The following is a 144,179-nucleotide window of genomic DNA, read 5'->3' on the forward strand; positions in this document are numbered from 1 at the left end:
GAACACGACACATATTTCAAAGCTAAAGTATTCTGCTTTTAATAAGTGATAATGATATGTTTAATTATGATTCTCAAAACCTGTATTTTGTAAATACAAGAAAACAAATTTTTAATAAGTATTCATTGTGCTATTACATGTATCCTCTACTACAAAATTTGATTTTAAAAATAAAAACCAATCTAATTTCATCAGGTTGAATACATTGAATAAGTGGCTTTATTAATGAATATTTTATTTTGCAACTTCACTTTTTCCCAATTTCTGTGTATTTACTTCTCAATTATTCCTTTAGGAAGTAATAAAATGTCACAGAAGTAATAGATGTTTAATTTTAATACTTACTAGATATCGTGTTTATCTGCTGCGAACTATACTCGCGTTAAAGCGCAGCGCTTCATAAATAAATTAGCAGTCACTAATTTTTGCTGGAATGCTCTTAAGGTGCATACTTTTGTGATATTGTGCAGCGAAAAGACATTTTTCTTAGCTAGTATCACTCTCAGGTGGGGGTACAATTTGCGAAGGTACAGCTTAAAAAGTGAGCCTGAATAGGAGGGGTGGGGAGAGTCTAAACATACCTAGGCTAATTGATGTTTCATGAAATTAAGGATAGCTTTTTATATAAGTCATGTATTTTAATTGTCATCTCAAAATTTTTATTCAATGTACAGAAATTTCTTATATTTTTTGGACATTTTCTAAACACCGCAAAATTTTACGTATGCGATAATTTAGTTTTAATCGGAAATATATTTTTTCAAACTAATGTGTTTACAAAATGTTTGTTTGTTTTAAAAATCAATTGTTGCTTTTTGGCACAAAATTAATGTTATTTTGATTAAAATTTTAACTTCTGATTTTTTAAAAATACTCGATATCGCTCATTTGGGAGAAGAGTGCCAAATACGAAGAAATGAAATTTTACAGGAGAGGCGTTTGAAGTTTAACTCTTCAGGAAATTTGCTGTATGACCAGTAAATTTCCTGTGCTCTCCAGTGGTTAATATTCGAACAAAATATCTGTTATTATATTCCAAAGAAGATAATGTCATTTGAAGGCATTTAAGTGGGGAAAAAAAAGAAAATTAAAAAAATTTCGTATTGTGGCACTGTTCTTCCAAACAAGCGATATGTAAAAACTATTTTCAAAATCATTTTTACCTTCGTTATAGTTCTCTCATTTCTGATCCCCTTATTACATTCATAACCCCAAGCATGCTTCTGACAAGATGTATTTTTATAACAATAAATGATAAGTGTTCTCTGGGTGATAGCAAAAGCATCATTTTAAGGCATCACAATTTGGGGTTAAATCTGTGTCATAAATGCAGTGGAAAGGGAATTTTCTTAAAAGAGCGAAGATTGATATTAAAGAGGAGATCTCCTTTTAGAGTTGCTGATATTTTGAGCATGAAAAGCTGAGTAGGAGAAGTTAGAACATATTTTTTAACTAAACTGCAGTTTCTTCAGTTATACTGTTGATTACTATTAATTTTAAATATAAGTAAAGTTCTCTAGCACAGACATTTATTTTTCTGTAATTTATTTTTCTATACAATATAAATGATTTTCCATTTTCTCACAAGGATTTCGCATTTTGAAAAAGTTTTTGCGTAGTGTCTATAAAAGATAAATTTTATGCAAGCATACGATATTATTTCGCTGATAATGGCAAGTGTCAAAACCTTCATTTTTTAGTGCAATAAACATTAATGCGAGGATTTTTTTTTTTCAGTTTAGAATTGCCAATATAATAAAGTATGAGAAAATTTTGTGACTTGACAATTGGTATAAAAAATACAGTTTTATCACATAACGAAAAATGTTCTTTTGTAACATAGTAGGTCAATTGCAATTCAAAGTTATTGAATTGAAATTGTTTATTTGAATTACATAAAAAAAAAACTCTATCACCAATCTTTTTATTGCAACTTTTAACGTAATGAGTTCTGATTTTAATTCCAATGATGTTGAATATTTGTTGCCTGTATCATCTGAGTGTTGATCCAAATATTTTTTTATCTAATGTAGTTTTAAATTTATTTTAATTAGTACAGTTTGTAAGGCTTGTGTAACGATGCTTGCATCCAAGCTTTATAATCGAAAACTTCCAAGTGAATTTTCGGTTGGAATCATTATATAATTGAACTATATTCAAAATGTTTTGCATGGATTTGTAAATACTCTCACTCGCATGGAAGTTAGTGTTATCGTTTGCTAAAGGAAAACTTAAACTATTTTTTAAATTTATGTGAGCAAAATAAGAATTTGAGAGAATAAGTTATTAAATTAATTCGATTCTTATTTAGTTTTGACATTTTTTATTTGATCTCATTATTTATTGTTGCATATGATTAAAGTCATGATTCTTTTATTGAAAAATGTTCAAATGTTTTATCGTTTTGTTTTATAGATATATATTTTGAAAGTTTAATTCGATTTTTTTCTGCAAAATTTTTAAATTGCAGTGTTTCAATTGTGTCGTGCGTTCATTAAATAGTCTTTCTTTGTTCTAATTTATCAAACAATGCAAAACAAAACTTTTTAAAAATTACTTTCTAAAAAATTGTTGATTTTTTTTTCTGAAATTCAGGGAAATTGACGTGTTTTAAATGACTTGTTTATTAGATGAAAAGGTTGTTAATATATAAAAGTCAAATTGTGTGATGTGCATTCTTTTTTATCCGACATTAAAGATGAGCCTGAAAGCTGTATAAAGTCATTTTTGAGATAGTAAAGAATTTCATTTGAAAATGTGTTGTCTACTTCTTTCATTACCAACTCTTTTAATAAGACCCAACGCTGACATAACGCGCGCTAAAATTTTGTATTTAAAAATATGTATTCTATTTCTTTTGTTCTCATTTCTCTTTATGAGATTCAACTAGGGGTGCCCATCCCCCTTCCCGAATTCAATCGCGCAAATGCTCCCCCCTAAAAAATTCTAACCCCTCTTTCCCTTATTCATCTTTTAGCTCCCTTTTTTAATTTTATTAATTTTTAAAAATATTTTTTATTAAATTTATTTTTTAATATCTTTTTTTTAATATTTTTATTTGTTTATTTTTATTATTTTATTTGAAAAGTTCTATGCTACGCCAATGATACACACGCACAAACTAAATAAGTAAATGAAATAAAATATAAACATAAAATAAATTAATTAAAAATAAATCCACAAATAAATTTTGATAAATAAATTAGAAAAATTTAAAAAAAAAACCAAAAATTTTAATGGCGCATCTTGCGTCAAATCTTCCCCTCAGGGCAGCCCTGGATCCAACGCTGACGCAACGAACGCTAAAGAATTTCGTTTAAAAAATGTGTTGCTACTTTTATTTTCAACTCTTTTTAAGAGATTCACCGCTGACACAACGGGCGCCAAAGAATTTCGTTTGATATTGTGTTGTCTACTTTTATTCCCAATTCTCTTAATGAGATCCAACGATATGACGCAACGAACGCAAATGAATTTCATTTAAAAATATGTTGTCTTTGTTTTATTCCCATCTCTGCTTATGAGATCCAACGCTGACGAAAAGAATTCAGTTAGAAAATATGCTATCGACTTCTTTTATTACCTACTCTCTCGATAAGATCCAACGCTGGCGAAACGAACATCAAAAAATCTTATTTAAAAAAATGTTGCCTTTCTTTTATTCCCATCGTTTCTTATGAAATCCAACGCTGGCGGAAGGAAGATCTTTGATTAAATCAAAGAAGTATTAGCGTTTTATTTAATGTATTATAACATTTGCTCTCATTATTCCCGTTTTGAGCTTTATCATAAAATTATGCCAACTGAAAATGCATTGACATAACTTTTTTAAAGGAAAAAAAGGAAAATGCACAAGAATATTTTGCTTTTTCCCAAATGCCCCCCCCCCCAAAAAAAAAACCTGGATTGACCCCTTAAACGGTGCCCAGTGCTGACACAACAGACGTCCTTCACACAATTAGTTTGGGTCAACTGGAATAAATAGAAAGATAATTTCAATGTTAATAGTTTACATCCTTCCCTCTCTTTAGAATGAATTATGTAGAAAAAATTTCTGCATTGCGTCTTGGACTACACGTTTAGAGATTAACTGGGTGTGAAAATTTTGACTTAGTGGTTGCTTGCTGGCGAAAAAATCATTTTTACATTTACCCCTGAGATTAGGTAATAAATGGGAAATGTGATTTCTATCAGATTAGATTCTGATTACAGATGATGAAGGTAGATAATCGTAACTTTTTTTTTCCCAATAAGTTGAGAAACATAAGAATATCTCCAACAACAATAGTCTACCTGCTACACTTCGATCGTATGGGACCCTCTGAATCCTCCAAACGTAATCGAAAATTATTTAAAAAGAAAGATCATGAAAAAGAAATAATGCCCTAAATTAGTAAAGTAATATAGATAGATAGTAGATATAGATAGTAATACTCTATATACAATAATATAGATAGTAATGCCCTAAATTTCTGTGAAGTACAAACTAAAGTAATTATTTTCGACATCTTAATCCTTCAAAAAAATAAATAAATAAAAATAAAAAAAAGGACTGTTTTGATAAACTTGGCTGCTTCCCTTATGGATCCCCTTCTTTAGCCACTCAGTGTCTTAACTGTTCCCCCACAGCTTCATTATTAATTGGTTTTTTCATTTAATTATTCGCTTATTGCTTCATTATATTTTCATTTCAACATTCAACCTTTCATTTACTTATTCTTTTGATCAAAAATGTGTTCTATAATCGAATAAAAAATATTTCATTAGAAAAATATTTTATTTTTCACTTTGCCCTATTTGCCATATAAAAAAAAGGAGTGAATTTTTTTTTTTTATTCATTTTTTTTTTTTTTAATTGAAGACTCAAACTGACTGCCAAAAATAAAACGTACCGTTTTAAACCAAGTTTTATTAGAAAATACAATGTTCTTTCTTTATGTACTGTAATTCACAAAACCAATTTCCGGTTTGTTCATTTTGAAAAAACTCATGCATCTTAACCATTTCACTTTGCCTCACATTCCCCTACTGCTTCTATTTTTGTCCAAGTTTACTTTATATCTAAAGATTTTTTATTTAAATATAATAAATTGATGGAATTTCGGAAAATAACTGTAGTATTGCATCTTTTATGTGCCATATAAGCTGCATTCGGAAACAGTTCACCGGTTACACCGCGTGGCTGGTCAGATTGCAGTTAAGACATCACTTTTCTCCGCGCACACTCCACCACTTGGCTGTAAGACTTAGGTTCGACCGTCCGGGGGGTCCGCGTAGCGGGCCCCCCGCACGGCTGGGTGCGACGGTCGATAGTCGTCTGGGCCAAGGACGGTCTTGGTGCTTATTGCGCCGGGGAAGGTCCCCGTGCTGGGCGTTAACCCAGCTGAGAGTTTACCCCTTAATGTGTGAACCTTGCTCACCGTTAAGACATCACTGGTATTTTTCTAGTAAAACGAGATCACACAGTATTTTTTGGCCAATCCGGTAGTGTTTTAAGTTTTACACTCGTTTTGTTGGAGCACCGTCTGCTGCAGAATTGAAACTAACCGCGTTGTAATCACGAGTGTTTGGAAACACAGTTGCTCTACCGGGCTCAACAGAAAACTATCAGTGACGTCATAACTGCAATCTAACCAACCACGTGGTGCAATCGGTTAACTTTTTCCGAACGCAACCAAGCTTTCCATGAGATCTACGTAATATGCTCCTTGCCTCGTTCAATTTATTATTTCGACATTCTTTGTTCCATTTTTTTATTTTGAAGACAACACAACAAAAAGTTGCAGTACAAAAAGAAAAAATCACATCCAAAGTAAAGGTGATAATAGACCCACGATCTTCTATACCCCACACAGACACACACAACCACCAGGTCACGGAGGCCCTTAGAGGTGAACCTTTTTTTGCCGCAGTTGGTTGACTAACAGATTATAATTGGTTCTGTTGTACGCCTCCCTTGCCGAGCGGTCAGAAGCGCCAACTACGGCAGATACCTGCGTGCCGTTTAGCTGGTAGTGGGTTTGATTGCCGCCTTTCCCCACAATGTAATTTCCATCTCTCTATGGTGTTAATCTTAACATAATAAAAAATAGGAAATGTTAAATTCGATTAGTAGATGTACAAACATCTCATATAGGGAGAGCCTAAACTTCAATCCGTGTTCATGAATACTAAAATACTGTAAGAAAGGTGAAACACGGAAATGCGTTATCAAATAAACCTAAGCGATAAGCTCTTAAAGAAGAATTCCATCTTAGCAGCATGCGAACATCTTATTTTGATTTTGGCCGTGGTAGCCTGATCGGTAAGGCATTGGACTCGGGGCCGGAGGGACTCGGGTTCGATCCTTGCTGGTCGAAGACCCACCGTCGTCATTAAAGGGGACTGGGCGACGTTGAATATGCTCGTGGTCTCAATGTCCTCCAAGTGAAACGATACCTCTGGGGGTGCTAGTACCAGGTAGCTATTAGCTCTTGGACTAGTTCTAAATTCTCATTAACTGTTCGATCCGGTGATGGTGCTGCCATCTATCGGTATATAAAATAATGGAGGCAAGGCACTTAGTATGCAGTGCTCGACATAAATACTGTTGAAGTCAGTTGTGACTCTTGAATAGAAATAGAAATTTTGATTTTGTAGATTGGCAGAAATATATCTCGCGTAGCATGTCAAGTAATATTGAAATCTTTAAATGTATAGTATAATTGTTTAAAATTGAAGGAAAAACAGTGTTGAAAAATGGTTTATTGAAGTAACTATCATCTTTCAAGGTAAGTCATTTCTCAGCTGCTTTGTAAGTAGGCTAAAATTTAAAAATTGTAGTGACATGTAGTAGGACATGTCGCATGTGAGGTAAAAATAAGTATACAAATGATACTTGCGCATCGTTATTTTTGAAGATTTTGTTACTGGTATACAAGAACTTTTTCTTTCCATGACACCTTAAACTCTTAAAGCGCTAATTTGCAGTATACGATTTGTTTAAAAAGCAAAATAAGTTCATTTAAGCTATCACTTTGAAAATCAAAATTTTGTAGTTTCATTTCGGTGTATTTCAGTCAGCTCTTAATATCCAATATCTAACCAGTATGTATTTCCGTACCTGATCAGTTCGATTTTATTAAAACATGCATCGTATTTACAGAATTTTTTTTTAAATTTTCATTTGTGAACTAACTTTGGTCTCTTTGTAGAAAATGTATCTTAGCTGTAGATAATGTTTCAGACTAACATACAAATTGTTACGTAATTTATCATGTGAGCAAATCGCATAACTAGCTAACGTGTAGTATGTTTCAGTATTTGAACAAATCATATTCATAGTAAGAACAGTGTATGAATAATCATGTTACAAAAAAGCAGATAACTTGGTTTGAGCATGGAAATACAATCTCTATCGATAAATAGCAAAACGCTTGTAATTTAAAAGAAAGCACAATTGTGAAGTGCAACCAACTAGAAATTTTGACGATTGTTACATTAGAATTTAAAATAAATTTAAGTTGTTCAAGGGTGTGTTGAGATCTTCACATACTATTTTTGCGATGCTTCATTGTTTGTTAGAATCTTCTTTAAAGGGTTTGTAAAGCTGTACCCATTTCATAGATTTCTAAGCCGAAAAATACAGTGAAAATCTGATAAAACACCAAATAACAAAAAGGAGCCATTTTTCTGTGGTATCAAGTTTGATTTTTGATAGTATATTGAATAATAAAGTATAAGATCACAAACTTATGTAGAATATAGTAACGTTGAGCAACAGATCGAATAAAAGCACATGCTAACCTCTATGAATTCAAAACGTATTTAAAAAACGGCAGTTACAGACATTTACAATTTGAAATGTAACTTGAATTTTAGAGTTCAAACATTTTTTTATTTTATCTGAACTATTTGTGCTAAAGTAGTAATATTTAAAACATTAGTTTGATTTTTTTCTTTTTTTTGACGCTAATGGTGGTCCCAATTTAATTTTCTACTCTGTAAAAGAAACTGCCCTTTTACTAGGAAACTGGGCTTTCATCAAGATTTCTAGTAACTATACATTGAAAAGTGCGAAATATACCCTACCACTCTTAACAAAACAATTTTTCAAATGTTAAATCGCTGATCGTGTTTTCCCCGGTGGACCACTTGTTTGTTGCTAACAAACAAGTGCCTGGAAATATTTTGGAATAATTTACAGCTTAATATCCGGTAATGATCATTACACAGTAGCTACTGAATATAAAAAGCAATATTAATTTTTAAAATAATAGATAACTTCGAAATTTACGTGTCCCTTTTCTTTTTGAAACTGAAAAATATTTTCTTATCATCGGTGGCACTATATCGAGTTGGCGTCTTAACAAATTAATTACATTAAACTTCTTTGGTAGAAGATTTGTTTAGACACAGTTGTGGCAGTGTTAATATTTCCGAGTGCTGAAATTTTAAATAGAATAATCTTATTTCTGAACGCCCACCAGTGATGTCACTCTTTGAGGTGGGAGAGGGGTTCATGAAATAGTGAGTTAGTGACAAGGGGGAAGGAGAGGGAGGGGGTAGCAAGCAGTGGCGTATCTAGCACCCTCGAAACCACTTGGTGTGTGGGGAGGGGGGAGCAAAAGGTATGAAGGCGCAAGCTCTGAAAAATAACACTGTTAAATTTTTTTAAAAAAATCTTATAGGGGGAGGGGCGCAGTTGGAATCTTGCGGGCGGGGGGGGGGACACTCAAGTCTATGTGCGCTATTGGCAACAAGAAGTGTGACATCAGACGCTTATATAAAAATATTCCTATTCCTATTCAGAGTCACAACTGACTAAAACTATATTTATGTCGAGGACTGCATACTAAGTGCCTTGCCTCCATTATTTTATATACCGATAGATGGCAGCACCATCGCCGGATCGAACAGTTAATGAGAATTTAGAACTAGTCCAGGAGCTAATAATAGCTACCTGGTGCTAGCACCCCCAGAGGTATCGTTTCACTTGGAGGACATTGAGACCACGAGCATATTTAGCGTCGCCCAGTCCCCTTTAATGACGACGGTGGGTCTTCGACCATCGAGGTTCGAACCCAGGACCCTCCAGCCCCGAGTCCGACACTCTACCGATCGGGCTACCACGGCCCCATATAAAAATATGTTCATGAAAAATTTCATGACACGTGACGAAAGGAGAGGAGAAACTAATTTTCTCTTAACTTATTATTTTTTTTCTTTCGGTGGTATTTTTTCGATATTTTTTTTGGTGAGACCCTTGTATTACATAAACTTATTTCGTATCATGTATGTTGATAGATTAATGTTTTCGACTTTTGAAAAGAAACCTAACGGTGAGACCACCAATGTCTGAATACTGCGCGCTTTTTAAAGCCGAATAACACATCTTTCTTCAAGCAAAAAGTTGAGGTGGGAAGTATTATCCCTATTAAGAAAATTTCAAAGTTTTTGTAAATTTCAAACTTATCAAATTTTGATGAGGGCTTTTTTTTTGTAAAAAAATTAAATTTTTTGTATACTTAAAGAAAATTTAGGAATAAAATAAGAGGGGAAAGGGAGAGATGTGCAAAGATTTTAAAAGGTCTAGCACTGTTTCTGTGGCACTCAATAACAGCATTTGAAAGATTTTTTGGGGGGGGGCAGATTTGGAAATTGAAACATTTTTCTCCTTGGTTCTTCTCACCTCTGTTGCTGTAAATGGCTAGTATTTATGAAAATGTTTCAGATGGGTTAGAAATAGTTTGTTATGCAAAAATAATTTTCAAATAATCTGAAATTTTTAGTTAAAATGTTTGAATGTTTTATTTTTTTTTTTCCTCGCGTTTTGTACTTCCGAAGTGATCTGAAATTTTCCCCGAAATTGATGCATTATCAAGTAAATAAATACATAATACCTGTTCATCTAGTATTTTTAAAGACTCTTCACATAGGAATTTTTTTCTGTTGAAACGAGAGTTGTGGGTGGGAGGGAATACGTATCATATTAGTAGCACACAATCTTACATAATAACTTCTAGACATCATAGCGTTCAAGAAGAAAACAATTGTTTGCGATCAGTATTTAATGTATTTAGGGATTTTTTATATTTTTTTCAGTCACAATGCTTTTGGGTTGTATTTGAAAGCCTTATTGTATTTATCCCCAGTCAGAAGTTATGTACGTAATTTTGATGAACCCGAGCTGTAGTATTTAAGTATTTTAATTTGAATCCCCGCTGGTGTACCAAAAATTACTCTAAAAATAATATTTTTGTGAGTTTGTAAAGCAATAAAGTGACTACAAAATGAATTTATGCATTATTTCTCGTTCTTGAGAGGCAAGAATTTACAGAATTTTTCTTCGTGATTATAGTTTTACTGCTTCAACGTCATATCAAAAAAAAAAAAAAAAAAAAAGTTTGGCAGCGATCAAAAAAATTTTTCTGAATTTTTTACTTGTTTGTTTTGTACTTTTTTTGATTATTAAAGGGGGATAAGCCGCAACTACTCGGCATTATCTTCTATCTGGGAACCATCTACACGCCCGCTTTTGTTTGAATCCTTGCATTTCTTTTCCAAAAAGAATTTTAACGCTCGCAATCACACACCCCTCTTTGAAGATAGGGATCCCCCCTCCCCCCCCCCCCGCTCCTTTTTCCGTTTTCGAGTTTCATAGCCAAAATTTTTATTTGGAGAAGAAGGGAGTATAATGTTAACCGTTAACACCCTTCTCTGAGGAGATGGAGATGTGAGGAGTTCAAAAGCGTGAATTTATAGCAAGACAGGAGACCTATTGGGTTATTCTCCCCTAAAATATTTTTGAATTAGCCCATAACAGAATAGTAACAGTTAATATAATACTTCTTTACCGTCCAAATAAAAATTATGGCTGTGAAACGATCAAAAATTCTAACATTTGGAAAGATTTTTTTTTTTTTTTTTTTTTTGTCCTGCAGTGTAGCTACAACAAGTAGAATTTATGTACATGTCTTTTACACACGTAGAGAGCTAAATTTTCCTCTCAAACTTCAATGTACATACAAGTACAAACTTCAACCCTTACTACTTTCTGAAAAGCAAGACGGTGATACGCTCCCCTGTGCAAATATTTCTCCCTCTGATTATAATCTTTTAGATGAAAATAATCAGAAATCCTTCGAATATTTAATATGGCTAGGTTGCATACAAGGACTTTGAATCATCAAGGCACGGAATGGAGAGGTGCTGTGAAAATTTTCGGAATTGTCTTTTGGTTTTGACTATGCTCTTATCAATTTTTCAAAATTTTCGTAAATAACTCTTATTATTTTCATTAGTTTATATTTAGTCCCATTTCTCTCTCTCTCTCTCTACTGTCAAAGCTACAACCGTTCGTTGGACACAATTCTTTGCTGTAAGTATGAGCGAAACAGGAGTTTTAATCCCTTTGTTTTAATTTTGTTCAGAGATCAATATTTTAATAGCACCCTCTCACCTTCTAGATTTGAAAAATGGCTCTTTTAAAGCTATGATGGAGTTGAAAGTTCAGGGGCTTCGTTTAAATCGGAATTCACGGAATTTCATGCACATTTTTAAAACTTTCTGTGAATATATTCGGACCTCCACACATCGAAGTAGCAACTTGTGGGCAGAAAATTCGATACCTAAAAATGTCGACGAAACAAGCTTAATTTTATCCTTATTCTACTAACACATTTAAGTCTAACTTTTATAGGAAATTCAGTTTCAAATTTATTTGAGAAGGACAGTATCTGAAAATTAATCATTGAAAAAAGAAAAAGAAAAAACAATTGTTTATTGCTTTTAAATAAACAGTAATCCGAGCATGGGTAACAATGATCATAGTTGCAGTCTTTAAAAAGAAAAGAAAAAAAAAAAACTATGAAAGTCTTGTTGAATAGCCAGTTTTATGAAAGGTTCACCAAAGAAATGTTTCCTCTAAAAACTTCATAAGAAACATTTTTTGAAAATAAAAGTCCAAGACGTAATGTTTAAAACACCTATAGCATTTAATTTTTCGATGGGTTGGAAATTTTTAGATTTTCACTGAAGATTACAGATTTAGGAATGAGGAACGACTAATCCATAAGAAAAAACGAGCTGATGTGTGCATCACATGACTTCCTTTTACTCCAATTTAATGTCATTTCCCCATTATTGGCAATTTTAATGTAATTCAATTGTTTACTCTATAAATATCACCAACAGTAGCCAAACTGAAACCAAATTTAAAGAAAAAAAAATCTCCATATTTGTCGCCAAGTTGACGACAAAACTTGGTGACCAAAAGCCTGGTGATATATCACCAAGTGTCCGACAAATTTTGAGACAACTTGAGTTTACATCGAAATTAACAATGATTTCCCCCAAAAAGGGGCAAAAGATCCCCTTAGGAACATCCGAATGCAACCAAAATTGAAGGTGCACAACTAGACCCCACTAGGAGTCCACGTACCAAATTTCAACTTTCTAGGACATCCCGTTTTTGAGTTATACATACACACATACATACGTACATACGGACGTCACGAGAAAATTCGTTGTAATTAACTCGGGGGTCCCAAAATGGATATTTCTGGTGTCTGTACGTTCCTAGGCATATATCCACGTGTGGTCGGGTCGAAAAAATAAACTTAACATTCATTCGGTGGTGAGAAAAATGGAAATTAAGGCCGATTTTTGACTGAAAATTTTTTCGCGAATACAATACTTCCTTTTTTGTAAAAGGAAGTAAAAATGGATAGCTAGAAATTGGTTTTACAGGACAAGTCGCAACATTAAATCGTAAACGACTTGGTACTTTGTTCCAAATTTCAAAAGTTTCTCTAATTGTAAGAATGAAGGCTTTCACCGACGGTGTCAGTATGTTGTGAGATTCCGGGCTGTTGTGCGGTGATCTGAGTTGTTACCCCAAACGTTTCGACCGCATCTGCGTAGGTCATCTTCAGTGTTTACGTGGTCGAAGCTTCCAGGGAAGCGACTTCGCAACTGATGCAGAATTCGAAGTGTTGTCAATATTTATGTGAGAAAAGCTAGCTCTCCCTTCGTTCTCGGCCAGAGGATTGGCTGATGAACGTTCACCTTGTTTCTGGTTGGCTGAAACTTGAGCTTTCTTCATCCTGTTGGGAATTGGCTGCTGGACGTCCGTCGCTGTTTCTGGTTGACTAAAAGTATGCTTGCCAGACGTCCCAGTTTGACCGGACAATTCCGGTTTTCGGACAAAATCCCGATGTCCTGGCCGGTTTACTTCACGTCCCAGAAAAAGATAAATTTGATTACAGATGACCAAAAAAGTCTAAAAATAATTAACTGGGAAGAATTATTTAAAATAATAACTTTTTCATTTCTGTACATCAGAGCCAAACTGACTTAAGTCCAAAAATTACAATTTTCTGTTTATTACTGCATTGTATGTAGACTCCTAGTCCACATCGAGCCATGTAATTCTGGAGGGAAAAATCCCCTGAAATTATTTACCAGTGTTAATACAGCACGCGTCCTATTCTTTGCATGCGTCAGACAAATGCTTTTTCTATCTCCTGTAAAGTAGCGTTTACATTAGTCTATGTGACTTATACGTTAGTCTGGCTCTGAAGTACAGATTTGTAACACAGACCTGTAAAATTACTATCGGATTAGGCCTGTGAGGATCAGGGTTGGCAAAATCCGGGTTTTTTTTTAAAAGCCCATGGACCCAGGGTTTTTTGGTTTTTTTTAAATAAAACCCAAAAAAAACCAACTAAAGCTGGGTTTTTTAAAAGAAATGTGGGTTTTTTGTCTTTTTTTAGGGAAAATGTGGGGTACTTGTAGAATATTGTAACGTAAGTATATGGACAAAGCATAAAAATTGTATTGGGGTAAAAAAAGCTGAAAAATTCAGCGTTTTCTGAAGAAAAGTATAAAAGACGACGAAACCCAAGAATGGTGAAGTTTATATTTTTATATTTTTTAGTTTCCATGATTACCAACAGTTACGTCAAAGTTACTTCTCCAGTGATAAAATCTTTGTTCGTACGCTCGTTTTTAATTACTACATTTTTTTTTTTTTTTTTTTTGCATTTTACTTTATTGTATTTCATTTTGTTATGCGAAACTACTGTAGAACCTCAAATAGTTTAAATCCCTTTTTACTGAATTCCAGCTTAATCAAGACATTTCTTTGAATTTTATGTTGCCTGTTTTTCTATTTCTGTGTACAGAGTAAGGAATATTAAACTTTTTGGTAAGAAAAGGAAAATACTCTGCATCCTATTCTGTTTTCCGTCCGACCATTTGTAAAACCTGTTAATTTCTAAAAAATATACCTTGTGTGTGTTTGAGATTTGTGACTTGTTGGTTTGCAGAAAATAATTCACACGAAAGACTTTTGGCTAGAATAGTTTCCTCTGTACAATCTACAAATATTGAGAAAATCAGACGTGACAGGACTTAGTCAAGAGAATTTGAGTTATTTATTGTCCAGTTAAAGAAAAAGTTAAATATATTTATTTAAAATCTTTGAAGAACTTTTTTAATGCCGTTAACAGTTACGAAATACTATTAAAGCTCAAAATTCATTTTTTATAACCATTGTCTGTGGTGAAGAACAAATAAAAAAGAAGTTTAAATTGTGAAAGTATTTGAATTAATTAAAGAGAATTCTCAGAAAATTTAAAAAAACCCAAAAGTGGGTTAAATAATGGGGTTTTTTAGATGGGTTTTTCAAAAAAACGCACCGGGTCCAACCCAATTGGGTCCAATCCGGCCAACCCTGGTGAGGATTGTTACAACAAGATCAAAAACAAGAAAGACTATATAAAAAAAAGTCCATGCCAATGTAAAGAACATGTATATATTGTTCCTTTTTTTATTTTTCATTTAAAGTTTTTCTTCTAACTAAAGTAACATAAAAAATATTAACATGTAGGAACTATGTACAATGCTTAAATGTATCTGCTTGCGTCATGTATTTTTACCCCTGTGTGTTTATTACCCCTGATTTAGACTTATAATTAGTAACCCATTCAAACTCTGAAACACTCTAAAAATTAACCAGGGTTGTGTACCCTTTTGAACACTCGCTACGCTGGCCCGGGGGGGGGGGGAGGGGGGGGGGAGGGGGAGGGATGTCCCGATATCTATTTTTGTATTTCACTATAACATTTTTTCCCAGTGGATATGACAACTTGTATTTCAATATTTTCAACAAAAACAAGACATTTCTAATAAAATTTTCTTTCAAGGAAACATTTCTTTTCCCCCTTTTAATGTCTCTGTTTCTTTGTTTGATTCTTATTTTGATTTCATTACGTTCTTATTAATTAATTAAATTATTTTTAAGCAATTAATGTGTATATTTAAAAGCAAAATTGTTCTAATAAGCATAGAAAATTTTCACACGCTATTTCCTCACGCATCGAATAAATTTTGATCGATCGTTAAAGTTTGCAGTAATAACAATAGATGGCGCCACGGATTTGCCATATCTAATGATCTGGTGTTGCCAAAGTTTCTGAGCTAGTCATTATAAAAATAATAATAAACGATACGCTTTCTGTGTTGGGGGATATTTCCGTTCGTCAACCTGAGTTCCGAATTTTCTTCCGAGTCACGAGCAGTATCGAAAGTAGATTCTTCTAAGCATGCGCCGTTATGCTATCGATTTTGGAATCGAATTTCTGCTTCTCCTCAGTGGTTGATTCATTTCTTTGCTCATTCTATTCTGACTTATTTCATGGTTTCAGAGCACACTCCAATCCATCTTTTTATTTCACCAATCGTAGTTTTGAAAGTGAATTGGTAATACGGTTTGAAAGATCCAATTTTGAGCTTATGGTCTTTCATAAGTTATTTTTCTTTTCCCATTTCTGCATACTTTTGGAGAAGATTTAGAAAATTGATACAGAACAAATAAAGCGAAGGCGATGTCAGTGGGATGCGGGTAAAAATAGAACTTTTTTCCTGGAAATACTTTAAAAACTAAAATTATTTAACAGCTGTCATGAGCCTGATTGAAATGTTATTTTAAAATGTCACTGGGTTTGATATATTCCGCTCTCAATTCTTTTTAATGGCTACGCTACAGACCCTGCCCAGGGCCGTCTCTAGTTTGCCGCCCTAGGCAATATTGACAAGTGCCACCCCCTCCCCCCCATTGAATAATAATGATAATATATTAATAAAATAAAAATAATTGTAAAGTGCTAAAAAATTAAAGTGAGTTTCTAGATAAATTCCAAATTGGGTTTTGCATATCCAAGCACTGGTTCACACTTTAAATTATCATTTTTAGCATTAAAGTAGTGAATGTTATTGCACTGAAACAGATATTAATATTTTCAAAAAAATTTTAAATCACGCAATTTGCCACCTATAAAATTAAATTGAATTTCCAGTTAAATACCGAACTATGTCTTGCATATCCAAACACTGCTTTAGTTTATTTTATTTTTTTATCATTGAAGTTATGAATCTTTAGCGCTGGAACAGAGATTCATACTTACCAATAAAAAATAATTTAAAAAAAAAACCGCTCCGAAATTTGCCGTCCCTAAAATTTGCCAACCAAGACAGCTGCCTAGGTTGCCTACTCCAAGAGCCGGGCCTGACCCTGGCCATACAGTAGCACCACTTCCGACAATGTCTAAGACACAGATGAATGAGATATAATAAACTGAAATAAATATGCAAGTTTTTACGTTTTTATTTTAAAATTAAAAAAAAATATATATGTGTGGCTCAGTTGGTGGGATATCTTGTTTAACACTTTTTTAAACATTTATTTCATTTCATTTTTTGAATAGTTTCTCAGAAAGAAAGGGAAGGGAAGGAAAATTCAGGGTAGGCGAAACGAGGAGTTAAACTGCATGAAGTTAAGACATAACGTAAGTCTACAGCAATGGTCCCAACCTTTCCCCCCTTGCAAACCCCTTCCAAACTCCGAGGGAAGTTGGCGAACCCCTTGGGTACAAAGTATTAAGAGCCAAGTTAAAAAAAAAAAAAATCTAAAATGTTGAATTCAAATTATGTTTTTCGCAATCACGAGTTGCGACAGGGCATACTCATTGGAGTTATTGTTTCTAGAAACGGCTCCTGTCCCACCGAGCCTGCCCCTCCCCTTGGGCGGTTACGTGTGTATAGTTGTATATGTGTAGGCTTGTGTGTGTGCGTAGACATGTGTGTATGCACGTTGGCGTGTGTGTATGTGCGTAAAGGCGTGTGTATGTTTGGGCGTGTGTCTAGGATATGGACGCCACCTACCAGGAGCAGCGGCTATCGGGAGGAATCGTGTCTGCAGAGGACGGTGGATGTTGAAAAAGGCACGGATATCAAAGAAGGTCAAATGAAAACAAATTAGTAATCGTGATTGCTCAAAAAAAAAAAAAAAAAATGTGCAAACAAGTAACACACAGACAATAAAATTTAGGAGATTTTTTTTTTTTTAATTTGATGCTGCACTCCATACTTTATAACAAGAACGAAAATATAATTGCAAAATATAGTTGCCTCAGAGCAACAGTGGGATATCTTAGTTTTATTCCTGGGATTAGATGTCTTAGTGTTGCTCTCAGGCGACGATATATAATTACAAATACTGCTGCGCACTAAAATGATCGCAAAAACATGAATACAAAACAAATTTACCAAAAAATAAACTGATTATTCAGTGTTGGACTTCAATCTACTTTGAAAAAAAATAAAAAAATAAATGGAATATTTGTGGAAGAGCTCTAAGTTTAGCTGTTTTTTTTCTGACACAAGAGTATATTTATCTCTATCACTAAATCAAATGTCAATTAAATAATGATGTTTAAAATATCTTTCAAGGAGCTGTCTCAGATCAACTAAATGAACTTTTTTCTTCCAATAAATGGAGAAAGATCTCTAGGTTTAAGTCTTCTTGAAAATGACTACGAGCCTAGTTATTTGATAAGGATATACTGCGCACATTAATCGTTCGATTGCTGAAGAATTTTCTTGTAATTACGCTATAAGTGCGGAGTAAAATGCGTATATTGAGAAATAATAGAAGCGTCTATTTTTCAAATACGCATTTACTCTAATTTTTACACAAAAGGCGATTTTTCACAAAACAAATATTTTCAGCTTACTTACTACAAGTGAAATTTTCCACACAAATCTCATAAATTCCTTGTTTAAATACAGCGCAAATTAAGTTGTATGGTTAAATTCCGTTGATTTTATTTTTACTGCGAAACCTCACACTACCAAACTTTCACTCACGAAAATTTTCTAAAGTAATTAATTTTCCATACATCCTGTGGTGTTTTTGTGTTGCTAGCCTTTGTTTTTCGAAAATAAAGCTCGGAAAAATTGTAAAGTATGTAGTGTTAAAATTATAGCAACAAACAGCGCGATCTCACTTCTATGCATTTTGATTCAACACACGGGAAGAGCTATAACTCTTCGTCGGACTCATATGGTAAAGAAGCTAAACTTCAAAATATATGAGACGCTCGCATATGCTCTATGTAATGTTTTCATCAAGTTTAATCAACTTTTCCGATCAAAAGCTTCTGAGGAAACGAGCGCTTTCAAATTCTTTCATCTGAGGACATAGTAGTACTCACAAGTAGAGCTTTTTCAGTTGGCCTCTGGGATATCACTCTCATTGAAAGCGCTAAAGCCGGCGCTTTGCAATGACAGGCTAAATTCTTTAAATGTAAAATATGTCAGCAGGTATGCAAATATTTTCATGCTAAGAGTATCGATTGTGTGAAACCAAAATGAATAAAAAAGGAGCAAAATTTGCTTGAAACCGCTTAAACATGAGACTTCATCAGAAACAGGCATGCTAAAACTCCGCCATTACAATATTTTTTTCGTGAACCCCCTGAAAATTTTTCGTGAACCCCTAGGGGTTCGCGAACCACCGGTTGGGAACCGCTGGCTCTACAGCATTACAAGTACAATCATTTATTTAACTTTTATTGTAAAACAGAGCCACAATTTTGTGCTTCTAGAGAGTTTACGTAACCAACATACAAAACTGGTTGCTTTATTATTACAAAAATCAATAGGAACCTGATTTTCTTTTATTTCCTATTAGTTAATTATTTTGAAAGGCACTTCTTGACATATACAATTGGTTTTGGGCAGCAATTGAATTCATAGTGTGTGGGGGGGGGAGGGTAAAAAGAAAAGACAACTGAAAGCCAATGGATTTTTAGCGGTAGCAAAAAAAAAAAGGATGAAAAAAAAGGGGGGGGGGTACGAAAGTTTGCTAAGGTTGGTTTCGAGAGCATAAGAGTGGTAATTGGTGTATATTAATCAGCTTAACTCATTTGCTGAACTATGTACACAATGACTTTCCCCGAAGAAACACTTTGACATGAATCAGACTTACATTATTTACCCCAAAGTATTTTGAGATGTCACAAACACTTGGTAATAATTTCGTTAAGCAAGTATCGCTTGTTTAAGTAAACCAATTGATTTACTAATTTCTAAACAGTGAATACATAATCTAAAAGTTACTGCTAGTGCTAAATAATGTTTCGTAAACAGATATACAGAACAAAAGAAATAATTATGATCTGAAAGCTTTGACATTTCTGCTTTTTTATATAATTTCAAGTTTTGGTTTCTAAATTAGAAAGTAAAATAAATAAATTTCCTATAACAAGGGGAGGGGGGAGTTGCTCCCCCTGCTGCCCCTCCCTCCCCCATCTACTTCTAAGACGGATTTCTGCGTCCCCCCCCCCGAATCGCTGCCACTGGTACATAGTAAAATGCCCAACCGCAGAAATCCGTCTTAGAAATGATAACTCTGTTTCCACATCACCACTGGGGTAAGAGTTCCGATGCGTTTTTGTTAAGGGGGTATCGCCAGGAGCCCTAGTCCCCCATGAAGCTTGTTCATCTTTACCGTGGAACTATTGCTTTATTGAAGACTCATTAGGTTTTGTGTCCCCGGATATTAAACTCCGACCGATATTTACGTATTGTTTTATTCTTGAAGATCACTTTTGCTGGGAGTAGGTAGTTAAATGCTCGTGGTGTGTAGAGGAGTTCATTTGAAATAAAAATGAAAAAAAACATAAATATTTATAAAAATAGTTTCGAATATATTTTTCTAATTACAATAAAACCTTGTCTATAACGCTTCAGACCTAAATATAATATTGTTCTGGCTGGTTAACGTTATAAGCAGTTTGATTATCAATACAAACATCCTCTTTCCTACTCCTAACATGGCCAATGTATAGTATAATACATATATTGAGTTTTATTGTGGAAACGGAACTCGATAACTTGATCCAAGTAATTTAAAATTCGAGTAATATATAACTGTATAATTATAAATTAATAATAACTAAATTTATCATTTAACAAATTTTAAGTTGTTATAATTAATGAAAAACAGATTAGATTGCTTATACCCTATTTCTGCTTATGTGGACTTATTGTGATAATTATTCACAGGATAAGCTCTAAATTGAAGTTGTATTTATTGAATAGAAAATTCATTTGCTCCGAGATTTAAACAGATTCGGAGGACGAAAAGGAGCTCTAGACCAATCTAAAAGTGAAACTTTGTCAAAATATTTCGCCTTATGTTTGGCATTTTTATTATTTACTCATACACTCAAGGCTTTGAATCTTATTAATTTAGTCTCCGATGTTACTTCTCTTAATAGTATTCCAAAAGGAAAAACTCCGCAAGACTGTGTCCAGAACTGATCCGATAATTGCACTGGGACTCAAAACTGACTCCAGCCCCCCAGCAACAGTTTAATATAGTCTCATTTTTAAATTATGCCCGATCAAACCTATTTTAGTTTTAGTTTTTTACTTGTGTAACCAGAACGCGTTTCTGCATCAAATGAGTCCAAACATTCGACCCTTACTCGTCTTTACTAGTACGCTTACCTACGTCAAAAAACTGGCTCATTGCAGTCACTTTAACAACGTGATAAAAAAATTTCCCGAAAAATAGAACAGCCGCGTCATAGCAGATAGAATTTTGGACATAGTTCTTACCAGGTACAAGGAGGGAAAGTTTAAAAAACGTACTACTGGTCAACTGCAAGTTTTGATATAAAAAGCAACCATCGAAAATCCCTACTCGAAGGTAATAAGATAGCAATGGCATTTTCTTTGTAAACGAGCACTATAACAATTTACGTACGAATCTAATACTTTGCTTTCGGCACTTTTTGTAAAAGGTGTGCCACTTGACTTGGTGACTTGATTACGTTTTAACTTGGCGAAAATGGAAAAATTGCCCATAAGGATTGCGCCATTACATGTGACGTGCCTTTAACGAAAAAGTACTCTTTTTTCCTTTTTATGTTAAGGGTTATATTCTTTCCACTACACATCATTTCTTACATCTATAACAGAACATATTGAGTATCAATATAAATACCGGAATTATGCCATTTTTTTGCATCTTTTTTTGTTGTTGTTGTTGATAACTCGCCAAGTGCGTTTGTTGTCGTGTTTTGATTGTCCTTTACAACTTCTAATGCCGTTCTGCGTGTCAGTTTTTTCCGCCTAAAATTATCATCAACCAGCCCGGGATTATAGTATACAGCTGTTCCGATTGCGCTATAAGTAATGATATCACGAAAAGGCAACACTATGTGCATAAAATGAAACACAAAGTACTAAAAAGATCAAGCAAAACCATAAGTCGTCGCGGTCCTCTCCTGGAAGTCGCAACTTAAATGGAGTTTATCGTTGCCAACTAACTTTTTAAAAAAATCAAACCATTCAAACAAAAACCAAGCTGTTCAATGGCTAAACAGCTCTAAAAGTATAAGGTGGTTCAAAATCAATCGAGAAGGTTCGAAGAAACTCTGAATGATTTTACTTATTTTGGCTACAAATTCAGTATTGTCTGTTTTTCACGAGAAGGCACAGGACTCGGCCTTCGTCCCGTAGTATCTGATGATTCTATTTCGCTGTTTTTGGCTGAAGGCATATTCGAATTTTAGCACTTTGTCGTAAAAGCAGAAGTTTTTAAAGTGTAAGAATAACGAAAGTAGCAACACACAAGCAAGCGCGGATCCCATGGGGTCATGCCCCCCCCCCCTTAGCCAGATCAAACATTACACAACAGGGCCTTTTTAATCTTCCTATTACTGAATTTTTCGAAGGAGAAATTGAGGACCACCCAGTTTGTGAACAAATTTAAATTATATCCAAGCACAAAATTATGGGGGGGGGGGGGGGCAAGTGTGGGTCAAGGGGGAGGTCATGGGGTCAGGACCCCCCCCCCCCCAGCTAGACCAAACATAACCCAACAGAGCCTTTATAATCTTCTAGTTACAGATTTTTTCGAAAGAGAAATTGAGGATCACCCACTTTATGAACAAATTTAAATTATATCCAAGTGCAAAATTAAGGGGGGAGGGGCAAGTGTGGATCCAAGGGGGGAGGGTCATGGGGATCATGAGCCTACTCCCCTTAACCAGACCAAACATTACCCATCAGATCCTTTTTATTCTTCCAGTTACAGATTTTTTCGAAGGAGATATTGAGGATCACCCAGTTTGTATAAAAAATTAAAATTATATCCAAGTGCAAAAATATGGGGTGGGGGAAGCGTTTTTGTATTTAAATTAGAAAGATTTTCGTGCTGAGAGCTCTGGCTTTAAGCAGTTTGAAGCAGCATATTGCAGTTATATATAGACTGCAATGCATATCTCAACACAAAATACATGGTACCTCTAAGAAACGAGACAATGTAGAGGCTTTGCTTTAAAAAAATAAATAAATAAAGAGGGGGTGGGGCAGGGGTTAAAGTAATTTTTGTTGGATATTTGTAAACAAATTCTGGCAAATAGGTTTTTCTTTAAAAACCTGGAATTCTTTAATTTTTTTCTAAATTTTTTTTTTTAAAGAGGAATATATTGTTTGAACAGATCATTGCTAAACCTCTATTGCAGTTACATCTATATTTGCACATAAACAATTAATATTCGCAAAAGAGTTGTTTTTCGGAAAATAAATTTCTTTAAGTGTGCGTAAAAGAGTAAAACCTCGCTTAACGTACACCCCTCATTTCGAACAGTTTTTTTCCCCTCCATTTTCTAGGATTAAAACATTAAATTTCCCTTTATTAAAGTGGAGACTCTCAAACTCGGTCACGGATACAACTTTTCTTGAAAAAAGGATTTTTACTGTCATTAAAACGGACACTCTTCGACAATTTTGGGCGAAATGTGGTTAGTTTTCAATCTTAAAGCATTTTTGCCGCAAACTCTGCTAGCAAATACTAATAACGAAGTTTTGCACAAAGTGGGGGATTTTTATAAAGGACTTTTGCCAGTTAATACATCATCGCTGCAAGTTGAATATCAACTGTGGGTCGCGAAGTGGACACGGGAAAAGAATCAAAATCCAGTTAAAGATTTCCCTCCATGTATCATAAAACTTATCGAAGAATGTGACAAGGACATGTATCCTGGAATAAATTGCCTTCTTCGACTCATAGCTACATTGCCAGTTAGTGTTGCCACAAGTGAGCGAAACTTCTCGACATTGAGGCGTTTAAAAACCTGGTTAAGACCTCAATGTGTGAGGAACGCCTTGTGGGACTTTCTCTCTTAAATATCCACAGAGACATTGATCTAAACATTGACCACATAATCACTAGATTCGCAAAGAAGTCAAAAAGGAAGTTAAACTTTGTCTTGTGAGAAAATGTGTGGAAGAAAACCGTTCAGAAATACTAAAATAATGTTTGGAGGGGACCCCGGAAATTGAAAAGCGCTCACCTTCACCAATGTTATTTTTCGTAACAAAGTTTTCATGAATTTATTTTCAAATGTTTTTTAGGATCCCTTAAGGTTAATTTAACTACTTTTTAATGCATAAAAATAACTATGTAGTAAGATGTGTCATGTGTAGTCTATTCCAGTCAAGAAAAAATTACCTCCGAAAATTGAATCGTACGATAATACAAGCAATTTTTAAAAAATGATACTCAAATTGTAATATTTTGTTGTAACTCAAAAATTATTTTGATATTATCGAATGATGAATTGGGTTAGTTAATATTTAGTTTATTTGTGTTTTTAATATTTCTCACAATTAGTCAAAGTCACTCATTCAATCATCTAATAAATCACCCACGTTTTATTTACTTAGTAATTTGATCAAAAATATTTTTCACAATCGAATAGAACATATTTCATTCGAAAAATATTTCAATTTTCTCTTTGCCTCATGAAAAAAAAAAGTGAACATTTTCCACTTTTTTATTTGAAGAAACAATTTTACTGCCAAAAATCAAAAATAAGGTTTCAATGCAAGTTTTGTTATAAAATATACAATGTTTTTTCTTTATGTACTGTAATTTTCAAAACAAATTTCCAATTTGTTCATTTTGAAAAAGCTCAGTCATGTTAACTATTTCACTTTGCCCCACATTCCCCTATTAAAAACCCTGTATAATTTCACCGAGATGCTATAAAATAAGCGGTTTTAATTAGAAACATTGTCATAATGATTATAACATGAGGGTAAGGTTTTTAATTATACCCATACTTCATTTGAGTTTTTATAAATTAATTTATGTGTTAACTATAAAATATTATGTAACTAAGAAAATCATAACTTCATAACGTGTAAGTTTTATTGTATTTAGTTTATAGTATAATTTACATTAGTAGTATTGTATTATATTTTATTTTATGTAGAAATTATTTCTTTCAAAGTAGTTGTCGATTTGTTCTTAATGCCCTGATGCAAATGACATCCCATTTTGATACTAAATGCCGTTTCTATTAATATTATATGGCTTAGCCAAGAAACTACCATGCGATGTTTTTCATTCTGCGTTTTTTATAAGCTAAAAAATAAATCTATTGTTTCCAAAATAGCTTCTTGGATAAAAATGACTCTTCTAAGCTACACATTATTTTAAAATGTTAATAGTTGATTCCCTCAAAGAGGAATTAACAAACGAAACGCGGTATTAGGTTCTTCGATGAATTAAATGTATTCTGCCGCTCTGGCCTCTGACTCCTGAAGTACAGTTGACTCTTTTACCTGAACACCCAGATATTCTGAACACATTTTGATGGTCCCGGGAATCACGTATGCATCACTTTCGTCTCTCCCTATACTGAACACCCTCTTAAACTGAAGACTTTCGTTCGGTCCAACGAGTGTTTAGAATAGAGAGAGTCTATTGTACTTCCTTAGCAAACAAAATACTTTTAATCAAATATGCTTTGTGTGTTTTGCGTTCTTTTTCATGATTGAAAGTTTTTTATTTATGTAAAAGAGAAGTCAATTAAAAAATTAAATAAAATAGTTGCATTCATTTATTCCTTTGGGAGGGGCCTGAACCCCCTGGACTTCCCCTAAAATCTGCTACTGACTATTCAGTAGGGTACTTGTACAATTTGAAATTCTTGTTCGATTTATAATTTTTTCATTTTCATTTTAGTATAATCTAGTGCGTTGACCAACATAAATGACTGCTACTGCTCCTAGTTCAAATTAGAAAAATCAGGCCTCCACAAAGTTTAAAAATTGTAACGTTTAGAATATACATAGTTTTCTTAGAAGCATACTGTATTTTTTGTTTTATATATGCTAATAATGCAACAACGATTTGTTGGTAAGTAAGAAACAAGCACAAGATTTCAATACCAACCTTTTCAAATTCTTCATACAAAACGAAATATGGTAAAACTACGATTTAGACCGAAGAAACCCCCTTTTTTTGACAAGCATGTTGTTACCCCCCCCCCCCCCCCCCCACCACCACCAAGATACCGTTGTTTGTGGGTACACGTTTGGTGACCCCTCCCTTAACCGGAGCCTGGATCCGCCCTTCCACACAAGTGAAACAAGTGATGTAAAGGACACTGACTTTTTTTGCAGAATTAAAATGCACGCCAAAGTTACGATTGTCTGGTTGTCTCATTTACAAGCAGGGGACATGTTTACCGATCACCCTCACGTAAAATTGAACTCTGCGTAAGAGAAGGCTGGGCAAAGTGCCTTGTCGTGGAAAACGGACAATATAGGAAGAACATAATGAAGAGTTTAAAGAACTAAGTTTGGAAGTGATCGTGGTTTTTACTTACTTTTTCTGAAGTTGCTCCGGCTCAAGTATATATGAAGATGTGCATCAGATCAAGTAGAGCTAACCAACTCAATGTCGACACAGTTAAAATAAATAAAACGGTAAAACTTTTGAAGAAAAAAAATACTATTTCTCTGCAAGAAGGTTATTAGCGGCTGTTCACAAATGATGTTACGGTTTGAAAGGGGGAGGAATGTTCATGAAATATGGCAGTTTGTGACATGGAGGAAGAAGGTAACAAGAAGTTTTTTAAAGTAGGTTTTTGAAAAATAGCACGATAATGTGACAAAGGGGAATGCATCTAAAAGGCTTTGCATGACCGGAAAACATTGACTTAACTTGACATTTGTTGAGCAATCACGATTGCTTATTGTTTTCATTTGACCGTTTTTGGTGTCCGTGCCTTTTTCAACTTGGACCAGAAGCCTATGCAGCACCACCGCCCACCGTCCTCTGCTGGCGGCGCGGCGCGGCTGCTCCGGTTTTGAGCTACCCGCTTCTCCTGGTTGGAGGCGTCCATGTCCTACACACACGCACGTTCACACACACACACATACACACACACGACTTCACACACATGACTTCACGCACATACCCTCACACACGCCTACGTGCATACACACAGGTCTACGCACACACACAACTATGCACACGTAACCGCCCAGGAGGAGAGGCAGGCTGGGGGGGGGGGAGGAGGGCAAGAGCCGTTTCTAGAAACATTAACTCCAATGAGTAGGGTCCTGTCTCAGTTTGTGATTGCGAAAAACATAATTTGAATTCAAAATTTCAGAATTCAAATTAATTTTTTTTTATCTCGTCAGTTTGACTAAAAAAAAAACTTCGGCTATTACATTCAAACACCGATTATTAATCAAATACCAAAAAAAAAAAAAAAAACATAAAAATGTAACTTTTTCGTTACTTTGGGAAATTTTGGGGCTTATGAGCGACCGGAAGATATTAACTGATCGAACCCAAATTTTAACACGATGTTTTGAGGCTCTATTACAAACTATTACATTAAAAACTATTACATTAAAAAAACATCTAATTAAAAAAAAATTAAAAATCACAAATGATTTTTTTTTTCATATTTTGTTAAATTTTAGAGCCATGACCGGAAGATGTCTATAGATTTCCACAATTATTTTTTCCCTTTTTTTGTCGTTATAATGCGTAACTTTTCCGAGTTATTGCAACTTCAAAATAAATAATAAAAAAAAAAAAAAAAATCGGCCCACTCTAATGCATAATAATGTTCTTTTCGTTAAATATAAGTATTATACCTTTTAAAAGAGTGATCTTTACAAGCTTAGTTTTTTTTTTTTTTTCCATTTGATTTTTTGTTTTCTATGTATTTTCCGCATTTTAAGTTTTCCCGCATTTTACGTTTAAAAAAAACCCCTCAGCCCCTTGAGATTCATAAAATCGGGGTTGCACCGTATATCAATTCATTCTTCTTTCTGTCATGTGCCAAATGCTATAGTCTACGATGATATGAATTTTTGAAAGCAGAATCTGAGCAACTGAGATGCGGTACTTGCGATCTCTAAAAGGCGGCACACTTATAGACAAAATAAAGAATGAAGATATATTAGGAGATATATTTAAGGTTTTAGCCTGTGTGGGGGGGGGGGGGGAATTTACGAGTATTGCATTTATTGAACATATATCCACTGTATGAAACGAGGGAGACTTCCTAGAACTGCTTCCTACTACAGGCCTAACAAAGCGAGACCGTAACAGGTTGAGAAAACGGTGTTTAGCAGTAAGTTACGCTCCAAAGCCAAGGCTAAGGCCCCTGGAATACATGCAATGTATCAGACAGTCCAGTTATCACATCCTGAGACTGCAGTTTCGTTCTTATTAGAACTCATCAATCAGGAACAGTGAATAACCGAGCTGGAGGCAGATGTCATCTCATTGAAGCTGAGGGTGCTAACAAACTGTGAGCACCCTCAGCTTCAAGATAAAGTGAATTTATCTGTTTGACGAAGAAACCAGAACAGGCTTTAAGCATACAGAAGAGATAAAATGGAGTGAATGCTTTCTTCAGTGAAGCAAAAACCCGTAATCACGTGATAGATTTTAAAGCAAAGCATTGGAAGAAATCAGGTATCTTTCGCTAGTTTCACGCAAAACGCATCAATCATTCGTCGTAGTTGAGTCACGTGACTTGGAGACTTTGCCTCAGCTTTTGTTAAGCTAATGATTGGACTTGCTCTCTCTCTCCATTTACTAATTCCTGCTCTAAGACTTTTAGCCTAGTCCTTGATGATAATTTTTTTAAATGAAATTGTGCTTTGGTGTTCATTCGCTGGTAGATCTTCCCCGTTGAATTTCAATCTGCTCTGGCACCTATTTCTGGGAGCATTATTTTTTTAAATCAATGAGTGAGATAAGTGTAACCATCGGTGAGAGATTTGCTTCAACTTTATTCATTTGTAAACATAATTTTGAAAATCATTAGCTTGCTTCATTCGCCCTGAATAAAAATTATATTATTAACTTTTAAAAACTTTTTCACCATTTACCATAATAAAACTTAATCCTTTAATTTTAAGGGTTTTTTTTGGTTTGGAATTGTTTACTTTTTTTATTAATCGACAACATTTCCTATATTTTCAACTGGGACCGATCTATCATAGTTTATATCTCAAGATCAATATAAACTTTTCCATAAATTTGAGCCTTATCCGAAACTGAATCGCATAGTCATTATCTATCATTTCTAACAATCAAAAAATTTGGTCTTTCCGAAAAGCTGCCGTCCAGACGATTTTACTCGCAATCGATATAAATGATGCGATTACAATTTGCCACCAAGGAAATAAAACAAACTCTCGTGTCAGTTTTATTGCTTCTCACAAATCACGGGAATTCCCCGGCAGTAGTTAGTTAGGATAATTAGTTTTTATTGTAAGTGCTGCGACAAATGATCTGACAATCTTTGTAAAATGTCTCCCGGGATTAATGGAAAAACATCGGGGAAGCGTAATGTACGATCCTTGTTACGATTCAGAATTTATTTCCTAAAGTTTTTTTTTTGTTGTTTTTGTTTAGCTCACGTCGGGGAGAGCGGGATTTTAAATTTAGTCGCTTTGAAAGTTTGCTTTCGATTGTATGAGAGTAGTCAGAGTCGGACTTATTTTAGAATAAAAAAGAGTTTGGAGTCGCGGAGTTGAAGGTGTGAAATTCCAAGAGTATCAGTCGGTCATTTTCCCTCAGAGCCCGCAACTCTGCCAGTGCTGTTGGAGTCAGATTCATTTTGGGGTGAAGGAGTCGGAGTCGAAGGTTCTGAAATTCCCGGAGTCGGAGTCAGTCATTTTCTCTCCAACTTCGTAGCCCTGGCGAGAGGTCCCGGGTTCGATCCTGGCCGGTCGAAGATCCACCGCCTGTGACTGGAGGGGACGTTAAATATGCTCGTGATCACAAAGTCCTCCATGTGAAACGATACCTCTGGGGGGTGCTCGACCAGGGATTGCTCGGTTTCTGGTCTGGATCAAAAAATCAGAGTTGTCTTCAGGGTCCCAATCAACTGGTTAGATCAAATAACGGAAGGTACGGGGGACCCTAAAGTGAAAAAATCCTGGCGAAAGTTACAGCACAGCACTGAATGTTACCGATTAACGTTAGGCTGGCTAAATTTATTTTTCAATAAGTTATTTAACGGAGTACTTTGAATCATGTCGGTTTACTCTACGCCAATTCAATAACTTTTTAGAATGTGTGATTTTTTAAAAAAATTAGAAAGCCTAGTGCTACATTCTGCTGGTGAAAATTATGAAATAGGATTTTTTATTCTTTATTTTAAGCAGCGAAGGTAGCGACATTGTGCATAGCTCATTGCATCAGTCAATTAATTTGAAGCTTCTGTTTGGAAGCTTTTTCTAAAAATGCTGAAATTGCTCTTCTTACATTGTAATATTCTATGCCAGTGGTGTTTAACCTTTTTCAGCCCCAGGGCCGCACCTCATATTAAAAATCATTCTCGTGGGCCGGAACACATATCAAATTTTCAAAATATTTCTTCCTTTCTAAATAACGTAGGAAAATATACAAAATACCCCGTTTAAAATACAAATGGTATTAGCCCTTTTAGCCTCGAATCTTATTTTAGCACTCTCAAAATATACGCTAAGAACATTCAAACTGGAGGCAACAATTTCATCGCAGGCAAGTGATATAAATGACAACTTAAAAAGAAATAATTTGTAACAAATGTATTTTAATTCTGAAATTTGAAAGCAAATAATTTTTATCCTTGTGTAAAATGTATGTGTGTGTGTGTTTTTTTTTTTTAAGCTGAGTTTCACTTTCAAATATCAGTGTGATACTTTCATGAAAACTCTGGAAAATGCTTCTAAATGGCTGACGTAAAATTGGGGTTGTTTTCCATTTTTCAAAAATATTTTCTTCTGAAAGAGCATGGTCAAAAACATGGGGTAAGTTACTTTTTTTTTTCTTAATTTTGACTTATTTTCACTCTTAAAAATAATTTTAAACGACATTCAGCCGTTGTTTTCATTTTCACTGCCGACGCCACAAGTTGAGACAATCGCTAGGGTTACCAGAATAAAATTTTAGGTCGCTGCCAAATTTCGGTAAATGAATATTTTATTTAACTAACAATTCTCGTTCCACTAATAAATTGCTCGCGGTAAAAAAATTAAGAGGCGATATCTTACCCGCGCGCGCGTAAAAACAACCACGTACTCCGATTCAAGATGGCTTTCATCACTTGTGACGTCACACGATGAAACATTTTGGTTTAAAAGTCAGACATTATAAAAAAATTGATTAAAAATTAAATATCGGGAAAATAAAAGTATTTTCTGGGTCCATGTTGTTTCTTTGCTTGTTCTACCAATTTCAGTGACTAAAAGTAGTACTTTTGACTGAAGGACTTATCCCCATTATAGAATCTAAACTCAATCAGTTGAGCGAAGTTAAGAGGAGAAACTCAATATTTTTGTGTTTTTAAAACTAATTCTTCTCTTATTCTGAATTTTCAGATTTTTCATATTGAGTATGGAAAATAATACCGTGAACTTCAAGGGAAATATTTGGAACAAATCTATTTTAATTGTAAAATTACGAAATTAAAAAAATTTTGAGCTTTTTGTAATAAATATGTTTTTTGCCGTATTCAAGTCTTGTACTTACATTAACCAGACACAATCTCGATGCTCTTGAAAGTGTCTAAGAAAAGCAGTAAAGAAAGTCCGTAATTTTCTTCATATCCAGTAGAAACCATTATCCACTCTTGAACATTCGTGATAAAAAGTTGTATGATTAATGATTGTAATAATTAATCGTTCAATAATTGTCTATCTCACACCGGCAAAATTCGTTGCAATGATTTTCAATCAATCTTTTTAAACAGTTAAGAAAAGATAAAAAAAAAGTAAGAGCATTAAAGAAAACTTAGTATTCCGTAAAAATATAACAAAATGATTAAGTGTAAAATAAACGAATTAACTCCATTTATATTAAAAAGTTGAAAGTAGGATTATGAGATGGGACGAATAAGTGTCCGCTGTTTTATCTGTTTTTCAGAACGTCATCCAAACCCCTAACCGGAAAAAAAAAATGATTAAAAAAAATACAATTTGTTGTGATGAAAAGATTAAAATTTTCGCTGTCAAAAATGGCACACAAATTTGAAATTATTTATTTACCTTATTTTTTTATTTTTTTTAAAAAATTCTTATAGCTTCATGACTTTTTTCTAAAAGCTATAACTTCATAATTATAAGCTTCAGTCTGTCTTTTCAGATTTATTTTTCATATGAAACGAACACACATAAATCGTAATTTTTTGCAAGTTAAAACATTATGCGGGAAGCAAACCTCAAAAATTAAGTTATCTATGCAGTAATATATGTACAATTGCAATGTTAATAAACAAAAGATAGTGTTGAGGAATTGCAATGTTCGACCGAAAACTTTATTTCAAAGCAGATTAAAAGAAAACGAATAACTTTTTCTAACTAAATTCTTTTAACTATCTGTTGTATAAGAAATATTAGGTAGATATGATTTCAAAAAAAATATGTCAAAATTACAGTTTTTTAAAGCATCAAGCCATGGCAAAATGGAATCAATAAACAATCTTTATAAAAAAAAGGGGGGGGGGGGGAATGCTCCTCTAAATAATTATTGCATGAACATAATCGAAACTGATGGATGGTTTAAATAGGGAAAGTCCCTAAGAATCGCGAACATTAAACGTTTTGTGTGTTAAGTAAAAGAAAACTAGATTACGAATGGGGTCAGTCTATGATAAAAATATGAGAACTGAGACATAAAATGTCTTTTATTATTTTATTTTCAATATATTATTATTATTTATTTTTGTTATTATTATCAGTGTTATTGTTATTTTTACTATCAATATTATATTATTATTTTTACTATTGGCTATTATTGTTATTGAGCAATCACGATTGCTTATTGTTATCACTTGACTGTTTTGATGTCCTTTGATTTTATTTTCCCACCGCCACCCCTCTGCAGCATCACCGTCGATCGGGGGTTCTCACGATGCTGCTCCTATAGTGAAAGCCGTCTCCGGGTTGCATTCATGTCCTACACACACACGCGCATACATACACAACTACACGCACACACACACACAAACACATACACACAAATACCCACACATTCATGCCTGCACACAGATACAAACACATACCCCCCCCCCCCCGACACACATACACATACCCCCCCCCCACACACATTCATATACACAACTACCCAAACTTATGCCAGCACACAGACACAAACACACATGTCTACACACATACACATACGCCCTACACACAAACACACACATACCCCCACACACAAAACACACACGCCTGCATACACACACTCGTGATTGCGAAAAACATAATTTGAATTCAAAATGTCAAAATTCAGATTATTTTCTCTTTTTTTTAAATTTATTCTCTTATTATTATTTAAATTTTTACTATTATTTTTAGTATTATTTTATTATTATTATTAACTTCAAATGGCAGAACCATTTCCTGCTGAAAAAAATAAGTTTTAGGTATCAAAAATAGTCAATACGTTTTCAAAAGAGAAGGACAGGATTTTTTTTTCTCTCCTTTTTAAAAATATATCAATTTATTTTTGCTAATTTTTAAGGCGGAAGAGAATGCTTTCTAAAATTTTTTCAAAAAGCATTCAGATTATAAAATTCAGTCTTATACAAGAAAAATTCAGCTTGTTTCCATGATCACTGAATTTAGTTGCTCTGTAGTACTAATAATTTTTTAATATATAATGACTTATTATTATGCATTTTTTTACTATGTGAAAGTATTTCCTACTGAATTTTGCTTGAAACCTAGTAGATTTAGGTGCATCAATACTTTTTTCCTTTCCCAAAGCACTGCTTTAGGAAAGGCCTTTCAAATTGGCCTTTCAAATGCAAAATGGTTTAAACTACGGAAAAATGGTGTTATAAAATTAAAACATAATTTTTGAAAAAGTGCAATCTTTTCAAATTACAAGGGAATGTTAAATGGCACGGGAAAAAGGGCGAGAAGACATAAAATAGATTTACACTAAAGTATAAATCTAATTTGAGATTAATCGATGCTTTTGTTTTATTTAATTTTTGAAACTTACTTTTTAGTTTCAAGAAATCTATCGTTCTCTAATGTTAATTTTATTTCTACCAAGGGAAAAATAACTTTGATTATTTCGACACAGTCAATATGCAATATATCAATCCCATTTATGAAACAAGTTTGGTCATATTTCATTTTAATTCATTCCATAAAAAAAGCAACAGCATTTTTTTTAAAGGATTTTTTTTAATGATCTTTTCGAAGGATAAATATTTAAAAAAGAGAAACAAACGTACAAGAAACGGCGCAGTCGTCTAAAAAAGCAAAAGGAATTCTTTTTTTTTTCCATGTCAAATTTATGGTGTCACTAGTTTAACTTCTTTTATCGTCATTATTTAAACTTCTTCCTATCCAAATTAATCCAGTACATATAGATCACTTGCAAATCGAGGGAAAAAACGTATTAAATGAAAAATAAATGTCACATTCCCTCTAGGTAATAAAGACGAAAAATTTGTTGAATTAAAAAAAAAGAAATGCATTTACGCTAGATCAGTTTAAAAAGTTCGCAAAAAAATATATGAAAGCTTTCTCTTATAATTTCCGTTATCGCTGTTCTTTCTCTAAGTTACTAGGCTGCAGAAAAAGTTCCTAAAAGTAACTTTTATTTTTGACGTTAGTTTTCTAAAGATTTTTTTTTTCTTTTTCTTCATCTTTTTTTAAAGTAGTAATTCCTTTTGATAATAGCGTTTTAAATTGATGAATGAACTTTCCGTTATTTCTAACTATTCTTATGATGATAATTGTACAAAACTTGCTTTAAAATAATATAATAATTTTATGACATTTTTGATCTTGAGTACCACCCCATTTTTTATATCAGTTATTGTTATTCTTTATTTTAAAAACATCTTACTCCGTTAAAAATGCATTTAATGGTTGGGAGGAGACATTTTACACTATAATTTCAATAAAATGATAGAAAATGGTCGAAATATGATGAAACTTTGACACGAATCTTTAGAAGGTTGATATTGCCAACACACAAAATATTTTTCTCTCTTAAAATTATTGATGACGTCCTTTGAAGGCTCGTCTCGTGACTTTTTGATTGATATACAGTAAAACCTGTAAAGATGACTACCTTTGCAAGTTGACCACATGTCTAAGTGGACCGCTATCTTCAGGCACAGAATTAGATCTATATCATATAATTCAACCACTAAAATAGTGCACCAAAAGTGGTCATCTTATACAGGTTTCACTGTATGTTTTTTTAAAAATAAGTATTCATTTTTTCTTTTGTTTTTTTAATGATGTGAGGTTGAAATAACATTTTTCATTCTCTCATTTTTACTATCTACATCCTTTGAATAAATTTATATATATATAAAAAAACACACACACACACACGTTAGAATCGTGAAAAAGTTTTTCCCAGTGCAACTTTTCTCTCGCTCGTTCACTCTTTTGTTTTTGTTTCACTGCTTGGTGCTTTTGGTCACCCAGCTGGTGGTTTCGACGCAGGACGTTATTGTTAAAGATAAAACCGATAAGCTATGCGCCCCATGCACTAGGTGAAACTATTGTCGATTTTCTCTTTCTTATGCACGGACGGAAAATGTAGTTTTTGTCCATCTTTGAGCTCTTCTGATATATTTTGTTAACATCAACTATTGTTTCAATAACTGAAAAGGTAATCTTGGGGGGGGGGGATTCACGACAAAATGTTGCTGTTATTATGAACAATAGCTTTTTAAACACTTTAAAAATTGGAGCTCGTAAAAGCTTCTCACAAATGTAAGTACTGTAAAATCGATTATTATTTGTTAATTTGAAGATGTTGTTCTTTTTTTTTTCTCTTGGCTTCATTTAAGCTTAAGTCCGTTGAATCAGTGCGAGGTTATGTACGAAAACAACACAATCAATCCGATTTTGAAAATAGCTTTTATTCATACACAGGCCTGATTAAGATGTCGGGAGGCAATAATAGCAAACATATTTACTAACGGTGACTGTGAACGCTCATACTATATTCACAGAAGGCAGAACTATTACTTGCGAATGAAAAACTATTTACTTGCGAATAAAAGCATTTGTTCAGAAATTAAAGAGCTTAAAATTACCTTTAAAAAAGTATTTTTAATTGTAGCTGTAGGAGGTGAAAAAAATATTTACTTTATAAGTTTGCGAATTTCGAAGTTCGAGCTAAAAATAAAAGTGATTCGTAGGCTTTTCGTATAGTTCCAAATATAAAACAAGGGGGGGGGGGGGTAGGATAAAATAGATTAGCTTAAATCACTTATTGCTATCATTTCTTACTGTAGAGTAGCTTAAATCATTTCATATGATTGTTTCGTGGTACGTATATTCAGAAATTGAGATTAGTAGTTACAAATGATTGTTGCTAAATAATACGTTTCTCAAAACTGCTTTTTTTTTTTTATAAATCGGCAACTGATTTACGTCGGTGAGCAGAAATTTGTTCAGAAATTACATACATTAACTCTTTAAAGACAAACTAGAACATTGAAGTTTGCCGTGTTACCTTGCTTAGGGTGATTACGAGTATTTTATTTGTTTAAAAGATAGCGACAGTTAAAAATTTAAATTGTTGCGATTTCTCTGGTTTCAATAGCGAAAAACTGCTAATTGAGTTTTTAATTACTAACTTCTTTTAATTTGTAAAAAAAAAAAATAGATTTTCAAACTTTTTTTTTTTGCTAATTTTAGATTTGGATGTCTGAATAACATTGGAAAAAATTTATAAACTGTGTTCAATTATTTAAAAAATAAACTTAACTCGAGAACATATGTTTCATAATGGTCCACAAACAATTAGTGAAATTTGCATATCATGCAAAATAATAAATTAAAGACACAATGAGTGAACTGTTATCTTTAAAACCATTTATTAGATAAAAAGATCGAATCATCATCATCATCATATACAGAAAAAATTCTCACATGCTTTTGCAACAATTAACTTGATAAACGAGAACACTTGAAAAACGCTGTAGCACACAATGCATACATATGAGCGAAATAATGAACAAGCGTTTCGCATATGGGAATAAATTGGTTATGTTTGGTGGATATAGGGGGCGCTGCAGACGTCTCTGAGCGACACCTAGCGATTTTGGAAAACGTTAGGAGTATGAACAGGAGTTAATCTACGGAGTTAGAGCATGACCACGTCACCTCTTTTGTTACATTATCCTCTACACAGTTACTGAACAGTATTTTCTACTTACACAAATTTACTTTTGTACAATTATTATAAATATACAATGCTGAGAAAATGCCCGTTGTTTTGCAATCCCGACTTGTTGCAATAAACCGAAGCGTGGACAATTTCGTTTTCATTGAAAACTCATATTTGAAAAATCCAGGTTCAGATTAAGATTTACGATGTCCAAAACGTGTCAAAAGTAATGCTAGTCGATTTGAAGGAATATCTTATACAGGTAGCCTTAAATTTATAGCATAATAAAAGGATTTTTTTTTCTTGAGAAAAAAAAAGTAATTATCTACTGCTAATGATAGTGGTAAAAGAATTATTAAGTGTGAGATAAAAAATTTCATCCCAAATGGAATAAAAGTTTTATGAAGTAATTTGTAGAAATTTTCTATTTTTATGGAACTAAATGTTCATATAATAAAACGGTTTTTTTTTTTTTTTTGAAGTAATTTAAGAGTTAATTGTGTATATTAACAAAATATGATTGTTTTGCTAAATACTTGTTCATTTCGAAATTACAATGAACAATGTGTGGAATTTACTAGTAGTATGTAATTGATGCGAATTAACGTTGTTCGCATTGAAAATTAAAAAAAGAAATAACAAAAATCTTTTAAAACCAACTGAATAAATAGAAGCTTTTGCTCTTCAAATGTGAATTGTTAAAAGAGAACTAACTCAATACATTGTTCAAAAAGAATTAGTTGTCATGACTAAAACCTGCTTTGATCACTTGTATGTATAAAATTGAATGCCTTCAGAATATATTTAAGAATATATTTTGAAATATAACATTCTAAAAATCAATGGGTGGAATGAAATACGTTAATTATATTTGCTTTATGTATTTTATCAAGGAATTAATTTTTTTTTAAACAATGCACTTAATACCAATCAATGTGCGTACACAAAACTGCTATTGTAAATTATGTCATTTTAAATGTAGCACCTTTTTTTTTCTTTATCAAAGTTAGAGCACATTTAAGCATAAATACAAACTAAGCACCAATATTATACGTATGTACACTATAATTAAGATAAAAAATGACACACCAAATTCTATACAAAAGGATAAACAAATAATACAAATTTATAGGATTGCTCAAGCAGGTATTTTTTCGAAAGAAACAGATGGTTTTGCTCCCTACGCACGAACGAGCATAAAAATTGAAAATCTATAAGGAGTCTAATTTTTAGCAATACGAGAATACATTCAAAGACTGGTGGATGCTGCTTTTTTGTATACTTATTGTCTGCTGTGTTTTAAATTTAATTTTACAGTTTATTATTGTCTGCAATGTATATATTTTTTTGTATTATGTTATTTATTTATCTTCAGCGCTATCTATTGTATTTTGGTAATGGCAACGGCGGAAGAAAGAGATAAAACAATTAAATGATGATGATGGAATGTGGATGTTGTTTTTCTCGCCCTATGGATAATATATTTATAATTTTTGCGTAATTATCTAATTAAAAGTCTTTGTTTATAAAAAAAAATGACAAATTTGATTTATTTATTGAAGTGCAGAGACACATTATTTGTTAAATTACCTAAGAATAGAAAAGGGAGAATCGGTTGAGAAATTTTCCCTTATTTACTCATTTATATAGAAAACTGTTTAAAGCGATGAATACGTTGGTAATTAAACTACAATAATTAAAATTAAATGTTATTGCTGTGAATAGAGAAACATTTTTGGCTGTGTAATTGGTATTCTGTTATCCGCCATTTTTTACTATAAATAAGCCGAAATGGCAAATATTTATTATTGCCAAAAAAAAAAAAAAAAAAAAAAAAAGAGAAAATGATTTAAAAATCGTCTGCTGCATGGTTTTAATGCATTATCTATATTTTCAATATTTTATTGTTCTGAAAACAAATTATGCTGAAAAAAAAAGATTAGTTTACATAATTCAATTTTCCGTCTGTTTTGTTTTCCGTACAGCTAAAATTTAGACTTTGTTCTTATTTGAGCAACGCCTTTTCGGAATTATATTACCCATATGGGTAATAGAACAGTTTTGAGCTTTGTGCGTATAAACATTCCAGATTTATGAAAGCAAAGTTTTCAATTAAAGCTTTAACTATTTCTAAGAAGGAGTTCACTTGAGCAAAACTATTCACACAATAAACACATACATTTGCTTACATACATATTTATATTCATATTTATATTTATATACTTGTCAATCTGGGCTTATCATAGCTTACGCAAACGAAATTTGAAAGACTAAACACTACTCCTAAAACTCCTATTCATATTTGTAAAAGAATTAATTAGCAGTAGTCTACGTATTTGAAAAAAGCACCATTATTAATGTTCAAAATAAATGAAGAGTTAGAACACAAATACTATAGCGTAAATGCTTATTCTGAAATGGATAGGATTAAGTCAGTTTTTGATTTTAGTTTCTTATGAAAGCTTTTATAAAATACTTGGTTTCAGACAGTTAAAAACTTGTATGAAATGCTTTCAAAATCGCAATAAATTAATGGCGAATATTGTTTTCATCAACTAAAACTATTTTATCAAATAATTTGACATAGTATAGGCAATTTAAAATCTTTCAACTCCGTATACTTATCGGTAATATTGTTTAAACTACCCCCCCCCCCCCAAATGTTACCTAAAATACAATGCTATGCAATTAAAATTGATACAAATGATAATAAATAGGCATTTAAAATAACAAGACGTTTGTTCGTGATTAAGTACTTCTAAAAATGAGAAGTACTAAGGTATTTTTAGTATGTTAGCCATCTTGAGCAAAATGTATGTAAACTGAGCAAATTTTTATGTATAAATTATACAAAAGTATTTATTAAAAGGAAAATTGATTTTTTTTTTTAATTTTTACACTTTCAAATGACTTGTGCCGTTTTTTAAATGTGTGCAGTGATGATAATGAATTTTACGTCACTGAATGTTTTACCCATTGCTATTAATACTAAAATACAAATGCAATAACCATACAAGTAAGTAATATTATGAAATTTCATTCGATCTCACATCTTTGTTTCTTCAAAGAAGTCAGACGATATTTCAAAAATCCTATAAGAAAAATGGCAACGATGCATTTCGAACATGGATAAAATCAGTTTTAAATTGGTCAGCTTTTATTAGTACAATAAAATCTCAAATAAAAGTTTTAAATAATATATTTACAAAAAAGCTAGTGCACAAAAGTGCTTACGGTTTTTCAGAAATCCCAAGCATTAAAAATTAAAAAAAAAATTGAGCCTTAATTTGCCTTAAAAACGCTTTTAAAATTGATGAAAGTGTACAACGTGTAAATGCTTAATAAATACAGGCATATAATGAATAATTTGCGTTCTAAAATTTCTTGTGAAATTTTAAAATTACATGAAATTATACAACACAAATAGGAATGCTTAATATGTTAAAGTTTGGATTTCCAAAAAGTGATTTTGCATATTAAAAGTTAATATGTGTATATTTATTAAAGTTTGTATTTGGTATTACAATATGATACGGACGAATCAATAATGTATTTTTCTTACAATTAGTGCCGCACAGTGGTCTTCATGTGTAGGGAATCTAAAAGGAATGATTCATATTAACACAATTATGCAAAACAGTTTGAGCATATCCGATTCTGACTTGAAAATTTGCTTATACTTATTAATTTTTACTACATTAAAAACATATTTGGACGCTTTTTAATTGTTATTTTGTTTAAGAGGCAGTTTTAAATTATTTGAAACCATAAAAGCATGGTTGCAGTTTGCCATTGAAATAAGCTATATTATGCCCTCGAACTACCTGCTAAATCGATTCCGCAAAAATGCTTCATTATTCGGTGTTGTAAATTTGGAATATGCACCGCATTTGAAGAGATAATTTAATATAAGCTTTAAAATATTCTTAAATCAACAACTCGTATTCAATAAGAAAATTTACGATAAAAATCATGTTAGTACAATTACAATAAAAGTAATTTTCAATAAAAAATAGGAAAACTGAGAAAAATTTAGAAAAAGTTTAGTATCATACTTATTAAACAATTTTACACATTATTTTTCTTTTCCAAATTTTTTATTTAAGTTGATAAGTTTGCTTTCTGTTTAAACTGCTCGGTTGGGCAAGCGTTACACTTCATATTAAAACTTAACTATATTAAATTTGAAGTCTTTTCACTTTAAAAAATCATCGCAGAACTCGAAGAAAGTAGATCAAGGCCTGAGATGTAGAATAAAATAACTCGTCGAGCAAAATAACTTGTCGAATAAAATACTCAAATATATAATAGCAGCATTAAACTGTGCTAAACTAACCCGCCCGAATTCATACGCATTAATATGAGGTACATATGAATTTAACATAAATAGAACATTTTCCCGCCTAGCTGTTTGTTGTTAGTCAATTTAACGCTGGATTTATTTTTCTGTTACATAGAAGACCACTGCTAAAAAGCAGTTACATTACATCACTCAAATGCCAGTTGGTTTATTTGTTTTCCTTTCAGCATCTAGATAGACGTCATTTTGTTCCAAAACATTCTTTTGAATAGTTTTTCATAGTACAAGATATGCATAGTTAAAAATTGGACGTGGGCAATAAAGCAGTCAATAGTTATCACTGGCAAAAAATCATCTTTCGAAAACAATTCAGAAATAATCCTTATTATGCCCCTGTATTTCATTATTTCCATTGCTTGTGAATGCTGCTAGTTAAAAAAAAATTTGTTCTCCTCAATCGTACAAAATAAAAAAAGAAAAGGAAAAAAAACTAAGAAAATCATTATAGTTGCTAAAAAAACATTATTTTGCTGTCATATATTATTTAAAAAAGAAGTATTACCGAAAAATACTATGTATTAAATTTATGCATTTTTTAACTTTTTCCTTCGTTGTTACAAATTAATCGTAACACATTAATACTATTATTAAGTTTTTTAACATATTTTATTTATTTAAAAAAAATATTCGTCGTTTAAAAAAAAAACTCAATCCTCTGTCTTTTAAATGAACATTTAAATTTCATACTTTAATAAAAAGTAACATTACAAATATGGTATTAATTAAAAAAATCATTAATTTACAAATATACATTCCTATTGACGTTACATGGTAGTACAAAATTACAACATTATTCAAAATTGAGCAAAACGTAATATTTTTAATTATTTGGCCCTTTTTTAAGCTTTTCTAAAATGCATAAAATATTAATTTATAAATAAATGACTCGGAAATAAAGTTATTTTATCACGAAACAATACAGCTTCAAGTTAAGACCATTTAAAAGCGCGATGGTAATTTGACAGTGGTAACTATTATTAATTTTCGATTTTCTTTGCAATGAAATGGCCATGTGTCGTTCAACCCCTGAACTGGAAAATAGGAGAAAAAAACAGCAATGTTTATATTCCGTTGCACTACCAGCTTCGAAGATGAACTCCACTAATAGTTTTTCATATTTCCTTACGGTATTACACTAGCTTGGCACATTCACACTTAAGACGCACAAAACCTACTTTCAGAGTTCAGAATCCAGTCGATGCAATCATAAGTTCCAGCATCACAACTTTTTTTTTTTTTTTTTTGGATATTATTTTATTTATATAAAAATTGTCCAATTAGCCTTTTTAGAATTTAGTTCTATATCCACCAGCGTAAATGAATTTTTCATTGATGAGTAGAATTTCAGCTTTTTCTGGAAATTTTTTCTGTGAGTTTTGATTCTATTTTATTTTTATCGGCTGAGAACGCCTAAATGGTAAATAATCTTCGAAAAACTATTGAGTCAAAAAACAATAAAATATACTTTCATCTAACTGTAAACTTTCAAACATAAAATAGTTTTTTAGAGTCTTTTTAAATTTAATTCATGTTTACACGTCATCGAAATTTCGAACAAGTATTTGATACGTGGAAATAGGCTAATTGTATTTTCGTCATAGTTCTACTCATTCTTTACGCTGGTGAGTACAAATTTTTCATGTCATTCTATTCTTTGGCATTTTGTTAAACATTCTATGGAGTAACCATCTTTGGATGTCAAAAGTAAACCTTTTAACAAAATGGAACAAAAATAAAAGCCGTATTTTTTTCTCTAAACCATCTCATACGTAGCCTTCTAAATTTTTACTCTGCTTTTTCTTCTTCGTTATTTTCCCTAGATTCGACATTTTCGGTACTATCTGTTGCCTCCGCAGAATTACTTTCCTCCTCCTTCGCCGTCCCTTCCTCTTCATCCTCCTGTTTGGCTGTCTCATCGTTGGCAGCATCGTCGGTCTCGCCCTCGCCATCTTGGATCGATTTCCCTCCTTCGTTCTCGCATCCGCCATTTTGTTCAGATTTTTCACCACTAGATGGCGCATCCTCAGCATCGTCATTCTTTGCACTAACGTTACCATTGCAGGCTTCTTTTTCTTCACTTCCAGCTCCTGAAGAGAAAGGAGAGAAAACATAATTAATATTTTTACAATGGTTTTAATCGAACAATTTTCTATGAATTAGTTATCTAGCTGTATGTTTTATCATATGTCATTTTGCTAAAAAAAATTATGGACTCAATTATATTTTATAATTTCTATTCATTTTACCAACATTAAGCTTTTGTTTTTGTGAGTTGCAATTTTTGCGAAAATAAAAATATCGGTGATTTTGTGAACTGAAAATTTCGGGACTTCTATATGAACAAAACCTATAGATGAATAACAGAACTTTAAAAATACTAAACACTTTTTAAAATGCACTCACTAGGACAAAATAACTTTTCTGGGTCAGAAAGGACAATTTAAGTATTCCTGTAGTTTTTAAAAATTCCAAGATCACAAACGAACAAAAGTGCGGCTCAAGTCATAAAGAGAATTTCTTATCATTATCAAGCTTTCGATCACAACTTTGAGTGTTTAAAGATGCATATTTTTTCTTTTTGGAAAAGTTTGGTTTGAAATGACTAGAACCGCACTTTTATTTGTTTGTGGTGTCATTTTCTTGGAATTTTTGAAAACTACAGGAATACTTAAATTGTCCTTTGTGACCCAGAAAAGTTATTTTGTCCTTTTGAGTGCATTTTGAAAAGTGCTTAGCATTTTTTTTTTTTTAAAGTTCTGTTATTTTATTCTTTTTAGTGTAAATGTATTTCAGAAATAGAATAATGTTACCATCACGAAACTTCAACTTATTTTTTCATATAAATGCTCTGTACTAAAAGGAAAAAATCTATATACGTGTCAAAAACTTGAAGCAGTTGGCACTAAAAATTAATCCTTGTTCCTCTCTAGGATATATTTGTTTGCTAATTTAATTAAAATCATTTAAATATTAAAGGTTTCCCAGCTAATTTCTGTTTCAAAACGTACAAGTTATTTGTGATAAAAATCCTATATGTATATTTACTTAGCCCTGTTATCGGTTATTGGTATAGATGAGAGCAATGATAGGGAATACATTTAATACTCGCTCCAGAGAAACATTCAGAACGTTTCAAAGTTGACCGAGGTAAAATTGCTTTATTTTGCGCGATATGTCTGTTAAAAGTCAACTAAAAACTTCCATAAACAAACTAAAAAAGGTGTACACATTCTTAAAAATTTACTACACAGTTTTTGCGAAAACAGATATTATGGTGCTGTATCAAACGGCAGTACAGTGTATACAGGCATAACTAAAGAAACAAAAATTCATATTAATCTTGAACGTAACAACGAATTCGCAAGATGCGTATTGTAAAAAATGTCTGCAAGTGTGAAATTAGTTTTGTGCTCTCAACAAAAATCTACTTCGGCTAATAATAGACATGAGATTGAGCATTTATATTCATGTATTTTTAATCTTGTGATCCTTAACATGTATATTGAATACTTTAAAAAGGTGAAGAAAGAAAATCTCAGGTCTGTACCTCACGATTACAATTGAAGAAAATTAATGAGAATGTTCGGAGAGCTATGAAAAATTTGTTAGCGTAATTTCTAACAATAAAAAGAAAAACTTACGAAATGCGACTCGAAAATAAATATTAAAAAAAAAACACTTATTTTAATGACTTCGGGAATGATAATCTAATGTTTGCAAATTAATTCATGCATTAAATCGTTTGAAACAAAATACGCTAGAAATTTTAATATGACGGTGGAATTAAAAAAAAAAAGTTGACTTATTTGCTTATTTACACATTTAAGGTTTTGACAATTCTTTTATGTAGTGTCGTATTTATTTCAGATTCAAACTTCATCAATCTATGTTCGTGTTCAAGAAAACTCGTTGCCGATTTAGCATATTACCCACGCTAGTACGTTGAGAAGTCTTGTTCAGTTCCATTTTTTATTAGTTAAGGTTGTTGGTTCGAATTCCGTCAACAGATGCACAGGAAATGGCCAGCGCTCCATCAAATAGCGCATGTTTTTTTAAAAGTAACTTCTTAACTGCTATATCATCTGTCAAGACATAATTAATGTAGAATATTTATTTTGTTTTCATTATTGCATGTGATATTCATATCATACGGAGGAACCATTTTTTTTTTCTTCTGTTCACATACTGTGATTATGTTGCAAGTTTGCGCTATCACTTATTAACGATTCATTAACACAGAGTAATATCATGAAACTGTAGTAAGAGGTGGATACAAGGGGAAGGTCATGGAAGTCATGACCCCCCCCCCCCCGTGAAGAAAACGTTCGAAAATTTTATGCATGCATAATTACTTTATGTGATCCTAATTTAACCACTGAATAGAAGACAGGAGTGATGTAAAATATCATGCAAATTTATTAGCAAAGTGTGTTTAAACAATGTAAGTGTTTTCAATAAACTTTTTGCTTTATTGACAGTTTTATTAGTAAATATTTGAAATAACAATTGCTTCTGAAATAAATTAATGAAGTTAATAACATGCTAGGCGCCTTATTTCTGGCAGATTAGGTGCTTTTTCTTATGTAACCAAACTGTTCTAGAATTTTTTTCGCACATAAAACTCTATCTTTTTTAGCATTCCCCCCCCCCCTTCGTTTAAAATGCTAATATGTATCCACCCTAGACTGTAGTTAAACCTGTATGCATCAAACATCCATGAAATGAATGTCTATTTCTTAAAAAGCAATTATTTTCTACAATAATCAATACATTTTAAAAATGTTCATGAAAGTTTATTTTTATTACTTATCATTTTACGATTGATTAAGAAAAGACCGTTAAAAAATCTTGTAATCGGATCAAAATTTAAATTGTGTACTAATTTTCTAAAATCCTAAAAGTAACTACAATAGAATACTGTTTCCCTGATTTTGATGTTATTTATCTACAATCATTTAAGAAGAAAACTTTTATCGAACCAGCATTCAAATTTATGTACTTATTTGTTAAAATCCTGTCAATGCAATAGAAAACTATTAATCTAATTTTATCCTTATTATCGATCATTTCACTATTATTAAAAAAAAAATTAAAGTTTGAAAACACCTGTATCCATTTGATTTCTTAAGACGAAAATATGTATTCTTTTTCTAAACACACAACAATATAAAAGAAAAATATTAATCTAATTTTATTCTTTTTAATTAACAGATTTGAAAATAGTCTAATTTTATTTTTAATCCTTATCATTTTACGGGTCAATAAAAAAAAGGTAGTAACAAAAGCTTTAACAGGACTTGCAATCATATAATTTCTTAAGGGAAAATGTGTACTGATATCCAAAAGAGAAATAGAAAGCTATTTACCTAGTTATATGTTTCTTATCTATCATTTCACGATTTATTTAAAGCAAAGACTATGAAGGGATGTGTATAAGAAACAAGCACACACTTTTTTTTTGATACATAGATTTACGATTCATTAGTAGAAACAATAAGAAAAACTTGAATCGGGTGCGGTACAATTGAATTTTCAGGAAAATTAGCATTTTGTACTAATTTTGTAAAATTCTCGCGATGTGTCAATTTTTTTTTGTATTGAAAGACAGAAAAAGAGAGAGTATGAGCTGTAAAATAGAAATGCGGTACACTTGATATCAGGGGTCAATGATTTTAGATCATAGAGTCTCCTCCCCCCCCCCTTTCTTTCATAATACTCAGTAGAATTTTACCCGTTTTCTGGGCAATTATTTACTAAAATAAAATAGGAAAATGTTTTAATTGCACAAAACTACAGATTACTGCAGACACGTGTTTCGGGGTTTGGAGAAAACCTTTTTTCAATGCAATGATGTGTGAGATTCAGGATGAAAGTTCGGATAATTTTTCATCCTAATCTGCCGTTTTCTTGCAGTTAAAACTTTGTTATGTTTTATTTTACTTTTCAAGCACAATTATATTTATTCAACCCAATTATTTACTCTTTGGATGTGAACAATTTCATTTTGATAGATTTGTCTCATGTTGCACAAAATACAGTACAAAGACTCCTAAAATGTTTGATATTAGTTTTGTCGCATGAACTTTATGAAGAATATAGATTCAGAGAAAAAATATATTTTTAAGTGTTCACCAATCACAAGTTTTCGCGGGGTGTAGCTACTCGAAAATAAAAATTCTGTTTTTTCTCATCTACTGGCATCTGATGTGAAGCATTGCGGAACAATCCCATCAGAACATACAGATCATTGTTAATTAAGCAATAACTAACTGAAATTACTACAGTTTACAAAGAGAAAAATGTACGAGTATGAAATTAAAATTCTTTTTAGGATCAACAAAATGAGCGATTAGAGTAAACACGTGTTTTCTTGTCACAGATTCATCAAGTGAAAAGAATATGAGTGAAACAAATTCATATTAAACATAAATCATTTTCTGTTGTATGACGCATTTTTTAAAATAAACTAGCGAAACTTTGATATAAATTTGAGCATGTTAACGAACATTATTCATTAAAATTTAAACTTCTAAACAAAGTATAAAGATTTTCCGAACTGAGCAAAAAAGTTTTTTTTTTTTTTTTTCAAAGTAAGTTAAGAGTTTTTCCGCACTTTATACCAATATCGCTCTTTTGGAAGAAGAGTGCCACAATACGAAAAAATGAAATTTTACAGGAGAAGCGTTTGAAGTTTAACTCTGTAAGACATTTGCATTAACAAAATTAAGTTTGCTGAGCTCTTCAGTGATTAATATTAGAATAAAAAATCTGTAATTTTTTTCCAGAGAAGATTCAGTCCTTTAGAGGCCTTTAAACAAAAAAAAAAAAAAAAAATTAAAAATTTTGTATTGTGTCACTCTTCTTCCAAACGAGCGATATGTCGAATCATGACTATTTGAAAAAGCATAAATTCTTTGCTGGAATTGTGTATGCAACTTTTTTTACTACTTGAGCTTGATTAATTGATTTAATACGGCTAGCGCAAAACTGATCTTTTCTTTTTCGTTTCAATTGAGCGAAATGCCTTTAATAGGCACTCAGTTCATAAAAGAAAGCAAATCATTTTTTTATTCCTTTATCATAAAACATACAGTTTTCTATTAACTGTTCTTTTATAATAATACTATGAAGTTAATTGAAAATGAAATGCAGTAAAAGACGAAATTAAGTTAATCCGCCAAAATGCAGTGAGACATAAGATTTTTATAAATTATTTTTTTATGTATTTAAAAATTATTTGGATTTATGTTTCTAGAATTTCCCATCACCATTACTGTATTTTAAGACAGTTAATTTAATTACTCCACTTCCGAAACAAAGCATTAAGTTTTCATGAAAAATAAGCATACTTATTGTTCTTCTCTTTGAATGGAACCGCGTTATACGGAGCTTCATCTTGCAACTCCTCTCCTCTTACTTCTTGTTACCTCCTCCCTCCCCCTTGTCACAAACTGCCCCAATTTCATGAACTCATGATGTCAAAACATGACATCATTTGTGAACAACCCCTAATGTCTTTTCCCAGGATAAAAATAACATTTCCAGTCTTTAACAAATTTAGTGAACCCTCTCATTATCATATTTCATGTCTTATTTAAATATCTAAAAGTATTATCGTTAGATATTTTTAAAAAAATGTACGATTACACGCTGTGACATATCAACACATTTTACCTATCGCACAAAAATGTAAATTCATTAAATTCATACGGAAATTATTTTTCTTCTTTGTACTAATGGATTCTCGTTTATTTTACACGTAAACAAAAAAGATTCAGAAATTTTTGCAATTTTTTACAAAATATAGTGAAATTTCACAGCCAACCAATTCTGACATTTTCAAAATTCGTATGTCTATCAATGTGATTTTGTTTTTTATATCTCTATACATCATAATTTTGTGAATATTTTCTCGACGAGCTATTTTTCAAACAGTCCCCAAAGTTACATTTACAGCCAGTATATGTATACACAGAGGCCCAGCTCCTGGGGTAGGCTAACTAGGCGGCCGCCTAGGACTGCAGATTTTAGGGGCGGCAAATATCGAAGTCGAAATATTTTGTTTTTTAAGTGTGAATATCTGTTTCAGCGCCAGAAATTCACTGCTTCAATGCAAAAATAATAATAAAAATAATTTAGAGTGAGTACCACGTGTACTAGTGCTTGGCATGCAAAACATAGTTGGGAATTTAACTAGAAATTCAAATAAATTTTAAAGGCGGCAAATTGGGTGATTTAAAAGTCTTTTGAAAATATTAGTATCTCTTTTAGTGCCATAAGATCACTACTTTAATGTTTAAAAAGGTAATTTAAAGTGTGTACCAGTGTTTGGATATGCAAAACCCAGTTTGGAATTAAACTAGAAACTCACTTTAATTTTAAGCGCTTTACTGTTATTTTTATTTTATTAATATTTTATTATTATGATTCAGTGCGAGGGAGGGGCACCTGCCAATGTCATCTAGGAAGGCAGAATTACTAGAACCGGGGCCCTGAATACACATAAATTCTTAGAAAGAATGTAATATTAAAAACAAAAACGGAACAAATTTAAACTAAATATCTTTACGCAAGAATGTTAGTGCAACGATTAAACGACTGAGCATGATTACTTAATATCACATCGTCGTTCGTAATGAAACTTCAATAAATAAATCTCATCATCTAATGTGAGAGAGTTATTGATCCGTGAGACGGTGATTTGGACGACCTTTAATATCTAGGTAATACAGAAAGGCCATCCATTTCTGGCGTCGATAAAGAGGATTGATAACAATGAAGATCTAACGGGCTTTAGTTAACTCATTTCATTGTAACGAAGATTAAGAGCAAAGTGCTACTATGATCAAATATGACGAATGGTCTTCTCTTTTTATTCTCATATGTAGTGATTTAGGATGTAATGGAAGTCTGTTCGGGCTGAAATTCACGGAATAACACTAACGAAATTTAAGGGAATACTAGCTGCGTTGCTCGGCTTTGCACGATGCACCTCGAAAATAATAGTTATGTCTAGTGACGCGGGTTCAACAATCAGGCTTGAATAAAAAAAAATATCAGTAAAATTTTTCGGTAGATTGTGGGAAAATAACCAAAAAAAAGTAAACATTTTAAAAACCCCGATTGCAGGAAAAGCCTCAAAACAAAAACCATTTTTTTTTTTATTCGAGAAAAAAAAATGGCTACAAATCTTTCATTTAACGATTTTCTTCACGCTACAACTACACATTTTAATACTGTTTGACCACGGATTGTATGGAAAGACAAACATCCGTTTTACAGCTGGAAATGGAGGAATCTATTACTTTTTTAGCGATACCAGCTTTTGCAGAAGCAGAGTCTCATTCAAATGTGCGGAATACCGGCATCAAATTTTTACTCCTCCTCCCCCCCTCACTCAGATAGATTCTTCTTATCTGGACGTGGTTGGACAGTAAAAGCGGGAAGTTACGGAAAGTTGAGATGAAGCACTGAATAATAATTTGAATGAGCCTTCGAAAATAGGGATTTTATTTTGAAATCTAAGAGGCATGATTAATTATTTTTTAGTTGATATCTCCGCTAATTATTATCGCTCGATTATGTTAAATAGCCAAACATGAAGACGGGAAGATTATGAATCCATCGATACCTGGCTCGATGGTCAGTTCATTGGCGTTCGGGAGAAGTTATTTCGACAAACATAAATACATACGCTCAGTTTTTTAATTATATAAGTATAAACAGTGCGGTCGTTTAGATAATTTCAGCACTTAGTTTTAGAAACATGAAATAGTTGACTTTAAAAAACGAAATGAAGGCTACGGTAAAGAAACTCTGTCAATCAGTTTTGTTTTTTGTTTTTTCCCCAAGGAAACAGAGCAATGATACCAATTTGTGGTAGCTGAACCGACTTTTCGAATAGTCTATCATCTTTTCGACAAAAATCCTGTTAGTCAACTGAAATATTTGTTTCAACTGGGGAAAAAATCTGTCAGTCAAACATTCAAATGCATTTTTCTCAAAATACCCCCCCTCCCACTGACGGGATCCCCCCCCCCATAACTTTCATGCATCTTCATTGCTTCCGTTGAGGATGGAGATTTTTTCCTCAGTCATTTTTGATTATTACTTTCTCCAATGGGCTTAAGATTTGACATGTTAAAATGAATAACAAACAATAATTGAAACATATTTTAGTAATTAAAGAAAAAAGCAACAATCGATTGAAATTCTTTTAAAAACTTTTTAAGGACAAGAATGACAGAGATATGTCCCATAGAAGAGATTGCGGTGAAGAACATTCTGGGGCATACGGCAACTTACTTCCGCGCAAGAGGTTTTGCGTTAAATTTACCTGAAGAGCATGCATTGAAAAACTTACGTTGAGAGTGATTTTCTGCTGTATTTGACCAAGCTGGAGCTAATCATTTATGAGCGCTGAGTTTCTTTTTACTTCCTTTTATAATAAAGGAAGTATTGTATTCGCAAAAAAAATTTCACTTAAAATTTGGCCTTAATTTCCATTTTGCTCACCCCCGAATTAATGTAGAGCTTTTTTTTAACTCGACCACACGCGGGAAAAGTGCCTAAGAACGTATAAAAACCCGAAGTATGCATTTTGACATTCCCCGAGTTAATTACAAAGACTTTTCTTATGACGTCTGTATGTACGTATGTATGTATGTGCGTATGTATCTCGCATAACTCAAGAACGGTATGTCCTAGAAAGTTGAAATTTGGTACATAGACTCCTAGTGGGGTCTAGTTGTGCACCTCCTTTTTTGGTTACATTCCGGTGTTTCTAAAGGGGTCTTTTGCCCCTTTTTGGAGGGGAATCATTGTTAATTTCAATGTATACCCAAGTGGTGTTATAATTTGGCGGGCACTTGGCGATACATCGCTCGTCTTTTAGTCACCGAGTTTTGTGGCCAAGTTGGTGACGAATTTGGCAATTTTTTTTTTTTATTTATATAATCTGGTTTCAATTTGGCCACTGGTGGTGATATTTAGAGAGTAAACTATTGAATCACATTAAAATTGCCAATAATGGGAAAATGACATTAAAATTGGAGTAAAAAGAAGTCATGTGGTGCACACATCAGCTCGTTTACATTTGATTTTTAAACTGAATTGTTGCTAATTATTTTCTCAGGAGTTTTAATTGTATGTTTGATTAATAAAGACTTTAATAAAACAATCCATTAAAGTTAAATTTCTTACTTTAATTTAAATTTCCTTAATGTAATTTTACTTTAATTGTTATTAGTAAAACTTTAATTTATGTAACATATTTTAATAAAGCTAAAGACTTTTTACTGGGAGTACGCGTAGATAATATTTAAAAAAGTAGTACGTCGATTGAGAGAGAGAGAGAGATAAAGTGAAAACCGCCGGTCTTTCCCCAATTAGGGTAACACCCCCAGTGATTGGCAGGACACCAGTGATTGGCACTTCCAACAAAAATGTCCTAAAATAAGATTAGTATTCAATCTTTTAAAAGTAGATGGCTATATACCAACTGAATGTACATTTACTTTCAAGATTATAACTTCAATTCATGTTGCTGAATGGCAGCAGTACATAGGAAAGAGAAACAATTGTGACTTGTGTCAAATCAGCCATTTTTGTTGAAAAAGCTTCTTCTCTGGCTTAATGGAAGCATGCACATCAATCCATTAATATCTGATTTAACATATATTTTAACTTTTCTTGTCAAAAGTTTTGTTTAGTTGAAAGGTGTTAGTTTGAGTGGGTAGAAATATATTTTTGTCCCTTTTTGGATTTTTGAAATAATGATAGATACCATTTAGTGGTGCTTCAGTTTTTCTAGTCTCCAGTAATTGGCACATGTGCCTAAAAACACTAATGTGTTGTGCAATATGTCACTAAATTGGTTTCTGATACTCTTGCAGCAACTATATTATATGGGTTCTACTATTGACTGAATCCTACAGAATATACTGTTACATTTTTAAGGGAAACAATAAAAAACAAACATGTTTGGCCATCAGTCAGATACTGCGACTGTAGAAAATCGGTTCATTTTTTATGATCCCTTAGAAACATGGGTCAAGATTCTTTTTTCTGTAAAAATAGCTATAATTCGCAAAAACGAAACTGCATACCGACTAATGAAGCAACAATAATTTCGATATTTTTTTCCATGCAACACTCTAAATTTATTTTTATTTCTGTAAAATACTTTTTCAACGTCAAAATGTGTGATTTAACATTAATTTATGTAAAATTACCTACTTTAAATTAAAATTAATTACATGGACTTTTTTTTTCATTTTTGCAAAAAAAAAAAAAGGACTAAAAGCAAGGAAGTTCCTATTTTAAACGGGGGTCTTGATCCCCCCTTACCCCCTATATGGCCGCCCTTGATTAATTATGTTTCTTATAATGATAAAATTTGTATTTAATCTAAAAATGAAAAATAGAGTGATTTTTCCAGTTCTATTAACGTGTACCAATTACTGAATCACAAGGTGTCAGTCATACACTGGGGTATTAGGTGCCAATTACAGGTGATTTTGGTAACTTTTCAAATATATTTTTATAAAAAATATCAATTCAAATACTTAAGATTTTAGTGAACTAAATAGATGCATAGATGTGCATTCTTTAATGCAAAAATATTTGCAAGTGAATATTTTTTTTTCTAAATAATGAAAACAGAGGTCAGTTTAAGGACTAACTCTTTAAGTGTCAATTACTGGGGTCATTACCCCTTTTTTTTGTAATAGTTTTTTTAAATGATGAAAAACAACATAAAAGACAACAGAGAGCTGAAGACCTGTGATAATACAGATTATAAAACCGATTATGGTACTCGCGACATAGGAGTCCCTTGAAAATTGTGAAAGACTTTAATATTTTTTATGATTTTAAAAAACTTCATCCTTACTTTCAAATGAACTTGTTAACCATTATTTTGTTTTACTTGTCAAAAGAACATTTGACGAAAGTCAACTTTCATTAATGAAGTTTTTTCCTTTACCCTTCAAACTCATGGACAAAAAATGTGTCGAGGTGAAGAAACTTTTACAAATTAAAAATTGGGTAAATTAAGTTTTTACGAAAATATAGTGGATTTATCAAAGAGTAATACAACATCATATAACAGCGATTGTCGCATATTCAAATACATACGTTTTAAGCTATTATCTTTTCTGTAGAACCCAACGGCGAACATTGATGTCGTTAGATTAAACTCGATTCCTTGTTTTATCGCTAGTCGTTTTCCATAACGCATGTTTGAAGATTCGTCTTTAAATACACAATCATCGTTCAGATCATGAATCCAAGAGTTTTCTTTTTTTTTTTACTGGAGGGGGGGGGGGAGAGGAGAAACTTCTGGTAGGAAGGCAATTAGATATAATAGATAAATTGATTTTTTTTTTAATTTGATTAATTTTTTATTGCTTCTTTTAAAAAGAAATTTCTTTTATGACATTTTTTGTTCACTTTTTCAAAATATGAACCGGCCTCCTTGCAGAAAATTACAAGTTCGTAATAAATAAAAAAATATCTTACAAATATTTTCTAAAGAGAGACATGCTTGTAATAATTTTTTTCTTTAGCATTGTTGAAAATTTTAATTGCTCCCACCTTCCCAGTATGATACGAGTTCTAAGTGGGAAAAACATCCGGTCTGAGTTGACCAATGTCAGTTTTCTGGGTTCATGTGTCATAAATACAACATAAAATAAATCCTATGACCATCAGCATAATTCCATTATAATACAGCCCAAAACTTACATAACTATCGGTATGGGTCAATCATAATTTGAAGACTAAAATTGGAAAAAGCATTAAGTGCCAAAAAATTTTTTTTTTCGTCTCAATAAAGTTAATGCCAAGCATTTCACTGTAGTACACGATTTGTGTGCCAATTTCCCCTAAAAGTAGTTAAAATAATGTTGTTAGGGTCCGCCAGTGGAGCAAGTGCTAGCGCCCCACAGTGGGGCGAAAACGCCAAAAAGCGCTTATAAATGGTTTTTTTTTCCCTACATGAAACCAGTTGAGGATTAATAAATTTGCTCAAGCCTACATCTTAGGCAATCAGAGCTGAAATTTTAGAGCCCTTCGTCCACTACAAAGCTGAAGGGAGCCTTTAGAAAGTTGAAGAACTATGAGTGCGGGAATTTACACAAATTGCTTTTAAGCAGTCTATAAATATTTTTTCTTATTAAAGGCGGGTATATTTAATTTCTTTTGTGTCCAACGATATTAATAGAACGAAAAAAATCAATAATCGAGTTCTCAAACTGAAAATCGGTTTTGATCAGCACCGAAAACTTGGGAATTCAAGGTTTTATTAAAAAAAAAACACTACAAAAAATGTCCTTTTATGTCCTTTTAGAAATTAATATTAATTAGTCATAAATAATTTGTAGAAAGACCCTGAAAAGGTTTTAGCTGCGTAAACTTGCGAACTTTGAACACTGAGCTCAAACAAATCAAGAAAACTCTATTATAGCATACCTATGTAAACAAACAAGCGAGAGAGGTTTCAAAACATTTTGAAGCGTTTTTTGGCGTTTTCGCCCCACTGTGCGCCCGTGTGGCGTTTTTGAAGATTACTGTCTTGGTTGATCCAAGTCCTGAAGCAAAAAAAGGAAAACGCTGTAAGTGCCACAATTCGCCTGGAATCTTATTTTTGATACCCTGTAAAACTTGTCATTTCTCATTTATTGCGTTTTCAATTTTTAGTCTTCATTTGTAAATCAATTAAAAAATATGAATTACATTCAGTAATTTTAATATATTGTTAGAATTTTCTGCCCTCGACATTTTGGAACAGTTTAGTTTTTTTACTAATAAGACAACGTTTTTGTTAAACTTCTTCCAAACCAACATTGCTCTGCTTTATTCCAAAGCATTTTCTAAACTTTCGCGAAGAAACTAGAAGAAACTAGAACTTCGCAAAACACAGTTCAAGAAACTGCATTGATTGATGCTTAAGCGTTAGTTTTATGTTAAATATCAATAAATTTTCCGTGAAGCAACAACTTTTCCGCTGTTCCGCAGAACAGTTTGAGAAACCCTGCATCAAGTGAAATTTAACCATTGAAGCCTCTTTTACGGAACATCTTCTAAATTTCAATGAAGTAACAACTAGAGTTTTATAAAACACAGTTTAAGAAACCTCGAATAAATTAATACTTGGACATAAGAATTTTTTTTAACATCCTTCCGAGAAGCACAAGTCTTCCATGTTTGAAATATTTTGCAGTTAGTGATACTTGAGAATTAAATCTTTTACGGAATGTCTACGAACTCTTCGTGAAGCTCTAGTTCTCCACAAATCACAGTTCGAGAAATCTGGATTAATTGCTTGTTTAGCATCAAAGACGTATTTTTGACAAAGAGTTCCAAGAAGTTTATCTCGTAGAGAGAGAGAGAAACAAAGAGAAATCTTCGAATGGAACAGCTCGGGTTAAAATTGCCATTTCCCAGTAAGACTTTCTTGAAATTAAAAAACGAAGACAAAACGCAGAAGAGAGCGAAGAAGATGCTCTTCCTTTCATTCCGCCAGACTGCACACCAGACGAGAATCAAACGCAGACGAAAACGTCGCGTCACAAACTCGTTCCTACAGTGGGCGCGTTTGTAGAGGGGAAGAAATTGATTTTTCGATTGCTTGTGGGTTGAATTTTTACACGTGTCTTAAATGTGTGCGTTCGTCTTGAGACAGAAACGAATTTTACGGGGGGAGGGGGCACGTTCCTCTCGAAAGACGCTAAAATTGAACCCTACTGTCAGGGACGCCCTGGACTTCAATTTTTTTGGGAGAGAAAACTCTCTATTTGCCGAATGGAACTCCAAATTTTGCCCATCAGAACTCCAAATTCCACCGAATGATGATAATTTTGCCCATCAGAACTCCAAATTTTGCCGAATGGAGCTCAACATGCCTCCAAATGATAGTTATGCCGAACTCCAAATTCCACCGAATGATAATAATTTTTCCCATTAGAAACTCTGATTTTTCCGAATCGTCAGAAGAAATTTGCCGAATAAGGACATTTTTGGAAGGTCACAGTGACCTTTTGTAACCTCTCGTCAGGACACCTTGCCTCCCGTTAAATATTTACAAGTTATTTCTAAATGCAGTACAACCTTATTTATCCGGACTAACTAGAACCAGAGGTGATCCAGATGCTCGATAATCCGGATTACATCTCTACATAGTATAAAGTGAAGTCTCCAAAAAGCGTCTGTTTGTTTAAACGCGCAAAACTCGAAGAACTACCCAGCCGATTTCGCTGAAATTTTCACAGTTTGTTTCTTTCAGCTCCGGAAAGGTTTGCAGACCGGTTCGAAAAAATAAAATCAATGAGTAGTTCTTTTTTTATTCCAATTTAGGTCCAATTTTTCACATAAATTCTCGAATATGGGGGTGAAAAAAAAACCTGCACATATTAATATTACATATCGTTAGAAAGTGAAGAATTTTCCGCGTTCTACGCTATTTGTTCCAATGCTCTAACTTAATTACGGCGGAGTTATTTGCGTTTTGAGCTCGATTTTTTTTAAGCTTAGCTAAAGTTTAGGCCCTACTTTCTTCATTAAATATAAATAATTGTTAACCATTTTCTTTTGCCTTTTAATTCCTTAAACTTATTTCATTTTGTGTTTCCATGGTTACGGTTTTTAAATCCATCTTTCTCGATTTAATTTCTTAAAAGTGTTTTTAATATCTGTCGTCATTGTTTGGGAGGGAAATTTTGCATGATGTTTTTTTTATTTATTTATTTAAGCTTGATTGTTGAATATACTAGACATAATTTTTATTTTCTAGGTAGACCGGCCAAAGCCGAGGAACGCAGCTAGTTTGTAATAAGCAAAGCAAATCCTCAAATAAGATTGCTTACAATTCACTGCAAAAAAAAGCATGTTTTATAGTAAAACTGTTTAAAAGACGTTTAAAAGACGAGAAAAAAAAATCAAGACAGTTTTTTTCACAATATCTTAATTAAGAATCGGTCCACTGTCTCCTGGTTCAAACACAGGTGTAATTTGAATAAAGCGCGATTAATCTAACGCATTATCATTAGAGAGGACTGCAGTGATGTTTGTTCGATTTACTATAACGTACTGTACAATCTGCGCGCCCGTGGGCCACATTCGACCGCGAAGCTGATCCGCGTGGCCCGTTGTTTCGTTCAATGTTACAAATTGAAAAGCACGAGTGTCACAAATTTAGAACCTAATATTCAGAAACTGGTTTCAGAACAACATGCATGTAATAAAATAAGCATCAAGTAGTGGTTAGTAATTTTCTTGCTTTTTCTGTATTTTCTGAAGTTATTTCGAAAAGAATGAAATATTTTGAAATTTTATATGAATTCTGGCTCACGAGAATGATTTTAGGTGCAGTTCGCAAGAAGAAAAAGGTTGGACCTCATTGGATTAAAAAAATCATAATGCGTATTTCGAATAGAACCTTCGAATAGAAGGTTATGATAGAACAGCTTGGGTTGGAGCACACATGGTTGCACATCGTATTTTTGCGGGAACTGCTCCTGTCTTTTCCTTGATTTTAGAAATGAGAAGAAATAATCAGTCTATTTTTCCATGATAAATTTCGTTAGGGACAAGAGCGAAATCTTGATAATATTCAAAAATACGCACACTACTTTTAAATACTTATATTAATCGAGCAGGGTGTTGTAAAACTGTATTTTTCGCAGTATTTTGTGCTTATGAGCGTGCTTGAAAGTTAACTTTAACTCTTTGTATACTCTATTCTATGGAGTACCGATTACCCCCAACCAGTCAGGAATGGCTGTAGTTCGGATAAGCAAAAGTTCGAACAACTGGGGGCGGGGGTAACCCTTCATTAATGCTTTTTGACTGTATTAAAAGACTTCAAAGATACATTTTTATTTCGGCCACAAGTTTAAAAGCATAGAGTAAAAAAATATTTTGAGGGCAATCTTCCTTCCTTCTTTACCCAGGCTTAAGACGCACTGCTACCTGTTTGTTGTCTTTACTATTTTTCCCCTTTCACCCAAGTCCTTGTTCTTTTATGCTTCCGATCATATCCGCTATGTCGTATAATTGGAAAGATTTCGACAGTCCGGTTAATTGGAGTTCGGATATTTGGAGATACATTTTATTACGCGGTAAAAAGCTATATTTCGTTGCTTGAAAAGAATAGTAACACAACTCAAAAAAATACCACAAATGAGATTTTTTACTGATGATTTCAAAATACATCTTTTATATGGAATAAAAACACAAGTCGTAGATAGCAAAGTTGCCGGTGGAAGGCAAGTTTGATTAAAACTTTAATTATTTGACCTAAATTTGATTAAAATTTTTAGGAATCCTAAAAGGCTTGCACAAAAACTGCAAGAATTAATCAAAAAGTATAGTATTAACCATTTGAAAGGAGCATTTCAATAAAATTGGGAATTGTTATGAAAAAAACAACAATAAATTATAAATCGCAACAATTTCAGAAACGGTCTCCTGAAAAATCTGCTTTTTTGAGATGTATCACTATTTTATTCAAACGACGATTTGTGATGGAAAAAAAGGATACTTTTCCGTTACAAGTGCGTCATTTTGTGCATTTTAAATCTCGGAGAAAATTCTTCAGTTTATTTATTGCCACCATGTTGGGGCGATGTTATATAGAAGTTATTTGTTTGGTGATACCACAGATTATTTGTCTTTTTAATAAACGTTTACATTAAATAGTTTTTAATCAGGACGAAAAATTTTATCGCATCTTTTTTGACGCTCTGAACTGTTACTTCACCCGCACGTTTTCTCTTATGCCCCGCTCTTGTTTTTTCTGCGCTTGTCTTAGGCCTATTCACAAAAAAATTGTACATTTTGACGAAGAAAATAGATTATAAACAACGAGAAAATTAAACAATAATCGGAATTCGCTTTTTAATTGTCACCAGAAACAATGAAAAATAAAAGTAATTTTAAAGTTAATATTGTTCATAAAAGTTAACGAACTAATTTCAAGGTTGAACTTAAGCAATGTGTTTTACGCTTTTAAACTAATGACATGACTTGAATTAAAGAAATCTTCAAAAACCTGCATTATTTGCAAACTTTAAAATGCACAAATTGCACAAATGTATGCTTTGTTCAGTTCCGCATTGAAATTTATTTGTTAACTAAACTAACTTTCTTATAATTACTGTTGTTTTCCATTGCTTTGGCAACAATTCAAAATTAGAAGTATTTTAACTTTATAATTAGGGAGACCCGGGGCACGTTTACGAGGATTTGTTTCAATGAATTTTCTAATTTTTATGTTTTAACTCAGGAAATTTTGGACATTGCGATTTTATAAAGCAGTTAATGGAGTCAAAATTGGCATATTTAGTTGTTGCTCAGTTTGTGTTTTTAACCATTTAATTAATTTTGAGCCCAAGTCGGTTGCGTAAACTTGCCCCGGACACGGGGCACGTTTGCACATATTTATTTTATCCACCTAGCGTGGTTCTGTTAGTGTTTTGAACATAATGTCCTATCATCGTTAAAATAAAGCAAATTTATTACAGACTGACTAGTGTATAAAGTTATAGCTGAAGGGGTATGAAAACAACACTATATGATTGTAAGCTATAAGATACGAATTTGTAACTTAACTAAAAATAAAATGGTGATTTTCAAAACTAAACAGCCTGAAAATACTAAAAAGGATTGAGACAGTTCGGAGCGAAAAAAGCGTCAGGTTCACACAGAGTAAATAAAAGACACAGTAGGAACGTGCGTAAAGGTGCTCCGACGTCAACGCGTAATTTGCCCCCTCGCCAAGTTTGGATTTATTTCTAACGTGCAAAGAAGTTTAATATTTCAGTTCATACAAATACAACTCTCTCTCTCAAAAAAAAAGATTCTGCATATTTTTGTATATTTGTTCTTTTTTAGCGAAGTTTTATTTATTCACAATAAGCTTCAAAACGTTCTACACAAAATTTACTCAGCTTGGTAAAAAACAGATTTTCCTTTCCGCATGCTAGACCGAAGCTCGACTGGAGCTCAAAAACTTGTGAGAATATTTGCTAGGGAGCAGCATCTATCTGTTATGACGGCTGGCTCTCCAGGTATGATTCGTTTTGAAAAAAGGGCACTGCGTAAACGTGCCCCGGTCTACCCTAATATTATTTTCATTGTTTTTAGCAACAATTAAAAAAAAGTTCGTCATTTCCATCATACAAAATGTTCGCGGATCAGAATTTCAAAGCTTTCGCATAATAGGTTTTATTTCAGAAAGAATCAGCAAATTAGTCAAATGCAGCCATTAAAAGGCAAAGAAATTTACCAAAGAAAAAACAAGCTATTACATAGCATGAAAAGTTACATTAACAACTGTAGCAAAATTTAACTCGAGAAACCAACACAATTGGCATAAAATAAGCAATTAACGAGGAGTACTAAAAAATGAGAAGAAGGGTAAATCCACGTGACCCGTCCTTGGTAGGTGATGTCCCCTTGTGATGGGAGAACGCACATTTAAGTGACCCATCGTTAAGTGTTCATTAAAAAAAAACCTATCTTCGGGAATTGTCCCGAGAATTGTTTTCTAAGTTTCATTCCGAGTGACTCTGGCTAAAGCTTTGATTTTGCACCACATTAAACTCAAATTCTTCTAGTTCAATAAGTTGAGTTGCTAGCCGGTGACTCTATCTATAACTTTGGTTTTGCACCATATTCATTTCAAAATCTTTTAGTTCAATAAGTTGAGTTTTGGTTACAAAGTTTTCTATACCAGTGATTCTTAATCTGTGGTCCGGTGGACTGACAAAGGTTCGGAGCCGGTTCCCAGAGACTTTTGCTCATCCATGTTAAAAAAATATTCCTTATTCAAAAAGAAAGAAAAAACACCACCACAATAAAAATAACATCTAATACGTTATCTTTTTTCAGTGAATTTTGTGATTAACTTTTGTACTTTTCTGTAATTTTTCGATGTTTAGTACTTTAGTCATATGCATGCTTAATTTCAGCCTTCAAATTAACTTGTTCAATTTATTAACAAAACTAACTTTATAATTACAGTTATTTTTCATTGTTATTGGCAACAATTAAAGAAACAACTACGTCACATCCGTCAAAAAACTTGTGCATTAGAATTTCAAAGCTCTCTCTGAAGATGTTTCACTTTGAAGTTAAGGAATACTTTGATTACACATAACAAATTAAGGAGAGGCGAGACGAAAGCACTATATAAACGAGTTTATTCAACTTAACAATGAAAAATTAAACATGTTCTAAATTTATAATTGTTTAATTGAGTTGCAGAATATCACGCCTGCTTATTACGGACATAACAGCAGCAGGAACCCGTCGCTCAATTTTTGCGCCTTTTCCCTGTTTGTGCATTATTGAAAGCAATACGGAGCTACATAACTAAAAAGTTGAATAAATACCTTTGTGCATAAAAAGTAAAATATGAAATAACAACGTCAAACAGCACAAATTGCAGATTACTGCAGACACGTGTAGCGCCGAAACCTGTGTCTGCAGCAATCTGATATTTGTGCTATTTGAAGTTATTTCTTATTTGGATGCCTCACTTGCCTAATCGATTAACTCAATGAAACACAAAGTCGAGAAAAATTATGAAAAAGATTGTGTTTTACGTAAGAGTAAATAGGACATCGTGTTACGTTTTTAGCCATCACATGGTCAGTAATATACTGAAACAAAACTTTAATATAAATTCACATGCTAAGCATTGATTAACCATTATTAAAGAAAAAATGATGATTTTTTTAAAAAGTGGAGTTAATCGATTTGGCAACTGAAGCATCCATTTAATATAACCGACACCAAGTAATGTGTGTCAGAATTTCGACCTGATTCATTACCCGTACACAGTGGCGGCCCGAGATTTTGCGGGACTCTGGGCGAAGATTTTTTTTCTGGCCCGTAATTAAAAAATATTAATCATAGCATTAATTATAGGAATGCCCATCGCAAGAGTAATGTCCCCTCACACGCACACTATGAACGAGACCCCTCAAAAAAGTGAGAAAAAAACCGTAGAAACAGCCTATTAAAGATTTCAACACCTCAGTTTCAGCCATGCCTTCCACCTGGTGTACACCCCTGTTAATTTATAAATAAAAGGAATGTATATTGATATAGTTTAATCCTAATCATACTTGATAAAAATTGACTAAGCGTTTTTTTCTCGATATAATCCCCTCGTGTATGCATTTTATCATTGACGTTGAAGGGAGGGGAGTATCAGGAGAGTGATTCAAGGACCATTTTGAATGCGATAAAGAATATCCTTAGTTTGAGGGGATCCGGTGGTTGAAAAATAGATATAAAGTACTGCGTTTTGAGAATTCATAAAGCATAATTCAAACTATAAAATATCAGGAAAAAAATAGGCAAACCAAAGCTTTTTACAAGTTTTATTCTTTTTCAAATGAAGAAAATAAAAATAAGAATTTTTCTTATGTTCGACAAATCGTCGACAGAGAGATGAGAAAAGACAACCCATCGTCACTTGCTCACATCGGCTTTTGGTAATGTTGATTTTTGATCGTCTCCCAAACCCAAAGACAAACAAAATGATCACTAGTTTAAATTGCATTAAACTCTTAAAAGAAACGGTGTGGAGATTAGGAGATTTAGAAGATAGACAACGAGAGTGACATATCTGTCATTCAAACAATTTACAGTTTACACTAGATAGGAAATAAAATTGAAGCATTTTTTAAGTAGATTCAAAGACTTATTACTTTCAAGGACTCTAGAACAATACCGGCTCTCGACAAACCCTGTTCGTCCTAGTTTTGCACCTATAATGGGGACTCACGTTCAACAGAGCTTTCAACTAGGTCAAACTTGTTCTAAAAAGACGTAAAAAAGTTTTTAAATAGAAATTAGCGCGGGGCTCTCTAGCCGCGGGGCTCTGTGCGGTCGCACGGATTGCATGGCCCTGGAGCCGCCGCTGGTTGTACATGATTTAATTAGTGCACCCTCATGTCGGTAATCATTAAATCAACGGTTGCCATTTTTTCCGGCATTAAATATTGCTTTTCACTAGGACCGTAACTTACTGATTTAGCTATGACGTGAATTGGAACAGGAAAGCTGTCACTGGTTGTCAGTTTTTAACAGCACGAAGAAAACAGCATTCCCCTCCCCTCCCCCACACCACGAAAGTCTCTTTAATACCACATTTTGTGTCTGTAACATCTGCCCTGAAACCAGCTTAAGACATTAAATGATGTCTATCCAGAGTTCCTAGTACTATCTCTGTAAAACTTGCTTTCTTACATTGTTACTGTCTTGTCAGAAAAGTTATACTTGTGAAATAAGGTAAAGTTGAAATAGCGCAGCACAAATCATCGTATAATTAAAAACATCACATGTAATCGTTTCGAGGCTATTAGGAGCCATTTTTTCAGTACTCAAAATTAAAGGGTAAAGAAAAACTTTAGATAGTAAAAAAAAAAAAAAAAAAAACAAGTAATGTTGCACGTTTATCTTGTACTAAAATTGCATCATTAAACTTAGTAGATCAGAACACAAGTTATTGATTTTATGATGTTTTGGAAGCATTAGCTACAGTTTTGCTTTTTCACAAGTGTAATAAACAAATAGTTCTAAATAGAGTTCTCATATTGGTTAGGTATACATTATCCAATCCGGGATTAAAAGGCAAAAAGCGACTGAGGAACCATGAAATACTCAATGTACCGTCTAAATTCGATATCATGATGTTAATAAGTTACATCTGAGCTTTCTGAAATAAAATTCTGATTTTTAGGGCTGTAATTGATTCCTCTATCACGTGAATTGAAACGGGAAATCTCACTGGAATGCATACTCCGCCACTCCCCCTCCCTCCACGAGTTCCTGAATACTACATTTTGTGTCCGTAACATCTGCTCTGAAACCAGCATAAAGCTAGCTTAAGACTTTATTTGATGTATTTTTCTTGACTGGTTGGATAATATGTATGCACTTTTAGATATTCATAATTTTCAAAATGTTAAATTTACGCAGTAGATACTTTTAATGCATAAAATATTTTCAACGTTGGATTTTAGTTGGTTAAAGAGAGAAAGAGAGGAGAAGATATTCTTTTTTCAAAAAGGTTGGACAAGTTGGAATGATTCCGGTCATGATGGGTATGGTACAGGGTGTACTGAATGGGTTCCTTGTAATTCCAAAATAAAACACGTGTTTCAAATTTCATCTATTATTATTTAATTATAATCTTTCTTGGATTCGTTCGAATTTACAGCCAGTACAAAAGTACATTTGCCATTTATGAGTGGATATTTAATACTCATCAAAATTTCTAGTCACGTATTTCAGGCTATCTGCCAACGAAACTACAGTTTAAACATCATTTCATGCGTTTCCAGGACAGCATTCAGATCAGAATCGCTTATTCAGAGCCCTCTCATTCTGAAAATTCACCGCAAGTGGCAGCAACCTTTCTTCGTACGACGAATGTGTGGGGGAAAAAATGCAATTAAAGTACTCGATAAAATAAATCTCGCAAGAAAAAGAACCCCCACAGCGAATATTTCTTACTTTTCCCCCTCACCGTGAGTGCGAATGGACCGGCCTTCGTGCGTGGGTCAATGTCCCACTAATGTCACGGACAAGGGGTTAACGCGACGCGCAGCTCTGGAATCGATACGCTAGCGCGTGCGCAGATCCTCGCCGGCTGGTTCGTCTGCTGCGGGGGTTGCCTCGTGTGCCGGTTATCGTCTGCGAAAGATAATGGGTTTTTCATAGTTATTTTAACGAAAACGCCGAAATGGAGCCGACGCGCGCGACACGAACAGTTTATTAACGCACGTGAAATATGCATTTTTCTTTCTTTAAACTGAACAGCGCGGCGGTGAGTATTGGTAGTTGAAATTTTCATAGATTAAACAGAGTTACGCAGAACAGTTCGCAATTTAAGAATCGTTCTCCGTCCACGTAGGAACGGAACTGAACACTAAAACTTTTCCATACTATGTAATGTTTTCCGATAATGAGAAATATGAGGAAACTTTTCTGGTCGCCAGTTTTTGTAAGCCATAAAAAAAAGTAGCTGAAAAATAAACTAGCTTATAAACTGCTACTAAAACATGAAAAATATCCGTTCAAATGAAGATTAATAAAACTAATTTATAGCATTAACATTGGTAAATTATGTAAAATTAATTAATGTTTAAAAACACAGCGCTGTTAGGGGAAATGGCGACCGGGAGTCAAATGATAATGTTACTAATATTTTTTCCACCCTTTTTAAAATTTAGTCGCCCTGTGGCGATTGGAGACCGCAAATCTTGATCTCTATTTTCCGGTGATATTTTTTAAAGTTTTTTAATTTTTTATTTTTAAGAGAATTATGTTAAGATATGTATAGGTAAGTTTCTTCAGGAAGCTTTCGGATCATTTCCCTTTGCTTATTTGTTTGAAATGGATTAAAATATCTTTTTTTTCTTTTAACATTGCGGCGGAATATTTTGAAAACAATATTCGTGGATTTCGAAGTTTCGTAATTCCAAATGCAAGCATGAAATTTAAGGATTCGTACTAATACAAATCATTGTCGCTTTTTGTTCAATGTTAAATACTTAACCGTCATATAAATGTTTATTTTTATTTGTTCGGTTTTTTTTTTTTTTTTAACTTTTAGAATTAAAAAAAAGTTTCACTTTATTTTTACTGTAACCTTCTTTTAAAGTTACGGTTGCAGTAAAGTTATCTATAAAAACAAGTAAAACTCTGACTTTAGAACAAAAACAAAAGGTGAGAAAATCCACACAATTACAGATCAAATTTCAAAAATATTGCAAACAAGCTTTTCAAGGTTACAAGGAACTTACGTTTGAAAGCATTTTGAATACGTTAAGCAGCAAAAACAAACTGTTCCTATTATTATCATCATTATTCTTACTAGCTGCCTAGCCCGACTTTATACTGTTTACCTCGAAAATAAAACATGCGTTAAACATGCGTCGTCAAGTGACGCATATTCAACAATCAGGCTTCAATTAGAGGGGGGGGGGACTAATATTTCTGGTCTAAACTATCATTCTTAAAGAAAGAAAACGTCAAATCAAGAGTTCCCGAACAAATTAAATGCAACTTTCCTGATCATCTTCTGCTGGCGGTACAAAAAAAAAAAAAAAGAGAAGACAAATTGCTAAATAATAATCAAAAGGAGAAAATTTTAACTCAAAACAAACACAAAATTTTATTTCGTCGCAGTCAAAAAAAAAAAAAAAAAAAAAAAGGGTAACCTTCTGAAATTTTATTCACGCTAATTTAAAATGAGATCGCTCAAACGATTATTTTCCCGATATAAAATTTCTGTGTCAGCTTTGGCTTAATATTGCTTTTAATTTTTTCTCGGTGATTTTACAGCTTATTTTTTAAATTCGAAGGAAATGAATGTACTTTATGGGTGTTTTTCGCGGTTTTCGAATGGGACCTGAATCAAAGAAATCAAATCATTATTTCGGGTAGAATGAACCATTTAATGCCATTTTCGGAAACTAAAATTAAAATTCGAACTGTTCGGTTCTTTTTATGGCGTTTGAAAAACCCCTACGTTCCTTCTTGGGTGCCCAAGTAACTCCCTGCCAAATTTGGCTCACATCCAACTTAAACTGGATTTGTATAAGGAACATACACACATATATATATTTGTTTTATTTATATAGATTACTATTTTAAACATCTGAAATCTTCAAAATTTTGCTGGAACTGTTGTTGTGCAACGAAAACACGGAAAAAATAAATTTCATAAATTCCAAAAATTAATTAAAATCCTGTAAAAATTTTGAAGCAGAGAAGAAAATTTTAATTCTGGAGGGAAAAAAATCACTTGATTGAAGAACTCTTCAGACCCAAGGAAAAACCGCTTTTCAAAAAATATTTCTTTACTATATATTCTCGTCTTGTGACTCGAACAACATAAAAATAATTGGATAAAAAAGCATTTGATTTTTTGACGGAGAAAATTTATGAACCGTTGTTTGAACTTAAAAACACTAACATTAAATGATTTTTGAGCAAAAGAATATTTTTTAGCGAATTTTTTAACTGATCGTATCTATTTGGAACGAAGATTTTATAGGGACTCCGTAAAACATCTCAACAACGATTTATTTCTAACAAAGGAAGTGCGGGGAACCCTGTTATATCCTTCAGAAAATATTTTTGTACTTAAATTTCAGGAGTTTCACCTAATGTATGAAAAAATACACAGAAAACTGAAAAGGGCAAAAGACGAAATCCCTTGATCTCCCACGCAAATTAAATCCCGCAATTTTGGGAAATTTTCCAACGACTGAGGAAAACCCCCAAAATGACTAATGGGAAACTTTCTCGTGACTCAGGAAATATCTTATCAACTAAAGGAAATGTCCTACTAACCGATAGAAAGATCCAAATGACTAATGGACCCTGCTAGTGATTCAGAAAAGATCTTAACAAGTGAAGGAGATTTTTTTAATGAGAAAAAATCTAAATTACTAACGCGAAAATTCTAGTGATTTAGAAAAAGATCTTAACAAGTAAAGGAGATTTTTTTTAATAGCTGAGAAAAAAAATCAAATGATTGAGAAAATTCTAGCGATTTAGAAAAATGTCTCAACAAGCAAAAGCAAGCAAAGGAATGTTTTAACAACTGATGGAACAATCCATATGATTAGGGAGACTATGCTAGTGATTCAGAAAAAGATCTCATCAAGTACAGAAGATTTTCTAATAACTGAGTACAAAACCAAATGACTAATGAGAAAATTCCATTAAATTATAAAAATATCTTAACTAAAGGCTATATTTTAACAACTGATGAGAAAACTAAAATGACTAGAGAATATTCTAGTGGCTCAGAAAAATATCTCAATAACTAAAAGAAATTTTCTAATGTATGGAAAAATTCAAGTGCCTAAAAAGCAAATTCAAATAATATAGGTAACCACTTGGACAATCAATTTACTGTGAGAAAATTTTACTATGCGATGTTTTATGAGTAAGGTCATACGTCTCTATTGGAACGAGACAATTCCGTTTTCAGGTATCCTGTCCCATACTTAAATGTCCCGTTTTATGAAGTGACAGCTATTTAAGGATTTTCATACCAATAAATAATGCATAAATATTCAATTAACAGCGTGTCCGAAAAAACCTTGACACATTTTAAAACTTCTTGGAAAAGAAAAAAACTGTCGTATCAATACGTGGTTTGCGCCATAATACTTCACAGGTATAAGATCTTTTTTATGACATCGTAAAAAAGGAAAAAAGAAGAAAAAAGTAATTATAAGTAATTTACATTGACGACTGTATCGTTATAATAAGAAAACCGAATTCTTGCAGTGACGATACAGCAATTACTTATGGTTATAAGTTTTCTTTCTTTTTTTTAACGATGTCATAAAAAATCTTCAATCTATGAATTATTATGACGCAAATTACATATTGATATGACAATTTGTTGCTCTTTCATGATTTTTTAAAATGGTGTCAAGGACTTTTCAAACACCATGTGTTTTATGATTCGCCGCACCTTATGTATCCAAAGAAAGGGTACTTTCTCTCATGATTAACTTGTGGATAAACGAAAATCACAGTTACAAATCGCAGTTCTTAATGCAATGTTGCTTTTAAAAAAGCAAATTGCTTCAAATTTCGTTACAAATTTAATTCATATTCAAAAATAGCCTGAACGTATTCAAACAAATTTCATTAAAATAACATTTAAAAATAACATTAATTCTGCTCTTTTAATTATTTATGTTTTGGTCAGTTTTATAGTGTAAAATAAAAGCCACTTTTTAAAAAATATACACTACACCTGCAGATGCGTAGAATGGGGCAAATGTCCCAGTTTGAGGAAAAAAAAGTAGTCATATTAGTTATGAGGAAAGCTAATGACGAAGGAAGAAAATATTCGTGACTTAAAAAAATAATATAAAATAATAGTTTAACAAACTAAAAAAACACGCTTTAGTAGCAAAATGAACTAAAAAGTTAAAAATAATCTTTGGAGGACAAGTATATAAAGTAATTGACCAAACACTTAATTTTACTGTAATAGAAAAAAAAGCGTGGGGGACTTCTTATCAGTTGTCTTAAATTTCTTCCACTTGTTATCCATGCAAAAATGTAAATAGGCAGCCCCCCACGCTTTTTTTCTATTACAGTAAAATTAAGTGTTTGGTCAATTACTTTATATACTTGTCATCCAAAGATTATTTTTAACTTTTTAGTTCATTTTGCTACTAAAGCGGTTTTTTTTAGTTTTTAAACTATTATTTTATTATTTACTTTTTGGTTCATTTTGCTACAAAAGGGTGTTTGTTTAGTTTTTTAAAACTATTATTTTATAATGGAATGTATCTTAGTATTCTATTGCATTATTTGCATCAGACATTTTGAATGTTTTCTGGTAAATTCATGTGCAAACATTGTTACACTCCGCAGCTCTGATTTGTACGTTGTAAGTAATTCTAATAAGCCACTGGCAATTTCTCCAAAGGAAAGTTGGACCCACAAACATACAAGTTTAGCTAATAAAAGCGTGTTAATTAGAATAAAGTAATAACTTATCGTTAATAAATGAAGTTGATTATAGAATATTGCATTGTCGTCGGGTCTGAGGTTTCATTCCAAATTTTAAAAGAATCCGATCACAAAAAGTGGGCGAAAATTGAGTTGCAAGATTATAAATTTAATTTCGGTGTAGACGGCATTAGATCGCACGCCCAATGATTCCGAGAGGAGGACGTCAGCGAAGACTCGCGCCTTAGACCACTCGGCCACGAACGCTTATTAGTGGTAGAATGTACTAACAGTAATAGGCCATTAGCTCTTAGTCCAAAGGAGAGTTACTCACAAACATACAAGTGAAGCTAATAAAAGCGTGTTAATTACATTAATTCTGCTCTTTTAATTATTTATATTTTGGTCCGTTATGTAATGTAAAATTAAAGCCACATTTTAAAAAATATACACTTCGCCTGCAGATGTCCCATTTTTAGGAAAAAAAAAAGTAGTCATATTAGTTATGAGGAAAGCTAATGACAAAGGAAGAAAATATTCGTGAGTTAAAAAAAAAGTGAAAAGAAGAAAAAGTTTAGATGACGGAGGATTACAATTTTAAAAGCTAAGGAAATGTCCCTCAATAAACTAAAAATGTGTTGAATTACAACTAGGTGATTAAAAGAGGTAGCTGTCATGTTGCTACTATTAAAAATGTGGGCCAGTGTTTTCTGTATCTCGAAAGCACGTTAACATTTTTCTTTTTTACCTCCAGTAAATTATTAAAAAAAAAAAAACTTGAATGGGCATAAAATATATTGGTATATCTTATTTGCAAATGTTATTTAAAACATGGAAAAAAAATTCTGAGGATTTTTGAGCGTTTGGAATATTATAATTTTGTTATAAACTTGAATATTCATTAAAGTAAATAAATTTATTTTAAACTTTGGCGCAAAATAAACAAATTTTGCTAAAACTTTAAACTGTTCTCTAAAACAAGTGTCTTTGGTAGTATTTTGTGCATCATGGAGAATTCCTTAAACTTATTCAAAATGGTAACCTGACAAGACTTCAGACTGTAACATTAGAGTTATTACTACACAAAATTTCCTCCAATAGATCTAAACATACATTTAAATGTTTTGATGCATTTTAAGTGTTAGAATCATTAAAAAAATTTCTTTTTCGAATCAAGTCTTCTTGTTCTTCCTTAATGAGAAATTCTTCGTAGTCATTTGAACAAACAAGAGAGAATCAAAACTTAACACGCGTTTACCACAAGAAAAGAAATCCATGCATACTTGTTCAAAAGCATTAAAATTTGAAAAACGAGTGGAAAACGCATAAAAGCAATGCTTTTTAATTATTTACCAACAGGAAATTGAATCAAGTAGTTAATTTTTTTAATGCATTGTGAAATTACAAAAAAATGATAAATTTATTCAGTGTGTATAAAATAACCTTTCCTTTTAATCTAGTTCGATTTCTTTTAGGAAAACTAAACAAAACTATCGAAGCTACCCCCTGACGGCTGCACTCTCAGTACACATGGAAAAACCTATTAAATTTATGGAAATTATCGCTGACAGATAACTGTATTGAGTCGGAAAGTTATAAATTTGTTTCGGTTGCTTAGCAATGAAACATAATCGCAACATCGAAATATTATGGAGTACACAATTAAGGCAAATATATTCATTGAACAAGTTATTTATCCTTGTCTTGTTGATAAATAGCAAGAAATATTTGATTTATTAATGTAAAAGAATCAATAGTTTTATTTTGTTACTATTTTGAACAAATTTTGTTGACAAAGGGTTGTTTTTGAAAAATGCATCACATGTACAAAGTAGATGAATGACGCTTGAGATATAGAACACTGACTATCCGAACCTCTCAAAACCGGACTGTTTTAAACACACCCAAACCTGCTTTTATGCGGTGGATTAAAAATAATGCCGATTTAAATGATGCCGTATTAAAAATAAAAGTCTCACGTAGAAAATAACCCAAAAACTTTTTTAAAAAATGACTAGGAATTGCCTATCTTTAAAACAAATCAAAGTGAACCAAGTGATGATAATTTTGCTAAGTAGTCGGACAAAATTTTCCGAAAAAGGAATTTTTTCTTAGGTCACAGTGACTTCCATCGGAGGTGCCTATGTCGTCACTCGAAGATACTACCTCAGACTCGTTTAAAAAATAATTTCGTCAATCGAGTCCCAATATGAATGAAATTTTCATATACTGTCCAACAAAATTCGCAAAAAAAAAAAAAATCGCACAAAAAAGACCGCACAAAAGCAGGTTTGGGTGTAGGTAAAATTTCCGATCATTGGACAAGCAATTTCTAAATGAAGAATGCTTTTGATTGTTATAATGTTTGAAACACATCATATTTTAATTGCAGAAAGTTTGTTTCAATCAAATTTAGCAAAGAAATTGTAGTTTTTTTTTTTGCGTACAATTTTCCTTCACACTTTGCAAGGCTGTGATTAATCTATTAGAACTATATTGTCTTGTCGTTGATTTCTATTTTCTTACAATTCTTTAGTCTCATATATATTGGGGGGAAGGGGGGGAGAGATGTTCAAATTTTGCATTGTTAATCGTAAAAAAGAGAAGAATAGCATGTTCGGATAAGTTTCCCTCTATTATTGCTTTCGAAGTGCAAAGAAAACAGAAATGATAGAGCAATAAATTTATAAAACGAACACTATTTTATGAGGACAAAAGTTTAATGGTTTTTCATTAGTGCCCAGAAAATTAATGAAATAAAAGCACAGTAAAGGGAGCTTTTCTGCAGAAAGTACTGTCACTAATACTGAAATTCAAGCTTTCATTCATATATGTTCTCATATCTAATTTCTAATGGCCTAGGTGATTCCCCTCCCCCTAAACACTTCAGTGCTTATAAAGAAAAGAAAGAATATTATTGACCATTATCCGCAAAGTGTTCAGTTTTCCTACACACTAAAAACTCCTTCAAATAATAGTTCAATTATTCTAATACTAAATTGTAGTAGCTTTTAAATACGTTACTAATCTCCTTCTTTTTCCAATAATCCTTCAGTATTTATCCAGAAAATAAATAAAACGCTATTGAATATTTTACAGTATTTATGCATTTCACCAACGTGTTACTTACTCTATAATGATTCAGTAAAAAGGGGATAGTTTTTTTAAATATATATTCCAATTATACATATGAAAATACTTCAAATAATACATCAAAAACTGTTAAATCCTACCGACAATGTTTGAAATCTACCGTAAACTATTGGAAAGAAAATATATATATATATATATATATATATATATATATATATATATATATATATATATATATATATATATATATATATATATATATATATATATATATATATATATATATATATATATATATATATATTGTTTGGAGTTTAGTCAAAAAGTCGGGATGTGTCATTGAAGTTTTTGTTAATTCCTTTTAAGCGTTTATAAATAATTTCCAAATATCTTGTAAATCGTTTAAATAGGTCAAGATTTTTCCAAAACGGTTATAGTTTTACTTTTTTTTAGTGTAACATTTGCAAAAGTTGATTGTAAAACGAATTTTCTTATTTTCACAATCCTTAAACTATTGCAAAGAAAAAAAAAAAGAGGGAGGGAGGCAGGGATAAAAAACATTTTAATGTATTTGAAACAAGTTTGCTTTTAATTGAAAGTGAAAGTCATGAAGTCTAAAAAATAATTTAAAACATTTTTAGACAGTTAAAACGTAGGGACCCAGGGAACCCAGGACAAATGTGAGCATTTTAAAGAAAATGCTCAAATTATACTTAAGATAAATTTTTTCTTCGAAGAAAACAGTAGTTTCTAATTTTCTACAACAACAAGAAAGTTTATTTATTTAGTTTTTGTAAAATGTTAGAAAAAGTTGTAATTTATTTTCTTTATTCCTTTTTTCCTCTTCTTCAACAAAGGAAGTTTCCGGAACTATCTGTGTAAAACTTGCTTTCTTACATTGTTACTGTCTTGGCGGAAAAGTTATGGTTGCATGTGAAATAAAGTGAAGTTGAAACAATACATAAAATAGCGCAGTGCAAGTATAACTCCTAATATTACTCTAAAAATAACATATAACTTGTTTCGAGGCCATTAAGAGCCATTTCTCGTGCTCGAAACTTAGGAGAGAAGAAAAGACTTTAAGTAGGATCAAAACAAGCACATTTATCTTTTCTACTAACATAGCATCATTATACTTTGTAGTTCCGTACACAAGTCTTTGATTTTATTATGTTTTGGAAACTTTAGCTACAAATTTACTTTTGAACAAGTATAATTACAAAATAGGTCTAGATAGAGTTTTTTTATTGGCTTAGTCCACATTAAGCAAAGCGAGATTAAAAGGCAAAAACCGACATTCGAATCATGAAATAGTCTAAGTATCATCTAAATTCGATAATAGGGGGATAATAAGTTACATCTGAGCTTCCTAATCTAAAAGTTTTGTTTTATTATACTTTAATTAAAAATTAAATACAATACAACAAGAGATTGTCGAATTAAAATATTCAAATATGCCATCATATCTGTTGGAAAATAATATCGTTTACTCTACTCGTGAAAATCGAGCTTACGTAGTAAATACATACTCATTGAAACTAGTGTAAGCTGAAAGTGTATAAATACAATTATTTTAAATCGATTTCAAAGTGTCATACGCGGAATCTGATTTCAAAATAAATGAAAGAGAAACGGTTTGTATCAAGAATTTAAAAAATAACTCAAATACAAATGTGTCACTTTCCTACCAGACGGGTGTCTATAAATTTTGTCATACTTTGATAAGCATATTTAACCCCTCTTGGTCCAAATTGTCGTACTTTACCTTCCCACCCCAACCCCCAACTTGTCACTATGAAGCTATATTACACAAACATATATACATAACATAATACAAACATAAAAGTGTTTGAATTTCAACCAGAACGTGTGACGTCACACTTCTTGTTACTCCCCCCCCCCCCTTCCCCTTGTAGCAAAACTCAAAATTTCATCATTTGTGGACGACCCCCCGCTTGCCCTCACCATCGGTCTATACTATTAAATTTTACTGGTCGAATCCATGTCAAGTCAACAAGGGCTGTAACATGATGGTTCCGGATTTTTTTTTTTTTTTTTTGAATTTAACATATATTAAAATTCATAAAAAAATTAAGAAATACGTTGTCTTTTGTTTTGCCCAAAAATAAAATACTAGGCCAAGATTATAGGCCGCCAAAGATGGCGGTCCTGTCATGATTTCTCACTTGGGATTTTCGTCAAAATCTTTAAAGTACATTATCTCAGGAACGGTAGAACATATTTTGTTGCGGTTTGTTTTATTTAAAAGGATTTTTTTTTCTTGTTTAAAAACATATGCAACAGTTTGAAATAATTGTGCTTTAGTTTTTTTCCACAGTATTTTGAAAAAAGGTTTAAAGTAATTGTTTTGATTTTTCTCAAAAATGACAATTTTAAAAATTTTCATTTTTTTACAGTTTATTAGCTCCACTGATCACTACGTTCCCTGAAAAGGAGAGCTTCCACTTTTTCGTTAGCAGATTTTGAGGCATTTGAAAAAATGAGGGTTTTAAGAAACTCTTTACGTAATTGCAGACCTGTAAAGTCAAAAAACAATTTCGCAACAAGTGGCCAGAAAACACTTTTAATTAAGTTATATAGCGAAATTTTCATTTTGAGTCGCCATTTTATTCAGGATATGAAATTTAATGAGAACATTTAGCTTAACGATTCGTTCGGCGCTACGCTGAAAGGTTGCGTGGGGAAATACAGCGAATCGGCTGAAGACCGCGTTCTAGTTTTTATAAAAAATAAAACTCCTGTATAAAGTAGAGACTCAAAATGAAAATCTCGCTGTATAAACTAATTAAAAGTGTTTTCTGGGCACTTGTAATTTCTTTTTTTTTTTTTTGAATTTTCTGGTTTGCGATTATGTGAAGAGTTCCTTAAAAACCCTCATTTTTTCAAATGCCTCTAAAATCTGTTAAACGAAAAAGTGGAAGCTCTCCTTTTCAGGGAACGTAGTGCTCAGTGGTACTAATATACTGAGGAAAAATGAAAATTTTCAAAATTACCATATTTGAGAAAAATCAAAAACATTATTTTTTGACATGGATTCTACCTACATTAAAATAACCATTCGTTGTAATGCTTTGGCAAGGTGTACTTCACTTACAATGGTTGTTCGTTTTTCGTTAATACTTGTAAAGATACTTTTTTTTTAGACAATGTTGAAAGTATTTTTGTCTAATGGATCACATTATGTTTTGCACGAGAGCGTACAGTATATGATGCTATGCTACCTTATACACTCTCACTGCAAGCATAAGAAGTAAAATGATAATCTCATTTCAACTTCGACATTAAATCTGTACCTGTTGTATGCTGAATTTCTGATATCTAAGAGCCGTTAAATCGTTTTGATTAACAGATGTTCAGATTACAAAGATTCAGTTAAACTATACACTTTTATGTGTATTTAATACGTGAAATGATAGAAAAAATGTAAAACAGAAAATACAGGTTTAAGCAAATAGGGCAATGCAAATAGTAGAGATTAAAATATTTTGAATTTAGTGTAGATTGCTTATCAGAATATAAAGAAAACGAACTTTTTCGTGGCAACAAAAAAAAAAAAAAAGGGGGGGGGGGAGAGAGAGAGAAAAATGAAGGTTTCAGAAGTTAAAAATTATAGTTTGAAATATTATTAAAAATGTTGTGATTATATTGTTTCTATGTAAAAAGCTAACTCGAAAAAACTAGTTGTGTACGAGAAGCCACAATTGTGTGCGAGTAATTTGCAAACGTGCGCTATCTACTTTTTATGCATTTTTGTCATGTTTTGTCCCTTCAAATAAGTATTTTTCAGACTACCTTTCAGACAAATATATATATATATATATATATATATATATATATATATATATATATATATATATATATATATATATATATATATATATATATATATATATATATATATATATAAGAAAATTAATTTGAATTCGGAAATTTTGAATTCAAATTTTGTCTTTCGCAATCAAGAGCTGCGACAGGACCCTACTCATTGGAGTTATTGTTTCTACAAACGGATCCTGTCCCCCCAAGCCTGCCCTTCCTCTTGGGCGGTTACGTGTGTATAGTTGTGTTGTGTATGCTTGTGTGTGTGAGTAGATCTGTGTGTATGAACGTGCGCGTGTGTGTAGTGTACGTGTGTAAAGGTGTGCGCGCGTGTGTATGTGTGTGAGTGTGTATGTGTATGAGCATGCGTGTGTGTGTAGGACATGGACGCCACCGATCAGGAGAAGCGAATTCCGGAGGACAGTTCAGGACCGGAGGAGCCGCGCCTGCAGAGGACGGTGAGGGTTTTCAACCAAACATCAAGAACGGTCAAATGAAAACAATTAGCAATCGTGATTGCTCAAAAAAAAAAAAAAAATCCCGTTGCAATGAACCTCGAGAGACCGCAAATTTTGTTCGTTGAAACGGTTCGTACATCACTTGTGACGTCATAAAAACCACATCCTACACATGCATGCCCATACACCTCGCCTACACGCGCGCGCCTTTACACACATACACAGGCCTACGTGCACACACTTAAGCCTGCACATACACAACTATACACACATAACCACCCAGGAGGAGGGACATGCTTGGGGGGGGAGCCATTTCTAGAAACAATAACTCTAATGAGTAGGGCTTTGTCGCAACTCGTGATTGCGAAAAACATAATTTGAATTCAAAGTTTCAGAATTCAAATTAGAGTTGATTGGAGGAAGAGGGTCACAGGTTTTTTTTTTTTTTTTTTCAAGCATGAATGTTGAACACGCATCACTTGACAAAACTTTTATTTTCGAGGTAAACCATGCAAAGTCGGGTGACGCAGCTAGTTTTCCCTTAAAGTCTGAAACTCTGTAAAGTCGGAGTCTAACTTATTCTTTGAGTAGGAGGCCAACTAATTTTCGGGCACAGGAGTCGGAGTCAAATGCCCCAAAATTATCGGAGTCAGGAGTAGGTCGTCAAGAGCCATTTCTAACAAAATTTGCTCGTAAAAAAAGTAAATCCGCCCTCTTAATTCGGAATCAATACTGACTTTTAGTTTCCCCGTTGGCACTTATGTTAAGGGATTTTAACTGTTCAAAATTGAATGGAAAATTGTTCAAACCGAAAAGATATTTTTGGTACTTGCTCTTCGTCAAAAGCTTTTTCCTACAAAGTTTGTTTAAATTCAACTTGCCTCCACAAGTTGAGGATTTATATTTGCCTTGAATTTCACCGAACGCGCTAACGTTAAGTTTTTTGAACTGTTCAGAATTGAACAAAAAATTGTTCAAATTAAAAAAAAAAAAATTGGAATGAGGTGTCCTTGCCGAAATCTTTCGAACTAAAAAAAAATGTTCGAATCGGACTATTCATTGAAAAGTTCTTGAGGGGGGGGGGGGGGGGGGGCAGACGGACAGACAAACAGAAAAATGTCTGTTGGCCTGTATATTTTTGTAATGAAATATCTTCTATTTCATTATTAAATTTTTTTTTTCACCAAATGAATAATTGAATAAACGAATAGATAATGAAACAAAAAATGAACAACATTAATTTATGCAAGGGAAAAAATAAATGAGTGAATAAATATTGAATAAATAAGAAAATAAGTGAATGAAAAAATAAATAAGTGTTTTAATAAATGAAAAAGTGTACATGAATAAATTAAAAAGAGGAAAGTTATTCAAAAAATGAATGAATAAATAAACGAAATTTCCCTTAGCCTTCGTGTAATTGACAAATTTAGTTAAACATTCAAAATAGAAACCTGCCTAATAATAACTAAATTAGAAAATCGCCCGTTAAGGTATGACGGGTGACAATGGGGTCGTTTCCAAAATTTTAAAAGAATTTTTTTCTGAAAGAGCATGCTTAAAAACATAGGATCTCACCATTTTTTAAATAGTTTGTTTAAATTTAATACTTAAAAAAATTACTAAAATCGGTGCGCTTTCATTCTTTAATGCTTCTGCCGATGACACCACAAATGATGAAATGCCATTTTCACAGAACAAAATATTTAATTCGCATCTTTACTCGCATGTATTGGCAATGATATGGTTGGTAGCAAGCGTAGAACGTAATTTTAATTCGCTTCTTGATTATCAAAACGTGGAAACGCGATAGAAAGATGCGCCAAAGAGTGACGTCATCAAGACCACGCCTTGCTTGAAAAATCGGACATTTTTAAAAATTAATTAAAAAATAACTGTTGGGAAAATGAAAGTATTTTCTGGGTCTATGTTTTTTTTTTTTTTTTTTTTTTTTGCAAATTTTAACAATTTCAGTGACTAAAAGTAGTGCTCTTGACTGAAGGCAACAACACTATTCTCTTTTTTTAATAAAAACAAAATGAACTGAAAAAGCATCCGAAAAAATCCTTAGTCTGATGTGAAACACGTGTCAGCAACTCTCGTATGCATATGATGTTGTTTATACTTTTAGTATCCAGGAAATATGTCCAGGAATTAATACATGTATTTCGAAGAGTGTTTAAAGTGAATAAAAGGTCTTCAACGATTTTCATTAATCGATATTTTGACCTTTTCCGACAAAGACTCAAATTTGTTATTCAAGTATAGGTTCTGACTATTAGGGCATGGTAGTAAATGAACCGTGGCCAACGGTTTGATTTCCAGTGTATAGTTGCTACAACAAACTATAAACGTCATGGAAATAAGTACACTTCGGACAAAATCAATTTTAGATACAAAATACTCTATAGAATAGTTACTGCATATACTGTGTTCCAGTTTTGATCATAAGCAAGTCATTTAAAGAATTTCAGTGAACGTGAGTAAATGATAGAGTAGATATAAGTGTTTGATGGGGCTTATCGTTTGATCTACGAAAAGGCAGCCCAACGTGCTGCAAAAAAAAAAAGGGTAGCTCCGCATTTCAAAAGGTCTGCACAAAAGCTTAAAACACCAAATAACCTTCTGAATTTGGTGTTTAATTAATTTTCATGACTTCTCTTGTGTAATAGGGTAATTTCCGAAATTTGCAAAGTATTTTTTTTCTGAAAAAGTATGCTTAAAAACATGGGATTTGATCATTTTTTGAATAATTTTACGAAGTTTAATATTTTTTAAGAACTATTTTAATCAGTGCGCAGATTCAATTTCATTTTTTACGCTTCCGCACATGATACAACAAGTGATGAAATGCCATTCACTGATGCCATTAGCGCAGAGCGCAATATTTATTTCGCTTCTTTATTTGCATGTACTGGCAACAATATGGTTGATAACACGTGTAGAGCAAATATTTAATTCGCTTCTGAGTTATTATATCGTTGAAACGAGGTAGACATCAAGCGTAAGCATTCAGCTCACCAATTCATTGCGCGCCAAAGTACATCCCTTGTGACGTCATAAAGAGCACTATTTGAAAAATCGGACATTTAAAAAAATTAATTAAAAATTAAATGTTTCGAAAATAAGCGATTTTCCTCGTTCCATGTCCCCCCCCCCCATTCTATCAACTTCAGTGACTAAAAGTAGTACTCATGACTGATGAAAACAACCCCATTGTACTGAAAAGCATACATGGGGAGTTATTAAAACACAAAAAAGAGAAAAAAAATGGAATGGAGCTCTAATGCAGACTTTTTGAAAATATTCAAACCGGAACTACCTCTTTTTTGCAGCAACCCCTTCAACTGTGGAAATTTATTTTTGAGTAGAACTCTATGGAATATCGAGTAAGATTCTTCCTAAGTAAATTTTTGTGAAGTTTGTAACTCTTGTTCGCCTATTATTAAACAACACGAACCACGCTACCAATGCGCTGCAATCGAAATTCACGAGAAATCAATTGGATTAATTTATTTTATTCTTAATTCTTATTTTAACGGGAATGAAATTTAGAAAACTTGCTCGAGAAATACTGTTGTTGCTCATGGAATTTTCCGGTGATATATTACTTTTCATTCTACATAGTTCAGACTTATTTGTAATAAATAAAACATTTTCAACAGGTAGTTTACGCAAAAATTTCATTTTATTTAATGTCATTTTAAGTAAATATTTTCAACAGCAAAAGATAATTCCTGGATAACCATGAAGATATCATTTTAATCAATTAATAATTTTATTTTACTGTATTTTTTTAAGTATGTCGCGTAAGATTTTTTCCATTAAAACTAATCCTCAAAAACAATTTAATGCTGAGAGAAAAAAAAAAAAAAAAACCACCAACTACAATACATCTATTTTTCCTAAAACTTTACGTAACGATTTACAGTTCACTGGACAGATCTTACAGACAGGATCTTACATTGCACTTGGAAATTTTTAAGCGCATAAGATGCGAAGTAGCGAAAATTCAGTTCTTAAAACTTGTTAAATATGAACTTCAACGACTTTTAATTTAGTCGTTATTTAGTACTTCAAATGTGACACGTAAGATATTTTCCATTAAAACTCATCTTCAAAAACAATTTAATGCTGGGGGAAAAAAAAACATAACTAACTACAACACATCTATTTTTCCTGAAACTTCACATGACGATTTACAGTTCACCGGACAGACCTTACAAACAGAATGTTACATTGCACTCGGAAACTTTTAAGCGCATAAAATGCGATATAGCAAAAATTCAGTTCTCAAAACTTCAGTCTGAACTTCAACGACTTTTCCCAGAAAACGAAGAATATTTTTCAGTCTCCCCCCTCAACAGACAAAGAGGCAGGAAAATTACAATTGGTGCATTATTCACGAAAGCGAATCTTCTGAGATTCACCGACTATTGTCATCCAATCGTAGCTCTATCTATCCCAATCATAACTCACAAAAAGTCGGCTAAATCTTTCACAAAAGGAACAAAAGAAAGCCACCGTCCGATTCACTGTATGGGAAATTTTAAACAATTTGAAATCAAAGAGCAAAGGATACGGTTTATAATTTCTATGACTGAAACTTTTTTTCTCTTTAAATGCGAAAGTTTAGCAAGGAAGACTTTAATTTGGGTCATAGACACTGATTTTAAATATTCAAAGCATTACTCATCACACACTAATGCAAACATTCTCCTAATTGTACTGAATAAAATTTATTGATCGTAGTATTCTTTAACAACAGTTTATAAAAAGTTCGTATCGTACTATAAGTATTCAATGATACTGAACTTTTTTTTTTCATAAAAAACTTCAATATCTCTCTGTTGAACTTGTTATACATGCGGCATGCATTTAGTGCAAAAAATGTCATTCAATTTATAGACAACAATTTGTACTTATGGCTAAAACAATTGAAAACTAGATTTTAGGTGCAACATTATAAAATTCAGTGAAAATATTGGAAAGTGTTTTAAAAGTTTGTCGCGTAAATAATAAGCTTACTCTGTGAAGCAATGTTTCCCTATATCGTTGCCTCAGAGCAATAGTGTGATATCTTAGTGTTATTTCTGAGTTTAGATATCTTACTATTGCTCTGAGGCGACGATATAGCGTTTTTTTTTTTCTTTCTTTCTTTTTTTTTTAAAGCGTCAAACCAAGCATTCAGCATTTTATTTTAAAAAAATGAGAATTTTCCTCCTTTAAGCATGTAGACTAGTATTTCAAGGTTATGGGTCTGAATTGCTCGTGAAGACATCAGCGAGTTTGACTGCTTCGAATATTTTAAGGGGCGCGAAGCCAATGCCATGCAGTAACTGTTACAACTGTGTTTGAATTAGAACAGCACAGGTAAAAATTAATAAGAGCAGAATGCTTAAAACCTGTACTTGATTATCAGATTAAAACTCATCCAATACCTATGTTATTGTAGAAACCATTTTGATGATTAGTACAAAATAAGATTAAAAAATTTCTAAACATGAATCTTTACCTAATTTTTCCGCATAGTCCGCATAAATGGATCGAGAGCGTAAAAAAAAACTGATAAACTTGAGGCAAATTTTGATTGATTTGGAGCAAAATTTTGCAATAACAATTTTTTTGACCGATTGATCCTTAAAGCTAAAACGAAAAGGCGAAAAAAAAAAATCACGATTAAACCAGAGTCGAATTTAAATAAGAATCCTTTCCTGGAAAAAAGGAAAATAACACCTTCTCCTTCTCTTGTTCAATTCTCAATGGGGTCGTTTCCGATATTTTAAAAGTATTTTTTTTCTGAAAGAACATGCTTAAAAACATAAAATCTTACCATTTTTTTAAACAATTTGACAAAGTTTAATATTTTTAAAAAATATTTTAATCAGTGCGATTTTATTGTTTACGCTTCTTCCGATGACATCACAAATGATGAAATGCTATTCACTGCTGCCATTCACAGAGCACATTATTTAATTCGCTTCTATACTCACGTGTACTGGCAACGATATGGTTGATAGTAAGCGCAGAGTGCAATATTTAATTCGTTTCTTGATTATCATAACGCGGGAAACGCAGTATTAGACAGATGCGCCAAAGAACATCATTTGTGACGTCATAAAGACCACGCCTTATTTTCAAAATCGGAGACTTTAAAAAATTAATTAAAAACTAAGCGTTGGGAAAATGAAAGTTTTTCCCGCTTCATGTTATAAAAATTATTGTTGTTGTTATTATTATTATTATTATTTTTTGCTTATTCTATCAATTTCAGTGACTAAAAGTAGTACTTTTGACTGAAGGAAACAACTCCACTCTACAACTTCTAATATAGTTACAAGACGATACTAGAGTTCCAGTCAAGTTTAACGAATACCTTGCGGCTTTATGACAAACACAGCTAATACACTTTTTAAGATAACTTCTAGGGACGAATCAGACGTACGATTTTGTGTTAAGTAACTTTTAAAAAAAGAAAACTCACGCCTAAATCAACTGTTAGCGTTTAAAAAAGAATATATACACACAAAAGAAAAGTCGAAACTGCTTCAAATGTTTTGGTACCCGTCAAGTTTGTAGTCAGAGAAAATATGACTGTCATCTGTGAACTTTGACGCCTGCTACATTTTTTAAATCTTACATAAATAGAGGAAGATAAATATTTGCACATGAATGGTTCCTTTTCTATGTTTACATTTTTTTCTTGGTAATAGTTGCATTCATAGGCAAGGGGGGGGGATAGAGGCAAGGGGGATAGCCCCCCCCCCCCTTGTTATGGTTATTTATTTTATTTTCCAATTTAGGAACCAAAGCTAGAGATTCTTTTTTTTTTTAAGTAGAGTGGTCAAAATTTTCAGATTATAATTATTTGTTTTACTTTGTGTATCTAATTACGAAACATTATTTAGCACAAGTAGTAAATTTTAGTTTACGTATTCATCGTTTAGATATTAGTGAATCAATTGTGTTAATTAAGCAAGCCATACTTGCTTCATGTCATTATTATCAAGTGTTTATGACATCACAAAATACTTTGGGGTAAATAATGTAAATCTGATTCATGTCAAAGTGTTTCTTCGGGGAAAGTTATTGTGTGCATAATTCATCAAAATCTTAAGAAAAACGTGAGTTAAGCTGTTAGATTTGCATCAATTGCCACTCATATGCTCTCAAAACCAGCATTAGCAAAATTTTGAATTTTTTTCCTTTCATTTTTTTGCTGCCGCTAAAAATCCAATGGCTTTTAGTTGTCTCTTTTTTTTTCGCGTCCCCCCCCCCCTTTTTCAGTCCCAATCGCCGCCTCTGGCTGCATTGAAATAATTCGTGTTAAACGTGAAATAACACATACTAAATGCTCGTTGGTTCATAAGGTTATTTTTTGGCATCAAAACAACAACTTAATTTACTGTAACAATCAATTGGTAATATTCTTTAGCTTAACATGAAGCAAAAAAAAAAAAAAAAAGAGTAAATAAATAATAATACTAAATTAAATGTAACTTAAAACTTAAAAATTTCAAAAAATGATTTTAAAAAAAGAAAAAAAATTGACAAGAATAAGAAAATCTTAAATTATGCTGCGATATAACGATTAAAAAAAAAAGTAGTTTAAGAAGGATAAGCTGTAATATAATTTTGATAGAATAAAAAAAGAAATAAAATAGGAAAGAATAAGAGAAAACAAAGCAGAAGCTGAAACCAAAATGTGGGCTCTTATTTGATTAAATATTCCCTCTCATGAAAAAAGACGTTATTTACCATGAGTCATTTTCATAGACTTTCGTGTAAATGCCTACCTCAATATAACAATAATCAAATATTAATTGAGGGGAAAAAGTTAGAAATGGTTTCTTGGATCCTATAGAATAGAGTGTTTCAAAAGGGGAAACCAGTTTAGACCGGCCAAAAAATTCATTATTTTTTATTTAATGTTGTAAAATGTTAGTAAAACTATTCAAGAATATGGTGCTAAAATTTTTGTGAAAAATCATGATTAGTTCCGATGATGTGAGCACTTTAAGTTAGAGTCGCCAAATAGACATGCCGACGCATCAGCTTAAGTTTAGCCATTTTGGATCGGATTTTTCATTGTTGCACTACTAGAGTTACCACACCAAAGTTTCGGATTTCGCCAAATTTGCCGAAAATAATATTTTATTTAATAAACAATTCATGTGCCGCTAATAATTGCTCACAGTGAACAATCACCAAACGCGATAACTCGCCAAAAATGACAACCACTCAAACACGCGCTCCGATCCAAATGGCCAATCTTAAGCTGATAAGTCGGCTCGTATATATAGGGGCCTTACTTTAAGTGACTGGAGATTCGACAACATTCACACCATTTTTTTTCAAACGCGTTTTTCTCGAAACATTTTTTTCAACAGGGGCATTCTAGCTCAAAGAGTTTTTGACCCTTCTTTCTGAAAATTTGTGTGAATATTCTTTATTCAATTATACTCTGTTTGAACCCTCTTCGATGATGATATTAAAAAAAATTACAAAATTTTTTTTTTAACTTAAAAAAAAAAAACATTTTTTAATGCAAGAAATGTGAAAAAATGGTAGAAAAACATAACATTGCAATCAACCACCTCAAAAACATGCAATTTTCAACTTTTTTGATCACAATTAGGTTTATATTCTATGGAAATATGTTGTTTACGAGAAAGAAAAACTAAGGATAACAAACAAAAATTGTGGCTTCTTTAATGCCCACCAGCAACAAGCTCTGATCGTGACCGTCCATGGACAGCAGCTTCAAAACTCTACTAATTCTGGTAGAAATGACTTCAAAATATAACGAGGTGTACTTCAAAAGATGAATAAAATGTCCTCTAAGTGTAAAGAAATTCTGATTCGCGGAAAACACTAAAATGTCGGCCTCCTAAACTGGTTTCCCCCCGTACATTGTGTCCCGCAAAACCCGAGGGTTCCGTGATGGAGACTAATTTTTCTGGTTCTTCTGTGGATTTACTAACCAGTAAATTTATATTCTGATATTTTAGGCAGCTTTTGGTAGCTTTCTTTTAAGTATGCCCGCAGCTTACAAAGTAAATAACTTAATCATTATTAGTAACACTAAGAACAAATTAAAAGATTATACTCTACAAAAATTACAAAAAAAAAAACACAGGATGTATTTTTCAACAAAGATATAAGCACACAACATGCAAACTAAATGAAAGCAAATGTGAGAACCAATACAGGCTTTTGTTCATTCATTAAGCAGCAAAACTTTACGATAATTTTTAGGGAGTTTGGAATTGTAAAAGGTCGTAAACGCAAAACGAACCCTTTGCCAAAAAAAAAAAAAAAGATGAAGAAGAAAAATCGCGATGGTAAAAACATTTTAAAATACGAGTAGATGTTAAAGAGTCAGAAATCTTTGATTTAGTTACTTTAATTAAAATAATCGGTCTGAAATGAACAACGAAAAAAAAAAACTTATTTGTAAAGAACCAAAAAGCGGGTTGTCGTAGCTCAATATTTTTAACAAAAACAAACATATGATCACTACTTTTGCAACCAGGACTATCCATTTTCAATGAAATGGTCGTTGGTTGCTGGCAACCACTAATCTATGGCTTTACCCAAACCAACACAAAAATTCAACAAAGACCCTCTTGCCTTCTTAAATAAGTAAAAAAATGAAAATATGATTTCCTTTTCAGACATATTAAAACTTTCTCTGACAAAAATTGTCTAAAACTTTTAATTTTGCATAAATTTTATTTTACCTTTTCAGATTTTTTATTCATTCTCAGATTTAAACTGTTATCAATTCATGCATTGACATAAGCATTAGATATTCAATTGAATTAAAAAAAAAGTCACGTGCAGTAAAAGCTTACTTAATTCTTAGTCATCTAATTGGTTGTTCATGATATTAAATTAAGCAACTTTGTCTAGCGAATGGTACAACCTAGAGCCGCTATATAGAGGGGCCTTAATACAACCAATCACAAAATAATAAATAAGTCAATTATTGTCTTGTAATTGGTTGCACTGATCACGAATAAAATAATCGACTATTTACGCCGTCTGAGGTTCACAGTTGTGTGTTTCCCCTCCTCCAAATTTGTTCGTCAAGTATTTTTCAATCCATCCCGTTCTAGATTTAAAAAAAAGAACAAGAAGAACAAAAGGGATATTCCGTTTAATTACACACATCCAGAAAGAAAAAAAGACAGAAAAACTGCTAAGAGACTGTCTATATCGTATTTCAATAAAGATTTTAAAACCTGAAGGTGGATTTAATCTTCAATTGTTGTTCCCCCTTCTCCAAATCTCCCCGTCAAGTATTTTCCAATCACCCCGATCCAGATAAAAAAAAGAAAGAAAAAAACGGGGAAACATTCGATCTAATAATCACACATGCCAAAAAAAAAAAAAAAAAAAGATTTTTGTTTTGAGACTATATCGTATTTTAGTATAATTTTAAAACCTTAAAGTGGTTTTAATGTTCAACTGTTAGTTGCTAGTTGGAATTTTGATTTTTCAAGCACTGTAATCAAAATAATAAAAAAACATTAGACACGAATTAGCAAAATTAGTGCATATTATACGCGATTCGGTATTACAATTAACGTTTCTTTCATTGCAAACAATTTTAGTTTTGTTGTTAAGCTGCAATTAGTGAGTCCTTGCAGTCCCGAAACACGTGCAGGCAAAATTTTTGAAAATATATGCTTTAAAAAGGTTTTTTTTAATTTTCTCTAAACAGTTTCCTTAAAATTTCCATAGTTTACAAGATAAATGCGAGAGAAAATTTGATGTAAGAAAGAAAAAAAAAAGAAGATAATTAAAAAAAAAATGAACATTGGTATTTGCATATGTTTGGGCACGATGATGCTCAAAATGTTTCACAACGCATATCGTGCTCGATTCTGCATTTATTCTAGCAATTGTCAATTCCGTCAATATACAGAATTTGCCGCCGATATCAGGACGTAAACTGAAGGTAAATTTTTGAGACATAAATTTTGTTAACTGTCGTTGTTAGCAGTGCTCATTGCATTACTTTTATCAACTCACATAGTAAATTACCATTACGAACGACAGCAAAGCGATAGAATTGGTCGCCAAAAAAGTTCAATATCAACGTACAACATAAGCAAGTTTTGTAAGAATCGAGAAAGTTTTCAGAATAATAAAAAATCAGGAGAAAGAAATTGTGAAGCGGGGGGAGTAGAAGATTCGGCTAAAAAACGGAAGCCTTCCGCACAATTCGAGCGAGGTGATAACTCTGAACTGTCTTGAAATGTAGGGAACAGTTTATGAGTTTTTGATATTGTAACTAAAAACTGGAAGAAAAAAAACTTATCTGATTCGAAAATGGTTTGATTAGACTTTAAAAAATGTAACTTTCTATATCTTATTTTTGGCCACAGACCGCTGCAAAATCGGCTAATTTTAGTTATTGGGGCAGAATAAAATTTTTTGCCATCCTATATGCACGACTTTTTTTTTTTTGAATTTTTTGAATTTTTAAAAAACCTAACTTTCGATTTTTCATTTTCGGCACAAGCTGGAGCAGAATCGGGAAATTTCTGCATTCTTGGAGCAGAATATAGCAGGATTTCAAAATGGGAGAGTTGAAGCAGATTTTTCATCCCCGCAAATAATACCCTTTTTGTGTTTTTGAAAAGAATAAACAGAATTAATTTCAACTGCAACGTTCGTAAATGTTTGAAAATAAAGATTTTAAATTCATCTCAAAGAAAAAGTTGACATTTAGGAACATGCATTTTGTTGAATTTGTTAAATACCCAGCATTAGTTTTTTTTTTTTTTTTGATAGTCATTAATATTTTGGCAAGTGAAACAGTGAAACGTGGGGGACAGTGAATGAAAAGAAAAAAAAATCCTGGTAGTTCATTGACAATTTCTTTTCAGATTAGATGACGAGAAAAAAAAACGGAATGTAATTATTGTTTAAGTGTTATATAATATAATATTAAGTGTGCAGAATATAGCAGGATTTCAAAATGGGAGAGTTGAAGCAGATTTTTCATCCCCGCAAATAATACCCTTTTTGTGTTTTTGAAAAGAATAAAAAGAATTAATTTCAACTGCAACGTTCGTAAATGTTTGAAAATAAAGATTTTAAATTCATCTCAAAGAAAAAGTTGACATTTAGGAACATGCATTTTGTTGAATTTGTTAAATACCCAGCATTAGGTTTTTTTTTTTTTTTTTTTTTTTTGATAGTCATTAATATTTTGGCAAGTGAAACGTGGGGGACAGTGAATGAAAAGAAAAAAAAATCCTGGTAGTTCATTGACAATTTCTTTTCAGATTAGATGACGAGAAAAAAAAACGGAATGTAATTATTGTTTAAGTGTTATATAATATAATATTAAGTGTGCAGAATATAGCAGGATTTCAAAATGGGAGAGTTGAAGCAGATTTTTCATCCCCGCAAATAATACCCTTTTTGTGTTTTTGAAAAGAATAAAAAGAATTAATTTCAACTGCAACGTTCGTAAATGTTTGAAAATAAAGATTTTAAATTCATCTCAAAGAAAAAGTTGACATTTAGGAACATGCATTTTGTTGAATTTGTTAAATACCCAGCATTAGGTTTTTTTTTTTTTTTTTTGATAGTCATTAATATTTTGGCAAGTGAAACGTGGGGGACAGTGAATAAAAGAAAAAAAAAATCCTGGTAGTTCATTGACAATTTCTTTTCAGATTAGATGACGAGAAAAAAAACCGGAATGTAATTATTGTTTAAGTGTTCTTTATATCCTAAATTTGGCAGTTTTTCTCTGTCTTGTTCCTATTATGCTTCCAAATTGCAGCATTTATAATTGCAGTAGCAATTAAAGAAGCTTTTCTTAACAAATGTGTTTGTTTCTTTAAAGTAACGGTTAATTAACTTTCTACTCTTTATGAAAATATTACTCGAAAAAGTGTCATTAATGAACTTGTATTTTTGTTATGTCAATTGTTTTAGGAACGCAATAGTCTTTTCAAAGCGTGAAATATTTTTTTTTTCTGTATAACATCAAAAGCTTGAGGTTTAAAATGACTTGCGATTGGAAGAAATTAAACTTTTGAAAGTTTTTTTTTTTTTAATTCTTCATGCTGAAGTTCTTACCCGTTAATTGTTGTCATACTTTTGTAGCTCTTTCTATGTTTGTCTTTAGTTCTTCAAGACTTAAAATGCATTGTTTTGTCAACTTTTTTTGAGAAACCTACTATTCCTGTCATAGTCCTCTTTTCAGATAAAATGATGTAAAACTTCCTGTAATTATAATAAACGAGTTGTAACTCTAACTAAACGGGTGATAACTAAACAAGTAATAGCACTATTGATGTCAAACAGATCATTTTTGGAAGAGCACACTTTTTCTGTCTACGTTTTCAATTATATAATATAACCCCCCCCCCCAAAAAAAAAAATAAATAAATAAATAAAATTCTTGCATTACGTTATGCTAATTTGTTTGAAATAAAGGGAGGAAACAAAAAAATGTATAGTACTTTATGATTCAATAAACATGCAGTTTTAAAATATCATATATATATTTTTTTCATGTTTTTTTTGGCACAATGCCATAATTTTGTCAGTAAATCAAACTTAAAATGTTTGGCAACATTTTAACGTTTTTTTTTTTTTTTTTTTCATAATGCAAGCGGGAATTTGCAATTTCACCGAACGAATCCATCCGGCTTCTTTTCGTTTAAATTTACCATGAATAGGCAAACTGTCTGTTTATTTTTCGCCAATAGCAGGGAAAATACCTTTGATAAATTCTACCTTAATTTTTGAGTTAGATGACGTATTGAGCAAGTTATGGTGTCTCCACAGAAAAGCACCTGTGAGAAATAATACATGTATGTTTGTTTTTAAATCCCGGTTTATCCTACATTTCTTATCATTACTTTTCACTGGGCATAAGAGAAATAATTGTTTGATTGATAGAATAAAGCAGGAATATTTATAAGCACAGACAGAAATATTATTGTATGTATTGATTCACACTATATGCAACATAAATATATATTGTGAATCAATAAATTAATTATCACAAATTGCTTTTTTCAACATAACAAACAATTTGGTTTTTCTGATCAAAAAAATTTCATGTTTCTAACTACATAATGATCCTTTTAATACGAGGACAGAGCACCAATATAGAGAGAGAAAAAAAAGAACGGATGCATTTTGAAGGGTTTTTCCCAAAAGAAAAAAAAATCCCGGAAGTACTCCCCCCCCCTTCCTCCGCTCTCCTCTACTCTACCAGGAAATAACGCAGAAAAGAGTGAGGGGACACACGACTACAGCGTAATTCACCCTATCGAATAATCTCTTTTTATACGTTATTTCTTTTATACAGAGTACCTCTTCTCTCTCTCTCTCGATATTACTAATACGAGGTTTCAGTCGTCGCAACTTCGATCGGGGTAAAATCCAAGCCCGGCTATTTTCAGTTTCGGTTCTATACCCTGATTTTATTTGCTGGGGAGGGTGGTTGGTTCTATGTGGAATATATGAGATTCGATTTCCGTGGAGGAACTATTATTTTCCATAAGAGAACTGCAAGGATGCAATAACGTGTCCAATCTATTTCCGCTTCCTCTTTCGCCGGAAGAAGCAAATTAAAAGAGTGATAGGGCTGAGTTTTTGTGTTTGGCTGGTAAACAAATTGATTATTGACAAAGAAAAGCTTCAAACGCGGGAGGAAAATGGATTTAGTCTATAACTCCTTTCATTACAATCGTTCATAACAGCTTGCATCTCCAATTAAAAGCTTAAATCCGTGTGCATCAGGGTGATTCTTGAAAAAATGTCCCGTGCGTAACCCTAAGTTTATTTTATTTAAGTAACTATTAATTAAATATGGGGTTAACTGTTATGCTTTGGTAGTATAATAAAGCATGTATTATTCCCCAACAGCGTTATTTTTTTTGAAAGCTTTGGTAAGCTGGAAAAAAAAAAAAAAAAACTTAGGGTTACGCACGGGACATTTTTTCAAGAATCGCCCATCAGCATTTTAAAAACGCTCATCAACATTTTCGGACTTTTAAAGGACAACTTTGAAATCGCTTCCTTTTTGCAAAAAACATTGTCAACTCTTTCTGTAAAGTTTAGCTTCGCTTTGCTTACCTCCCTTTATGACCCAACGGGGCTCAAAAGTTCCATAAAAATGCCTTAATTCTCAGTAATTAGGATTTTTTCATGTCCTTCTAATCTCACCTTAAATTTACTTCTCACCCCCCACTTTTTAATTAAAATATTAATGAAACGTTTCTGACGCAAAAATGTATGTAAAAAACAAGTTTCTAACTCTTTTTTCAAAATATAAACCAATTTAGGTCATAAAGGGTTAAGGTAAAAGAAAATATATAACAGCGTTAAATCGCACAAATTTGCAGAGAACTGCAAACACGTGTTTCGTGGTTTCAAGGAACCCCTTTTTCAATAAAATTGAGCTTTTGGATGTCAAGACATCATAAAAAATGTTCGCATTGAAAATGGGGTTCCTTGAAACCCCGAAGAACGAGTTTTCAATTCTCTGCACATTTGTGTGATTTAACGTTGTTACATTTTTTTTTTTTACTTTTCTGCAAAACGATATTTATTTCCTACTTTTTAAGGGTTTAAGTTTTAGTTTCTTTTCATAAGAAACAAACTTATTATGGTTCTTTTCAGAATCACGATCTTTAATAACGTCTTAGAAAATAAGTAAACCTTTTTATCGAAACTATATTTGTTTCTTCATTCCTTTTAGCTGTAGGGATAGCTATTTATTTTTTAAAAATAATGCATCGCCCCTAAATTAATCGCCATTAAATAATCACCCATTTATAAAAAACAAAATATTTTACGTTGTTGTTTTTTAAAAGAAATTGCTTTTTAAATGAATTTAAATTTAAAGGACATCATCTTTTTAAATTCATTTACCAAGGGGTGTCCCCAATGGATGGTCATGCGAGGTCACGGTGACCTCCCAAAAATTTCTTTATATATTCAGCAGATTTGTCTGACTCAACGATCACATACGAAGAATACTGTTTTTCTTTAATTCATACTTTTAATGATGCCTCAGATGTAGGTTATGTATACATGCTCGTATCTTACAATTTTGTCAAAATTCGGAGTCTCGTTCGGTAAACTAAGAATTTATTTTAATTTATTTATTTGATTGCTTATTAACATTTATCGTCACTGATATCGCTTCAGATTTTCGCTAAGCACTTTTTGCTTTCTTTGCGGAAACAAATATTTGTATGTTAATGTTTGTGAGAGAGAAAAAGACGCTGATCTCACTTTCTACAACAAAATGAGCTAACATTATTTTTAAAACTCTTCCCTACTCCTTAACTTGTAAACTAAATATTAATCTTAGTATCAATAGCTTAAACATACTAGTATTCTATTTCTTTTAGTTATTTTAACCTCTTTCAGAGCAGAAATTGAATTTAGTAAATAATAAAAACAGTTCTTAAACATAATGCAACAATAAAAATACAACCAAAAATGTTTTTAAAAAGTGTCGACATGTGTTTCAAGGTTACGAGAAACCACTTTTGTAATGAAATAAGCTTATGAATGAGCAGACATCCAAAAAAAAAAAAAAAAACGATGAGACGAAACTAAAAATTGTTTTAGAAATAGGGGATTATCCAAAAATTGACGAGAAAAGAGCCTGAAACAAATGAACCAATAGGAACTCAAACCGTACTGAGGAGAGAAGAAGTTTCGCATAGGTAGGCAGTGAAATAGAAAAATTGGAAGAACGAACATTCTTTTTCGTGAGCTTTTTGTTCTAGAACCAGAAGTTCGTAGCGATGACTGTGAAGGAACTCTCTGAACTTTTCACAAAAGCTTTTTCTTAGAATTCTCACTCATACTGAATCGGTCTATGATGTTCAAAAAAAATTTCAGCCAAAACGTGTTCATCTTTACGAGATTTGATAGTAGTTGTTTCATAACAAAATTAACTCTACATAAATAGGCATATTCTTCTCTTCTTTAACTTGCCGTGACACATTTTGAGGCATCAGATGAAAAGATATACGGGGGGGGGGATGTTCTGATTTTACATAAATACTCAAATTCTATTCTCAGATTCTAAAAATACAGTTAGTGCAGATAACAGAATGAAGCAATATTCTTAATTTCTAAAGACTTCGTACTCTTCATTGAAGGAATATTCTCCGAACATTTTAAAACGTTCTTCTTCTAGGAACTACAACTCATACTCGATCGGTTCAGAATGGATCAAATTAAAATTTCTCCTCAAAATGAATTCATCTTAACAAAATTCAATGGTAGGTGTTTCATCCAAAGAGAATCAAAACTTACTCTACTGTAATTATACATCTTCTCCCCTCCACCACTTGACCTGACACGTTTTGAGGCATCAGACGATAATATATACTATGTTCTGTCACGACACCCTAACTCACACTCAATTCTCAGATACTAAAAATTTGATCTGGGCACACCAACACAATGAAGCAATATTGCAGCTATTGATTCAATGATGATCTATTAAAGGGGGCATATAACCCAACAAATGCGCCGCACATGATGTAGCCTTCGCTCCATATCAAATTAAAAGACCCCTCAACAATCCGAAGCGCCCCCTGGTCAATCGAGGTTGTTGTATTCTCCCATCAAAATCAGCAATAAATAACACTCGGCCAGACAACCCTACGGACGGACTTGTCTCTAATGCATTCACCAATCAATTATAGTGACTGTTGCTGTCTCCTCCGAATCTCTCTTTCATGCAGACAATAACATTGACAGATGGCTCATAGAACTGCCCTACCCCCTCCAAACAGATGTTATCGACTGATCCGGGAAGCCACAAAGGCGGGAATGACGTCACCCGCGCATGGGGGCAGTTTCCATGCTTGTACATGATGCCCGGGATCTGCTCTTCCACTGGAAAACTGTTTTGAATCAGGAACAAGAACTTATCACGTATATTTGGCATGGAGGGTGTCAGAAAAAAAAGACATTCTTTTCAAAACAGAATTGGAACATTGAAGAATTTTTCTTCTAGCCGCTTAACATTGCATTATTTCTCAATCTTTTTCAGAAAGTTATTAAAAAAATTTAACTTATTACCATTCTCTCCTTGAAGAATTTCAACTTCGTCGTCCGCATGTAAACAAACTTTGACACAACTCTTTTATAAAATAATATAATCAGAGATTCTCTTTCCATCGAGGACTATAAACAAGCAGAAATTACGAAAAGAAACGCAACAAATAGCTATTTCAAGAACATGTAAAGCGCATAGTCTTGAAATTAAGTTGGTTTTTGAAACCAACGGAACTGATAGTTTCTTTTTTTTTTTTTCGAAAGCAATAGGGAAGCATAAGGAGGAATTGATATGTACACGATGGGATGTCAAGTTTCTGAACAAGAAAATAGGATATCGTTTGATACTGAAAAATCAAAGAAATGTTGTCCCTCTGTCTGTATGGATAAACTCTTATCTCTACATAGTATAAAATGAAGTGTCCAAAAAGCGTCTGTGTGTTTGAACTCGCAAAACTCGAGAACTACCCGGCCAATTTCGCTGAAATTTTCACAATTTGTTCCTTTAAGTCCTGAGAAGGTTTGCAGACAAGTTCGAAAACAATTCGATGAATAGTTCTTTTTTTATTCCAATTTAGGCACAATTTTCACATAAATTCCCGAATATGGGGGTGAAAAATTACTCGCAATTAGTAATGTTATATATCGTTGGAAAGGGAAGAATTTTCAGCGTTCTACGCAATTTGTTCCAGCGCTCTAACTTAATTGCGGCGGGAGTTATTTACGTTTTTAGCTCGAATTTGTTAAGGCTTAGCTGAAATTTAGGCACTACTTTCTTCATTAAATTTATCAATTAAAAGTGAAGGAATTGTCCTACAGTTTTCTTTTTGACACCATTGAAAAGAGCTACCTTTTTTACTCCGGATCTAACTCGACCTTAGGTCGGAAGTTTAACCCTCTATCTCCATTAGAAAAAAAAGTTACAAGCGAATTAAATGAAGTTCAAAAATCTGTTCTTTATTCAAGTTTTTAACCATTTTATTTTGCGTTTCCACGGTAACGCTTTTTGAATCCATTATTTCCATCTTTCTCATTTTCAATTCTGAAACTTATTTTATTTTGTGTTTCCATGGTTACGCTTTTTAAATCCATCTTTCTCATTTTATTTTAATTTCTTAAAAGTTTTTTAATATCTGTCGTCATTTTTTGGAGGGGAAATTTTGCATGATGATTTTTTTTTCTTTTATTTATGCCTGATTGTTGAATATACGTCACTTGACACAATTTTTTTTTTAAAAAAAGACCGGGCAAAGCCGGGCAACGCAGCTAGTCTAAATATATAGGAAAGACGAGCCTCTCCATGTAAACAAAGAATTGTAGTCCTTCTGTTTGTTGATAGATAAATAATTATCTAAATAGTTAGGAAAGTGAAAACCCTTCATACAAAAAAAAAATAATATTAAAAACGCCTTTCATGAATCTAGAAATACTATTACCTGAATAGAAAAACTATTATCTAGATCAGAGGTTCCCAAATTTTTTCCTTCTTTCTTTTTTTTTTTTTTTTTTGTTCTGTGGACCCCTTGCCGATTTTTTCTGCTTTTCGTGAACCCCCTGTGTTTCAAAATTAATTAGGCAATGTAATATTCGTATTTCATCGTTAAAAACAGGGTGAATCAGATGACAAATGGTAAAGTTCTACCCAAGGTGATTTAAAATTGTCAGATGAAATCAGAATGTATGAAAATCAAGGGTGGATTTAAGTAGGAGACGACGAAAAATAAAAACATGATTTTTTCCCCGTAAAAAGAGAGAGGATTTATTTCTCAACCGTAAAACCATTTTTTAACTTATTTTAGTACAATTCTTTATTTTGTCATATAAAATCATGCATTCTTATTATATGAATAAGTAATGACTGTTTTGTGTTCACTTATGAAATGTCTAAATTTTACTGATAACTTGTGCTCAGGAACTTTCTATTTACATCTCCTGCACTCCCAATTTTTAATTTCGTTGATATCGATCCTTTTCAAAGTTACATGGAGCCCATTTTGGACCACTTTTGGAATCGCTAATCTAGACCCTGGAGATGAAAAACAAGGTTTTTTTTTTTTTTTTTTTTTTCCAAGAATCATTTTACTTTCAATCTTTATTTAAACATTGTACCAACTGCTACATACTAACTACTGCCTCGATTCAATTGTTCATTAAATCATGCATCTATTTTTACTCTCATATATTGTAAACGATCTCAAATTAAGGAAAAAGTATATAAATTTGAAAACATTTTAATATTTATATGATCTTTTTTTTTCTAAAACATATTCATTTAAGAAAGAAATATTTACCTCACATCAAAAATAAATTGTGTGAGGATTTTTTTAAATGGGTCCTTTTGATCCCGAAGTAAATTTTATAGTAATATAGTTTTTGCAACCCTTTCTTATGACCAATTACTAAGTTTTAAAATACAAGCGGCAGCATAAAGCATAAACATGAATAATACCGAGTAATTTAAAATTCCTCGATTCGAGAAGTTATAAATAAAACTTGAACAGTATTAAAATTAGTAATTATTAAGACACATAATAAATCTTGCATGTAATAACATGGGGATATGTTTTAAATATTCAAGCATGGTCACTTTAAGAAATATGGAGCAGTCATCACACTACTGTCTAACCACGGATTGTATGGAAAGGAAACATCCGGTTTACACGCGGAAATGGACGCATCTATTAGTTTTCAGGGATGTCAGATTTTGCAGACGCATGTTAGCCTCTAAATTAAGCAATCTCATTCAAATGAGCGGAATATGCGCATAAAATTTTTATTTTTCCCCTCATTCAGATGGAATCGCCTTAACTGGACGTTTGTCAATTCCATACAATCCGTGGTCAAACAGTAGTTCAGTACTTTTCTGATTTCATGCGATTATTGTAATTTAACTTTTTCACTTAGCAATCTTGCATCAAGCTGCTCTTTAAAATGATATTCTCTGTTACAATTATATCTAATTCATTTTTTACATCACCTTTCTTTTTTTGAAATGGATAAAAGAAAAAAAAACAAGTCTTCAAAACTTTGCAATTGTTGCAAGCTTAGCGCAAATATGATGATCATAAAACTTTCGAATCAAATATGACGGTTTTAAATGTCGCATTGAAACATAGATCTTGCCCGATTTAGTTCATTCCAAACCTTTTTTATATTTTCCGAACATTTAATCTATCCCCTTCGAATGACGTGTGTTTTTATTCCAGATTGTAACAGAATCAAAAATTACTTTTGATCACGAATCAAAAATAAACTAAAAATAAGAACGATTTTTCCATTACATCCGAAAATTTTGTTGTACGTCTACTGGAGCAATGTTTGCTTGCGTACAGTGTTTAGTAATTTAATCAGTGGCGCCAACTCCATGGGGCCTGAGGGGACCCGACACCCCTTAAAAATATTTGAGGGGGCAGAGCACCCTCAATAAATCGAGAAAATTATTAGTTAAATTATGCTTTCTAAACTCATAAATTTATCTTTTATTTTCCTTGTTTGAAGATCTTTTCCCTTGTAAAATACATTAAGTAATGAGTGAGTAAACGAGTGAGTGAGAGGTAAAACAAATTTTGAAAAATCAACTGAGTTTTTCAAAAATGACCTAGACATTGAGAGACTGCGTTTACATTTGAATATGTTAGCTGATATCCCTAACGAAAAACAACTGGTCTTAAAAAACATGCGTAACAAACTTTTTACAAAAATACTCTGAGTTTTTGCATTTATTTTTTCCTTTTTTCAAAGCCAAAAAATATGTGTTAGGCATGTCGAGTTTTCGTGGTTCTAATATTGATTATATGACTTTAAAATACTTAAAAAAAACTTTGAATTAGTGCCCTACCTTATATCAATGCCTAGCTACGGCAATGCACGGCTCCCCATAAAATGGAACAAAAAAATTTCTCTTACTGAGACAAAAGTGCTATGATCTAGTTGAACCAGAAAACTTGTATAACAATTTTTAAATATTTTTACCTTGAAAACGCCTTGTCACATACTGTTTGTTTAAATTATACACACAAAAAATATGTAAATTGGCATTCTCAAGGTACAAAAATCTGACTTTTATTTGGGGGGAGGGGGAGGGGCTGGGAACCTCCGTGGGATTACATAACCCCCTAAACCCCCGGTAAAATCTGGCCACCCCAATAATTTTTGCAAGTCGGCGCCTCTGAATTTAATAAAGTGTTTTAAAAGAATTTTCCTATTAAAACAAAACGAAATCTTATTAAAATTATAGATGGAACGAAGCTTTGACCCGCTTGAATCATGATGTGTTATTCGACTGCTTCGGTGATGATGGCGTTTATGTTGTGAACATTCATTTTATAATTATAATTATATAAAACCATGTCCATTGCGTAATACGCAACTGTACCGTATAACAAATAATAGTGGAACATTATATATAACTAAAAAGTTTGTTTTTGGAAACCGAAACTGTCCAATAATTAAAAGTATAAAATAAAGTAAAATGTCAAATAACATGAAAGTTGTTAAGAAACAAATAACTTACGTTAAATTACATTAGTTAATAATTACTATATGAACAAATTTAGTTAATTTTAAATGAATCTATTTGTTGTATTGTTTACACAATTCCGGCTTTGAAACTTACGATAATAAGGCGTCAGTTTTTAACATCTATCGCGTCAGAGTACCAGTAATCATCACCAATAAGGAATTTCTTTCAAAACTAGTTTTTTTTTTTTTTTTTTTTTTTTTTAATACTGATGAGTTTAAATTTCAGTTTGTTGAAATTTATTAATCTGTCGACAAAACTTAACCCATTTCGTAGTCATAGATCATGATTATTAATTAGTATACGAGATTATGAAACATACGGAAGGAAAAAAAATTAAATTAAAAGCTGAATTTTTACAATTAATTTTTCATAAACTGAAACAGGCAGTCCTGTCCAGGAAATGTCCATTCTTTGCACATCTACTTTTGATCTAAATGTTCAACATTTATTCTCTATATAATTTTAAGTGATGTGCATGATGAACATTGACATAAGACTATTAAAGAGAATGGCGAGATGTAAAGTTTTGATGTCATTTGTTACCTTTAAAGGAAAAACTTATTTTTAATTTAATACTTTTTCTAATAAAAAGTTTCAAATAACTGTCTTTAAATATTTTATCAAGTAGGAGAAACTGAATGGCAAACTAAGTAAGGAATAATGCTTTACTCTTTCTAATTCAACCATTAACTTCAATAATTTTAAGTTAACAATGTTTAGATATCTGTGTCAGATTATTAAGATATAATAAAAACAGTATTTAATTTCTAGTTAATTTATTCTATGATTTAATATTTGATCACATCAATTGGTAATTATAAACATTTTAACTGGAGAACATTGTTTTTTATTTTCCAATTAATGCTTCACATTACTTATTTTCCGTAAAAATTAGAAGTATCTGCCTTTCTGGCACTACCTGTGCAAAACAAGTATATACTTATATTAGTGAAATGAATTAAAAGAGACAGTAAAGAGTGTTAGACATTTATTACGCGTTCAATCGTAAAAAAAATGCATGCCGAAGTTTCGGCCAAAAAAAAAAAAAAAAAAAACACTGGAATATCCCATAGTCTCTGCAGCTAGATCCGTATTTTCTCGTGCAAAAATTATTTTTAACGTCATTTATTTAAAAAAAATGGTAAATTTTAATTTTTTCCTTCCATTATTACTAAAGTAATAAGGCAAAAATTCAGATAATTTTGCCCAAAAATACGCCGACAAAATATTACAAGAGAATGGAAAAGAAATGAGAACTAAAAAAAAAAAATAATCAATGAAGATTCAGTTTTTTCCTTACATCATCACTAAAACAACTCACAAAGTTAAGATAAAATTAATTACGTAAAAATCCAACGAAACATTGAAAGGAAATCGATGAAAAATAAAAGTAAATGCCTGGTAAATATTTTAGTTTATTTTCCCATGAAACATTGGAGTCAAATAAAAAGAATTGAAAAGTAAAAGTAAATAATAAATATTCAGAGTTTTCATTCCATAACAAAAATAAAATTTCAAAAACTGAAATACAATTACAAATAAACCCGTCAACGACACATTAGAAGAAAAAATAAAAGTAAAGACAATTGACTGATAAACATTCTTTTTTCCTTCCGTCATTATTAAAATATTATGATAAAAATTAAGATAAAAGTTTTGAATGGATACACCAAAGAAACCTTATAAGGAAACCGAAAGTTGTGAAGTAAAAATAGCAATGAAATATTATTTTTCCTTGTGAGGCTTTCTTTTAACAAGATCGAACATTGTTTATTCCCTTAGAAATAATTTCCAAACTCCCACTTATTATACTAATTAACACAATACAAAGATAAATTATGCTTCTACTAATTATATGCCATATCTTTTCACACAAAAGTTGATAATTTTTCAGTTTTTTTTTTTTTTTTTTTCATTCTGTTATGACTAAAATAAAACTTCAAAAACTAAGATAAAATTACGTACAAATCCGCGGCGAAACATTATAAGAAAACCGAGAAGTATTTAAAAGTAAAAATAAATTATTAATAAATGTTTCAGTTTTCTTCCTTTCGTCATGACTAAAATAAAATGAAAAAAAAAAAACTGAAATTAAAAACTACGTAAAAATTGGCAATGAAACAACCACAAATAATTAAAAAGTAAAAATAACAATGGGATTTTTTTTCCTTACTAGGTTTTTCTTTTTATTTTTTTAACAATTTCTACTAAAAAAATTAAAAGCCAAAAGTCTTGCCGAAACTAAAGAATGAGAGGGGACATGATTAAATAAAAATAAATTAATAAAGTGTGAACAAAACAAAAAGGCAGGAAAGATGGATGACTTTTCCCACAGCGTATTCCTGAGGGATCTCGAGAACCTGAAGCGTTAAAAAGTGGGAATTACACTTTGATAAATGACCCAATCAAGTCTGAAAGAAATCCCGTGTTTAACTACGTTTCAATAAAAATTCGTGACTCACTTAACACGATCAGGCTTAGTAACTCAGTGGCAATAATAATAATTTTGCTGATTGCCTGTCAGGAAAATACATCGTACTTTACAACACACTTTTATGTTTTCTCTTTATTTCTTAGAATACTTTGTCGGTATAAAGTAATAAAGTAGCACGATTCTATACATCATCTATTTACAATTTAACAGTGGGTCTTTTATGACCACCATAGTGATGTAATGAGCTATTACAGAGATTAATAGTTAGTTACTTGAATGCTTTTAAGTGTATTTTGCCTCCCCTTTTTTTCAGGTTTCTTCTGCAATTGCTGTTTAGCCGTTTATTATTTAACTAGTGGCACCCGTACGGTTTTGTCCGTAGTAGACAATTAAAAGGTCATTTGGTTAGCTCGTATATTTACAAATAATGGATGATGAATTTCTCGCCAATATGCTATATTACTTTGCTCGTCCATGTTATGATAATTTGCTCGTCCTTGTTATGATAATTTACTCGTCCATGTTATGATAATTTACTCATCCATGTTATGGTAATTCGCTCGGTGCAGAGGAATTAAATCCACCAATGGTGGCTTAAAACTGGAATAGAAAAAGAAAAAAATTGAGTTTTCGAAACATCGCTTCGAGGTGCTCCATCCTATGCTACGAACTGATTCTGACACAAATTTCATGAAAATCGACCGAACGGTCTAGACGCTATGCGCGTAACAGATATCCAGACGTAAAGAGATCCAGAGACGCAGACTTTATTATTAGTAAAGATAATTATAAATTAAGTTTTTCTTCCAGGTTTTTGGCGTCGTGGAGTCGGATTGATTTCGGGGTTAAAGGTATCAGAGCTGGAAGTTTTAAAATTCCAGGAGTCGGAGTCATCGATTTCCCTTCGACTACGCAGCGCAGGATTTTTCCCCGGACGTGAGGAGAAGAAAATGTGGATAAAGGGCAATGGTAAAGTTTATAAGGTCCACTTTACATACACACACAGGAGGATAGATGTGTGTTTTTTTATTCATAAAACGGCTTTCTCTTCTCATTGACGGGAAATTTTACAATGTTTTTTTCTTATTTTATCTAAGACACAAATTTTATTTTTGAAGCAGACCGTGCAACGCAGCTCGTCTAAAATAAAACTCTGAAGAGAAAAATAAGATGTTTGAGCAAAATCAACCATTTCTGAATATAGTTTAAAAAAAAATAGGTAGCTTATACTAAAATATCATAAATACAATAGCGGAAATTCGGAGTGAAATGCTTTATTCAATGCGTTTTAATTTAGCTTTCTACTGGTATGCCGTTGAGGGAAAGAAAACCTACGAGAATTAAACATTTTTTATTTACAAGCAATAGCCATAAACTGATGAACAAAAGATTAAGAATTTGGATTTAAATACAATGTCGGTTCAACAGATTGAATTTCCGTAAAAACACAAAAATATAATGGAGCGTCGAAAATGAGAATTATTAACTAGTAAGCAAAAATAACTGCAATCACTTTTGCCTGATTGTAGACAAGCACATAAAAAGTTGATGAATAAGCCAAAGTTAATGAATAAAATAATTGTTTTAAAAACAAAGTGTTGAAAATGTGTTCTAATTAAACCGAGGTAACCTGTGAAGATTTCGGCAAAAATAAAAAAATCGTTGCATTAAAAGATGCTGAACTAATTTTAGACGTCTTTTTTATGTTTGGCTTTTTACAATTGACTCTAAAGTTCCATATGAAAAAAAACCTAATAAGAATTTCAGCCGACTTCATTGCATCCAATCTACACTATAACGTACAATTGCAATTGCAATATTCCTTACTTACTCCTTGCTCTATCCCTTTTCTAATCTCTTAAAAGGGAAAAATCCCGAATACTTGTCAAAATTATTAGAATTGGCAAAAAAAAAAAAAAGAGAATATTAGTGCGCGAAAAGATGCTGAATTAGTTTTTGACAAACGGCTTTGTGACATTGTTTTTTTACAATTGACTCTTAAATTCCTCGTCAACGAAATTAAAAAACTCAAGAACTTTAACCGACCTAATTAGTGGTAGATACGGGGGACCCTGAAGTAGCACCGTAACATTGCATCTAATCTACACTAATGTACCATTGCAAGGGGGTTGCTTCCTTCAGTCAAAAGTTCTACTTTTAGTCACTAAAATTGGTAGAATAAGCAAAAGAAAATAACATGGACCCAGAAAATACTTGCATTTTCCCAACAGTTATTTTTTAATTAATGTTTTAAACTGTCTTTATGACATCACAAATGATGTACTTTAGCGCATCTGTCTACTGCGTTTCCACGTTATGAAAATCAAGAAGCGAATTAAATATTGCACTCCGCGCTTGCTATCAACCATATCGCTGCCCAGTGAGTAAAGATGCGAATCAAATATGGTGCTCTGTGAGTGGCAACAGTGAATGGCATTTCATCATTTGTGATGTCATCGGCAAAAGAGTAAACTATGAAAGCGCACCGATAAAAGTAATTTTTTAAAAATATTAAAGTTAGTCAAATTATTTTTAAAAAATGGTCAGATCCTATGTTTTTAAGCATGCTCTTTCAGAAAAAAAATGCTTTTAAAATTTTGGAAACGACCCTATTATAATATTCCTTGCTTACTCCTTGTTCAAAAATAATGTCCACAAAAATCACTTTTCCAATTTCTTGAAAGGGTAAAATCCCGAATACGACGTGAAAATTATTTTTCAGGGTAACTTTTCCATGTCGGGCAATGTGCTCCTGCGCACCTCTCCATAGGTTTACTTCATCTAATAATGGAGGACCTAATTGCCTCACGTGACAAATAAGTGTCATTAAACTCTTCCATATTTAGGTGCAAGAAACTTCTCAAAATTAAAACATGGGCTTTTACCAAATGCAATGGGGGGGGGGGGGACAACACAACACCGGATCTGCATAACCATAGAAAGAAAAAAGAGCAGACACCCTGCCCAAGATCAACAGAATCACGCAAAATTTGCATACGATCACGCGAGCAAATGCCACAAATGCTGGCATATAACTCACCGACTTAAAACGTTATCTGCATGGCAGCAAAAGAAATAGTTAGATAACGTTTTCTGGCGAAATGAAATCGAAAAAGACGATGACCCCCAGGTGCTCTCAGCTACGGGGGGAAAGTATTTAAGAGAAAACAATGATTGCTGGAATACGTGCCCGCACCAGACAAAATGGCTGTCGCTAAGGGCGTGGTTGTCACGCAACGGCTTATATGCGTCATAACGATATAGCTGCTATCTTTTGGAGTGAAGTGAGGCTGGATGGTCGTCCCCTTGGCAATGAACTTGAGGCGTGTCAGGACAGCTGATTGAGGAGAGAGAGAGTCCGGTCGGCCGAAAACGGTTTTTAGTAGAAGTATGTAATTAGCTCCGACTCCATTTTGCTGCAAACTTGTTCACCCATATGTTTAATACGGTTTCGCAATGAGGCTAGTGAGACACCAGAGAGAAAGTACTTCTTCAGAGCGGGAAAGATATTGAAAAAGGGCGCTCCTTTCCGGAAGGGAATCTTTTTAAATCTCAGAAAGGACCCTTTCAAAATCTACGATCATAATTAAAATAAACTGTCAAAAACTATAAAATTTTTGTGGAAATCTTCCAAAGAAACATTTGAAGGAAACATAAAATAATTGTGAAGCAAAGACAGCAACGAAATATTTTTTTTCCTTGCGAGGTTTTTTTTTCACAAGGTTGAACTTAACTGCTTTACAGGTAAGACTGTGTCATTTCAGGGAAATGGAGAAACGTATGAAAATAGTCAACAATTAACGCTGTCTACTGGAGCTTAGGGTTCATCCACTGGAGTTAGGGTTGAAAGTTCAACTATCAAAATATCATCAAACTGGTAATTGCTTCGTTCAAATGTAGAAGCAATTTTCACAAGTCATATCTTGACGGGCGATTTTCTAGTTAACTAAAAATTTATTGTTTATGCTTTTAGAAATTATCTCAAAGCTCCTACTAACTATACTAATTAACAAAATACTCTTACTTAATTATGCTCTACTAATTATCTGCCATATTTTCTCACACAAAAATTATTTCGCAATGATTAAAATATATGATTTTGCAATGAGGCTAGTGAGACACCTAAGAGAAAGTGCTTCTTCAAAGCGGGAAAGATATTGAAAAAGAGCTCTCCTCTCCGGAAGAGAATCTTTTTGCTTCCTTTTACAAACGAGCTGATGTGTGCATCACATGACTTCTTTTTACTCCAATTTAATGTTATTTTCTCATTATTGGCAGTTTTAATATGATTCAATAGTTTACTCTCTAAATATCACCAACAGTGGCCAAATTGAAACCAGATTAAATTTTTTTTTTAATTTTAAAAGATCGCCAAATTTGTTGCCAAGTAGGCGACAAAAATTGGCGACCAAAAGACTGGCGATATATCGCCAAGTGTCTGCCAACACCACCATTATTATAACACAATTTGAGCTTACATCGAAATTAACAATGATTTCCCCTCAAAAAGGGGCAAAAGATCCCCTTTGGAGTATACTAATGCAACCAAAAAGGAAGGTGCACAGCTAGACCCCACTAGGAGTCTACTTACCAAATTTCAACTTTCTAGGACATTCCATTCTTGAGTTATACGACAGACATACACCTATACATACATACGCACATACATACGTACATACAGACGTCACGAGAAAACTCGTTGTAATTAACTTGGGGATTGTCAAAAAAAAAAAAAGGAAGTTGTATTCGCGAAAAAAATTTCACCCAAAAATCGACCTTAATTTCCATTTTGCTCACCCCCGAATGCATATTGATTTTTTTTTCAACCCGACCACACGTGGATACATGCCTAAGAACGCATAGACACCTGAAGAATCCATTTTGACTATCCCCGAGTTAATTACAACGACTTTTCTTGTGACGTTTGAATGTACGTATGTATGTGCGTATGTGTGTATCTATCTCACATAACTCAAGAACGGTATGTCGTAGAAAGTTTAAATTTGGTACATAGACTCCAAGTGGGGTTTAGTTGTGCACCTTTTCTTTTGGTTGCATTCGGATGTTCCAAAGAGGGTCTTTTACACCTTTTTGGGGTAAAATCATTGTTAATTTCAATGTAAACTCAAGCGGTGCTATAATTTGATCAACACTTGGCAATATATCGCCAAGCTATTGGTCGCAAAGTTTTGTCACCAACTTGACGACGAATTTGGGGTTTATATATATATATATATATATATATATATATATATATATATATATATATATATATATATATATATATATATATATATATATAATTTGGTTTCAATTTGGCTATATTTAGAGAGTTAACCATTTAATCACATTAAAACTGCCAATATTGGGAAAAATTATCTGTATAAAACGTTTTCTTTACTTCGGTTCGCAACAGACTTGGAATGAAAGCATTGAAAGTGTTCGCTCACTTCGAGGCACTATTATATTTAAATTGGAGTAAAAGGAAGTCATGTGATGCACACATTACCTCATTAAATCTTACAATGGACCCTTTCAAAATTTGCCATCACAAAAATCGACTTATCATCAAAAGCTTGGTCACAAAAACAGATCCTTCATGGAAAACACAACAACCTCGTTCTCAGTTTGCATCAAATTAGTGAGATTAAATTAAAAAAAAAAAGTTGAAACTGTAGGAACCTCTTATGTATTTTTCTTTGGTGTTGCATGCTTAATCGGGAAAATTCGCCTTGATGATAATAATAACATCCCTTGAAAATGGGGTCGTTTCCAAAATTTTAAAAGTATTTTTTTCTGAAAGAGCATGTTTGAAAACATAGGATCTGACCATTTTTTAAATAATTTGTTTAAATTTAATATTTTTAAAATATTACTTAAATCGGTGCACTTTCATTGTTTACACTTCTGTCGAGTGACATCACAAATGATGAAATGCCATTCAGTGTTGCCAATCACAGAGCAAAATATTTAATTCGCATCTTTACTCACGTGTATTGGCAACAATATGGTTGATAGCAAGCGTAGAGCGCAATGTTTAATTCGCTTCTTGATTATCATAACATGGAAACGTGGAAGATAGATGCGCCAAATTGCATCATTTGTGACGTCATAAAAATCACGCCTTGTTTTCAAAATCGGACATTTAAAAAAAATAATTAAAAAATAACTGTTGGGAAAATGAAAGTATTTTCTGGGTCCATGTTTTTTTTTTTTTTTAAATTTCATTCTATCAATTTCAGTGACTAAAAGTATTACTTTGACCGAAGGAAACCACCCCATTCGAGAAATTAGTTCATAGAAAGCAACTTCAAATGATTTGAACCAAGAAAAACAAAGCTATAGAAACATCTCATTTTTGAAAAAAGCCCTTTTCCCTCATTTGTGATGAATAAACCCGCTTTGATTGTTGGGAAATATAATTACGTTTCTCCATTTTTTCCTTACCGTCCCCTCTTTTTTGTAACACTAGTTTCATTGATTAAGTTTCTTTATTTTCAAAGAACTACAAACATCTTTTCTTGTATATTTTATTCGTAAGACACTAACCGCGTGAGGATTACTACCATAAATGTTGCAAATATATGGGTCATTCTTCAAAAATTGTAACTTTTCTGTCACATGCTTTATACAGTAAAAACGTAAAGGAACTAGAAAATTTATGAAAAGCAGCTCTAACATGTTAATTATGAAAATATTGGACATTTCATTCCAGAGATTAATTTCAAATTTAAAACAAAACGTGTAAGAGATCCCCGAGAACTTATAGTCATGAGTAAATAGTCTGAATTCCGTCTAGTGTGCAAGAATTCTTTGAAAACTTCCTATGCAAATAATGCTTTGATCTCAAATATTTCAGGTCATCATTTTTCTATCGTCTCTTTCTTTAATTTTATATACATAGATACAAACTTTCGCCAGAAATATTACAAACTTCTATTGAATTCTAATAATCAAGTTTTCGTCGGATCAAATTCGATTAACATCAATTACTAATGACTGATAATCGATTGTAATAAACTATCAGTTAATAATACTGACTGATTTTTTTATTTAATTCGACAAATAGTAGTAAACAGTCTGAATTCCATCTGAATTCAATGAAAAATTCCTAGGCAAATAAAGCCTTAAGGGTCATTCCATAGTGACTAACGTAACATTCGCAGCTGATTTTCAAACTCTTTCTACTTACACCGGCAGTAAAAATGAATGTATTTTGGTTTAATATGCAGATTTAAAATGTACAAGGTGACTATTTTTCATTTCCACCAAGAATTTGAAGCAAAATAAGCGCTGGCAGGTGTTTTTTCACCAAAAAAGGCATTGTGACTAACGTAACATTTTTGCAACCCTGAGAAACAATGCTTATGTTACGAGGCAAATTTTTCTGAAACTTACGCAGGCATTTAAAATTGGCCGATATATTTGTAAGAGGTAAACAATCTATTTTTAAAAATGTACTACAGATTTGTTACAGATGAATCTTTTTTGGCCCTTAATGGTACTTTTACGAAAAACTGTGTGTGACTAACGTAACGTGACTAACGTAACCATCGAATAACAAACAATGAATGCACATAAAATACTTTTTATAATTGATTTCTTGCTCTTATATTACTTTTACACTTTTTAGGAACCTTCTTTGTGTTGAATTATGGTTCTTTCTTTACTTTTTTTCTATAATAGTGTAAGAAATTGAATGGAAGGATTCAGTTCAATTAACTCAATTTGAATGTGCGAAAAAATAAACAAATAAAAAAAAATGCTTTTACAAACTGAATAACATCATTATTGGGCTAATTAAATCCTAAATATCTCTCTTTAAAAAAATTAACTTTATGCAAATTGACAGTTTCACCGAATTCTAGTATTCTGCCGATATACTAGTTATCGTCATAAGAAACTCCGCAGTGCTTTTCAATGGCATATTATTTTTTAAGGTTTACTGATTCATCGGACGAATCGTGTTGTGCATGCTTTTGAATTAAAATGTAATATTGAAAAAAAAAATATTCGAACGTTTTTGCGGAATGCATTTTAATTCCAGATATCACCGCAAATGTTTGAATTTCTAAATGATCATTCTTGCATTTTCTGAAATATATGGCAGCAGCGCTTATTGTCACTGTATCATGTAACATCTTCAAATGTTTTCCAACGAGCAGCCATTACTTCATTTTAATAATAGGTGGACATGTATTTTCTAAAAATAGAGACGTTCTTCTTTGTTAAGACTGTACTTCTATTAACTTAATTCTTAAGCTTGGATTCTTGTGTTGAATGCTAATTCAGCAGGGTACTCAATTTGCTTTACTCACCTTTTTTCTTTTTTAATAATTCTTTAAATTGGAAGTATCTTTATAAAGACCTTCAGAAAAGTATTTTTTAAAGTAAACAGAAGGTCTATACAATGTAATTTTACTGGTATTTTTCACCCTTTATATTTTTAATCAATATAGAATGCATGTATATTCAAAATTGTACATGAAAATGTACATTAAATTAAATAAGTTTAAATATTAGCAGTCATTTTTAAAATGTTACGTTAGTCACATGCAAACTGTTACGTTAGTCACAGCTCAAATGTTACGTTAGTCACACTAATTATTTTATATCTACTGATACTGAAATAAATATTTTGCACTTTTTAAGAAGATATGATACAGATGTAAGAAAATAAAAAGTGCTGTTTGGTTCAATCATCTGGTTTAGTTTTTAAACAGAAAATAGTACATTTTCGTGACTAACGTAACGTAAATATTTTCAGGGAAATAACCAAACTAATTAAAGTATTTATCTTATAATGTATGCAAAAATAACAGTCAATTTTATTCGGTCAACATCTAATCATTTAGAATAAATTTAGTTCTTTTAAAAATTTGCCAAAAATTTTACATTACACAAGAAAACGTAGACGCATGTTTTTTGCACATGCTAAGCCTTTTCTACAACCTCGCATGTTTAAAGCCAGATGAAAAATACCGAATGAAATTTTTGCAAACTATTACTGGATTTATGTACTAGAAAGTATGCTGAATGAAATGATAGGTCACAATTAAGGCTTTGGGGAAAAAAATTTCTGAGGTTGAGGTTGACATTTCTATGGAATGACCCTATAACGGCTGATCTACCGTATATTTCAATTCAATCTTTAAACTGCGGGTCAATATTTCGCATTTGAGTGACATCACTAATTGTTTATTTGCTTGCTAATTTACTTTCTGTAAATTTGTTTTGTTGGTAATGATTCAGGTGCATTTTCAGAAAAGCAACTTAAAGGAACCCGGAAGATAAAAAAAAAAAAACATAGGAGACCTTTTAGCACTATTGCAAACACATTTCACGCAATAAAAATTGTAAACACTCCGAACAAATTTAGTCAAACATATTTTCATGATTTGTATTTGAAATTTAATATCGTGGAAAATGTGGTAAAAAAAAGTAGTTGAAATTTTTTAAATATTGCAATTGAATATTTTGTTATTTTTATAATTCAAAATGTTAATTGCCGTGGATAGGTAAACGGCAGTATCTGCAGAAATGAGTTTTTGAGACACTTGAAGAAATGCGTTTTGATTCAATACTAACAATTGGAAAATGTTGGAATGTGGCGTTTTCATCGCATATTTTTTCCAGAGGGAACAAAATAAGCAAGCTTGTACAACAAAACTAACGTACAATAGATGACAAAAATGCCAAAAAATGAAAAAAAGAAAATTTTCAATTACTGCTTTTTACTTAGTCACGGCAGTTATAAGCATTCCAATTGTAAAAGACCAAATGGTATGCATTTCGTCTGTCTCTGTTATATTGCATTTTATGGTTAGAAATGTCCATTTATTCCTTTTTTTGTGTGTGTGTGTGCGTAAAGAAGTGATGATTATTGTGATCTTCACTGTTTTCTTAAGTTTCGTTCTTTCAAAATTAATTTCGCTCTTCTAGAAAATACCGAGGAATATTTTCGCGCCTATGAAAAAAATATCCAAGCTGACCCTATCTGTATCTTTATATTTGTTTTTCAGGTGTTTCATTTGGATTTCGAATAGGTTCTCCAAGAAATCTCAGTTCAAAGTACAGAAACGATAACGAAAAAGTGTTCCTACAATAAAACCAGAAGAAATGATTAATAAAGATACGTGTTTAAATAGTTTTGTTGTAAAAATAGTGTGTGTTCTACTCACGGAAACAAATTCTGTAGTAAATTTGGAGTATAAACAGTAACGAATTTCGAAAAGGAAAAGGTCGATAGAAAGTGGCATTTTTACCACAAAAGTTGAACACAATTATTGTAGCAGACCTTTTTGACCTCCTTAAAAAATATAAATAAGGATATAAGCTGAAAAGGAAACTCTTTCGGCTGAATATTTTTCAAATACATATTACTACACTTTAACAATTTGGCACGGGTTCTTTAGTGCTCATGAATTCACATAATGGGGTTTTTGAAATTTGAAAAAAATCCTAGGAAATCTGAATTAAAATTTGAGCCAAAAAACTGCTTTTTTCTACACGTTGGCGGGAAATGTTACACAGTGTTTTAGTCTTTTATTTAAGCCTGACGTTTCTTTAAGAATGCGTCACTTGACAAAACTTTTATTTTCGAGACTGACCGTGCAACGTAGATAGTATACGATTAGAACATAATTGTATGCAGATTCTTCTGCCGAAAAGTGTATTAAGGTACTTTTTATCAAATGCGTACAATCTTGAAAAATTTCATTTAATTTAGTTTTATAATTATTGCTCTTTTTTTTTTTTTTTGACCACCCTGATTATTTTTATAACTTGGCATTTTTGTTTTAAAACCAAAGAATGGGGTCGTTTCCAATATTTTAAAAGTATTTTTTTCTGAACAAACATGCTTAAAACATAGGATCTAACCATTTTTTAATGATTTGACAAAGTTTAATATTTAAAAAAAAATACATAAATCGGTGATCTTTTATTGTTTACGTTTCTTGCCGATGACATCACAAATGATGAAATACCATTCTGTGTTGCCATTCACAGTGCAAAATATTTAATTCGCATCTTTACTCACGTGTATTGGCAACGATATGGTTGATAGCAAGCGTAGAGCGCAGTTTTAATTCGTTTCTTGATTATCATAACGTGGAAACGCGGTACAAAGATGCAGCAAGGTGCATCATTTGTGACGTCATCTAGACCACGCTTTGTTTGAAAAATCGGACATTAAAAAAAATAATTAAAAAATAACTGTTGAGAAAATGAAAGAATTTTCTAGGTTCATGTTATTTTTTTATTTATTTATTTATTTATTTTGCTTATTCTATCAATTTCAACTACTAAAAGTACTACTTTTGATTAAAGAAAACAACCCCATTAAAGCACTAATTAGTTTGGGTTTTTCCAACCGTGTATCATCATGCAAGGTTGAAAATGAATGATTCAATATTTTTCGCTCTTCATTAAATAAAATAGCTCAAAAAACAGTGTTTTTCTTTCTGCAAGAGAAACAAAACGGCATCTTATTGAACATAAACACCGAAATAATGCATAAATCTTTCTAATTTAGATGAACTACGCATTAATGACCTTGAGAACAATGCCGTGTACTTGAAAAGGCCTCCTTTTAAGACATTCTAAATGTTGCCAAAAATAATTTGTAAATAAAATATGCGCATCAAAAGTCGGAAAAAAGTCAAAATTTGACGTTGAAAATTTGAGGAAAGAATAAAAAAAAGTTTTAAAAAAAATGAAAATTCCAATGGGAAATGAGTTTTATGGACAATAGATTTTAAATTATTTTTTTTCCTTACATATACTATATATACTTTTTAAATGATAGAAAAGCAACCAAACTTCAAATAGGAAATGACTAACTAAATTCTGCAACTAAAATTAATATTAAAAAAATAAATAAATAAACGAAAATCTTTAGCAAATGCTTTTTTTTTTGGTATTTTATTTTTTAAATGTAAATTTTGAACGAACTCCGTAAAAACTTTCTGAATGTACGCTGACGAGCTTTAAACCGTTTTGAACTATTTATAGAAATGTGGTATTTCATACATTGCGGTAACATTATTAGTTACAATTTTTTTTCTTTTTTTTCTGTCTATTTTTGCACTTAACGCTTAAAGTTACTCTTTTGGGGAGAAAAATGGTAAGAACGATTTTTATTGAGTTTAACTCCTTAACTTAAATGAATTTTACTTTATAACGAAGCAATGTAATGAGAAAATTACGTCAGTTTTACTCGGTTTGATGGTAAAAAGAAGAAAAAGCAAATTAAATAAACAACCAACTTCAGTAAAACAAAAATTGGGAAGGAATCGCAGCAAGCAGCTAGCTGTTTGAAAGCTCCGTATCAAGCTTGTGATGGATAGATTTCATGCAATTGAAAAGAAATCACAGTAATTTGTACTTATTCTCGGCACAAAGTAATGAGCAAGAAAGGAACTTCATTTGCTTTTTTTCCCATCATTTACATCAAACATTTAAAGCTCTTTTTCTAAATATTTGGCTTTTGTGTTTTATCTTAGATAATTACTTTGTGTATGAGAATGTAATGAAAGACCAAATCGTCGCCTCAGAGCAACAGTAGGATATGTTAGTGTCATTCCTGGGATTAGATGTTTTACTGTTGCTCTGAGTCGACGAAATAGCCTATGCGTGTCTGATATTCTGAGTTAAAATCTTTTACAATATTTTCTTGCTGTATCATGGCTCCCCCCCCCCCTTGCAATGAAAGCAATGAGACTGCAATGAGAGAACAAATAACTGAAGTATCTGAAGTTCTGAGTTGAAATCTTTTTCAATATTTTCTTACCTTACACTATCATGATCTTCCCTCCCCCCGTTTCTCTTTTTTTACAAACTACTTTGGGTCACTATTCTGAAAAATGTCACGATTTCCATTTTCTCTACAAGACAGCCATGGACGATACCAGTTTGAAATTAAATACGGCAAAACAGAAATGAAAAACGTTTTTTATTGAAAGCAAAGTTTAAGGTGAGTATCGGGGATGAGCCCGCAAGCGCCACAATTGGGCTATGGTCACGTGTGTCAAGGTAATTTAACAGTAAAAATCCCACGCACTATGCATACTTTAGATTTTTTTACGTTATTAATGCTGATAACTCCAAATTTCTCAGAAATTAGTCAGTCTCCCTATAACGAGGACACGCGACTTTTTTACGATTTCATTAAAAGTAAGTCAGAAAGACTAAAATTTAAGTTTTTTTAATTTTCTAAAACGACCTTGTAAGAGTTTTTGAGTAAAAATATTATCTCCGCCTAAATCAACTTTGCATGTTTGAAACTACGTAGAAATATTTTACAAACACTTGTGTTGTGGCAGGGCTCCCGAAAGAGCGCGAGTCAGCGAGAAGGGAGAACTGCTGAACTTTCTCGCGATTTTTTCACGTCTGTTAAACTGAATGATAAGTTTTTGAAAAAAAAATCTCTCTCAATTTTTAAAAATCTCTCTAATTTCTACAGAACGAGAGATTTTCTTTCCCACATTTTTCTGCAATGGAAACCCTTCTTGATGGTATAATTGCAAAAAAAAATAAAGCATCAGTAATTTTATGCGACCTCAGAGCCAGAGAACAAGAGAAGTCACATTATGAAAATTTTACAGTAGAGATGAAAAACTTTTTTTTTCTGGCCCATGCAAGAGATGTGACGCGCGCTCTTTTGACCCTTGTAAAAAAATGAAAAGGATTTTTTTTTAAGAAATGCGTTCTTATGGCTCGATGCGGAATTGGCTTCTACATACAAGGCAGTAACAAACAGAAAATCGCAATTTTTGGACTTCCTTCGGCCCTGAGGTACAGAATTAACGTTTTGATTTTTCAGGAAACGATTTCTTCTTGGATGAATTGTCATTTTTTGAAACTAAACTGCATAATTAATTTGAAAGAGAATTCCGGTAGTATATACATGCCAACGAAGGTCCCTTTTCTTCTGATAAAATACTTTTAACGCTATTCCTTATTATTATTTTTTTTAAATCATCGATTGAAAGAAAAACAATTTAAAGTAACAAATAAAACGGTTAATGACTCCGAAGCCTTTATTTAATTTCTCAAAGCAAACCCGATCATACTGTAAGCTAAACCGTGTTTTCTTAATATATAAAATCAAAATAGACAAACCATTATCAATTACATGTCATGACCAGAGCTCATTTTGCGAGGAAGCTCACCAGAGCTCAGCTTTTGCACTCCTTTTGAATTTTACGTGATTTTTCACATTTTGGACAAAATTCAGACTATTTACTCGTTAAAATAAGTTCTTGCGACTATAGAGCTCTGGCACTTCTTTCGTTAGAAATTAATCCATGGTTATGACAATAATTCTATCCGCGTAGTTCAAGAGAATTATTTCCACTGCTTCGGAGTAGAGACCATATGTTACGTGTTTTTAAACCGAATCCACCAGACAAAAAAAAAAAAAAAAAAAAACTGGTCACACATCGTGACATATGGTCGATTGATGGTGTGACAGAAAATCCCTTACCTTCTTCAACTCCATTGGCGCAAGTGACTGCATTTCCGTTGACGGCCACGGCTCCATCTTGAGCTTCCCCGTCGACCATCACTTTGGGAGGAGCGTTAGCGCCAGCATTCTCCTCTTCGGGGGCTCCGTATGCCCCCGTAGCACCTCCGGCCTTCGAATTAGCGCAACCCATCGAGATAGGACAGTCGGGATTTCTCGCACAAAAATATTGAGGTTCGGGCGATCTTGGACCCCTTTTCCTACTTAAAAAAACGGGATTCGGGGGGCTGAGAGAGAGTGAATCCTATATATTCGCTTGGGCGGATGCTGTCTGTTGAAAGGAAGATTCCTGCTTTGGGAGAGAAGAGGGGAAAATCGTTCGCCCGGCTCCCGGCGAATCAATCAATGAGCGTGGACTGTTGCAGGGAGCGCCATCTTCTGGGATGGATAGCAACTAGGCGCTGCAGTTATTTTTTTCGTTCTGAACGTCTGACTCATTCTTTTGACTGGGAAAGCCCTTTGGGTGCATGAGCACTAGGATGAGTAACGGAAAATAAGCTGTTGCTCTCTTATTGATGGAATAAAGTGCAGTTTTGTCAACTCTGAGGTATTAAAAGCAAATAACAAAAAATCATTACTAGAAAATGTAAGTCTCAATGGAGGTTGACTGCATTTGTCAATTCAACTATCACTGCTACTTAAAAATAAAAGGGTTTATAAATGTTATTTTTAATGAATGTAAAATCCTAGTGTATACTTTGTCTTTGAGTCAAAATTTTCCCCTAATGTTTTCAAAACTGGACCTTTGACTGGTTCAATCTGTTTGGAGACTCCTCGATCCCTGAAACAGATGTATAAATCAGGGTTGGGGAACCTCTGAAACGCTCTGCTAAAGTTTAACAGAGTTTCCCACCTACGGGGGGGGGGGAGTCATGGCGCAGACTGCGCCTATGAAATTTTTAGGGGAGGGGTGTTTTGAGGGGTATTTCTGTTTTTTGTGGGGGGGGGGGGCTCTTGCTTTAGGGGTTCTTTGTGATATTTAGGGGGATACACCCTAGAGCACCCGAGTTTATTAGGCGGTCTTTCCAGTCATTTACCACTTCCTTAAATATGTTCAAACAACTAACTATGTTTATGATACATCAGTGTCAATAGATTGCATGATAAAATGTAACATTAGCAAAGCAGTTTTTATCCATTTCCTTTAAAATAACGTACATTTCAGGGTAAAAAGCTCCCCATCCCTGGTATAGACCGTGGTGATATTCGTCGAAAAAAAATTGTGAATAGTAAAACACTTTATTACTTTTATGAAGTAAAAGAATCGACTTTCGCATGATTGACTTCTTGAGAGGTTGCTTGAGAAAACAGGGTATCTCAAGCAGTTGATTTTTTTTCCCTTTAGTGCAAAAACTTTTGTGAAAAGGATGTCACTAGTTTTGCTAAAGGGGTTATACATTTATTTACTATGCCAAAACAGGTTTTCGAAGTTACTCCAGTAGCCCTTGAACTTATTTTTTTTCGCTTCTACATCGCTGGAAAATTTTGTATGCATACATTTGCATCCATTTCTACTATAATTTATTTGACGATGCGCCACATGACAAATTTTTTTCAACTTAAAAGCATCTAATTATATTTGGGATATATATATATATATATATATATATATATATATATATATATTATATATATTATTATATTATATATAATATATATATATATATATTTTTATATATATATATAGTATATATATATAATTTGAAAATTTATACAATCGATTTACAAAACTAGTAGCTGTGAACTAAAGCGGGTATTGGTAGCGTTGATGCCTTCCCCTTTTCATTTTGAGCTGGATGACGCTCTTGCACTTACAGAAGGGTCATTCCATACTGATTCAACAGATGAGTGCGCTCGACCATTTTTAATTTTTTTGAAATTCATATCCCAAAAAGATGCATATGAATGATGTTTAAAACCACTTTTATCTTTTCTCTAACTTTAACCCTTGATTTTGTAGAAGTCATCAAAAGTAATTTTTCGTAGTCAAAAATGGGACTTTTAGACCTTTGCATTTTGGCCCAAATCTAATTGAAATAACAATCATGGCAGAACATTTTACATTTTGATGTTAAAGTATATAAGATAATATTCTCACACATTGAGTTATGTAGCTGTAACTTAATAATTAAAATAATGGCAGCAGGCCAAAGTTCAAGATCAAATGTAAAATTTTTACTCATTTCAAAGGGTCATAACTCGCTTAGGGGATAAAAACACAAAGTGAAATATGGCAAAAAACTAATCACTGGAGTTTACACTGATGAGAAAATATAGCTGTAATATGTCTGTTTGTTTACTCTTTATAAATTACAGCCTCTCAAAGATCAGAAAATTTTGAAAAATTACATTTTTATACACACTGTAAACCAAAAGAGGATGGAATTAAAAATAAAATTTTCTTGGCCCAATTGGATATTCCATTCAAGTACTATACATCTATATATATAAAAATGAATGTTTGTCTGTATGTCATCCATGAACTCAAAAACTAACCCGGCAGATTTGGCTGAAACTTTCACCGTTTGTTATTTTTGGTACTGGGAATGTTTATAGACCAGTTCGAAAAAAATCCGATCGATAGTTCCTTTTTTATTCCAATTTAAGTTACAATCCATTGGATAAATACGAATAAAATTATCAGCTGCAGAAATTAATTCGCGTGAAAGATCTCATTGATAAGAAGTTAGCTGTTGCCATTTTTTTCTTGAGTTTGAACAAATAAATTCTTTCTTTATTGTTTTATGGCTTTTCATGCAACGGAGGGATTTAAAACTTTTCCTATTTGATATTTTTAGCGATGGATTGATCTTGCAAACTGCGTGAGTACAAAATTTGAGTATAGTCACGGCTTCACTTGATACCTGGACCGATTATTATGAAAATGGCTATATATATGTATTTTTCCACGGAGAAGGTGCATAATATGCTCATTGAAGTCACTCGCCACCAGGTGGCATTGCAGAGTAGCAACTTCTGCCCCGTTCAACCGATTGCCATGAAAAACAGTATAATGATGTATTTTTTTGTTGGCGTAGCAACGCGCGTCGGGTACAGCTAGTGTTATACATATTGTTTTGTGTATTTGGTTTTTCAAAAAAATACAGATCTTTGAAATTGAGCAATTTTGCTAGTTAGTTCACACACTAAAACAGAAATATAAAAGTGTGAAAACATCATTGCACTTTCTTAAATTACGTATAGTGTGCTCTATGTAATATATTATACTGGAAAAAGATATTTTAAGTATAAAAATAATTATTTTAATTTGATAGCGTAGAAATATTTGGACATAAATGAGTAGTTTATAACATGATTGACAGCTTAAGTAGTTAATTTATAGACTATCTACACACAAATTTTCAATACATACAAACATACGCTCTGTACATTAACTTATGTAACTTGCCTAAACAAGTGCAAAATCATTATCTACATAGTTGAAAGGGAAAAAAAGGTGCGTTTTTCATTTCTTGCTTCAGTGTAGTTTTAAGAAAATAAACGCACACAGTAGTACTATAGTTCTGGTGATGACAGAGCATGTGGCGTACTGAAATACTTCACTCAAATACACAACAAAAATAGAAAGAACTTTCTTAATTTGTGTAATCACGAAACGGATGTCAACTTGAGAGCTGAATGGCATTTTTATGCAATATCAGACAGTAATGGACATTGTAACAGAATCAGAAGAACCGTAAAAAGAATTGATAGTACTAAGACTAGCTTGCAAAGAACTACTAGAAGTCACATTTTAATTCCTACAGAAATGTATACCTTCTGCATTTTTGCTACTAAACATTGCATGTATCCTTGTGAGCATTCAGTATATTAAACTAGCTGAAAAAATGCTGCAAAAAAAGGTTTGACTCTGCAAATAAAATCCCCAATACAACATTTAATCACTGCTTTATGCCACAGTATTTAAATATTATCACTGTAAAGTTATTGTCCCGTAGCAATAGGTATGAAGAATAGTGTGTTACTAAAAAGACTATCAAAAGAAAATGCCCATTATTGTCAAAAACGTTATTACATAGCTTGAGTTGATCAATAAATTTAGAGCCCCTGTCATTGTCTTTGCTCCTAGTACATTTTCAAAGTATCAAATTATGAATGTGCCTTGGTAAAGCATTCCAAAACGCCATATACTTGAGTCACCATTACAACTATAGGACTACTAGGCGAGTTCATTTTTTCAAAACTATACTCAAACAAGAAATAAAAAACGCACTTTTTAAAATTTAAATTTTGTATGTATAATGTTTTTTGCATATGTTTAAGGCAATTTAGATATGTTAATGTACAGAGCATATGTTTGAGTGTTTTGAAAATTTGTGTGTGTAGACAGACTATAAATTAACTACTTTAGCTGTCAATCAAGTATGAACTACTCATTCATGTCCAAATATTTCTAAGTTATCAAACTAAAATAGTTTTTTTATACTTAAAATATGTTTTTTCAGTATAATATATTATATAGGCCATTTAAGAAAGTGCAATGAAGTTTTCACACTTTTTATTTCTGTTTTAGTGCGTAAATTTACTAGCAAAATTGCTCAATTTCAAAGACCTGTATCCTTTTTACAAACCAAATACACAAAACAATCTATACAGCACGTATAGTACTTAAATGGAATATTCAATTGGTCAAGAATTTTTATTTTTAATTCCATCCCCTTTTGGTTTACAGGGGTCTAAAAATGCCATTTTTGTCATTTTTCTGATTTTTGAGGGGCTGTAACTAATAAAGGGTAAGCAAACACACTGCAACAGTTACATATTCTTATTAGCATGGTTCCAGTGATTAGTTTTTGCTGTATTTCATTTTGTGTTTCCGTCCCCTGCGCGAGTTATCCTCCTTTGAAATGAGTAAAAATTTTACATTTGACCTTGAACTTTAACCTGTTGCCATTATTTTAATTACAAAGTTACAACCACGTAACTCAGCATGTAAGACTATCATCTTATGCACTTTAACATCAAAGCGTAAAATTAACTGCCATAAATGTAATTCAAATAGATTTTTGCCAAAATGCAAAGGTCTAAAAGTTCCATTTTTGACTGCGAAAATCACTTTTGATGACCTCTAAAAAAATCAAGGGTTAAGGTTAGAGAAAAAAGAAAAGTGGTTTTAAACACCATTCATATGCATCTTTTTGGGATATGAGTTTCAAAAAGATTAAAAATGGTCGAGCGCACTCATCTGTTGAATCTGTATGGAATGACCCAGAAGATTTGACGTAACAAACTGAATGATGCAAAGCTGAAACGACAAAGAAGATGATTGTGGTTTGATCGAAGCTATTTTGACTACCGATTCCACCTAAAATCTTCTTTTTTCGACTCAAATGTCGGCCATGATATTAGCTATTAGTAAGTATCGAATTGTGTTGTCGAATCGAATTGTGTATCATTATTATTATCATCATAAGAAAGATAATGAGGATATTTTTTACTGCATCACGCTCATTGAAATGCTTTAAGAAGATTTAAGTACAGTCTACTTTCGATAACACGAAGCCTAACTCGAATATTCTTTTATCTCGAAGTTTTCATTCGGCCCAAAATTATTTAGTGTTTTCAATACAAAGTTGTCTCTATATCTCGAAAGTGCTCTTTTCAAGTCGAAGATTTTACGAAAGTTTTGTTTTCATTTTATGCATAAAAATGAAGCAAAATAAGATTTTTTTTTCTTTCCACCATTAACACGCTGCTTTGCTTATCATGTTGTAGATGGGGGGAAATTATTTTACAATAGTGCTAACTAATGCGCACAGTGTTGCAGGATTGCGTAAAAGTAGCCGATTGGACTACTTTTTGCCGTGGCTATCGGTCGGCTGAAAATTTCACTGCTGGTCAATCTCAGAGAGACTTAAAAAGATTTCTTGAATATTGAGGAAACTTGTGAATCTTTTTTCTACGAAACGATTCTTCTAGCTTTTCGTGGAGAATGCTTGCGCAGATTCTGATGAAGATAATGAAGAATGTTTACCACCTCCAACTAATCAGCATTCAGCAAGATCAAACCTATCAGATATTCGCAAATAATTTACTGCAGTACCTGAAAAATTCTGGATCGATGTGTATTTACAAACTTAATGATGTTTTAAGATGGGATTAAAAAAATACAAGCATTGAAAAAAAAAAACTTTTTTTTTTGGAAGTATCACGATAAATGGCCACCTAGGCGCGGGTGCCGACGACACACAGAATTCGGAAACCCGACTTAATTATTGATCGCGTCCCTCTAGACTATAAAGAAATATAACTGTCTAGATGTGAGCAGGGTTATCCAAGGAGGGGGGGCGAGCGGGACAATCGCCCCAGGAGCCATGAAATGAGGGGGGGGCCGTAAGGCGCACCCATTCATCATATATGACAGCTGTTTAACGTATTTGAAAGCTGGTTTTAAGTTGATACAAATAAAACCAAAAAACTCTTGAAAAGAATTATTTGATAAGTCCAGATCGAAATTTAATTTTGATGTAATTCACTTCAATAAATACATTTTCTATTTATAATCAGAAAACTATTTATTCGTGTTCTTAGTTTGATCAATCTGAGTAAGTAATTCAGTTTCAATTATTTGTTTTTTATATTGTGGGATAATATTTTACTAGGTAAACATTTGAATTTTTTTACATTTCCATTTTTTGAAAAGTTTTTAGGGGTATTAATGTTTTACAAATATTAGAAACAGATTCATTGCTTTTGTTTTAATTTGTATTAACCCCCTGAATATTCTGTTCATTAATATATACAAAATGCAAGTACGCGTTCACGCGTATGATGCACTGATGTTCTATAACTAACTTGGTTTTTCTGTGTGTATGGGGGGGGGGACCAGAAAACTTTCAGCTACGGCCCTGAATGAGAGTTTAAATTCATCCCGTGGGTTCTACTCATTGCCACATTTTTAAAAATTTATTACTTTAATTTATTTTTCCTTACGCTCATGTATAGTAATTTTTATAATTTCAAGTCTGATTGTGTGCAGTTTATTTAATAGCGATAGAAAAGCTAGTTTAGGTTAAGCTGCCAGTCCATGTTAATCACCGCGCTATTGAAAAAAATAGCCCTCTACATTAGGGTGGTCCAAAATTTCGAAAGTGAAAATTTTTGAGTCTTACCCTCCCATTTGGTTCCAATACATTGGAAAATAAGTGGGACAGAATTTTATAACATTTGAATAATATTTAGAGGTAGCTCAAAGCCGGTGAGTTTTGCATCATTGCCGAATATAAGTGTATTGACAAAGGACCAAACTAATCACAAATATGATTGCTTTTTCCATTAACCCATTAACAGAAATTAATTACATTGCAAAATTGTTATCTCAACATTACATTACCCATGAAATATATTCTGTAAATATACAAACATTTTTTGTAAGATGTAGCTGTTAATGCAATCATGCGCAATTCTTTGTAAGTTGACATAGAGTTGCGCTTTGACCGAAGAAGCTTCAATACTGGCAAAAGCAATAGCACCTGTTTTACTAGTACAAAATAATTAAGAAATAATTAATTATGGAATGTCTACACCACATTATAGAATTGATTACTAGTGCCATTTTTAATAAATACACAGTTTCTGTACTCTGCTCCAAAATTACTTCTCTGTAACAGACTCTAGGCCTGCTTTGAGTTTATTCACAAGAATAAATGCATTACAAAACTCAATAATAACAGAATTTTTTAAAAAACAATAAGCAGTTTTCATAATGCACTCAAAAAGACAAAATAACTTTTCCGGGGCAGAAAGGACAATTTAAGTATTCCTGTAGTTTTCGAAAATTCCAAGAAAATGACACCACAAACGAAGAAAAGTGCGGCTCTAGTCATGAAGATAATTTTTTATCATTATCAAACTTTCAATCATAACTTTGAGTGTTGAAACATGTATATTTCTTTTATTGAAAAAGTTTGGTTTGTAATGACTAGAACCGCACTTTTCTTCGTTTGTGGTGTCATTTTCTTCGAATTTTCGAAAACTACAGGAATACTTAAAGTTAAATTATCCTTTCTGACCCAGAAAAGTTATTTTGTTCTTTTGAGTGCATTATGAAAAGTGTTTGGTATTTTTTTAAAAAATCTGTTATTTTATTCTTTTTAGTGTAAATGTATTTCATAAATCGAATGATTTTACCATCATGAACCTTCACTTTATTTGTCCATACATAAATGTCGGTACTAAAAAGGAAAAAACCTATATACGTGTCTAAAACTTTAAGCAGTTGGCACAAAAATTTAATCCTTGTTCCTCTCTAGGATTTATGCTTGCTAATTTCATGCTTGCTTCAGAGAAGCCTTGATTCAAAATTTTCATTACGATTGCTTTTAATATTACTGTTGCAAGGCAACGAAATTTGTAACAATATGTTTTATATTTACACATTAAATGGGGAAATTACTTGAAATTTGCTGTTTTTCATACTAACCGAAATAATAACTTTATTTTAGAATTTTAATTTTTCAGCGCTAAGTTATATCTTAAGATGAAGCAAATCATTTAGCGAAATCCCGAAGTCTTTAAGTGGTCTAGTTGCAGAGATGTGCGCAAAACAAAGCCTCAGTCTACTCCGTGACAAACAGGCCAAGTATAATAAAAGTGCTTAATAAGGAAAAGTGGCTGATGTAAAGGGCTATAGAATACAATCTGTTTAAAATTGCTGTATGACTAAAGAGATAATTATCGAGAATTTCTTGAACTGATTTTAATAGTTCAGCGTAAAACCCTTTCCTAGAATTAGAATTATTGTACCTAGAGCTATGCACTAAACTAAATGAATGTTAAAGATCTTGTACAGTTTTGAAATATAAGTGTTTAACCACTAGTTCACCATCACTTCAGTAGAAGACATTGGATTTCAAAACATTTGGTATTTTTTCGGAATGTGTTTATTTAAAACCTTGCGTGACAGTCTATACTCCAGAATGCACTATGTAATGATTTTAATTTAATGAAATATAAATTTCATAATTGCAATATAAAACTATTGATGAAGAAGTTAATAAAATTACATGGCTCTTTTTGACAATCAAGCAAGTGATGAGTGATAAACTCGAATGTAAGACGATTTTTAAAGTTCAACAAGTCAATGAAAAAATATTGCTGCAAAGTACTTGAGATTATTCCCGAAAATCTCATGAAATTTGAGGTCCTCCTAACTTATAATCAGCTTCATTAACTGTAACATTTTATCGTGCAAAATATTAGTCCAGTTGCATACTTAGGGTAAAAGACCCTCCGTGGGAAATTTCGTGAGGAAATTGTGAGACCAATTCTAATGCATTCTTTATGGCCTATATAACTATGCCTCACCGGGTGTTTTGCTTGAATTTGTGTCAGACGGCCTGTGTGACATCATTAATCCAAGATGGCGGCTGCACTAGATATTGATGAAAAGTTTCGGTTTTGACTCATTTTTAAGGCATATTATGAAATGTTTTCAACTTTTATTATATATTTAATATTTTAACACTGTTATATTTCAAATTTAAAAACAAATTATCTGTATAAAATAAATTATTTATTTTGTTATTTTTGATTTTCGATACAGATTTTATGAATTTTTTTAGTAAACAATAGCAGTTAAAAATATTTTGGAAAGCTTGTACGATAAAAATCAAATTTATTATTCCAAAAAACCTGTACAATTATTTGCATACACGTGTTTTTGGGGTTATAAGAAGCATTTTTTTTTTTTAATGTGGAAAAAATTTACAACTTCCATTACTTAATATCAGAAGCAATGACAATTTTATTATTTACATTTTTTGCACTCTAAGTAATGAATAAATTATTTAAATTCTGATTTTAATTCAAAAATACAGATTTAAAAGTAAGCAAACAGGTCTTACTTAAGGGGTCATCAATATCGCTTTGTTGGCTGTGCTTTTCACATAAGTCCTCATCATCTCTACACATACAGAGTTCAGTACATGCAATGTTTTAAGATTTGCATTTGCATGAAACAATGCATTTGCCCTTTACGCAGCCGCATCAAACTAATTTCAAGATGGATTCAAGTGCACAAGGAAGTACACATAACTGAAGCATAGAAGTTGTCTTTCTTTTCCCATCCGAAGTCTAACGGTGAAGGTGAATTCGGGTGCTGCTGGTCAGCAAGACGGCACTCTAATACCTGATAATGCGCTCTTAAAATGAATGGGGACAAAGATGCTCTTGTAGGAGGCAAAATTTCATTTTGAGCGTACTTCTTGGAAAAGATGAACCAACGAAGTTCTCCAATATCTGAAATCTTGGTTAGTGGCATGTACAAGGAGCAAATAAATCCACCAATAGCAACTTTATCATTTGCATTAAATTCTTCGGTTGACCCCAGATGACTCACAGCATCAAGAGTATTTTTGTCTGCCGTCTTATAAATTTTTCAAAAAGATGGTTTCCCTTCTTAGCAAGTGAACCTGTTGTATCACATCCTGATAGAGCATGCTGGAGTCCTAATATTCCTTGAGTTTTTTTCTGGTCCTTAAGCTGTCATAATGCCTTTAATATCTCTCTTTGTGTTTTCTTATCTTTTAATGCTTCCCCATATGCTGAACATTTGGGCTTACTTGTCTTTGCAATTCTATAGGACGTTATTTCAGTCAGGGACTGAGGTAATGTCGAAAGGGAACGGGATGCTGAAGGTATGGTAAGAGAAAGTGGAATTTGTCTTGAGTCTTTTTTCTGTTGATGAAGTACCATTACAATGCCATGCAAAGTACCCTTCCCATAAGATATGTCTTCAAGGAAATCAATGTTATCTACAGCACAAAATAAAAATCTTGCCTTTTTCAAATCAGGAGGAATATACATCCCGTCACTATCATCCATGCGTCTTATTAACCCATTTGCTATCTATGTTTCCAAACGTAGAACTTTAGCATAATCAATCGAAACACCTAGTTTATGTAAAAAATCAATTATATGCTTCGGGTAACAGAGTACATAGTAAGGTCAACACCAACTTACAAAGGCATATCTCGGCGTGTCGATGAACAGTCTCTTTCAAAGCTTGCTACGGAGACAGTATTTTTATATATGAATATGTGTGACAGTCTTTTAGCTTTATTCAGCACGATATTGTCCTGCACCTCAGAAATAGAATTAATTTCGAATTTTCCGTTGCAGCACGATTTAAAAAACTGATCAACTTCGATTGGAATGGCATCAATTATCTGATTCTGTTCAAAAGATCCTGTAAATGTCCTTTTCTTATCAGATAAAACTGCTTTGCGTAAAATGTTTGCCGCTTCAAAGATAGTTCCCATGTTTTTTCCAATGTCTATAAAATAATCTTCTTCATTAGATAGAGTAATATCTGCAGTTTCCTTTAAAGATACGCGTTGCGACTCATTTACACTCTTTGGATTACTGAATATAGGGTCATCAATTTCTTCTTGAATGAGATTTTTAATTTCTTTTTGCGTTTTATTTTTTCCTAAATTTTTATTTGCAATTGACTGATAATTCATTTCAAGGTCTGCTATTGTAGAAACATTTCCCTGAACCAGAAAATCATTTAATGCACACAGGAATTCTACGTCTGTTGCTTTATTAGAAATAATGTCTTGTGACTTTGTTACTACATCAGGATCGCAATTTTTTCGTAAAACATTAAATACATGTTTTGCCCAGCAATATTTATGGTGTAATATGTTCTTTGCATGAGGGTCTCCTGGATCTGCACAGTCACTGAGTTTAATTTTGAAAGTTTCATTTTTGGAAATTTCAGTGACTTTTTTAATTGCTGACCTGCAGAATCTGTTTTTATCGCCACCAATGGTTTTACACCGCCTTTTCCGAGGCAGAAAAACCACTTATTTTTGTCACCAACGACAATTTTGGATCTCGTTGTGTGTAGCCTACAACATTGTCTTCATTAATGGAAGTAGAACAATATAGTTTATTCTTATCCATTTCGTGAAATCTCTTACTTCTGTCCATGATTGCTTTATGAGTGCACTTCTCTTAGCATCCTGCATGCCTTGATGCGATTTTAATTTTTCAATTCTTCTACGGTCACATTCGTTAATCGTTCAGTAAGTAATGTATATACTCTTTGTCATTCCATTCTACTCTCTTCTTGATACATTCTAACACTTTATCATAACCAATGGGTTTAACTATTGGGCACTTCTTAATCTGACAAAAAAATACATAGTTTATAATTAATTTGTAGCCTTGCTTTTTTCGAAGATGGAGGCGTAAAAACTTGTAAATGAGTTTCTGGGAGAGAAAGACATCGTGAATAAAATAGCAGTGATAAGTTAAGGAAAAAAATAACCGTACTTGAAGATTTGCAGACTATTCACCAACGAACCGACAAACAATACTTTCTCTACGCAGAAACTTTCTCTTCCGCTCTACCTACAAATTCCTTAAGAGCATCCCAAATATACGATATTCATATCCGGTCAAAGCATTTAGGGGGTCAGGGGGTATACAGGTTATTAGAATTCTGTCAAACGATTATACAGTCAAACCTCGTTAAAATGAACTCAAAGGGTCCTTCAAAGTGAATTTGTCTCAACAGTAGCTCGTTTTATCCGAAAAACAATCGTGGTAGATGTGTTAAGTGATTTTCAACAGAAGGACGGGGATCGCAAATGTAGTTCGCTTTAGCCGTAGTTCGTTATAATCGTGTTCGAATTAACGAGGCTCGACTGTACTAATGTTTAGTGATCTCAGCCTGAAAATTAAAAGTATTTTTAACTGCGAAAGTTCACCCGAGGTACTTTTAAAACAGCTAACTCTGAAAGCCAAAGTGAAAAAAGAAGATTTTTCAGAATTTTTTTAATAATGAGTTAATAAACAAAAAAATATATATATATTTTGTTTTTAATTTATAATAAGAAGATGAATAGAATATTAATCAAGTAAATTCACCAGAAAAATATCACAAAATACCCAAAAATTAATTCATAATTGCAAAAACTCATTAAAGCTGCCATCTTGGATTGATGACGTCATACAGGCCGTCTGACACAAATTCAAGCAAAACACCCGGTGAGGCATAGTTACACAGACTATAAGGAATCTATTAAAATTGGTCTCACAATTTCCTCACGAAATTTCCCACGGAATGTAGTATGCCCCCCTACTATATGCTAGATCAAACAAATCTGCGAGTTTTAGGAGAATTATCTTCACAAAGCACTAAAATTTATTGGAGGAAGCCAGTTATTAATAATCTTGTTGAAAGGAATTATTATTTTTTCCTTAATATCTTACTACTATTATATATGCGAAAGTTTGTCTGTATGGATGTTTGTTACTCTTTCACGCAAAAACTACTGAATGGATTTTGATGAAACTTTACAATAATATAGCTTATGCATCAGAATAACACATACGGCAGTTTTCGTCCCGTTATGAGGGGGAAAAACCGCCTTAGGGGGGCAATAAAACACAATTTTCTTATAAATTCTCTAATATGGGGATGAAAAAATACTTGCACATATTAACATTATATGTCCATCGAAAGCTTTGATTTTTCTGCTGAAGATGGCACCTGTTCGAAATTTCTAAGTAGAATAAAATACGAGTTATGAGCTTTTTAGTTCCATGTTCGAAGGCTTTCCTTAACTCAATACAATATTTAGTGTATCGTCTTAACTTCCTGTCGATAACGACTTTTGTTGTATTGTTGACTATCTTTGCTTTTCGTGACTGTTCAAGGCTTTTCTCAAGTCAAATCTTGAAGTAGGATTTTTGCACAAAATTCAAGATTGGCAAACAATACATGGATTTGGCTGATTATTTTCCATTTTAATGCAACTTTGAGGCAATTAATGATTTTTTTTGTTTATTTGTACTGACTGGGTATTTAATCGATCAGCTGGAATCTAGCCAAACTTTTTTTGTGGAATCATTTCAATAGCTAAGGCATTTGGCATTTTTTTTCAACTGTCGCTGTTTTTGAAGCTAAAGACTACGCAATACTGTTTCTCGGTTTTCACCATGTAACCAAATATCGCCATTTCTTTAATATTTGTTTCTTTAAATTTGTTAACACGTAAAATAATTCGTCAACTAAATTAAGCAAATCCATAAACAGCGCAAAAACTTCCATTACTTTGCACACAATTTCAAACAATTGTCAAATTTTTACTGTTTATTCTAAGCATTTCGGGTAGCATCATTTTATAATCACCAGAAGTATCTGTATTTGGCGACTCTATCTCTTCGATGAAAATTTGTAACACACAGTTTTGCAAAGTACGGAGGAGGAGCCTCATTTAAGGTATCCTAAAACGATTAATGCAAATTTAATAACATTTTAAATTGCAGTAAGGGATAACGGGCAGCTACACTTCTTAAAAGTTTGTACTTCAATAGAAATATAGAAAAGGTTTTAGACTATGTTAAAAAAGAAAAAAAAAAAAAGAAAAAAATTAATTTGAATTTTTGGCATCTTGAATTCAAATTATGTTTTTCGCAATCACGAGCGTGTGTGTTTGTGTAGGCGCATGTGTGTGGGTGCGTAAGTGTATGTATGTATGCATGTGTGTGAGTGAGTATTGTGTACGTGCGTGTGCGTGTAGGTGTTCGTGTGTGTGTGTAGGTGTTCGTGTGTGTGTCTGTGTAGGCGTTCGTGTGTGTGTGTAGGCGTTCGTGTGTGTGGGACATGGACGCCACCGCCCAGCAAAAGTGGATTTCGGGGGACAGTGCTCAGGACCAGCCGCGCCGCCGCCGGTGGACGGTGGTGCTGCAGGCCTGGTCCAAGCTGAAAAAGGCACGGACGCCAAAAACGCTCAAGTGAGAACAATAAGCAATCGTGATTGCTCAAAAAAAGGAAAATTAATTTGAATTTTGACATCTTAAATTCAAATTATGTTTTTCGCAATCACGAGTGTGTTTAGAGGTCCCAATGTGTGTATGTAGGCGTGTATGTATTTGTGTAGGCATGTGCGTGTGTATGTACGCGCGCGTTTGTGTCTTTGTGTGTGTGTATGCGTGTGTGTGTGTGTAGGATATGGACGCAACCTGGACACGGTTTTCGCTAGAGGAGCAGCATCGGGAGGGGCGGTCCATGATGGTGCTTAAGAGGGATGCGGGGGAATATAAAATCAAAGGACATCAAAACAGTCAAATGAAAACAATAAGCAATGTGATTGCTCAAAAAAAAAGATAAATCTTTTTAAACAAGTGAATTTTAATTTTATAGTTTGGAAATTTCTCAAATTTGTATATGCTTAAATATCATTTTTTCATTTCTAAAAGAGTACTATTTTGTTCTTCATACTTATTGCCATTTTACTTTTATAGGTAAAGAAGAAGCTCTATTTTTAATCACGTCAAAGCGGTGTGTTTTGGGTTATTTCAGATACAGCAGAGAATGAATAAAAGTAGCGATTGTTTCTCATAATTATTACAGACCCAGGCAACGCTGGTTATTTTTGCTACTTACAATTATCTGGTAACTAAATAAAGTTATGAAATCGAGTTTGCTCCTACCTCCCAGTTACCGTCGAAGAAAGATTTATTTTTCGCTAGAAACTGCCAAATACATGCAAAACATTTTCTTTTTACATCTTCTGTTCGGAATTAAAAATCATATCTTATGAATATAGATTAACCAAACATTTTAGCAGTTTCATAAACTTGGCAAGTCTCTGCCGAATGTATGGTACATTTTTAAAACTTATTTGATAAGCAGAGTTATGATAACGTTTTCGGGACGATTGTTCAAAAATTTTGGCGCTACAGCCGTGACAAAAGTTGCATTAAAATGTAAAAATTCCGCCAAATTAATTTTGGTAAAAAGATCATTAAGTACTATGAGGTATTGAAGTTAAAATTAATCCGCCAAATTAGTAAAACAACTCTTAAATAACATTAAAACTAATATTAAAACTTAAATTAATCCACCAAATCCATTTTTTATCTGTAGTCTTACCAGGCGACTACTTTAGTGCATTGGCGAATTATTTAAAACTTTTATAAAACTTTTAATTTTCTTTTTTCTTTTTTTGTGTGTGTATTTTTAAGGGTTAATGATGCTAATTAGGATTTTGGGGATTAATGTCCCTATTATAATGGCGACAATGGAGAATATTGTTCTTTCTTTCTTTTCTTCTTTTCTTTTGTTTTTTATTTGTTTTTATCCTATGAGACCTGTACTGATGAAGATTTTTGGAAATAATCGTAACTGATATCATCAGAGGGAAATGTTATTTGAAAACGCTGATAGAGACCATTCTAATAGAGACTTTTGGGAATTTTTCTCTTTGCGAAATGAGAAGTTTTTTGTGTTATTAACTTCATTTAAATGGGAACTTTAAAAAAACTTAAAAAAAACTGTTGTGCTTATGCTGATTTTAATGGTATTTTTACTCTGAACTTTTTCGTATTGTAATCAGGACCGTTTACGTTATTTAGAAACAGTTGATTTCCTTCTGGTGGGGATTTTAAAGGTTTGATGTTCTGACTCTAAAGGGACATTATTAGAATCAGTTTTTGTAGTGATTGTTGATCCTATTTTAGGACGATTTCTACGGTAAGAAGTTATACATTATACAATAATTTAGACTGCCGGTGTAGCGCTGGATATTATGTATTTGACGGAGATCGGGATAATAAGGGAACTGTTTCACTTTATTTGCGAATAGTTGACCTCACTCGAATTGGATTTTTTGGGAAGAACCTAAACTGACTTCTTTACAACTCTTAAACGTTTTCGTGATTTTTTTTTTTTTTTTTTTGTGATTTTTGGGTGTCTTCTCAGTTTTGCCGACATTTCATTTACTCCCCTTCCCCCTAATTTCCAGTTTTAACCATACCTTTTGATACATTTAAGGGGGCAGGTAATTTGAAATGTCGGCGAAACTAGAGACAAAAAATTTTTTGGTAACTATTTTCCTCTGCCTGTAATGACCATTAACTTGAATCAATTGAAAAAAACTACATCAACGCGAGCGAAGCCGCGGGTAAAAGCTAATCTTTAATAATATAACCCAGTGGTTCCCAACCTTTTTTGGTCCATCGCCTCTTTTGGAAGTTGAACTACACCTATCGCCCCCCACGTTCTTCCCTTAAAAACACAAATTAGATGACGCTGATTTTAGTGAAGATTGATGTAACTGAACGAATAATTTTAGTTTAAAGCTTCAAAAAGTGCATGATAAAGCAATAATTAGCTTTAAAACTGACTTTTTTTATTCTTAACCCCTTCCCCTCCCCCCCCCCCCCCCCAAAAAAAAGAAAAAATGTAATTTGAAGTGCTTTAATTAACCAACGTCATTTACATACTTAGCAAAAGTAAGAATACTACATTTTTCAGTAACATGCTTTTTTTTTAAATTGAAATCCGGAAAAAATTGAAAGTTTTAAGTGTTATGATTTGTTCTTTTTTATCTTTTTAATGGCTGCCTTGTGCTTGATGGAACTCCGTTAAAGCTTTGATGTCTGGCTTTGTATTAGTGAGATTTAATTTGAGGTCCCCTTTGAGGCAGATGTCCAATCTATTTCTTCGCTTTGTGAGAAGCTGCACTACAGAGCTAAATCCTCTTTCAACTAAATATGTTGAGGGGAATGAGATGAGGAGCTGTTCAACTTTTTTCCAAAGTTGTTCCCCATAAGCTTCACCCAGGCAAGTTCGTAACCGTATTGCTTGAAAGTAATTTTTGATTCACAATCAAATTTCAAATCCATAAACTCTGTCTGCAAAGAGTTTTCCAGTTCATCCACATCTTCAAATCTAAAATCCAGTCAGGAATTTGTAAGTTGATCAAATCTGCAAACCTTGATTCCATGTTCTTTTTTTAACTGATCAAGGTGATCAATAAAAATTAAAATTTTTTCTTCAGAAAGTTCATCATCCACGATTAAACTTTTTTTTAGAGTCAGAAGCAGGATAAATTCTTTACGGCCAATATTTGCCTTGTAGATTTCGAATTTGGCAATGAATGCTGAAATTATGCTTTTGGCCTTGATGAGGTTCATCTTGTTTCCTTGAAGCTTAATGTTGACTTAGTTCATTTTTTCAAAAATATCTGTGAGATACGCAAGTTCCAATTTGTGCTGTTTCAAATTCTCACTTAAAGCAGGATATGCAAGTCGAGAAACTCAGCTACAGAGTCGAATAATTCAAAGAAACGGCACAAACAGTTTCCTTTAAAGGGTCATCTCACAGACGTATGTAAAAGCAAGCGTTCGAATTTTTCATCATTTTCATGGCAAAGCTCTCGAAACAGGCGATCATTGAGAGAATCAGCTTCGATCTTGTTAATACCATAATGACTAATTGTAAGGTTTCATGTAGAATATCACTCAATTTTTTTGGAGCCAAGTGTTGACGATGAATGACACAATGGATGGTAATCACTTCTGGCAGTTCTTTTTAAGGTGTGCAAGAAACCCAATATGACGACTCGCCATGGCAAGGGCACCATCTGCTGTGCAAGCAGTTACATTTGTCAATGGAATTTCTTTTCTTCAAAATAATCCTTCACCACTTTAAAAATCGACGATCCCTTTGTATCAGTAATCAAGGTTCTGGCGAACAACATTTCCTCAGTTATCCCTTTCAGCTCATTACTAAACCTCAGGTATGCTAATAAAATAGCTCCGTTATCAGTCACAGTTGATTCATCAATCTGTAGTGCAAATTTACTTTGTTTCTAAACATTTATGAGTTTGCACTCAACGTCAGCAGCCATTTCATCTATTCTCCTGGAAACTGTGTTGTTACTCAGGAGGAGAGATTGACTTATCTTTTTACTGGAGCCCTCACCAAGCAAAATTTCAACTATTTTTTTGTTAGCCGGTAGAATAAGAGATTCGCTAATCGTATGAGGCTTACCACATTTTGCTATCAAAAGAGACACTTCGTAAGAAGCAAGAAGCTCTTTGTCAAGATCTGTTGCTTGTCTTCTAAGTAATTCACCAACCTTTGGCCGTTTTGAGGTCTTGAAAATAACTAAGAGGTTTATTTATTTTGTCACCATGTGCTCTTGACAAATGCTCTTTCATTCGCGAGGGCTTTATCGCTTCATGCTAGAAAATGTTTTATCGCACAAAAGACAATGCGGAAACTGCACATTTTGCGGTGACGTGACAAAACCAAATTTTAAATACTCTGTTGAATACTGCCGGCACTTCTTTTTCGAATTGATATCGAACTTCCACACTGCGAAACATGCACAATTAAACAGAAATTCACTAAATTAAATCAAACAATATAAAGTACGTAAGGAGGCTTATGCGCTGATTGCAAGATTCTGAATGACAACTGATAAGTAAATGCAAAAATCCATTCCTACACACATCCATCCACTTTTCAGGCGTTAAATATATGCTGGCGCCAACGGTCAGACAGTACTTACAAGATTTTTTTTCTTCCTCGTGAAAACGGCAATAAAATAAGATTTTTTTTTTCGCTTTTGGGATTTTTTTTATCCGAACAAATTTGATTGAGCTGTAAATCATACATGCCTTATTTTCTGAAAACGATTTTCTTTGAGTTGACGTGCCATATACATGGTTTGGTATTACACAACATAGGTATTCTGAAAGATATTTCTGAATTGTGTACCGATTTGTTTTAATAAATATAGTTTTTGAAAGATCAAGAATTTCCTATTACCAGGTATACGAATACCGTCGCCCCCCTATCGCCCCCCAGAAATTTATCGCAACCTAGAAGAGTTCGATCGCCCTTTGGGGACGATCGCCCCCAGGTTGGGAATCACTGATATAACCATTGAAAATCAATTTCAATTCTTGTTGCAGATTGTGGAAAAACATTGCCTCCCTTATACTGGTAGCAAAACAATAGTTTGGTAGGTACTATCAGAATCACATCCATAGTCATTTAAACATAATTGTTGTATAATTTTCAACACTACAAAACGCTATAGATTTAAATGAATTATAGTTGTATTGCTTTTTTCATCCTTTTTCTTCCCTTTTGCATTTATTGCGTAAAATCAAATATTAACCAAACTTTGAGGATGTTGAGCTACTTCTACACGTTAAAATTATTAGCTGAAACTTCAAAATAATTATTTTTTACGTAAATGGAACCAAATGGAAGGGGATTAGTAAAAATAAGAATTTTTTTAAAAAGGGCCTTTTTTAAACCACCCTACTCTACATGTTAAACTTGGGGGGGAAAAAAACTATTTCAGTGATGTGGAATCATCCATTGGTACCAAAAAAGCAATTTTTCTCTCTCGCCCTGATTGCATTCATTCTGTCTGTTCCAGCTGACTGTATGATTTACCAATGCAGCGCTCGCAGTGAAACTTAAAAATGATTTGTGCCACTTTTTTTTCTTAATTTTTTATAGAATAGTTGTATTTTTGCTGAGACTGGTTCGTCGATTCGAAATAATATCTAAAAATCTTTTCAACTATGCAATTTTGAGATTTCTAATATTTCTACTGTATAGTAGTTTTCAAAATTTCACTTTTGAATACGAGATAATTATTTAAAGATTTTATTAGCTAAACGTATTTGGTTTTTAACAGTGCGTACTAAAAAACATATTTTTAATTAGTTAAAAAAAATACAAATAGTTCGCTGAAAAAAGAATGAAGCAGCTAATAAAAAGGCCAACTTTGAGAAAATATCGTAGTTTTGTTGAATTGCCGAAAGTTAGACGTACAAGATATGTTTCTGAATAACAAAAGTCGCTAATGAAAACTAAATCAGGTACTGGAGCTGTTTCCTAATTGGATGTGGATGATTTGAAAGCAGTCTAAGCATTATTTTAGTAATCCTGGTGTGCAACTGGAAGTGTATAGTGCTCTTTTCCTCTTTCCATCATTTTAGACCTTTTTTTTCTGTTCATGATCGCAAAAATAATACTTACAATAAATAAATAAATAAATAAAAAGATTGCTAACACTAACTCAAGAAAATTACCGTCACATAAACATATCTTTCACGAAATTACTTTTTGTTTCTTAACATAAAAACTAAACAATTTTCAAAGTAGTTAATTTATTTTAAACAAATATTACGAGAGTATGTACTGGTAGGTACCTTGATAAGCTATTTTATGCTTTTTTATGCTAGCTAGCATGATTTGCTATAATAGCATGGCAAGCTATGTACAAACATCATATGCTAATTTGCTGGGCAAGTTTGTACGAGAGCATGTAGTGGTAGGTACCTTGATAAGCTATTTTATGCTTTTTTTATGCTATCTAGCATGATTTGCTATGCAGCTAGCTTTCATAGTAATAGCATGTCAAGCTATGTACATTGTACAAGCGTCATATGCTAATTTGCCGGGCAAGCTTGTATGAGAGCATGTAGTGGTTATTTGGTTGTAATGTTCCCATTCCTTTCTTTAAACAAAAATAAACATCAAATACGTAAACTTCAATAAAATAAAAATTAGTAAAGTTTCACAAATGTTAAAAAAAACCTCAAAAAAAGGGGAGTCATAGAAAAAAAAATAACTACTTTTCCTATTCATAATGCTAAAATTTCGAGTGTAACACGTCCAGCGGCAGAATTTTCTACATTAGTCAAATTATTAATTTCACAAGTCTATGTTTATCTGCGACCCAAACGATGCGGAACCATGCTAACTATCAATAAATATTATAAAATGTCCAGAAACGTTTTTTCAATCTAAAGATTATTTCTGTAAACTTGATTCCAACTAAAAAATATGAAGTAAAGTGAGTGTATGATTTCTTGATTACAACACCCAAAAGTGCAGTCAATCTTAAAATCTTTTTAGGTTGATTCAAAAGCAGCCAATAAAAATTAAGTTAAAAATTGAGCGAAGAAGAAAGATAAGCAACTCTGAAATTTTTTATTTAAATTTTTATCGGCTACTATTGAATTTACCCAGACATAAAGATAAAAGGATTGATTACAACTTTTGAGCATTGTAATCAATCAAGAAATCATATACTTTTTTTTGTTTCAAATTTTTTAGTTTCAACAAAGTTTTTAAAAATAGTCTTTAAAGAATATTTATAGAAATGTTTTTTTAATCGAAGTTTTTTTTTGTTTTGAAATTTATTTGGGGTGGAACGTTTTGAAATTTATATCTGCTGCTTACCCTTAATTTAAATATGTAAAAATATGTATATATAAATAAATAAACGATGTTTACTTTCGTTTTAACATTAATGTATTGTTCATAAAAAGAGAATAAGCTTATATTTACCGTTCTATATATTGCAAGTTTATGTGCTCGAATTAAAAAAAAAATAAGTGTAGAGTGCGAAAAAACCTTTAAAAATTCTCTTAAATTGTATTATTTTTCATTTTTTTGGAGCCAACTAATAAGCGGAATCAGCAAGTATTAGGACAGAGAAAGTATCTTAAGCAATAATCATTAATTATTCACAAGCAAGGTTTAAACTTTCAAATACTTAGAATGCATGTAAACAGTATATTCATAAATGCATAAATAAATCAAATATTTACGTTTTAAAGTTGCAGCACAATAGTACAATGTAATGTTCCAATATAAAATAGAAAACTCAAAGAAATATATTGTATGACTCAAATAATAAAGTGTCTGACGTTCTAAGAGTTTATTTTCCAAGAGTTTATTTCTGATTAAGAAGAAATAGGGGGAATTTTCGCACTGGTAAAAAGGAAATAACTGTTATTATGAAAGATAAATGGCTCTTTCCACCTCTACTTGAACAAATGGATCTACTTGAACAATCTTCTAATCCTTTGTCCAGCGGAGCTCCAGTTATCAGAGTGAAATCAGCCAAATTATAACTTGAATGCGGTTTAATCATTCAACTATTTTTAACAGATAATTTAGTTAAAATCTGGTAAGTGAAGTAAAAAAATGCAGTGGCGTGGCTACGGGGGTAGGGGAGCAAGGAGGCAACCATCTCGAGGTGACACCCAAAGTGGAATTGCAATTTTTTTTTTTTTTTTTTGAAAAATATAAAGCTAAAAAGTATTTTTCCGACTACAAATTCGAGAATTTCCCGGGACGGGGGGAGCCCTGACCCCCTGCTTCCCACCTCACATCATGGAGTGAATGTATATTCTCAAGGTTAGGTTCATATTTTCAATATTTAGACCTAGTAGTGACTATTTCCAAGGGCACCCATATGCAAAATTTTAAGGGTGGGGGCTTAGATATTTTCCCCACGGTTTAGCAGGATATTTTTCCCATAGAAACCGATTTCAGTACAGATTAGAGTTATTAAAATTCGACATTTTAATAACTTATTCATTAATTGCTGGAGAAGAAATGTTTTTACATTTTTGCAAAGAAAAAAATACTAAAAGCAAGGAAGTTCTAATTTCAAAGGGGGGAGGGCTTGAGCTCCCCCCCATATGGGCGCCCTTGAGCTCCCCCCCCCCCCATATGGGCGCCCTTGACTACTTCTTATACTACCAAAAAATTAAAAACCATTTTCCCTGTGTTTGAAATAATTAAGGGCCCATCAACTACTGTTTGACCGCGGATTGTATGTAATTTGGCAATCTGCCAAGTAAAGACTAGTCCTTCTGAATGAATCTAGCAGAGGAGAAAGGAAAAGAACGATGGGATTTTTATGCACGTGCTTTATACTGTCACTAGTGCCCTATTCATTTATTGTATTCTCAAAAATAAAATAAAGGAAAGCAAAATAAGTTTCCATGGAAACAATAAAAAGAAAATAAAATATTTTAATTTCGTTCAGGAACGTAGAAGCAAAATGGTAAGCTCAAAACTTTGTTGTGAATAAATAAATCAATTTTTGCCGTGAGAATATAGTTCGAATATACTTTAGATCAAAAAAATGTTGCAGAGAGAGCAAATTTTCATTTTTACAAAACTAAGGCTAAATAATAGAGAGGCAAAAGTGCACATCTGAAACAAACCAACTAACACCCCTATAAACTAATAGATACATCCATTTCCGCATATAAAATGGATATTAGCCTTTTCATGTAATGGATGGTCACACAGTACATACATCCCTTACTCTTTTGACCCATCAACGGTCTGAGCTCATGCCTCTGGAGCAAGTTATATAAAAAGTGTTCATACTATTTATTAGTTCTTTGTATGTTAGCCCACCTAAAATTTCGTGAAACACAAATGTAGTTGTTTCTGAAAATTGATGAATTTCTTATTTTCATAGAAAATTATTATTATTATTATTATTTTTATTTTATTTTATTTATTTATTAATTAATTTATTTATTTATTGAGCAAGCATGATTGCTTATTGTTCTCACTTGACTGTTTTGAATTCCTATGATTTTATCCCCCCCCCCGCCTCCCTCTGCAGCACCATCGTCGGCCGGCCGCCTCACGATGCTGCTCCTCTAGCGAAAACCGTCTCCAGGTTGCGTCACTTACTTGCTTACACTTACACATACACCTATACACACCTATACACACACATACAAACACATACACACGCTCATACATACAGACACCTACACATCTACACATACACATACCCCCCCCCCACACACAGACATTCCTACACACATACACATACCCCCTCCACACACACAAACTCACACGCCTACATACACATACACACACTCGTGATTGCGAAAAACATAATTTGAATTCAAAGTGTTAAAGTTCATTTTTATTTATTTATTTATTTATTTATTTATTTATTTATTTTTTTTTATTTTTTTTTATTTATTTATTTATTTTTTTTTTTTTTTTTTTGCGTTTGTGGTAGAGGGGAGGGGTTGACACAACGAACTACCGCCCCGGGATCACCCATGCTATGAACGCCACTGAAAAATGGTATCAGAATTTTTAATCACTCTTCTAAAGATTTTGAAAATACATTTCCTGTTATGCAAAGTATTACGTGAAAGATCCTTTTTGACATGAAAAATAATTGCAAATATTATTTTCATGTACTATATTTTACAAAGTGAACAATACCTTTCCGAGTTGTTTTGTTGCTATAAATATTTAAAATAGTGATCTTAGAATACATTTATAAAGTAAATTATAACAAAAAGTTCCGTCCAAAACTAAACGAGCCTTCTTTCCCGTATACCAATATCGACTTTTTGGTATCTGATCAATATTCTCAAACTTAGCTAAGATCGCAAAGTATTTCAAACATATTTTTTTAATATTTTCAGCTGATTTCTAGAAATAAAGTACGCCTCGCTCACAAAGCAGCTAATACACTTTTTTTTCATTAAAAACAATCTTTAACCACTTTCAAAAAGAAAATAATAATAATTAAAAATAATAAGATCATTCAAATAAATACATCATATCAAAAAAAAAATCGTTTGTTTTTACCCCTGTTGCCAAAAAAAAATCAAAAATGAATAAAAACAATAAAATGTCAACTGAAAGAAATAATATTCATTGTTGGAAAAAAAATTCCTCTGCGCATATCTTTATAAAGAAACATAAAGGACTCCGAATTTCTCCACCAAAAACTGAATACATAAATTAAAACTTTGGAGTGAAAATAAAAATAAATCATATTAAAAATAATTATTTCCCAGTTAAAACCATGGCTGCGGGTGTGGAGTCGTAGTGAATCTGATTTTGGGACAAAAGAGTCAGATTCGGAAATCGAAAGTTTTTAATTCAGACTCAAAGTTGGAATCGGTCATCTTACATTATTAAAAACTGAGCCTGAGCGTATGTACCTATCTATCTATCTATGTTCGAGTTACTTCTCTCGAACGCCGGTGAACTAACCATCGAACCAGGTACCGATAGATTCGTAATTTTTCCGTCTCTATGTTTGGCTATTGAACATAATCCTCTGATATTCATTAGCGGGGAAATCAATTAAAATCTCTTAATTAGGATACTCAGATTTCGACATAAAATCAATATTTTTCGAAGGCTTTCCTCCATTCAAATTATTATTATTCAGTGCTTCCTCTCAACTTTCCGTAACAATGTTTTTATTAAGTTAAAATTTGTAGCGAGAAGAAAACATGGAGATGAAAGATCTGTTGACATTTTTTTCGCGAATATGAACAAATAAAATTCTGGCTTTTGTTTTGAGGCTTTTCCTGTAATCGGGGGATTTAAAATGTTTCCTTTTTGGTTATTTTTCCGTAATCTGCCGCAAAATTTCACTGACTTTTTTTTTTTTTCAAGCATGATTGTTGAACACGCATCACTTGACATAACTTTTATTTTCGAGGTAGACCATGCAAAGCCGGGCGACGCAGCTAGTTTTCCCTTACTTAAAGTCTGCAACTCTGTGGAGTCGAAGTCGAACTTATTCTTTGAGTTGGAGGCCAATTAATTTTCGGGCACAGGAGTCGGAGTCAAATGCCCCAAATTATCGGAGTCGGGAGTAGGTCGTAAAGAGCCATTTCTAACAAAATTTGTTAATAAAAAAAAGTAAATCCGTCCTCTTAATTCGAAATCTATACTGACTTTCAGTTTCCTTACTGGCACTTATGTTAAGGGATTTGAACTGTTCAAAATTGAACGGAAAATTGTTCAAACCAAAAAGATATTTTCGGTACATGTTCTTCATCAAAAGCTTTTTCCTACAAAGTTTGTTTAAATTCAACTTGCCTCCACAAGTTGAGGATTTATATTTGTCTTGAATTTCACCGTACGGGCGCTAACGTTAAGGTTTTTTGAACTGTTCAA

General features: G+C 32.5%; 2 protein-coding genes across 2 annotated transcripts in view; one reads left to right on the forward strand and one right to left on the reverse strand.

The window, feature by feature from the left end:
- LOC129216618 (uncharacterized) overlaps nt 1-2,750 on the forward strand; it is a 38,623-nt gene extending 35,873 nt beyond the window's left edge. The window contains exon 3 of the mRNA XM_054850835.1: nt 1-2,750. This exon is cut by the window's left edge and continues 1,528 nt beyond it. The gene's annotated coding sequence lies outside the window, so the exon portion shown is untranslated.
- Nucleotides 2,751-42,006: 39,256 nt separating this feature from the next.
- Nucleotides 42,007-117,905, reverse strand: LOC129216114 (glutamic acid-rich protein-like). Its single transcript, XM_054850267.1, has 2 exons — nt 117,584-117,905; nt 42,007-43,252 (listed from the first exon to the last, which is right to left on the reverse strand). Exons 1-2 carry the CDS (start codon nt 117,753-117,755, stop codon nt 42,951-42,953), a joined length of 474 nt encoding a protein of 157 aa, XP_054706242.1. The 5' UTR covers nt 117,756-117,905; the 3' UTR covers nt 42,007-42,950.
- Nucleotides 117,906-144,179: the final 26,274 nt, after the last annotated feature.

The sequence above is a fragment of the Uloborus diversus genome, chromosome 2 (assembly GCF_026930045.1).
Source record: "Uloborus diversus isolate 005 chromosome 2, Udiv.v.3.1, whole genome shotgun sequence".
Lineage (NCBI taxonomy): Eukaryota > Metazoa > Arthropoda > Arachnida > Araneae > Uloboridae > Uloborus > Uloborus diversus.

What these genes read in the sequence shown, in the direction of transcription:
- LOC129216114 (XM_054850267.1), bottom strand. Translation starts at nt 117,755, where the DNA reads ATGGGTTGCGCTAATTCGAAGGCCGGAGGTGCTACGGGGGCATACGGA. An exon ending in CGCCAATGGAGTTGAAGAAG is followed by an intron (nt 43,253 to 117,583) that starts GTAAGGGATTTT and finishes CTTTCTCTTCAG; the next exon opens with GAGCTGGAAGTGAAGAAAAA.